Source organism: Mobula birostris, chromosome 7 (assembly GCF_030028105.1).
Source record: "Mobula birostris isolate sMobBir1 chromosome 7, sMobBir1.hap1, whole genome shotgun sequence".
NCBI lineage: Eukaryota > Metazoa > Chordata > Chondrichthyes > Myliobatiformes > Myliobatidae > Mobula > Mobula birostris.
The window spans coordinates 129,207,761-129,351,939 of record NC_092376.1 but is presented as its reverse complement, the minus strand read 5'-3'; the positions used below and the strand labels follow the sequence as shown (position 1 = coordinate 129,351,939).

The window sequence follows — 144,179 nt, the reverse complement described above, 5'->3', positions numbered from 1 at the left end:
ATAATTGTCATGCCAGAATATTTTGAAAAATAGGTCAAATTTATTTAACCATTTTAAATGAAATTCAATAACACAGATAATGAACTGACTAAACATTTGTCACAGCACATCCCACATTCTCTCGAAATCTCACCAATGCCTGTACTTTTTGAGGGGGCTGAAGGGAGCTGGACTGCACACAGCAATACTCACAACCTTCTACGTATGTGCAGTAGAGAGCATCCTAACCTGCTGCATCACTACATGGTACAGAAACTGCACTGTGGCGGACAGAAGGGCTTTACAATGGGCAGTCAAAACTGTCCAACACATCACCAGCACCAGCCTACATGCCATCAAGAACGTATGTACAGAAAGGTGCTGGAAGAAGACCAGGCACATCAAGGAGGAGGTTACTTGGTATCCATGCCAGGACCTCGAGACTCAAAAATAGCTACTTTCTCCAAGCAGTAAGGCTGATCAACACCTCCACACCCCTACCACCACTAATTTATCATTTCCTTATGTACAGAAACCCCTGTGCCTACTATTGCTTTAAGGACATTCAATCAATATATGTTGTATAAGCTATCTTATGTACTTATATTTATTGTTTTTTATTATTGTGTTTCTTGTGCTGCTTCAGTTCCAGAGTATCAATTATTTCATTCTCCTTTGTACTTGTGTAGTGGAAATTACGTTAAGCAATCTTGAATCTTGATTGCCAAAATGTTCATCAAGTATTTAAAATTCACAATGATAAGATTATACTCTACTTTCCTAGAACTCTGACTACTAGAGTAATAATGTCTCTATTATAAATCATTTTTATACAAATGGTCCTTACTATGTTTAAGCACGCAAAGCTTCCAAGCTAGGACTATGTGCAGTGACATCAGTATTTGGCAAACAGTACAGCTCAGAAAATAGCTTACTGCTCAGTCAAAAACATTTTAAAATTCCTGGTTAATTTCATCATAATTAATCATTTCTAGGGCTGTTTTCAAAACTGTTTGGCCTCCACTAGCCATTGAAGGAGGAGCAACATCGAGTTGCTTTGTTCAGTGGCATTTATTTTCACTTGCAGTGAATGAACTTATCTGGAATTCTCTGGCAGAAACTTGTTGGAAGCAGATTTTTAAAAGGAAACTGGACAGATACTCAGGGGAGAAAACGTTTCATACCCTTGAGAAAGAAACAGGCAACAGAATTAATCAGACAGCCCTTACAACGAGGCAGTCCACGCCTGATAGAATCAATGGCTCTGCAGAACATACAACATGGATATGGGAACTTTAGCCCACCAAGTCCACCCTGGCATTCAGGCACACATCGACAGTGATCTATTTTAGTCTCCCCATACTAAGAGTAACTTTCAGTGGCCACTTAACACACCAACCCATGTCTTTGGGATGCGGGATGAAGCTGAAACACTCAGTGCCAGGGACCAGGAATGGATTCAGGTTATCTCAGGATGAGGCTTTTCATTCTGGGATGAGGGAGATGTCTTCCTTTTTTAAAGAAAGGGGCTTCCCTTCCTCCACTATCAACTCTGCTCTTAAACGCATCTCCCCCATTTCACGTACATCTGCTCTCACTCCATCCTCCCGCCACCCCACTAGGAATAGGGTTCCCCTGGTCCTCACCTACCACCCCACCAGCCTCCGGGTCCAACATATTATTCTCCGTAACTTCCGCCACCTCCAACGGGATCCCACCACTAAGCACATCTTTCCCTCCCCCCCCCCATCTCTCTGCATTCCGCAGGTATCGCTCCCTACGCGACTCCCTTGTCCGTTCGTCCCCCCCATCCCTCCCCACTGATCTCCCTCCTGGAACTTATCCGTATAAGTGGAACAAGTGCTACACATGCCCTTACACTTCCTCCCTTACCACCATTCAGGGCCCCAAACAGTCCTTGTAGGCGAGGCAACACTCCACCTGTGAGTCGACTGGGGTGATATACTTCGTCCGGTGCTCCCGATGTGGCATTTTATATATTGGCGAGACCCGACGCAGACTGGGAGACCGCTTTGCTGAACACCTACGCTCTGTCCACCAGAGAAAGCAGGATCTCCCAGTGGCCACACATTTTAATTCCATATCCCATTCCCATTCTGACATGTCAATCCACGGCTTCCTCTACTGTAAAGATGAAGCCACACTCAGGTTGGAGGAACAACACCTTATATTCCGTCTGGGTAGCCTCCAACCTGATGGCATGAACATCGACTTCTCTAACTTCCGCTGATGCCCCACCTCCCCCTCGTACCCCATCTGTTACTTATTTTTATACACACATTCTTTCTCTCACTCTCCTTTTTCTCCCTCTGTCCCTCTGAATATACCCCTTGCCCATCCTCTGGTTCCCCCTCCCCCCTCTCCTTGTCTTTCTTCCCGGACCTCCTGTCCCATGATCCTCTCATATCCCCTTTGCCAATCACCTGTCCAGCTCTTGGCTCCATCCCTCCCCCTCCTGTCTTCTCCTATTATTTTGGATCTCCCCCTCCCCCTCCAACTTTCAAATCCCTTACTCACCCTTCCTTCAGTTAGTCCTGACGAAGGGTCTCAGCCTGAAACGTCAACTGTACCTCTTCCTAGAGATGCTGCCCGGCCTGCTGTGTACACCAGCAACTTTTATGTGTGTTGCTCAGGTTATTGCAGCTGGGAAGTAGCAATTCCCAGCTACATCATTCTGCTGCCCTCCTTTCAGACTGGTTCCTTGCTGGAGTTAACGTTTTCACTGAAAGCCATGTGTTTGTTCAGTTTGAAACTCACTGGCTTACTTATTATTGCATAGAGGGAAGCCATTCAGCCCATTAGGTCTATTGCAGCAAAGCAATACTGTCACCGGAATTGCACTTCCCTTTCTCTGTATAGTCCTGCAACTTACTCTCTCACAAGCCCATTGTCGCATTTACCTAAGCCAACGGCCTTTTGCAGCAGCCAATTAACCTAGCAGCTAATTGCTGGGATGCAAGAGGAAACCAGAGTCACAGCAGAATGGACAAAAATCAATACAGACAGCACTTCAGATCAAGTACAAACCAAAGTCCCTGGAGTTGCAAGACAACAGCATCGACTGCAAGTGCCACAGTGCCCTTCAAGCTCGTTTGAGTTAGTAATGGAGAGGAGGTCACTAAACAAACTGTTATCCATTATAGACAATCTGGCACATCCTCTCCATGACCTACTGAATAAGCAGCAAACAGACTTATTCAGCTCTGCTTTCACAAGGATCATTACAGAAAATCCTTCCTACCAAATACAATAAGCATACACAACAGTTCATCTCTGTGTGTCAAGAGAACACACATCATAGTACAATAGTCTCAGCTTTATTATTTCGTACATTATTATTGCACATTGGTGCATCATTATTGTTATTATTCTGTACTTTATTATTAAATCTGCACACATCTAAGTGTGTTTTTAAATTTTGCTTCTGTAATGAAAGAATTTCCCACTCGGGATCAATAAGGTACTTAAGATTATTATTATTATTATTATTATTATTATTATTATGTCACCTACAATTGTTTAGTTACATTGCAGCTTCCTTCATCTTATTTTAAACATAATTATTGTTACGATGCAAGAAGGCTGAGGCAAAAGAAAGAATGGGACCTCAAGCACACAACAACCCCTACACTTCACACCCTCTGCCATTCAACAGTACCACCACATTTTCTTCCCTTATCTCCAAATATCCCAATGTCTTCGGCTTCCAAAAACAAACCAGGAATTCTGACTTGAGTACGTTGGGGCCTCCAACCTTCTGGAGTGAAGAATTTGGAAGATTCTTAAATCTTTACGTAAAGAAACTTCTCGTCTTAATTGTAAATATCCAGGGAGAAAAAGTTTCTCAGATTCCAGCCTTCTCAGAATATCGTAGGGTACTTTCAGAGTGATATCTAAATATAGGAGAGGGGAATAGAGATATTGGACATACAGAATATAGAGTTTATGAGGCTTAATCATCAACAGACATTATCAGTCTTCAACTTCAGGATCTACATATCAACTTTTTACATTGTACTTCCTAAAATGTTCAAAATCTATTGACATGGTGGAGAGATAACTGTTGAAATGTAGTTTTCAGATTTAGTACAAATGTTTAAAATGCGTGATAGATACCGGTATGAATGAAGGGACAGCCAAGGCATCCTTCTGACTTTGAACGACCATTCAGGAAAATCAGGGTCTACTACAATTTAGTTATAGTATTGCCATATGGATAAACTTGGACAATTATTTGAAAATTCACTCTCTAAGATAATATTTTTTCAAAATTTAAGTAACATATAAAAGTGCAAGAGGACAGTGCTGGGAGATTCAGCAAGAGTGCCTCAGTAATAAGGAGTGATGGGATAGGTTGGTCTTATTTTCCTAACAGTGGAAAAGACCAAGTGGGATTTACAAATTTATGAGAAGCATAGATAGGATATATTGTAGTAAGTGTTTCCCTGTAGCAAAGATGTCTATAACCAAGGAGCAAGGATTTAGGATAAGGAATAAGACATTTAGAAGGGAAACAAGGAAGATTTCTTTTTCACATAGAGAAGGCTGGAATACACTGGTGATGGAGGCAGCGTCTCATACAATATTTAATTTGTATCAAGATGAACACTTGAACGCTCCAAAACAGAAAAGGATATGGATCAGCTGCTGGTAAATGGGATCAGGATAGATGGGTATTTTGTGGTTGGCATGAACAGGATGGGCCAAAGAACCTATTACAATACTGTATGACTCTATAACTTAAAGAAACTTCCTAGAAAACAGGGAAATTATATAGTCCAAGCAAAGCTCAGGAGAAGTTAAGAAACTCATGTACTATGAAGATCTACACATGGAACAGTGTCCTCAAAGGCCAAATAATACAAGTCCCTCAGATACACAAGATCCTAAATCACAGGGAAATTAAACAGGAAAATAGATACATGTAGCTTCCCAAGGAAATCAACGGATGAGTAGCTGTTTTCCTGTTTAATTTCCCTGGGGAGCAATTGCTATTATGGCAATAGGAACATCCAGAATGCACAGTCACCAAGGAGTCAATACATAAACACCATGTAATTTGGCAGTAAAGGAGTACCCCCTACGATGCTGCTGAATGGGATTGTAAAGGGGTGCCTATTTAAAACTCAGACAAGGAAGGAAACCAGAGGTCCGTGAGTCACACTGTCGAAGAGAGATGTGGGAATATAATCCTAATACTCATTTAAGGTTGACAGAAATAGATTTCTAATCAGCATGGGATTCAGGAGTTATGAGGGAAGGGCAGGGAGGTAGACTAAGAAATATCAGATTAGCCATCAACCTTGTGAATGGCCGCGTGGCCTCAAGGGACCATGGCCTTCTCCTCTTCTCACTTCTTACTGTCCTGTGGGCTTAGAAGCCATTACTAAACCTCATTTAAAAGAGACTTCACACTCCACCAGACAAATTTGAGGACTAGAATCATTCCAATAATTTTCTTCTTTGACAGAATGGATAACTCTACAAAAAAAAATATACAAATTAACATTTTACTATAGGGCAAGTGTATCGTAATGTAAATAGGTCTTACCTTTTTATTTTAGTTCTGGATTTCCCATAATGATAATTGTTGACTCAGATAAAATCTTCTTGATATTGTGAAAGCTACTCAAAATTGTCCTACTTATCCAAAAATTTCAGTTTTACTTTTAACAGAAAGCTGTTTTACACAGTGCACTCGCCTCCAATTCAATGAGTGTGGAACTTTAAGATTCTATTTAAATTAATTGCGGGGTGAAGGACACAGCTGACCAGATATTACTTGTGGATTACAATGTGATTATATTTCTTCATTGACATACCTTTAGTTATATTGACATACTAATAGGCTAGAATGCCACCTGGACTGTAGTACAAATTCTTAGTTCACCTGTTGGATAGCATACGAAGTTTAATTCACATACGTGAAATTATGGGGAAGCTTAAGGCAAATTATTTGAGTTTTCACAATTGAAATGTATTTTGAAGCATCAGACACGTGTTTCTGTACAGTATAATATTCACAGGTATTTCAATTACTTTGCATATTTACATCTTACTGGACTCATTTTGCAACAGAGGTGCTCCAGATACTTTTTAATTGCTCTGCATATCGCCCATTGATTTTGGTCAAGAAGTGAGAAGGTAAAATTATTTAAATTTTATGCAGAGCAGATCAGACATTTACCTGAAAACATAGATAACTGCAGAGGTGACAAAGGCGTGGATGCAGGTCCCACTGGTGAAATAAGGAGACAAGATCCTAATGACAGAGATCATTGAGATGGAAAGGATACAACTTGAAATGTTTTGAAAGAGCCAAATAGGAATTAATGATTTGTAATCTATGTTCTGAGACACTATCTACTGTAGTCCATAAAGCATAGGAGGTAATAAGTACTGTAGTTAGATGGTAGAAATTACAAAAGCACACAAAGACAATAGCTTTGGTTTTTCAAGTATATAACTAGATGTAATGGTAGGGATTTAGATGGGAATGGTAAAGGAGCTGTGAGTGGGAATGGATATCATCAGCTTTCATATGAAAACAGACTCTGTGGCTGTCCTATCTCTAGAAGCAGTTGAAAGATTGGAACAAGTATAAGAGTAGATCCTTGGGGAGCTCTAAAGGTCAAAAGAGACCATCCCAGCTATGACAGAATTGATAAGACACAAATCAAGTTGTGTTATAGAAGCCAATTTAAGTTTGAACGCATTAGAGGTCTAAAAAGAAGTTAATTTATCCTCACTATAAAATAGCAGAGCACAGAATTCAGAAAACAAGAAGATTTGGGATACATTTAATATATATTTTTACCAACCATATTATAAAAGTGCATTAATCCAGTTCACAAGATTGTTTTTGTGATACATACTTCTATTTACAAAAAGATCTCAGTCAATCTTTTCTCACAATTGTCTATCAATTATCACTGTCAATTTTCTTTTAAGAAAAGCATTTAAAAGCTTGGAGACCTCTCAAATTATCATCACTATCAATATGAGCCCCATTCCAGAATTCTTAAAGTTTGATCATACCTCTGAGCTGTTTTGAGAAAATGCATTCCACTTAATATACCCAAGGGAATAATGGAGCGACAATTACTCATGCTATAGGATGCCAAAAAACAACTATTGCATTCCATTGAGTACTCTTGTTTACCCTCACATGTATTCTGAAGAGAAGTGACCTCATTTTGAAACAATACTAAAACAGGATATAGAATTAGCCTTGTCAGGAGACAACAAATGAACAAGATGACTGAGTAAGACTAAAGGGGTCAAGGCATTTCCTTTAACATATCAGATAGTCTATGTGCATGCCAATCTCCAGTTAATATCAAATACTTCCACCAAAGCACACAGTCTCATTAAAGGGTTTGAAAAAAATCACTGTTCAACTGGAAGATTTAAAATCTTACTTTTGATAACATTTTGATCATGTACACTGATTTCAGCTGTCATTCACTACGCAGTCCTTTTTACATCTGAGTCAACAGGGTCAAGCTCCGTTCTAACACATAAACGGAAGAATGTAGGCTGATACCATGAAATTGTTGCAGTATTCAGAATGGTGTCTTTTAGATTAGGCAGTAAACCATGGCTTTGTCTACTTTCTTAACCAGGTGCAAAAGTACCCCTGTGACCATCTTGAAGAGCTGAGGAACCATTCACTAATTACACCTTCATTATTTCCAAAACAGATGATTTCATTAACATGTTATTATTTTTTGAGAGGTTATTGTGCACAAATTGCTGCCACCTTGGTTACATTATAACTATTACTATTCTTGTTAAGTACTAGGTTAGTTTTTAAATGGTTTAGAAACTTATGAAAGTGGTGGTAAAGATGAATGTAAGCACAATATGTTGTCTTCCTTATTACTTAAAAGTAGGAAGACTCACTTCCGAAGTTGTCCAAGAAATAGGTAGAATAAACTAAATTCAGATAATGGTAATATTTTTAAATGATTGATCTGTTATTACTTGTATACACATTAAGCTTAATGGCTTGAAGCTCCATAACCAGCAGAACACCAATAGGACCCCTTTCAACCTATCTGACACAAAATAGTACATTGAACTTATACAAACTTTTACAAATATACTGTTGAAAGTATCCTAACTAATTGCATTTGATGTGGCAATTCAAATGCACAAAAAGTAAGAAACCGCAGAGTGCAATGGATTCTGCCTAAAGCACCATGGCATATCCCTCCCCACCCTTGGTAGTGTCTACAGTAGGTGCTGCCTCAAGAATGCAATTTCTATCATCAAAGATTCAGGAGGTACAGAAGTCCCACACCACCACATTCAAGAATAGGTACCCTCCTTCAGCCATGTAGTTCATGAGCCAACCAGCAAAACCTCAATCATCTCAGTTTAGTAACACTATAACCACTTGGGTTTCTTATTTTGCTCTTTGTGTACTTCCTTATAAAAGTAGTATCTATGATGAATGTTTGTTTTTCTTGTGAATGCTGCTTATATACAGTGTGCCAGTGAGTGGCTGCAAGCACATTTTCCATTGAACTGTGCATATGTGCACTTGTGCATTTGACAATAAACTGGACAAGGAGCTCTCTGGAAACCAGTGACTACCATTGAAGTGTAGTTGCTAAACAAAATTCATTTCTTCCACTTATTGTCCATTTTTCTGATGCTTGAGACCATAAGTCCATAAGGTGCAGAATTAGGCTATTTGTCCCATTGAGCCTGCTCCGCCATTTCATCATGGCTGATCGATTTTCCCTCTCAGCCTCAATCTCCTGCCTTCCCCCTACCTATCCCTTCAGGCCATGACTAATCAAGAATCTATCAACCTCTGCCTTAAATCTACATAAAGACTTAGCTTCCACAGATTCACCACTCTCTGGCTAAAAAATTCCTCCTCATCTCCATTCTAAAAGGACACCCTCTATTTTGAGGCTAGTAGTCTGGTCTTAGACATTCCCACGATAGGAAACATCCTCAGCACATCCACTCTATTGAGACCTTCGACATTTGATAGGTTACCCCTCATTCTTCTAAATTCCAGTGAATACAGAGCCAGAGCCATCAAACGTTTTTCATATGAAAAGCTATTTAATCCTGGAATCACTTTTGTGAACCTTCTTTGAACCGTCTCCAATTTCAGCACAACTTTTCTAACATAATGGGCCCAAAGCTGCATAAAGTAATCCAAATAAGGCCTTACCTATGTTTTATAAAGTCTCAACATTACATCATTGCTTTTATATTCTAGTCCTTTTGAAATGAATGCTAACATCACATTTGCATTTCTCACCACAGATTCAACTTGCAAATAAACCTGCAAATTCACCTTCAGGGAATCCTGCACAAGGACTCCCAAATCACTTTGCACCTCAGATTTTTGTGTTTTCTCTCCTTTTGAAAACAGTCAACCCTTTCATTTCTTCTACCAAAGTGCATGACCATACACTTCGTAACACTGTATTCCATCTGGCATTTCTTTGCCCATTCTCTGAATCTGTCTAAGTCCTTCTATAGCCTCTCTATTTCCTCAGAGCTACCTGCCCCTCCACCTATCTTTGTATCATCTTCATCCTTGCAACAAATCCATCAACTCCATCATCTAAATCATTGACATATAACGTAAAAAAAATCAGTCCCAACACAGACCCCATGGAACACCACTAGTCACTGGCAGCCAACCAGAAAAGGCTCCCTTTATTGCCACTCTATGCTTCTTGCCAATCAGCCACAGCTCTATCCATGCTAGAATCTTTCCTGTAATTCCATGAGCTCTTAGCTTGTTAAGTTGTCTCATGTGTGGTACCTGGTCAAAGGTCTTCTGATGGTCCAAGTATACATCAACTGATTCTCCTTTGTCTGTCCTGCTTGTAATTTTTTCAAAGAATTCCAATAGATTTGTCAGGCAAGATTTTCACTTAAGGAAACCATGCTGACTACGGCCTATTTTATCAAGTGCCTCCAAGTACCCCGAAAACACATCCTTAACAATCTACTCCAACATCTTCCTAACGACTAACATCAGATAACTGGCCTATAATTTCCTTTTTTCTGTCTCTCCCTTCTTGAAGAGTGGAGTAACGTTTGAATTTTCCAGTCTTCCGGAACTATTCCAGAATCTAGTGATTCTTGAAAGATCACTTCTAATGCCTCCACAATCTCTTCTGCCACCACTTTCAGAATCGCAGTGTGTACACCTTCTAATCCTGTGCACTTATCTACCTTCAACCTTTCATTTTCCCAACATCCTTCCCTCTAGTAATGGCAACTGCACACACTTCGTGACCCCTGACACCTGCTGCTTTGGTTGATGTTGTATACTTGCACTTTCAATAGACCTTTGACAAGGTGCCACACATGACCCTTCTTACCAAAATAAGAGCCCACGATATTACGGGAAAGATGCTAGCATGGATAAATCATTGGCTGGTTAGCAGGAGGCAAAGAGAGGGAATAAAGGGATCCTTTTCTGATTGGCTGCCAGTGACTGGTGGTATTCCTCAGGGCCCATGTTGGGACCAGTTCTTTTTATGTTGTACGTCAATGATTTGGATGATGGAATTGATGGCTTTGTGGCCAGGTTTGTGGGTGATACAAAGATAGGTGGAGAGTCAAGTAGTGTTAAGGAAGCAGGGATACTGCAGATTTAGACAGATTAGGAGAACAGGCAAAGAAGCAGCAGATGGAATACAGTGTGAGGAAAACTACAATCACGCACATTGGTAGAAGGAATAAAAGCTTAGAGTATATTCTAAACGGGGAGAAAATTCAAAAATCTGAGGTGCAAGGGTCTTGGGCACCCTTGTGCAGGATTCTCTAAAGGTTAACATAGGTTGAGTCTGTGGTGAGCAAAGCAAATGCAATGTTAGTATTCATTTCGAGAGGACTAGAATATAAAACAAGCATGTAATGCTGAGGCTTTTTACGCACTGGTGAGGCCTCACTTGGAGTATTGTGAACAGTTTTGGGCCCCTTATCTAAGAAATGATGTGTTAACATTGGAGGTTGTTCAAAAAAAGTTCACGAAAATGATTCTGAGATTGAAAGGCTTATCGAATGAGGAGCAATTGATTGCTCTGGGCCTGTACTCACTAGAACTTAGAAGAATGAGGAGGGATCTCACGGAAACCTATCAAATGTTGAAAGGCCTAGAATAAGTGGATGTGGAGAACAGATTTCCTATCGTGGGTGAGTCAAGGACCTGAGGGGACAACCTTGAAACCTCTAAATCTCAGAATTTAGAATGGAACTGAGGAGGAATTCCTTCAGCCAGAGGGTGGTGAATCTGTGGAATGTGTTGCCACAGGTGGCTGTGGAAGCCAAGTCATTGAGTGCATTTGGTAGATTGTTGATAAGTCAAGGTGTGAAAGGTTATAGGGAGAAGGCAGGAGAATGGAGTGAGAGGGAAATGGATCAGCCATAATTAACAGGCAGAGCAGCCTCATTGGGCCAAACGGCCAAATTCTGCTCCAATGTCTTATGATCTTGTTATGTTCCCTTTTTTTTGTGATGTGTTGCTGTAAAGTAGATGTAACATAATAGTAATAAATTTACCTGAACAAGGTAAACATGGGTTTTCTATGGTAAACATTTTTATGAAGTAGATATTAAATGACACTCAAAGCTGATTCCTTTTGAATTCACACTTCGTATCAAAGGGGGAATAATTTTAAAATGATTGGAGGAAAGTGGAGGGTGTGTGTTGGAGGTAGATTCTTTACTCTGAGAGTGGTGGGTGCATGGAATGGCCCGCCAGTAGAGGCAGATACATTAGGGGAATTTAAGAGACTCTTAGATAGGCAAATAGATGATGACAAAACTGAAGGTTATATGGGAGGGAAGGATGAGATTGATCTTAAGGTAGGTTAAAAAGTCAGTATAACATCATGTGCCGAAGGGCCTGTACTGTATTGTAATGTTCTATGTTCAGATGTCACCACTAATAAAACAAGTGCTACAGACTGAAAAGCAAGAACGTGAGCCACCAAAATTCTGCAGGCTCTTACTTTCCTTTATGACAAACAGGTATGATTTGTAGCATGCATGTGATTAGTACCCTCCCCCCCCCACACATATCATTGCCACTGAAAACAGTCTTGACAAAGCCTCCAGCAAAAACAAACATACTCGGAAGGAGAAAGCTGCCAAAAGCTGAACTGGTTGCCATACATTTTAATTCCGATTTCCATGCCCTCCTCTTGAGCCAAGATGAGGCCACTCTCAGGGTGAAGGAGTAACACCTTATATTCGGTCCCAGTAGCCTCCAAACTGATGGCATAAATATTGATTTCTCTTTTTGGTAAAGAAAAACTTTCCCTCCCCCTACCATCATCTTCTATTCTCCATTCTTGCCTTTTACCTCCTCTCACCTGCCTATCATTTCCCCTGGATCCCCTCTTACTTCCCTTTCTCCTAGGGTCCACTGTCCTCTCCTATCAAATTCATTCTTTTCCAGCCCTTGACCTTTCCCACTCACCTGGCTTCACCTATCCCTTCTAGCTAGCCTTCGTCCCCTCCCCCAACCCATACCCCCCACCTGGTTTTTATTCTGATGTCTTCCCCCTTCCATTTCAGTCCTGAAGAAACGTCTCCAACCAAAATGTTGATTGTTTGCTGCCATGGATAGTTCCTGAGCTGCTGAGTTCCTCCAGCATTCTGTGTGTGTTGCTTTAGATTTCCAGCATCTATAGATTTTTTTCATGGTTATGGTCAGTGGTACACTGAAAGCTGAATACCTGAACGCTGCCCTGAGGAACTGCTTCATTAGATTTATAGCAACCAACATGAACTCAAAATAATTGACTTTCAATGATTACAGCCATTTTTCTTTGTGCAAAGTATAACTCAAGTCAATGGAAGGATTTTCACTTCATTTTTTGCTGACTTCAGTTTTCCTAGGATAGCTTCATACCATACAGGATCAAACCTGATAAGAAAGGCATCATCCTTAACATACTCCCGGAATTCTGTACTTTTGTCCATGATGATGCATTGTTGTAATGAGATATGACAAGTACAGTGTATATGATGACAGAATACAAACTGAGCATTGGTGAAGGGATTAAATCTGAGTATCCGTGGAAAGGTTAAAGGTGAGCATGGGCAGCTTGGTGGTAGATAAATTAGCAAAGCCTAAAACTTGTCAGCTCCCATTTCCACAAAGGTTCACAAATGAAGTGCAAGAACCATAAAACGTTTTTTTGGTTAATGAGAATTGTTTGGTGAATTGTTAACTTTCAACTACATCATTTACAAAATTGAGAACTACATTTTGAAATTTCTGGTTTATTCTTTCCTCACAAAGGCATGTGGAAAATTTCTGAGTGTTCAAAGATAAGAAAACAGCATCCTCTAATAAGTGATGGTTACACGACCAAATCCTCCCGAAACCAAATAGTTAGCATTGAAAAGTTTTGGAAAATTCCAAACTTTGGGTAAAATTTCCCCTCCAACACAGTTTGAATGTAGCCAGATCAGCATGGACCATTAGTGTGAAACCTAACAAGAGGTTAAATCCAAAGTAAAAAAAAATGGAATGAAGCAACATATCGAATGTCCCACTTCTTTACCACAGAACTATACAACACATTGTTAACTTGGCAGTGCCAAATGAGAACATTATGATTCCAAACTGATGTGAAATTTGTACATTTTATGAAATGCGTCACAAATACTTCCCGCCCATTTCAAGAAGCTTTTCCTTCTATAGAGAAATGTGAATCGTTGAGTTAAAATTCCTGCATCTTTGAGCAAAACAAGATAGCAGTGCATATGATCCTAATCAGCTTGGAGTTGTACCTGTGCCATTTCAAAATTGTTTCAAGGAGCTGGAATTAGTCAACAGCTCTCAAAAAATATTTTTGAGAGCATTCAAGACCATACATGTTATGTTGGTACAATATGTATTAGTTTAACAACCGAGGAAATGTGACCTCACTCAATAAACATGAGTGGAATGCTGATCCCCAGTGCTTCCAATTTTTCCAGAGCAATAGCAACGTAGCCAAAATCTTTAGGTCGCTGTTTTTATTATCCTTCTTCAACCAAATATACTTTCAACAAATTCAAGCCAATGCATGTCATGTTCCTGAAAATAATGAATCTTTAAATCACAGAACTTGTTTGAAAATATAACAGTTTACATGATGAATAACTCCAAAACACTTTGGTGCCAGAAGTAACATTTCAGTTGTAGTTAAATCATAGTGCGTGTAAATCTATTCCTTCCCTCAACACCATGAAATTTATAATCACTTTGCAAAATAGGACTCAATTTAAATAAACACATTTCTTACTGTCAAATGATCCAGTGCAACATTTTTGTTTTACAATTGAAAGTTTACAGATTTTGAATTGCAGTAACTCATTGTCGAGAAAGCATTATAAAAAACTTTAATTGATAACACAGAACTACAGTAAGTGCTTACATACATGACATTAACATAATAAATCTCATTTATAATTGAGAAAATATATAAAATATCTCATCCATGAATGGTTTTAAACAACATCTATAAAATAAATAGTTGAATACATTTGAATCTCAGTATCCTAAACTGTAATACTTCACAATGGATATTTTTGCCTGTGACTTTCTGAATAATCTCAGACAATTGTTTCGATTTGGGGGAAGATTAGAGTACATCCCTTCATATAGGAAATTAAGTGAACAGAATAGATGTGTTTCTGTGCCAAATTTGAGTAATGTTATTTAATAACACCATGAACAATGTCAATAGCTAACATCACTATCAGAATCTTCCACTCCATGGAGTACACCACCCTGACATTATATTGCCATTACTCCATTATAAATTGGTCTAATCCTTAGAACTCTTAATCAGCTGCAGTAATTCAACAACATGGTTCACTAAGATCTTCTTAAGGACAAATGAGAATTCCTGCAACACCCACATCCTAAAAGCGGAACAACTGTTACATCTGCCCTCCACCTCCTCCCCCACTACCATTCAGGGCCCCATTCAGTCCTTTTAGGTGAGGCAACACTCCGTTGGGGTCAATTACCGTATCCAGTGCTCCCAGTGGGACCTCCTGTATATCGGTGAGACCTGACGTAGATTGGGAGACCGCTTCACCGAACACCTACCTTTCTGGCAGAAATATTTCAAATTTCAAGTGTCATTAGAAACGGGGATGGTGCCGGAGGATTGGTGTATTGCTCATGTTGTTACATTGTTTAAAAAGGGTTCTAAGAGTAAACCTAGCAATTATTGGCCTGTGAGTTTGACGTCAGTGGTGGGTAAATTGATGGGAAGTATTCTTAGAGATGGTATATATAATTATCTGGATAGACAGGGTCTGATTAGGAACAGTCAACATGGAGTTGTATGTGGAAGGTCATGTTTGACAAATCTTATTGAATTTTTTGAAGAGGTTACTAGGAATGTTGATGAGGGTAAAGCGGTGGATGTTGTCTATATGGACTTCAGTAAGGCCTTTGACAAGGTCCCACATGGAAGGTCGGTTAGGAAGGTTAAATCGTTAGGTATTAATATTGAAGTAGTAAAATGGATTCAGCAGTGGCTGGATGGGTGACACCAGAGAGGAGTGGTGGATAACTGTTTGTCAGATTGGAGTCCGGTGACTAGTGGTGTGCCTCAGGGATCTGTACTGGGTCCAATGTTATTTGTCATCTATGTTAATGATCTGGATGATGGGCTTGTAAATTGGATGAGTAAGTATGCAGATGATACTAGGATAGGTGGAGTTGTGGATAATGAAGTTGGTTTTCGAAGCTTGCAGAGAGATTTAGACCAGTTAGAAGAGTGGGCTGAAAGATGGCAGATGGAGTTTAATGCTGATAAATGTGAGGTGCTACATTTTGGTAGGACTAATCAAAATAGGACATACATGGTAAATGGTAGGGCATTGAAGAATGCAGTAGAACAGAGGGATCTAGGAATAATGGTGCATAGTTCCCTGAAGGTGGAATCTCATGTGGATAGGGAGGTGAAGAAAGCTTTTGGTATTGATGGAAAGTATTCTTAGAGATGGTATATATAATTATCTGGCCTTTATAAATCAGAGCATTGAGTATAGGAGTTGGGATGTAATGTTGAAATTGTACAAGGCATTGGTGAGGCCAAATTTGGAGTATTATGTACAGTTTTGGTCACCGAATTATAGGAAAGATGTCAACAAAACAGAGAAGATTTACTAGAATGTTACCTGGGTTTCATCTCCTAAGTTACAGAGAAAGGTTGAACAAGTTGGGTCTTTATTCTTTGGAACGTAGAAGGTTGAGGGGGGACTTGATAGAGGTATTTAAAATTATGAGGGGGATAGATAGAGTTGACGTGGATAGGCTTTTTCCATTGAGAGTGGGGGAGATTCAAACAAGAGTACATGAGTTGAGAGTTAAAGGACAAAAGTTTAGGGGTAACATGAGGGGTAACTTCTTTATTCAGAGAGTGGTAGCTGTGTGGAACGAGCTGCCAGCAGAAGTGGTTGAGGCAGGTTCGATATTGTCATTTAAAGTTAAATTGGACAGCTATATGGACAGGAAAGGAATGGAGGGTTATGGGTTGAGTGCAGGTCAGTGGGACTAGGTGAGAGTAAGAGTTCGGTACGGACTAGAAGGGCCGAGATGGCCTGTTTCCAAGTTGTAATTGTTATATGGTTATATGGAAAAGTAGGATCTCCTGGATGCCACCCATTTTAATTCTACTTCCGGTTCCCATTCTGACATGTCAGACCATGGCCTCCTCTACTGCCATGATGAGGCCACACTCAGGTTGAAGGAACAACACCTTATATTGCATCTGAGTAGCCTCCAACCTGATGGCATGAATATCAATTTATCAAGTTTCCAGTAATTCCACTCCCCCCCCCCACACCCACCATTCCTCATTCCCAATTCCCTCTCTCACCTTATCTCCTTATCTGCCCATAACCTCCCTCTGGTTCTCCTCATCTTCCCTTTCTTCCCTGGTCTTCTACTGACTCCTATCAGATTCCCCCTTCCCCAGGCCTTTATCTCTTTCACCTATCAACTTCCCAGATTTTTCCTTCACCCCTCTCCGTCTCCCTGTTTCATCTATCACCCACCACCTTGTACTTCTTCCTCACCTCCCACCCCCCACCTTCTTGCTCTGACTTCTCATTGTTTTTTCCAGCCCTGATGAAGGGTCTCGGCCCATAATGTCGACTATTTACTCTTTTCCATAGGTGCTGCCTGGCCTGCTGAGTTCCTCCAGCCTTTTGTGTGTGTTGCTTTGGATTTCCAACATCTGTAGATGTTCTCTTGTTTGTGAGATCTAATTTACAACTATTTCTCACATTCTTAGCTTCAATGCATTTAAACTGCAATGTTTGCTGCAAATACAGTTCTTGAATTGCATCCACTGAAAATGATTTGAATCTAGGATACAAGTGTAAAAAAATGAGTGCCTTCCTCACTTCTGCTTAACCGTTATATTTGACATTCTTCTCATTTAAAAGGTAGGAACTACAGCCAATAATCTACTTCAGTGCATTAAAAAAAATCTATTGCCATTGAGAACAAATGAATAATTGCACATTGCGCATCCTGAAATTTGTTAAGGAGGATGCAAGCCTGATAAAGTGCAGATGTCTGCAAGTCATTGTTGTAGACCTTGCTGTTCAGCTGTACACTATGTCTCACTTGGAAATTTTTCTTTCACTTGCACAACCGTGGCATTGACTCTTCAATTATCTATTAAAAGAGAAGTCAGTTATTTTGGCATAGAGAACATCCAGTTAAAACACTGAAATTTGGGGACAGCACATGTTCAGGATTGGTCCTTAATGCATTCACAAAGTAAAGAAGTTAATGCATGTCAAAGAACAATGGGACTAAAATGCCAATTTACTTTGAGGTAGAGGAAGTGCTTGAATGTTGAACACTATTTTCAGTGCGATTCATATTCCACTGTTAAGGGTGGTTAGTAAATGGAATATTCCTATATAATTTATTTAGATCCTGTATTGATCTTCAACATATTCCAAGGAGGCATTCCTCAAGATGCATTTTATTTACATATTAATTTTTTTCACCAGTTCTAGTGTTAAAGCAACAAGAAAAGCTGCTTTATGATTCATACATGTTACACATTTGTTCTGCCCAAAGTAAGCACTTTCAGACAAGTGTCAACTAATTATTAAACATGTTAGTGGTTGTGACACAGAAAATTGGCACACATAATTTCATAACCTATTTTGGAATGAGTATAGAACATTCAAGTGTACATAGAACATAACAGCACAGTACAGGCTGTTTTGTGATGACCATTTAACCTACTCTTAACATCAATCTAGTCCTTTCCTCCAGCATAGCTGTCTTCTACCATCCATGTGCCTGTCTAAGAGTTCCTTAAATACCCCAAATATAGCGACCTCTACCACCACCCTGGCAGGGTGTTCCACACACTACCACTTTCTGTGTACAGAACTTTTTCTGCCGGGGGGGGGGGATCTCTGGCTATCCACTCTATCTATGCCTCTTATCATCTTGCACACCTCTATCAGGTCACTTCTCGTCCTCCTTTGCTCCAAAGGAGAAAGCCCTAGCTCACTCAGTCCATCTTCATAAGACATGCGCTCTAGTCTAGACAGCTTATTACTCAAGCTAAACAAAAGAAATGCATGGATTAAAATTTAATGAAAGACGTCAAAGGATTAGCATTGTATTTCAAAGGTAACTGTTGAAATAATGCTCCTATTGATTTTTGAAAATATCCTTACTGGAAGATGTAAATATGAAAAGAAAAATGCATTAATTTAGTTCAAACCCCTCGTTCTTCTAAACTATTTTGTAACTTTTCTGGAAAACTGTTTGACTAGCACATTCTCAAAACAGCTTTATCTGGTTTACAACATGATTTGTATAACTGGAGAGCTGAAAATGTCCATTCCTACTTCACCTGTAAAACAACCATACTACACGTTAACCCTTTCCTAGCCAATTAATCCATGGAAAGAGAAGCAAGGCTGTATACCATATCTAAAATTCCAAAAAAAACAGATTGCTAACTGCCCTATTTAAATATTATTACAGAGATGACATTGAGGAAATTAAAGTATACACTCTTCCTTGGGTAAAATAATTTCTGTACATTTCTTTCTTGGGCTGATAGAGAAAGAAATACTTCCTTTTAGAAATGTTTCAACATATAAACAGTTCTAACTCATTCTGAAATCAATCAATAGTTTAATCTGTAGCCAACATCAGTAGCTAATTTGGGAATAACAATTGCAAATGATGTAAAAATGCATGTGAAGGCCAAAAAGCAGATGTTTTATTCCATAATCATTCATTTGAACTTTTGAGTGGAAAGTATTTGTTTTATCTTCTGAGGAAGTGCAATTGCATTTATTCCCTTCCAGTTTCTTGCTTTACCAATCTGACACATATATTTGGCTAGGATTATTGTTAATAGGTCAAGTAACTATCTTGTAATTCACCCAATCACTTTTCTTCATGCAAGAATCAATATGTGTGACATCGGTTAAACAGAGACTTCCCACTTTCAAAGATCATCTCTTTACATTGTGCAACTTACTGACTTGAATAGAAATGTCACTGAGTGGAGTTAATCCCTAATTATGTATCCAAGGTGAATTTCATAATAAAAATTGTAATAGTCCTATCAAGATGTCTGCTTCCAGCCATTAGTTCTGAATCATTTAAAAAACAAAATTTTTTTTACAGCTCCTTCATAACTTCCTGGTGTCCCCAAATATTTAAAGCAAATGAAGCATTCATAAAGTGTATATAAGCAGTAAACCCCACATAATTCATTTTCAACAATATGAAATGCGTAAAACTCTGAGTAAGCTTATCCCAGCCGGAAAGAGATGCCATGTGATCATTTTTATCTGGGTGAGGTAGGAATGTGTTCCTATTTTCCAAGAACCATGTAATATTTTGACTCCAGAAAGTGGCCCGAGAAGTAGCCTGCAGTACTCTTTCAAACTTATCCCTGATAGTTCAGCACCAAGCTTCCTTAGGGGAACTGATTGCTGCCACTGTCAGATAGAAGGTCCAGAAACCTAATATCCCACTTCAGGAACAACTACTTTCTGAAACCATGAAGTCCTTAAGTCTATATGCACAACCCTAAACCTACCTCAGAAATGGAATACTAAAAACATCTTCTTGCTCTACTGCCCACTTATTCATTTTTGCAGTCTGTTTTCATTTTTCACTTTATAGTATAATTTACATTTTGTGTGTGGTCTCTGCCTACGTGCTTGTGATGTTGTTGCATGTACGGTTTTCATTATACTGTGCCTCACCTTGTTTGTGCACATGACAATAAACTCAATTAGATGTGAATTAGAATGTCAAGAATGTTCTGTTGTGCTTATGAGTATATTGCTTTCCTCTTCCTCCTGACAACAGTACATGTCATTCCAACCCCGTACCAAAGCTGTGCACGTACCAAGCTGCAGACTGTGACAGTCTCTGCCTAAGTTATGTCTAGTCTGGAAATTGGGAAGGGAATAATGAGGGGAATGGGAAATCAGAAAGGGAACCAGGTCAGGAAAAAGATGGCGTGGGTTTTGTAGACCCAGGCAACTTCTTCCAGTTCATCCTCGAAGCAGCTTATTCTTCTTTTCTCATGTCTTTCTTATCTTCTGAAGGTGGCTGGGGTCCTGTTGCTGACTGAAGCATTGTGGGAGACTGAAACATCGAAACGGCAGGTGCTGTGCACTGCTTTCGGAAGAAAGCGTGTGAGTGTGAGAGTGAGAATGAGAGAAAAGAGCAATGCAGAAGATTGAAATATTGGACCAACGAGCTGCTGGTCTCTGCTCTCATTGTTGCAGGAGTGACCTCTCTCTCCCTCGCTGGTGAGAGGGAGCCTGTCTGAGAAACCAAAGTACTAGGTTATGGGCTGTAGTTTTTGACGGACTCTAGGTCAAGGTCTCTTTGGGGGGGCTTTTGCTATTGGTGAGAAGGAGGTGCTTTTGCTGGTGCAAGTGGAGGAGGGGTGGTTGATGTTTCTGCTGCTGCTTATGTGTGGAGGGAGGGGGAGCTTTGGGGTTCCAATGTTTCTGTCATTTATTCTTTGGGATCCTTTGTTTTTTTTGGATTCTGCGAAGAGTAAAATTTTCAAGTTGTATACTGCGTGCATTCTGATATTAAACTGAATCGTTGAACTACTGAACTTAAGGGAAATAGGTTAGACAGACAATCAGTAGGGACAAAAAATACAAAATCAGAAGGGGAAAGAGTATAGTAGTATGGGAAGCAAATGGATCAATGTGGATGAGATGAGATTTGGGAGGGAGGAAAGAATTCAGAAGAAGGTGGTCTCATTTTTTTTTAACATATGGAAAATGTTCTTTTACAATTTGATGCCTGAATTGAAAGTAATGTGAAATTAGTAGTCATCATTAATGCCAGGCAAACATATAATCACCGAGTCAAAGACAACCCATGAGGTAATTCAAGGAGTGCACCATGTCCAGACATTTGTCATTATGGCATTGCAAATCGTGGGACAACTTAATACAATGTGTTTCCTGTAGTTACTTGGTAAACATCTTGCAAGTAAGTCAAAGAGAAACTGCACATGCTGGGAATCTGAAAAAAAAAACAAATTCCTGGAAATACCCTCTTATTCCAGCCAGGCAAGGATGGTTTCCTTTTGTCCTTTCTTCCACCCCCATTTATCCTCATATTAACACACTACCCTTTTGTAATGTTCACAGCCTTCAACAAAGTCTTGCACTGGCCCACATCTACCCTTTCACTCACTATTTCCATTCTAAAGTGATCTGTCCCTTCTCATTTTCCCAGAACTTCCATCTCCACTAATCACTCCTATTCCCATAGTACTTTCCCTTGCAATTGCAGGGTGCAACTCTTGACTTTGTAACCTCATCCCTTCTCACTATCCAAGTATGCAAGAGTCCTTCCAGATAAGTCACATTTCACTTGCACTTCTAATTTAGTGCACAGCATTTAATGCTCACGATATGGTCAGCTGTCATCCAAGCACTGAATGAGTGACTACTGTATAGAACGTCTCTATATAATTATCAGTCACTTATCGCATTATTCTCTCCAGATAGCCTTCAACCTGATGGCATGAACATCAATTACTCCAACTTCTGTTAATTTATTCCCCGTCCCTCTTCTCTCTTCTTCATTTCCCCTCTCGGGTCCCTTACCTTTCCTCCTCACCAACCTACCACTTCCCTCTGGTGCCCCTCCTCCTTTCCTTTTCCCAGTGATCTACTCTCCTCTTCTATCAGATTCCTTCTTCTCCAGTTCTTTGTCCTTTTCACTTATCATCTCCCAATTTCTTTCTTCATTTCCCCCTCCTCCACCCACTTAGCTTCAACTTTCACTTTCTATCTTATCCTCATTCCCCTTCCCCCACCTTCCCACTTTATACTGTGGCTCTCTATCTCCAGCATCTGCACGATCTCTTGTGTATAACACATTAACCTTCCCACTCTGACCCTTATCCCTTGCTTCCTACACTGCTCCAATGGTCCAACAATACGGTATATTTTGTCATATTTCATATTTTGTCTGGACACATTGCAGCCCATGAGATTCAATACTGAATATCAAACAAACAGCTTCTCAGTTGTATGGAACCGACCAGTTCTGATGTAAATGTCATCTGCCTTAGCCCAAGTTTTAGTCATTGCCTGATATGATGGGTATTTCCAGCATTCTTGTGTTCTGCCTCCTACTATTCCCACATGTTCTTTCTCCCAATGTGGCCTCCTCTACATCGTAAATTAGGGGACTGCTGAGCATCTCTGCTCCTTCTACCAAGAGCGGAAATTCCTAGTGGTCAAACATTCTAATTCCGATTCCCATTCCAACATGTTGGTCCATGGCCTCCTATTGTGCCACAATGACGCCACCCTCAGGTTTCCTTTCCCCTCCCCTCTTCTTCTGCTCCCTACTCTGGCCTCTTCCTCTCCCTACTTACCCTATTACCTCCCCCTGGGTGCCCTCCTCCTTCCCTTTCTCCCATGGTCCACTCTCCTGTCCTGTCAGATTCCTTCCTCTCCAGCAATTTACCTTTCCTGCCCACCTGGATTCACCTATCACCTTCTAGCTATCCTCTTTCTCCTCTCCCATCCTTTTTATTCTGGCATATTGCCCCTTCCTTTCCAGTCCTGAAAAGGGTTCTGGCCCAAGCAGTGATTGCTTATTCAATTGCATAGCTGCTGCCTGACCTAATGTGTTCCTCCGGCATTTTGTGTGTGTTGCTTTCTGGTTAGCACGGACGCTGTAGACCAAAAGCCCTATTTCCGTGCTCTGTTTTTTCTGTGAGTCTACGGTTTACAAGCTCTTCCTGTTCCCTCTCACATCTGCAAAGCATGCCAGTAAGTTAATTACCACAAATTAATCTAAAACACGCTGGTAGGTTTAATTGGCCACTGAAAATCAGGTAATGCTAAAAATAAACCAAAGGAGAATTGATTGTCATGAGAGTTAAGAAGTTGTGGATCTACATCGAAATGAGGAAAGAGGAAACAAGGAAAATGGGATTGCCCTGCTGGGAATCTGCTTTTTTTTTTACCATTATCTACATGAAGGGGCAGTTGACAGAGGCCAATTAAGCTACCAGCATGCTTTGGGGATGTCAGGGGTAACAGGAGAGGCTTGAAAACCCACAGACTCAGAAACAGGGCCTTCAGTCAACAGTCATGCTGACCCTCTTCTCCAAACATTGAGCATTGAAGTTCCAGCTTAGGAACCCGTCAAAACCAGAAAAGTAGAGAAGAAGTGTATTTTAAGTTGCAGAAAGGTCATGGAATGCAGCATAAACCAAATGGCCAAATGGTCTGTGTCATAACAGTAAATACGGGCCCATTTGCTGACTACAGTCCACGAATGGCAACTCATTCTTACAGCTATTCCAGAAGGCTGATAGTGACAGCCTATGAGACCAAAGTACAAAGAAGAGATTTTATTTGCACGAATTTGAAAAATGAGGGAGAGTAATGTCAAAATGTTTCTTTATTTAATTGTTCTTATAGGAAAATTAACAGGGAACTTTGAGGGCATTTTTGGCAGCTATGTCCAGACTGCAGCTGTTATAGAGCCAGCTGTCTTTACAGCTCTCCTCTTTCACAGTGGTCAGTGCTAACTTATTAATTCATCTGCTGAGAAATGCTGTGCTGGACACCATCTAAAACAGCGATAATGGAAATTATGTGGCTCATACTTCTGTGCAAACTGGTGTAGTTTCTCATGGGATCAGCGTCAGATTGTAAGATAGCCGCCAGTGACCAACAGCAGCAGTTTGCAGATAACTCTCCGAACTACTAGATACTCCAGTAGTAGATAAACCTCTTCTGGACTGTGACCACTGCAGTCTGCAGCCTGTAATTTCCCTTTTAAGGATGTTCTTCCGAACTGACTAAACTCTCTGGTGCTTTTGCCATCTCCTGGGGATTCAGCAAACTCGACTCTTGAGAGTGGCCGTAGCTGGGGGAGGACGCTGCATTGAGGCTTGATGGTGGAAGACAAAGCCAGGCCAACTCCATAACTCCACGCTGGCTAAAGTGTCAAGCAAGATTAAAATTGTCGAGGACAAGAACAGAAAATGAACAGGTGTTCAGCGCCTTCTGCCTGTTTGGCTGGTCTTCTTTTCTTGCTACTACCGCCAGACAGGAGGGGCAGGAGTCTCGGGTCCCACGCCGCAGGTTCAGGACCAGCTGTTGCCCAGCTTTTATTGGGATCCTGGACAGGCTTCACTCATCTCAGGGCTGAACAGGCTCTGCAGCTGTGGACTCACTTTCGGGAACTCTGGAGTCCTTGTTAATGTGTTTTTGTTCAGTTTAGTTTAGTATTTTCACAATTTGTTCAAGGTGTCAAGGCCGGGGCCAAAGGATAAACCAGTGTTCAGCACAGGACCAGCTTCACTCACCTCAGTGCTGAACTGTCTGCTTGTCTGTGGCCTGCAGCCATTTGGTTCTTGGACCAGTTTCTCTCACCACTGCGCCGAAATGCCTCTGTGGTTGTGGACTCTTTTCTCTGCAGTTAATGTCCTGTGTATTATTCGTTTACTTTTTTATTGGTTGCAAAATCTGTTCTTTTTTTTTTGCACATCGAGTGTTTGACAGTCTTTGTTGAGTGCAATTTTTTAGGTGGGCACTGTTGTGTTTGTTTTGTAGCTGTCTGCAAGAAGACAAATCTCAAGGTTTTATGCAGATTACATACTTTGATAATAAATGTACTTCGAACTTCTGAGTGCAGCACTTTCTTGCTTTCAACCAGTCATACGTTGGCTTTCCTGGAAAAAGTAGCCCCGGATTGTTGAATTCTACAGTACAGAAGCATCACAGACATTCTTTGGGAGCCTGTAACTTTTGATTTTACCACCTTTGCATGTCTACAGATGTCACTTTTGACATGATTCTTCCCCTGAACCTGGAATGTAGTGTCAAAAGCATCTGTGATCCAATCTATCCTACAAATGTCTATTTGAAAGCCTGCAAAACATCTTATTGTAGAATTTTTATTGGCATAGAAATTCATACTTTTGCCAAAGGAAACTGACCAATCATCTGTAAAAATGAGCCTTCACTGAGATCAGATCATTTGATTTTTTAAGACACACAACACTGGACCCAAAACTGATTAGCTACTCTAGACTTTAGTGTATTGGAAGGAGTATTAAAATCATTTGGAAACCCCCAACATTTCCATGTCATTTCATCATGAATAAAACAACCTACATTAAGAGATACCTCAGGCATGCAAAAAATTTCCCCCAGTCATTTAACTAGCATATTTTCAAACAAAATACAAAAACTGATACATTGAAGTACGTTTTGCTGATCCCCATGAACAAATGATCATGCCAGCGGGTGATGATCATTTCCCCTGGTTAAAATTGAGAGAAGATAGTTTGAATCCGGTTTCTTCAATATTTGTTGATGGCCTCTGTTGGCTGGGGTTAACCATGGATGTTGTGTCCTGGATGTTGAAGTCGATACACAAGCCAGGGCAGATATTTCCTCAGGATTTACTCCTGAGGCCTTCCTCATGATTGGGTATGGCCGCAAGGCAGTGGAGGTTTGAGATCAGAGTTTTCTTTCCTCTAGGTGAGCTGCCAACTATGGCTGACGCACCTCATCTGCCCGAAGTAACTGGTTTTAAGGCGCCAGTAATCCACTCTTTGCCCCTTCTCCCGTCAGTAGAAATGGTTCTGCCTGGCTTAATAACAAAACCACACATGGAGGCCAGGAGCTGGATTTGGTTGTCAGAGGCTATTTGAGATGCACGCCATAAGGAGCATTTAATAGGTAGTGAGAGCCTGTCCCTACTACCCACACCCCTCCCCTGGCTCTGACAACCTTAAGGAACCTTCTACATTTACTTCCTGCTAACCTCCAATCTACAATTCCTGAGACATTAAATCTGGAGCTGTGAGGAACCCTTGTTAAGAAATAGCTCAGGGAAGGCAAGAGCAGGAATTGTATCTGTGATGGTTCCTTTGAAACTCTGGCATCAATAACGGACGCGAAGATAACCTCCTTCCTTCAAGGGAAATAAAACATCCATTCATCATCAACAGTGGGACAAAGTTGCCAGGTATTACATGAAAAGAAATTGCTCCAATTTCTCAAAAAAAAAGTGAACCATACCAAAAAGTGACATCAGTTACCTTCTCTCCTGGCAGACTCAGTTACTGAATCAAATAGACTAGGGGGAGTTGATAAGTGGTCTTGTGTTAGAAAAAGGTGAATGGATGGAGAGCCACCAACTGAAAGGCTGAAATCAATAGGAAGAGGAGAGGTTGTTTCCATTAGTAGGAGAATCCAGGATCTGAGTGCACAGTATCAGAATAAGGGGACCTCTCTTTAGAACAGAGATAAGGAAGAATTTCTTAAACCACAGGGTCATGAATCTGTGGAATTTGTTGACACAGAGGGCTGTGGAGGCCAAGCCATTACACATATTTAAGGCAGAGGTTGATAGGTTCTTCATTGGTATGATGATTAAGAGTTAGAGGGAGAAAGGCATAACATTGGACTTAAACCAAAAATCAGCCACAGGAGCAGACCAAATAGCCTAATTCTGCTCCTATACCTTACTATGGAATTGAGGTCATACCATAAAGTGGATGTCACAGATACAGATGAAGAGGAGGAATCAGTTGCAGACCGCAAGCTCAAGATTCCAAAGAAAGTTTAAAGGAATTCATTGGAAAAACCTTAACGTACTGGGCAGTCTTCCAGCGAAAATGCAATACAGCACTGAGGGCTATGCTTTTTCAGTCATTTGAAGGCCTTGTTCAGAAGATGGAGGTAATTTTGACTCAGCATAGTCAGATCCATCAACCCTATTATGTTACCTACTGTCATAAGAACCCACTAATATATCTCCACAGCAGTAGAATTTGGGTACAAAATTTCATTTAGCTATTGCTGCAGCTCATGTTGTTGGCAATGGAAGCTCATCATAGCCTAGGGGTTCATTGTTGACAAGTGCTTTTTGAACTCTCAATTAAATAAGGTGCAGCAGTATTTGTTACCCATTGAATCACACTGACAGACCACAGTAGTCTACGTGGAAATAGTACAGACTGCAAGCCAAAACCTGTCTATCCAGATTTGCTTGAGGTTATCTACAGAAGTTATACTAAATGTCCCCATCATCAGTCTCCCATAGAAGTGATTTTCAACAGGCTTCAGTGTAGTTGCATGGATAGGTAGTATAAGTATTGAACTTATCTTATTAATTAACACTGACAGATGAAAAGAAAATACATTTTTTGAATTTGTTGTCAATTTCATGCTGGTTTAATTTTCCGGTGAAATGAGGGCAAAACTGCAGATACATGATCAGCATGACGACAGAGCTGGGTTAATTTTTCCTCGTCTCAGCCTTTAGAAAGATTTTTGCTGGATGCTGCCTTGTCCCCTCCTCTGATACCATTCACATCCTGGTGTGAAGTTATATTTGTAGCTCAGCAGCTGACACCACTGACTGATAAAGGCCAAAGCACAAGAGGAAATGCTCTTTGAATAGCCCCTGTGGATATATGTTGTGACATTCTCAAAGGTCCTTGGCGGTGCCTTCCTTCCTAGTTCCCTCCACTGTCCAGCTCAGAAGACAGTCTATTTTCAAAACCAAATTTCTCTGAAGCAAAGAAAAATGCAAGACCAGCAAAGTATTTTCTGAAAATAAGTGTTAAGTAATGCAAAAGGCCAATTAACTGTAGACACCGACAAGCACAATATTGTCCCTTTAAACAACAGCAGTGAATGTGCGCTGCATTAAGTGTGCAAGTTCAGCAAACAGCAAATGAAAGTGGGATAAAAGTGTTAAAATGTAACATGTCTTGCAAGATGTGCAGTATTTTCACCAGTGTGTGCTCCTGCTACTGATAAAACCACCTTTACCAACAGGGCAGACAGTATTTCCTTTCTACTTCATAGGGAGTTTGATAGGCCAGTTAGTGCCTCATGCTGGTCTTCATAACAAGGGGAATTGCGTATAGGAGCAAATAGGTCCTTCTGCAGTTGTACAGGGCCCTAGTGAGACTACACCTGGAATATTGTGTACAGTTTTGGTCTCCAAATTTGAGGAAGGACATTCTAGCTATTGAGGGAGTGCAGCGTAGGTTCACGAGGTTAATTCCCAGGATGGCGGGACTGTCATATGTTGAAAGATTGGAGCGACTGGGCTTGTATACACTGGAATTTAGAAGGATGAGAGGGGATCTGATTGAAACATATCAGATTATTAAGGGATTGGACACGCTAGAGGCAGGAAACATGTTCCCGATGTTGAGGGATTCCAGAACCAGAGGCCATAGTTTAAGAATAAGGGGTAGACAATTTAGAATGGAGTTGAGGAAAAACTTTTTCACACAGAGGGTTGTGGTTCTGTGGAATGCTCTGCCTCAGAAGGCAGTGGAGGCCAATTCTCTGGTTTCTTTCAAAAAAGAGTTAGATAGAGCTCTTAAAGATAGCGGAGTGAAGGGATATGGGGAGAAGGCAGAAAAAGGTACTGACTGTGGATGATCAGCCATGATCACAGTGAATGGTGGTGCTGGCTCGAAGGGCTGAATGGCCTACTCCTGCACCTATTGTTTATTGTCTATAAATGTATGTCCAACAGTCTCATCCAAAGTACCTCAAACTGAGTTTGGTAAGAAATTAAAATATATGTATTACGCAGAGTTTCTTTGACATTTCAAGTAATCAGGCTATGTCACAGCCGTCATTTCCCTGTATTATTGTGTACAGCAGATACTATATTAGGCCTGGCAAGTAAATTAATATAAATGTGACAGAGCCACGTACATTGTATCTTTATTCACACAATTATTTATATCCTAGCTGCACTAAGAATATGTCCATCTTCAGAGTAAAATTCTAGTCCTTAAATAAATTTGTTGTTAATTTCTTTCATCCCTTCACCTACTAAAGTTACTTTGCAATGGCTGAAATTATTTATCTGTACATGTTTTGGCTTTTTCAGCAACTTTAGGTAATCTACAGTTAAACTAAAATAGTTTGTTAATTAACGGAATTTCTCAAGCCATAAATCTGCATGTTTCAATATCTGTGTGAATATCTGTCAGTGTGTGCCTTTGTGAGTCTACCTATACAAGTACGTGGAGAAATCTAAGTAAGTATTAACTTTTTATAGTTAAGAATCTATTACTGTATAATTCATATATTCATAAAATTCTCCATCCTTTAATGTGTCCAGTTACATCATGGAATTCGAAAATAAATTTTTTTAAAAAAAACAAACTATTAATCATGAACATTCTTAACCATCCTTCACATGTAGAAAAAAAACAATAATAGGCATATTGAAATACAACTCAAGACTATCTATTTGGAGCAATTAATTCAACTTATATTCAAATAAAAACACGAGAAAATCTGCAGATGCTGGAAATCCAAAGCATCAGATACAAAATGCTGGAGGAACTCAGGAGGTCAGGCAGCATCTATGGAAGAGAGTAAACAGTCGATGTTTTGGGCCAAGACCCTTCGGCAGGATTCATGAATGGTCTCAGCCTGAAACGTCGACATTTTACGCTTTTCCATAAATGCTGCCTAGCCTGCTGAGTTCCTCCAGCATTTTGTGTGTATTGCATTTGATTAAAAACACTAGCCTTTCACATATTTGCAATGAGTAATGTCAATATAAAGCGACATATGAAACGCAAGTTTATCTGAAATTGCCAAACGTCAATCGATTAAAGATCACTATATCTAAAATGCAGGAAGTCATGATAGAACATTTGTGCTTGGGAGCATAATTTGCTCATCAAGTTTTACAACCTTCAACAAGCCTGGAAGCTTGGTAGACAGCACAACTGGAGAATGTTGTCATTATCTGCTTCCTGCCTTTATTTAATGGTTATTTATGCATCAAATTCATGCATGAATTGAGGGATCCCAATGTGTCAGACAGTCAACAATATAATGGTTGGGCAGCAAAATGGTTGTTAACTGACTGCCAAGAGTTCAGTTGCCACGTTCTAATTTACATTGTGCTTTCAGTAGTGGAATCAATATAAAATAGACAGAGTGGAAGTTAGCAATTAAGGAGACTGTTTGGCAGTGATTTTAAGGGTGACAATTATTAAAATATATAATATTTTACATGAGCTGTGGCTCAGTTCATAACACTCTTGCCTCTAAGTCAGTAGGATGCAGATTCAAGCACTGAGCATGAAAATCCAGGCTAAAATATTGTGAAATAATGAATCAGTACAATACTATTGGACAAAATCACTTCTTTCCAATAGAATAATGTTATGGTACACTTGAATATTACCACAGCCTGGGCAAAATTTATCCCGCAAGTAAACCATTATTGTGTGCAAATTGTACTTTCAGAAACATGCCAACCAATGTATTTCAGTGGTCTTAAAGTAGCCAGGGACATCTTGAGTGTGAGTTGGAAAAGCACTTTGATTCTGACACTTTGAAAAAAAGGGCTTTAGTACCAGATTAATGCAGTTATAATTGAGAGTGGACGTGGAACAACTTCCAAGAAAGCCAACAGTTGCTAGAAAGCAGAATGTGTCCTTCTGAGTTCTAACCAGTGGAGGAGTCTATTAGGTTTTGGTCTGTGACAGATTTGAGTTTGTGTTAATACAGTGTTTGTGACTCTGACCAGGCTGTAAGAGAGAGGTGGTGGGCCACAGATCTGTAACCTGCAGTTATTCACCAAGGCTACTTTGAAAGATCTTCCAAATCCATAACCACCTTGAAAGGAAGGGCAGTAGGTGCAAAGAAATACAAGTGCAAGTTCCCTTCCAAGTCACACAAGACTGCAGTTTGGAATATATCAGTGTTTTAGACCCAGTGACTTCATCAATGCATTCAAATTTTCCAACCCTTTCTAACCACAATGTGGAATAATCTGAGCAGAAATACTGTAATATTTCAAGGAAGCATATTGTCATCTTCTCAAGGGAAATATGGGTTGGACAATAAATGTCTCTAGTAATCAAAAGATAAAAATATTTTCATTAAATGTTTTAATGAATGCATTTGGCATTAAAGATATGTTATTAATATACATCTTTCTATCCCCTATCCCTACAAGAACAATTAGAAGGCTACTAATTAAGCTGATAATTAAACTGATGACACATAAAAATCATGACGTTTTTTTTCACACTATTTCCAGAAATCTCTCCCTGCTGTGTCAAACCTTCTGACACTTTACAGATTATTCTGAAATTTTATCTAACAAAGCTGTCAGACTTCACTAAGGCTGGCTTTCTCTGCAAGAAATGCAACACACTGATTCAACCAATCGCTATGGCCTTTCTGTGGGTGGAAGCCACAAAATGAAGTTGGGATTAGGCAATTTTCCACTGAAATCTGGAAGAAAATCAAAATTTAATTCCCACTCTCAGTTTCTATGGTGCTTGATTTTTGCTAACCATCACCTGGGAGCCAGCCAACAGTCTGCTTCTTACCAGAAATGACTACAGATCAAAAATGCAGAGAGAAGCTTCAAACAAAAATAAAGACAACTAAGCCATACAAGTTATTTTAACGTAGTGAAATAGTTCCAGTTTATTTATTGTGGTCACATTAATTATTTAAACATTTACATATTTGGATTATACAGCCTTTCCATGTAGCATACCTCATGGCGACTGGCAGTGGAAACGTACAGGAAGAGTGTGGTCTTTGGAAGTGAACGCTTCCCTTACCATATAATCCCCACTCATAAGTATGGCCTTTTTATACAGACTGATGCAAATTCAAAAGTGTATCTCTCCCCAAAAAAGTCACATTGCTATGATAGAAAGAAATCATCAGAAAGCTATGTAGATGGAATGCTGATGAATCAGTGTAAAAATTATGTAAAAATAATTGGCTTCCTAAAAAGGAATTCAGGTAGTATCTTGGATACTATCATGAGGAGCTTGTCCACACACACCGCTAGTTCAATTAGATTATGAATAACTGATGTGGCGATACAGTAGGACAAAATACTGTTTCTGTCCTACATCTCTCCACTAATGGCATCCTTCCAAGTGATGCACATTTTGAAAGGTTAAATGTCGTAGGATTAAACATCCCAATAAAATTTCAGGGACTCTGTGAAGTTTTGTAAGTATATTTATTGTCACACATTGTTTCCCTTATAGAAATATTACAATTTTACAGAATAGCAATGATATTAGAAACATAAAAGCAGAAAACCTACAGCACAATACAGGCTCTTCAGCCCACAAAGCTGTGCCAGACATGTCCTTACCTTAGTAATTACCTAGGGCTACCCAAAGCCCTCTATTTTTCTAAGATCCATGTACCTGTCCAGGAGCCTCCACCACCGTCACCGGCAGCCCATTCCACGCACTCACCACTTGCTGCGTAAAAAACTTATCCTTGACATCTCCTCTGTACCTACTTCCAAGCACCTTAAAACTGTGCCCTCTCATGTTAGCCGTTTCAGCCCTGGGATAAAGCCTCTGACTATCCACAAGATCAATGCCTCTCATCATCTTATACACCTCTAACAGCTCACCTCTCATCCTCTGTCACTCCAAGGAGAAAAGGCTGATTTCACTCAACCTACTCTCATAAGGCATGCTCCCCAATCCAGGCAACATCCTTCTGAATCTCCTCTGCACCCTTACTATGGTTTCCACATCCTTCCTGCAGTGAGGCAACCAGAACTGAGCACAGTACTCCAAGTGAGATCTGACCAGGGTCCTATATAACTGCAACATGACCTCTTGACTCCTAAACTCAATTCCATGATTGATGAAGACCAATGCACCGTATGCCTTCTTAAACACAGAACCTACACAGTAGAGGAAAAAATAGTTTAAGGAGGGAACTAGTGCATCTGGAAGAATCTTTCACTTGATGAAAATATTTAGAATTTAGAATTTATTTAAATCTTACATCCATCCCACAATGTGAGGGAGTAAAAATCTTTGTGTTATGACTCTCTCGCAATGTACAGGCATGTGAATTTAAAAGTCTAATGGCTTGTAGAAAGAAACTATCCTGTAGCCTGTTGGTCCTGGCTTTAGCGCTGCGGTACCGTTTGCCAGACGGAAGCAGCTAAAACAGTTTATGGTTGGGGTGACTGGTGTACCCAATGATCTTCCAGGCCTTCCTTCTGCACCTGCTGCTATAAATTTCCTCAGTGGAGGGAAGTTCACATCCACAGATGCACTGGGCTGTCCGTGGCTTGTAGTATCTCTGCAGTCCCCGTGATCAAGGTCGGTGCAGTTCCCATACCAGGCGGTGATACAGCCAGTCAGAATGCTCTCAGTGGTTACCCTGTAGAAGGACCTGAGGATTTGGGGGCCCATGCCGAACTTCAGTCGCCTGAGGTGGAAGAGATGCTGTTGTGCTTTTTTTTGTCGGTAAGATCATCGGTGATGTGTGTACTGATGATGAATATAACCTAAAATGAAGAGCTTTTCCTCTGTTTTATCAAAAATCAAATACCAACATAATAACAAACTATCAAATTAAGTAATATCCTCCCAAATAATTGAAGTAATCAACCAAACATTAAAGAATCAAATCACTCCCTCATATGAGTACAATTTTTGCAAAGGAACAATCCCTAACCCCAGAAAGTTTAGAGATAATCAGAAACAAACTCTAGACAGGCATACTGGTCTGTTGAGAGATTTACCCCCCACCCCCCGCCAACACCCTACCCCCACTCTTGAATTCAGTTATTACCAAAGGATTAGAATCAGTTCTCGTTGTGCAGACATTATCACAAATTCTGCACAGGAATAATAAAAAAAATATAAAATTACCGAGCCACTCACAAGCAAATTCCAAGACAACTTTACTTAAACATTCATGAAATTAATGTTGCCTATTGTTTGATTCCACAATTACTGTACCTGAAGCATTCATGAACATAAGAAGAGTGAACCATATGTCTCCTTAGAGCCTGCTCCACCACTGCTTGCTCACAACTAATCCCTTGTTTGGCCTCAACTCCACTTTTCTACATGATAACAATCATCCTCAGATTTCCCAATGTCTTAAAATGTACCTTTGAACATAAAGCCCTCTGGGGGCAGAGAATTCCAACACTGCAGCCTAACCAGAGAAGAAAATTCTCATCTTATTCTCAAATGCCTGAAACTAAGTACTATAGCTTCAGACTTTCTACCAGTGGATCATTTACAAAATCTGTGCATGGGTAGAAATCCTAAATCATTTCAATTTATAGAACAAATTGAAGAAAAATATTGAGAAATAAGACCTTGTTAAAAAAGTATTGGTCTTGTGCATGTTGTCTCCAAATCATGATTAATGTGATAGAACAAACCACTGTGTCATTGCTGTGCCCACACATTCTATGAATCTTCTAGAGTTTACTTCACTTCTCATTTAAATAAGGCACAAACTTTTCCCTTCTGATGAAATGAATACATTTAGTTGGCAATTTAATTCAGTCACCACATAGTACAGATAGTTCCATGCAATCCACTGAATTCACACTTAATGAAGCTGCAGGTGTAATCTACTGCTAATATTTATACAAGAACACAAGTGCCAAGATTACCATGGTAATTTCTTTAATTAGATATAAACATTGTTCATTTTGAACAATTTCAGGAAGCAAAGGATTAAACTCCAATCAGACTCCAAATTTTGCCAACCAATAATGCAGTATAATTTCTGATTTTCTTCTGTTTGATAAGTGCACAAACTTCCAAAATGTAAGTGTTAACGTAAAGGAGGAGGGGGATTGAGAAGGGAAAGACAAGCTGTACAGCAACTTTCATCTGTGTTCTATCATTGCAGCCCTTAACAAGACGGAAACACCTGTAAAGTAAATGGATGTCTGAATATCCTCCGGAAAGAGAAAAACTTTCTTCAACACTTGTCCTTTCATCCATTTGCACTGCTGTTCCCTGGTTAACCCATCTACTGAAAAATACTGTCATTAAAATACTTTGATCAATAAAAAACATAAAAATGTATTTTCCCAGTATTCATTGTTAAAGTGGAACTTCTGCAATATTTAATAAGATGGACTATTTTATTTCAGTGTTGCAAGAATGGCATAACTTAAATGAAAGAAAACAGATACATCATCAATGCAGTTATGCCCAGAGGACACACAGCTGTAGTTTTCAATCCAATTTGTTAGAGGATGATGACGGAAGTGTGGAACAATCTCAAATCTAAAAATGTTATTTTGTATTGAGTACAATTTAAGTTCATTGCTAAAAATGTCATTTGGCACTGCTGCAGCTCCCGTAAGCTAGCAGATGGCATACTTATTGCAGCAGTGCAGAACAGAGACAAGCTAACTCGCTCATGTTACCATAACAAAGCAAAAGGAAATTGTTCTAAAAAGTGGAACTGCACATTCTTTCAAGATGTGACCAGGTAGCTCCTATTCAATTTGCATAAATGCTCAAATAAAACATACACAAATGAAAGTAATTATTCAGACCTTTGTGATGCATGACACTTTATACTGTATGTTATGTCTCAAAAGTCCGAATTTGGCATTCAAACAAGAACTGCATAATGAGAACGGGATTATACCTAAACAGTAGGGTTTATAACAGAAGACAAGAAACCTGTAAATTCCAGGAAAATATTTCTTCCTATCATACCATTTCAATTTTCAAAGATTAAATCAAAGTTTGTAGAAACAATGAACAATTGAACAACTTACGGGGAAACAAGGTTTCCAGAAAACATTCATCTTCAATGGTGCCAGACTTCAGCGTGTATTTGTAGGCAGTGTGCTAAATTTGCCTCTTGTATACCACAACTACAGAGAGCTAATCTCAACCAAAGTGAGTCAATACAATGAAATTAACAAAGAATTGAATGCACTAGATCATCAACACTGTGGCCCAAATAACATCTCAGCTGAAACACTGAGGACTAGTGATTCAAATTAACCATGTCACCAGCCTAATACAAGGTATGGCATAACCCAAAAATAAGACAAAAATAGCCCAGCCATTATAACTGCATCAATCTACCCTCAACCATTAACTTAGCTGCTCACTGAACTATTACCATCAACTCTTGGTGCCATTCACTCTTGGTTACCTCACTTGACAGTGCTCAGCTTGGATTCCATCAAGACAAGGAAGTTCCAGAACTCGGTATTACATTTTGGTCCATGTCAGGAATGAAGCAGACCCAAAGGCAAGGTGAAATGTCCTCAATTCCAAGGCAGCGCCTGATCGGAATTCAAGCTGATTGGAACTAGTGGGAGAAAAGTAAACATTAAAATGTCTGGAGTCACATCTCATACAAAGGCAGTGGTAGTTATCAGAGGTTAATCATCTCAGCCTCTGGACAAGATGAGCTGCTTACAAACACAGCTACCTTAAGATATTTCATCTGTAGCCTTTACCACATATTAATTTTCAGCTAAGCTTTATTAAATCATATTTATTTATTTATTGGTATGCAGCGCAGAGAGAAGGTCCTTCCAGACCTTCAAGCCACATCGCCCAGTGGTCCCCAATTTAACTCTATTGTGAACATGGGACAATTTACAATGCCCAATTAACCTACTAACTGGAATGCCTCTGGACTGTGGGAGGAAACCGGAGCACCCAGAGGAAAGCCACGTGGTCACGGGAAGAGTGTACAAACTCCTTGCAAGCAGACGCAGGAATTGAGCCTGGATCACCTGTACTGTAAAGCGTTGTGCTAACCACTACACTACCGTGCCACCAACGATGTGACCTCTGAGCATGACAGACTACTGTTAACACCACTACCTACGAAATTCCCCTCATACAAGAAGGACATTTGAAGTTCTTTCAGGACCATTGAGTTAATATCCTAGACACACACGTAACCCAGCAGTACTGCAATGGTATCTTTACCCTGAACTTCAGAGGTCCAAGGTGGTCACTCAAGAGCATTCCCATGAATGAAAAAAAAATGACTTTTCACAATTCTGAATAATATTTTTGAAGAAACATTTAGTTTTGGTTATGTTTATAAAAATGAATCATACCATTATTGAAGATATTTGGCACGTATGCATTGGTAAAATAAAATAGCAACATTTTATCATTCTTTTTCATCAGCATTTTTAAAAAATATCTTCTCACATGATAGCTAAACTTCTGATAACAATTCTGCTGATATCTTTTAGCAATTGAATTAGCTGCTTCATGAAACTTTGAGTAACACTACGTTTCTAACAACCTTACGAAGAACGCATCTCCTATTCTTTTTAACTATTTCAAATAATTTCAGCTTACAGAGGTAAGGCAACAGGAGGACATTCATCTTTGGTTGCTTGCCCTAAACGTGTGGAGTCCTATGCACAGTAAGTTTCACTAAGGTTGATAATCAAAAATGTGAGGCAAGAATATTCAACAGCTATACTAATAAACACCAGAAACCAACTACATATTTTCCTCCTGAGCCTTCCCCCATTAGATCTTCAACTAATTTTTAGATTTTTACCTAAAATCCAGCATTAATGTTGCATCCAGTAAGTTTTCGGATTGAATGTGCTGAGTAGCTGATTATACTGATAAGTAACAATACCAAAATGGCATTTAATATGTACACAGATTATAATTTTATAACACCCTTATAGCTTTCACAATTTACATATGTACAACACATTCTTTTAAACATTTGCAATACGCTAGTTAACCTTTGCATATGTGCGGAGCAAGGCATAGCATACAAGATACCTTAGGATACCACACAACACAAGTACAGCATTTTCACACATTTTATTAAAAATCAAATCATTCAGGAAATTATAACCCATCATTTGCATGACAATACTACTTTCTCTTGGTTGGGATCATCAGAAATCTAAAGACAGAGTCAACTAATGATTAAGTAGTACGTTGATCTTTGTTAAAAGAAACTAGAAAAAAATCTAATTATCCTCAACTTTCATCAAAGAGGCATAAAAATGTAAAAGAAACATGTGGCTGTTCATTGTCCAGTGCTATGTCCTCGACCAAAGCTAAAATCAGTAAATTTGTATTTCTCAAATTCTTCCCAGCCTCAGTCTTTCTTCAACCATTGTCACTGATTTATTTCCAAATATAACTTACTACCAGCAAAGAGAGAAGTGCAGAATAATATTTTTCCGTTCAAGAACATTTTCATTTTAGATATGCAAACTTCATTTTTGACACTTTTCTATTTGTAATGATGCAGATGTAACAAAAAATGAATTGCCGAAGATCTAGCTAACTTTAAAAGACCTTGGATGATGACCTGACATAAATAAAACAAAATGCAAAAAATTTAAACCAGTTACTGGCAAACCACGCTGGCTCAGCAACTTTATATGTTCCTGTTAGTGCATTTTGCCCAACTGAATCTTCTTCCAAGCTTCAGATGCTGTAAAAATGCAGGAGTCTATGATCCCAGCAACTGTAAATGTTCCTCCAATGATTGCACAGATCTAAGGATTAAAACATATATAATGAGTCAGATTGTACAACTGAAACCTCATAATTTACATGCATAATATTTGGCAAACAAAATTCACTTTAAGGATTGGTTCCAAAACAAAATGTAAAAGAAACAGATGGCTGTACATGCAAAGTTACCCATCAAGCTCATGCCATCTTTCAACAGAGCAAACACACAAGTCCCATTCCCCCTTATTGTATACTTAAGTTATTCAGATACAGTACTCAATATAAAAAGGGCCCTAATTAATCTACTTACTGGATTTTGTAGCGACCTTTAACTTTACAATATACCACAGAATAAGAATTTTGTTTTTCCCTCAATATTTCCTCAATATTTTATGCAAATTTCTGAAATATTAAATTGTACAAATGTTGCCATTACAAAGATCGGGCTGGCATTCAATATAATCTATGGTTCAGCACTATCCATTTCTACTACGCGATCAGAGATTACTGCTCAGCATCTTGTCCCACAAAAGCATGACCTGGAGTTCCAACATTGAAAACTGGATATTACAGAACCTCAAATGCTATCAGTCTGTGCACTTCCTTCATCCTCTTTGAAGTAAATCAACTAAGCACTTAGAAGAATTTCCTCAAAGCCAACTGCAAACTAAAATTAATAGCAACTAACACCAAAAACATCTCCTTGGTCACCTGCCTTAAAGTGAAATCAGAACTGTTAGGAAGGAGAAAAGATCAAGCAAGACAATTTTACACTACTTTAGTAAAAAATCAATGTTCTATTGTAGCTACATTCAAATAATAAAGCTAGATAAAATTAGAGTATAAAATTAGAGTAACACAAACAGAAATGCTGGGGGAGCTCAACAGGCCAGCCAGCTTTATTTATAGGCATCCGTTAGTCTCATGAGGCCATGGATTTGCGCCTTGGAAGGTTTCCAGGGCACAGGCCTGGGCAAGGTTGTATGGAAGACCGGCAGTTGCCCATGCAAGGAGTAAAAACTGGAAGGTGATAGGTGAAAATATGTGAGTGGGACGGTAATTGAAGTGAGAAGCTGGGAGCTGACTGGAGGAAAAGGTAAATGGCTGAAAAAGGAGGAACCTGATAGAAGAGGAGAGTGGACTACGGGAAAAAGGGAAGGAGGAGGGGCACCAGAGGGAGGTGGTAGACAGCTGTGAAAGGGTAAGATGGGATCCAGAATGAGAAATGGAAAAAGAGAGAAGTGGGAAAGGGAACAAATGATTGGAAGTTAGAGAAATCGATATTCATGCAGTCAGGTTGAAGGCCACCCATTTGGAATATGAGGTGTCCTTCCTCCAAGCTAAGAGTTGGCCTCATCATGCAACTAGAGGAAAAGCATGGACCAACATATCAGAATGGGAATTGGAATTAAAATGTTTAGCCATCAGGATATTCTGCTTGTTGCAGACAGAGCAAAGGTACTCAACAAAGCACTCCTCTGATCTATGTCGGGCCTCACCAATGTAGAGGTGGTCACAGCTGGAACACCAGATACAGTAGATGACCTGACAGATTTGAAGTGAGTTGTTGTTTCATCTGAGGGAACGTTCAGGGCCTAAAAGGTGGTGAGGGAGGAGGTGAATGAGCAATTGTAGAACTTGTTCTGCTTGCATGGTATGTGCCAGGAGGGAAATCAGTGGGGAGGGACGAATGGACAACAGAATCATGGAGAAAATGATCTCTTTGGAAAGTAGAGAGTGAGGGGGAGTAAAGGTGTGTGTAAAATTAGAGTAGTTACAGTGCAGTAAAATTAAAAACATTTTTCAGTATCAGTAGTAATTCAGCAATGATTTCACAGAGAGTGGTGGACGTGTAGAACACCCTGCCAAGGGTACTGGTAGAAGCTCTTAGCTGGTAGAAACATTAGGGATGTTTAAGAAGCTCTTAGGTAAGCATGTAGATGATAGGAAAATAAAGGGATATGTAGGATGGAAGGGTTAGATTGATCTTAGTGTAGGTTAAACGGTCAGCACAACATTGTGGGCCAAAAGGCCAGTACTGTGCTGTAGAGCTCTATGTTCCATGTTGAGGTGCATCACACCCATGTCAAAATTTACTGGGCTAGTCCATCTACTTAATATTGAAATATTGGAAGCAAAAAAAAAATCCAAATAACTTTATACAATTAAGAAGAATATTACAGTGCAGTAGCAGAAGAAATTCTAGTCTGAATTGTTCCAAAAGTTTTAAACAAGAAGCACTTTTATTCAGTATTGTTCACACTAATTGCTGAACCAGGTACTCTGCTTCATTGATCTACTACTCAGGTTACATAAAAAAACAAATCAAACATCTTTGAGTTAGAAAGTAGGTATAGACACAAAAATAAGTCTGCATTCTAGATATGTAAACCCAAATGGGGAAAGCAAAGCTGATCTTGGGTATTTAAGTAGCAGATACCTTAAAGAGTACAAAGTGACATTTTTCACATCCAATGCAGTTTGTAATGGCTCTCATATTATCCCATTGTCTGTTTATTTGACAAAACAGGATGCTTAATGGATACCCCACAGGCAATATTTTGTGGTTCTAAAATGATGCATACTTATAATTTCTGACTTTCAAATGGATTGTAAACTACTGGATCTCAAATCTGTTTTCTCATAAAGGCCCAAAGCTTCTTAAGAAGAACATAAATGAAAATAGATACACTACATCATATATCAGGATATAAATAGTTGATTCTAATGCTACTCGAGGGGATCTGGTAGGTTTTCATACTACTATTAATCTTCATTGCATTTTAACAGAGATTAGGTTAAGTAAGGTCATCAGATTTAGATTAACATGCTGAATTTTATAAATGTTTTATGGATAATTGCAAGTTCATATCTTAACAATTTTATTGGACTAAAATTGTGACTCATACTATTTGATGAATATGTACTTGCTGTGTTAGTGCAAAAACAGCATCTTTATTCCAAATGTTTGATCCATGAACAATGTACCATCTGCCATCCACCAGATAATCTCCCTAGAAACAGTCCTGGGTAACTTTCAGTCAACTACGATGATTCATGTAAATCCATAGCAACAATGATGCAAAGTCCTCAGGATTAGTACCATCAATCTCTAAATTTGGCCTATACGAATTATGTCATTTGATTACAGGTTTAAAGTCTAAAGTATCACACTAGAAATCTTCAATCAATGGAAGCTTATCATTCTATTTCACAAGCCTTTCATTCAGAACAAACGCAAAATGAAAATTAAAGTACATTTTGAAATGTATATTAGAGTAGAGCAGGTTAAAAGATCGGCACAGCATTGTGGGCCAAAGGACCTGTATTGTTCTGCACTTATATACTGTATACTCTATAAACCTTTACGAGCAAATTAAAAGATAATGGTCACTCCATTAAATTCAATCATTTTCAATGGCTCACAGTTTGGAACAGCAATGACAGTGAAACTTCATATTGTGAAGTCACTACACTTAAACAGAAGCAACTTTGCAGTATTTTCATGCCCAGGTAAATACAGTAATCAAGATGTTGTTAAACAAACACACAAAATGCTGGAGGAACTCAGCAGGCCAGGCAGCATCTATAAAAAGGAATAAAGAGTCAACATTTTCCGGCTGAGATCCAAGAAATAGTTGTCAGTGACTCTTTGCTTCAAATTATGGAACAGTTTCAAGGCATTTGAATTAAGTTTTCCCAACCTGCTGAGTTCCTCCAGTGTGTTGTGAGTGTTGCTGCCCGACCTGCTGAGTTCCTCCAGCGTGTTGCGAGTGTTGCTAAGCACATCTTTCCCTCTCCACCCCTCTCCGCTTTCCGCAGGGATCGGTCCCTCCGCGACTCCCTGCTCCACACGTCCCTCCCCACGGATCTCCCACCTGGCACTTATCCCTGTAAGCGCAAGTGCTACACCTGTCCCTACACCTCCTCTCTTGCCACCATTCAGGGCCCCAAACAGTCCTTCCAAGTGAGGCAACACTTCACTTGTGAGTCTGTTGGGGTCATCTATTGCATCTCGTGCTCCCGGGTGCGGCCTCCTCTACATCAGTGAAACCCGACGCAGATTGGGGGACCACTTTGTCGAGCACCTCCACTCCGTCCGCCACAACAGACAGAATCTCCCAGTAGCCACCCACTTCAACTCTGCTTCCCACTCCCATTCAGATCTGTCCATATATGGCCTCCTTTACTGCCATGATGAAGCTAAATTCAGGTTGGAGGAGCAACACCTCATATACAGTCTAGATAGTCTCCAGCCCCTTGGTATGAACATAGAATTCTCCAACTTCTGGTAATTCCCTCCCCCTCCCTTCCCCTATCCCTATGTCACTCTGCCCCCTCCCCCAGCTGCCTATCACCTCCCTCATGGTTCCGCCCCCTTCTACTACCCATTGTGCTTTCCCCTATTCCTTCTTCACTCTTCCTGCCCATCACCTCCCTGCTTCCCTTCCCCCACCCCTTTATCTTTCCCCTTACTGGTTTTTCACCTGGAACCTACCAGCCTTCTCCTTCCCACCCTCTCCCCACCTTCTTTATAGGGCCTCTGCCCCTTCCCTCTACAGTCCTGATGAAGGGTTCCGGCCTGAAACGTCGACTGATCTTTTCCACAGATGCTGCCCGACCCGCTGAGTTCCTCCAGTGTGTTGTGAGCGTTGAATTACGTTTTCAATAGTTTATTTTGCCAAATTTACTGCACAGTATTTCTTCAACCAAAAATGGTGTGGCATCTCATTCTATGAGATAAATATTTGAAATTTTTATGATTTTTAAATTATTTATGATATTTCAACCTTTCCTTTATACCCCTGTGCACCAAAAAAATTCAAAATTTTCAAAAATACTGGTGCCTTTTTTCCTTCTAGGTGTGTTAACAGGGGGTATTGTTTAATATGATCCATTGCTCAGTTGGTCAATGTTCTACCTCAAGAGACCACTGTTCATTTTGTACAAATATCACTTCCTTTTTGTAAATTGTTGATTTCATCATTTCCAGTGCAGGTTAATTTGGCTTTTGACTTGGAGGAAACATGGTAGAAAAACGTCCATCTCCATCCTCTCTTTATTTGCCTCTGAAACAACAATATCTGTGAGTCTTAAGCTTTTTAATATTGATAAACATTTAGCCGATGTACTTTGAGGGAAGTATTATGTTTATCATTCATTGCTACTAGACTGTCACTGTGCCAAGTTCACTGTAATCCACAGCATAGCAATACAATGTTGCACGTGTGTATTACCTTGTTTAACAATGATTATGAGAATAATCTATATTAGTATATTCAGGCACACAAAAATTTCTGCATTGGATCTGATGCACGTATTCTTAACTTTTTGCAATCTTGCGAAGGTGTTTAACTCCCTGCCTAGATTTGTACATTATGCACTCCAAGGGCAGTGATCAATAATATCACTATCGTTAGATGCCAGAGATCTTCGTGAATGCTGGCCTAACACAAAATTCACACCACAAACTCCACCGTAACATTCTGGGAAACTTCCAAAGGAAATGAACATCAAATACAAGTGTTTATTTACAACCAAAGATTTTGGGCCATTGAATGCTATGAATCTCAATCTGTTAATACCCCCTATAAATAGTGTTCAGTTTCAAAATTCAACAACACTGTTTACTCATTCAGAAACTTACTGCATGCTTAATCAGCGAAATGAAGGCATAAACAAAACCATCAACTGTAAAAACACATTCATTCATAAAACAATAAGACATTACGCAAGTTTCATCTGAAGTAGCATAGGTAAGTAATTAGCTTCATAGAATTTGCAATTTACTGGCATTGGAACAAGGAAACAGCTCATTAAAATATAGAGTATCAAATGGCACTTGAGTTCCAAGTAGTACTCCATAGATTACTGCTTCATTGATTAGCGGAAGGAGATTCAAGAGATTGCAGTAGAGATTAGTTAAACTGAGGTATCAAAATAATATAAAATTTTTAAAAATTAAGGACCAATTTTCTCTGTCTCTGATCAAATAAGAGTAATTTCACCTTGTTAAATGATAAGCGTCAATATTAATCATTCGAGATAATGAAACGGAATGGTTTGCAATGTTCACAGATATCACTTGAGTGATCAAATACCGAGAGGGAAGAATACGCAGATAAAACAAGACAAATTTGAAAAAGTGTGCTGACATGGAGGAACGGGTACAGAAAGAACTCTGAATTCAGAGAAGGCTGAGCAAGGGGAGCTGGTTCACCATCTCAAAGCACAATCAATACAGAGGATGAAGAATGAGAGGGGAGATCCTGAGGAAAAGAGCTCTGCTGGGGAGGGGTGCTGGCAAAATAATTAGAACACTAAAAGGAGAAAGAGCAAGGAACAGCACAAAGCAAAGGATGCGGAGAAGTTAAAATGTAACTTCAGAACTGTACCAAGTTTGTCTGGTTGATAAAAAGTTCATTTTCATTTATTTTTTGGATACAGGCAAGACCAGCATTTACAGCCCATCTACGAGGAAGTGATGGCAAGTCACTCTCTTGAACATCTGCAGTCCTTCAGGTGAAGAAGAGTGCACTGTGGTAGCCAGGAGGTAGAGGTCACAGGTTTGGAGGTGATGTCAACACAGTTTGGACAAGAAAAAGAACTGTGAATTTTGTAGATGGAGCACTCAACAGCCACTGTGCATGAGTGGAGATAAGAATGAATATTCAGGGTGATGGATGAGGTGCCAATCAAGGGGGTTGCTTTGCCTTGGATAATGACAAGTGACCTGAGAGCTGATAAAATTGTTCTCATTCAGGCAAATGGAGAGTATTCTGCTGATGGCATCTAATGACAGCTTCTGACCAAGTGTGCTTGTGAACCTTTCGGTATTTTCTGTAACAATCACACACACTGTCCAGCAATCTTTAAAGGTGAAAATTTTCATGGAACCTCCATTAACCACTTAATTCTCCATGACTGACCTACAGAACATGTGAGATCACTTGACTTATTCATGCTGGTTTTGCTATTTAGCATGGAAGCTGTACCATTTTGCTGCTTCACTAAACTATCACCTCAAGATCATCACATATCTCTACTGCTGCTCTCGCATTACCCTTCTGCACACATTGAACCAGGGCTGACTCTTAGTCTTGACTGTAATGGTAGAGTGAGGGACATGCTTGAAAATTAAGTTACAGACTGAGGTACTGTAAATCTCTGCCTTTTATGGTCCACCTTAGAGATGTCCAGGCTGAGTTGCCAGATCTATTCTGAGTCTACCTCGTTTCGCACGTTTGTAGTGTTTCACCACAGAGGATCTCCTTGGTGCCTACTGAGATTAAGAGGTGATTGTGCTCGGGGTGAAAAATGCTACAGCTACAGAATGGAGCAGGTATATTAGGCAGCCATCGGGATTATCTAGCCGGGCATGGTCATCTGTAGCTTGGTTGGGTATAATATAAAACTTTCCCTTCCACTATCTAGTCTCACTACCTTTAACTTACTACCCAAATTACCATGGAGTCACTGAGATGAGGAGGAAATTCTCTAGCCAGCATGTGGCAAATCTGTGAACTTCATTGCCACAGGCAGCTATGAAGGTAAAGTCATCGGGGTATATTTAATAAGGAGTTTGATAGGTTCTTGATTGGTGAAGGTGTTAAAGGATACAGGGAGAAGGCAGAAGAATGGGGGTTGAAAGGGATAATAAATCAGCCATTATTGAATGGCAGAGCAAACTCGATGGGCCAAGTGGCCTAATTCTGCTCCTACGTCTTATGGTTTTATGGAGTTCCCAAGTATATTTACTTTCAGAGCCCCTGATCAAATTCATTGGATATCAAACCTGCTTACTGGAGAGGTGAAGCCTTTTCCCCCACTTCCCTTCAGTCATTCTGGCTTGAAATCAAAACCAAGACTTGAGATCCTACAACATTAGAGATTCAACTTGGATTAAATATTGTCAAGTTCCTGAATACTTTTATGTTTTTAAACCCAACGTCACTGCATCAGGGTGCTTTTTAATTGTGATTCAGTTTATTTTCATTTTTAAGGGATTCTCTTGGGCAATCCACCAAGTCAGGAGACCAACCACATGGTGAATATTGAGTCATAGGAAATCCCCATTCTCAAAGTCCCTAAAAGTTGTACTGAAAAACCACATATGGTTATTAATAACAATTTCACATAACTGGCTAGAAATTAAAATTAGGCAAAGTTTCATTAATATGCTGTTTTATGTAGAAAACCGTAATAAATTTGATTATTCCTGATTGGCAAGGTCAGTGGAAAACCGTACAATAGTCTGTGCCAGAATGGCTCAACAGAACAAATGTATTTCACCGTGATTAACAAGTGTTTACTCACTGTTGTAATAAACCTGTATATCGGTTGTTTCCGTTCAACATATTTTACAGTGATTGGGCTGAGGTCATATCGGAACCAGATGGCAGGAATAATACGCCCTGTGTGGCTGTATGCGACATACTCCTGAAATACAAAAATGTTCAGTATTAACTGAATTTTGAAAAAGGTTATTGAATTGAGTTCCGTCATACTTCCATGAAACAAGTTCTACCTATTTTCACCCCAGCTGCATAGGAGGAAGAAGCTTGCATACACACAATTATTTTTCATTTCTCTCCAAGATCTCAAAAACAGCTACTTGTAAATAGTTTCAAGTTATTTTTCTAGCTCTGAGGCAAACTTAATTAACAGGCAGATTTCTATATATTTGGTACTATTGAATAAGGGGGAATGTTGTCAAGAGGATTCGTTACTGCAGCAGAATCTTTAATATTGGCAAAAACCTTCAAACCCAAGTTAAAATTTACTGCCTTAGTGTTTCAAAGGATGTCACAACTGCCAGTTAAAGTTCAAAGTAAACTTATTATCAAAGTACATATATGTTACCATGTACAACCCTGGGATTCACTTTTTGCAGGCATACTCAATAAATCCATAGAATAATAACCATAACATAACTGATGAAAGACCACACAAACTTGGGTGCTCAACCAGTGTGCAAACGACAACAAACTGAACAATAAATATCGAGAACATGAGATAAAGAGTTCTTGAAAGTGAGTCCATAGGTTGTGAGAACATCTCAATGATGGGGCAAGTGGAGTGAAATTATCTCCTTTGGTTCTAGAGCCTGATGGTTTAGTGCAGGGGTCCCCAACCTTTTGCGCACCACAGACCGGTTTAATATTGACAATATTCTTGCGGGCCAAACGTGTGTTCAAGTTCAACAGTGGGCGTGACAGGGAATGAGGAAAAGTGCAGCTGACTCATTTCGGTTCATATCGCCAAATCATACCGTTTCCTCGCGGCCGGGTAGCACATGCTTGCGGCCCGGTGGTTGGGGACCACTGGTTTAGGGGTAATAATGTTCCTGAACCTGGTGTTGTGAGTCCTGAGAGAATATCGTACTCCCTCAATATTGCCCACGGGAATGGAAATCCAATGAGCTGTCTGGCAATCCCAAAGAAGACTGATTCAACCCACAAGTAAATAAAAGACACAAGATATTCTGCAGTTGCTGAAAACGTTTAAAAAAAAACAGTTCAAATACTGGAGGAACTCAGCAGGTCAAGGAGCATCAATGGAAGGAAATAAATAATCAACATTTTGGGGTGAGACCGTTGACTGTGTATTTTCCTCCATAGATGCTGCCTGACCTGCTGGGTTCCTCCAGTATTTTGTGCGTGTTGCACAAGTAAATAAGTCTCTCTTTGTGTTACACCTATTCAAGTTACATGTAAAATGGATTTTTTGCAATTTAAGGAAAAAGAGCCTGAAGTACTGAACAATTTAGGGGTAAGGAAGTTTATCATTTACCCTTTATCTTTAGGCATCATTTATTCTACATTCATTGTGGTAAATGTTGAATAGAAGCACCATCTGTCATAAAGTTATAGAACAAAACTTCTACTACTATACCTTTTGTGCCACTGTATACTGATAGGAAAAACGCTGCCTTTCCTCTAAATCTTCATAAACAGTCGGAACTATCTTCAGTACATAGTCATGTGATGCCAGAGCTATTTGAAAAGAGACATGTAACTTAAAAAAGCTATTTTTCCAATTGGAATTCTATTAGTATTATAGTATTTTTTCTCTCTAAATTATCTCTTGGCTAAACATGGTTCAAAATAATCTATTAACTCAACAGCGGCTTCTTGGCATGAATTAAATTGTGATCCTTTGCTTTACCACTGTTATAAAAAGCAAATTAAACATTTAAAAAAATGTGATCACCCACAAGTCAAGCACACAAGAGTTTTAAGTAAAATACCATCATTACCAAACTGACGGGTACAGCAAAGACTTATGGGAAGGACTGTAAGTTAGCTAAGTACATAAATGTAGGCACTGTTTCACCTCTGTGTAGCCGTCCATCCAACTATTCAGCACCATTTCTAGTTACACATGAGTCATATCCCAAAGAGACATGTTGTTTCAAATAGGCAATTCATCTTCCAATTCTGATAGCGTGTTTATAGTGACCCGGCAGTGGGAGCAATAATAATTTATGTTTATATAACAAAGGTTAAATATCCCAAGGCCATTTACAGATATGTTGCATGTGAAAGAAAGCATGTCAATGATTCACATGAGATGGTTCTCGGGCAGTGAGGTGCTTTTTCAAAAAGTCTGCCTTAAAGGAAAATGAAGGTACATACTTTAAGGTTGCTAATAAAATTCCAGAGCACAGAACTTTGACTAAGGAAGAGCTTGCCACCAATAATAAAGCAATAATTAAAAAAAAATTAAGGCTGCCCTACCGGCGAGAAGCAGAAACCATAATGGTCTGTAGGACTGCATGTGAAAACAATGATAGGGAGGGAGAAAAGAGGGAATGTGAAAATAAACCGGAGAAGATTAAAAATGAACTCCCTGTATAACACAACCTGTGTAGGTGACTGAACACACAACTGATAGTTTCTACAGGTTCCGACTCCATAAATAATGCTCCAAATCATTAGATGGCTTTATGTTTATGGAGGTTGAAAGAAAAGGGAGATCATCTAGGAGTACATGTGAATAGTCGATATTAAAAACAGCAAAGAATGGGCAAAGGTTTATGTAGATGAACTGGGCAGGGATGGTGTGGATGATATAACATAACAGAGGTGGAATCAGCCCACTGTCCAACGCTGGGTCACAATATCAATGCTGCAAATATTCCAGATCAGTTGCTAGGGAGGGAGATAGTGACCGAGGAATCTTGTTTATAGTAAGGAACAAAGCCAATAACTTCAATGTTTGCAACATTTCATAGCAGGAAATTTCTAGACAATGAGCATCAACTGATAAGTATGCAGTCTGGCAACTCAGAGACAGCAGAAGGGGTTAACGGAGACGGTGGTGAGAACAAGCGAGTGTTGTCAGCCTACAAACAGAATCTAGCAGTGGTGAGAGGAAACGTGTAAATAAGAATATTTATTGTGATGACATCATGTACTTTTGGACTCAAGGCAAGCAGTGTCCATGGAAAGAAAAACAGAGTTAACATTCAGGTTAATGACCATTGATCAGAACTGGGAAAAATCAGAAATAAAGCAAATTTAACAGATGGGTGGGGGAATGGAGTGCATTCTCCCCACCCATCTGGAGACCAGAAGTGACTGAATACTACTAGGGGTGTTACCAAGGAAGGCGGGAAAGGAAGCGAATAACAAAAGATACATTTGTGGCAAGTATAAATATATAGAGAAAAAGGAAATGTGAACTTGTAAGAGATGAAAAAGGTGGAAATGTGAAATATAAGGCTGGAATGGTGGTTTATCCAAAATAGCTGAATTCAATGTTATTAAAGAAGAAAACCTGACTTATACAAACCTATTGCTGGGTTAAAGTGGCACAGGGTTTGGGTAGGATGTGCTACCTTCAGGAAGCCGAACAGCTCACACCAGGGATAAATCTGGTATTCTGTTTCTTCCTGCTGTCATCTTATGTGTCCTTTGCTATTCAGGTCACACAGCAGTCTGTGGCTCATGCACAAGTCTTTCATGCAGTGGACAGTGGGTACATGCAAGTCATGGGGTCTTGGGGCAGGAGAAGAGGAGAGAAAAAGAAAAAGAAGGAATCATGAAAGGAGAAAATAAAAAGTCCTATTAAATTCTTAAAATATTTTAATGGTGGTTAAGACGTTAACATTGAGGGCCAAGAATTTTTCAGAACAAGATTTGTTTATAAGAGAAAAATCTACCTAATTGTTTCATGATTAACTTTATTGATACTAAGGTTTTTCAAAAATTATTTCTAATTCATTTAACTAAATCCCCTGGCCGCCAGATGGGACTGAACCTGTGCCTCCAGAGCAATATTCCAAGTCACTGATGCTAGCCTCTTAACTTAATCACCATTTTACCATATCCTGTCTTGTAAGTGCCACATTCCTGATAACATTAAATTAAAATGGTAACAAATTTAACCACCACATACAAACACTACACAGATACTATCTCTGTTCAGTTAATAACTTGATTTTATATACAGTAGAATGATTGACCTTCCTGTATCATCAGAATTTAGGTTCAAAACTGACTGATGACCTAAACACCTTCATTTACTTTTAGGAGTAAAATTAAATACATAGAACATACAAGTAAATTTTAGCCCTGGGTGGATAAAACACTAATTGAAATTTATTAACCTGATTTGCAGCAACTTCCCCCACATACGAATCATGACAGTGCTACATGTCGTATTGCAACAAGGAACTGCAAATAATTGTTTTTGTGATTCACAATGGGAAATTATTAACTAAATCTCACAATAAATGCTGAAAATCATCTTGAGGCCAGATAACAGCCCAATTATTTCCCTTAGATAAGTTTATTGCTATATTTAATTCAATTTAAAGCTGGGGCATGACTCAAGCAGTTACACAGGCTACTTACGATTTGAGGAAAGTTTACTTGATCCACCGAGAGCATTAAAAGCACCTTGAACATTTTTAACCTAAAGAAATAAAATAACACAAGATCAACTTTAATATAGCCACTTGGTAGCTTTGGGAGATAATTTGTTATGTTTAACATAAATTAATTGTTACTATTAGATGATTGCAAATCCTTCCAACCTACATACCAGCCCCGGTGCCATCTTTCTTGGGTTGAGCATCTCTGAATGCATAACACTTAAGGACCATGAACATACTTTTTCATGAACATGAACATACACTCACTAACCACTTTATTAGGTAGCCTATATACTTGAAGGGTTATGCGTTCAGAGATGCGCTTCTTCACACCACAGTTGTAACGTGTGGTTATTTGAGTTACTGTTGCCCTTCTGTCAGTTCAAAGCCATTCTCATCTGACCGCTCTCATTAACAAGGTGTTTCCACCCACAGATCTGCTGCTCACTGGATGTCTTTTTTCTGTTTTTCACACCATTCTCTGTAAACTCTAGAGACTGTTGTGTGTGAAAGTCCCAAGAGATCAGTAGTTTCTAAGATACTCAATCCACCCATCTGGCAACAACAATCATTTTATGGTCAAAGTCACTTATATCAACAACAATCATACCATAGTCAAAGTCACTTAGATTACATATCCTCCCCATCGTGATGTTTGGTCTGAAAAATAATTGAACCTTGTTACCATGTCTACATGCTTTTAGGCATTGAATTGCAGCCGCCACATGATTGGCTTATTTGATTATTTGTATTATCATACAGGTGCACGTAAAAGTGGCCATTGAGTGCGTATTTCATGCTTTTAATGAAATGTACTGTTGACAGCATGGTGACCGGTCGCGGAGGCAGATCAGAGAAAGCTGCAGGCGGTTGTAAATTCAGCCAGCTCCACCATGAGCACCAGCCTCCCCACCGTTGAGAATATCTTCAAAAGGCGAATCCTCAAGAGGGGGGCATCCAGCATGAAGGATCCACACCATCCAGGACGTGCTCTCTTCCGAGTCCTACCATCAGGGAGGAGGTGCACAAGTGCGAAGGACACACATTTAATGTTGAGAAACAGCTCCTTCTCCTCCGCCCGTGAACACTACCTCACTATTTTGCTCATTTTTTGCACTACTTATTTATTTTTTTTCTTACGGTAATTTATAGCAACTTAAATTATCTGAAGTTTAATTTCCGCTATCCGAAGGTAGAGCGTTCCTATGAAACGGTTCGTAACCCGGAATGTCATAAAGTGAAGAAGCAATTACCATTTATTTACATGGGAAAAAATTTTGAGCGTTCCCAGACCCAAAAAATAACCTACAAAATCATGCCAAATAACACATGAAACCTAAAATAACAGTAACATATAGTAAAAGCAGGAATGATATGATAAATACACAGCCTATATAAAGTAGAAATACTTTTCTACTGCACTGTCTAGCGCAGCGAAAATCTTACGGCAGCACTCTTGGCAGAAGCGCTCTCTCCAGTAACCTTTAAGCTATAAAGCTGCTAAATCATACCAAATAACATATAAAAATACACAGCCTATATAAAGTAGAAATAATGTATGTACAGTAGCCAAACTCACTATTGCCGTACTTATTGCTGATGGTTCGAAGCCTTTAAAATCATTCACTGCTTCGGGACAAAGTTTCCTCCAAACGCCATTTCTCATCGAGACTGTTAGCCTATCGAGAGCATCTCCAAGGTTGGCGATTGTAGTCTTTCCAGATCTCTCGCAAAGATGCTTCGGAGTTGCCCCCTCTGTCAATGGCACTTACAATAAAACGCATCATATTTTGAGTATAGTAAGCCTTAATTGTGGCTATTAGGCCTTGGTCACATGGTTGCAGCAACGATGTCGTATTCGGCGGTAAGAACACAACACGAATGTTACTGCCATACTCAGTAATGCCAGGTGGATGAGCAGCACAATTATCGACAGTCACAAGACACCCATTATCGAGGTTCTTTTCTCTACAGTATTTTTCAACAAAAGGACTAACGTATCCACTCGTACTCAGAAAAAAGCACTTGGGTATTCCAACTGCTTGGACGTGAACGAAACACAACAGGAAGTGTTGGTACACTAGTAGAGGCTTAAGACCAGCATCACCAGTGGTGTTAATAATAGGCATTAGGGTAAACCTGTCCTTTGATGCCTTGTGTCCCTTAGCCTGCTTTTCTTCTATCGAAATACATGTCTTGCTCGGCAATTTTTTCCAATAAATTGCAGTTTCATCACAGTTAAATACTTACTTATACAAATAACCACCTTCTGTAATTATTTTCTTCAGTTCTGCTGGGAACTTTTCGGCAGCTTCAGTATCAGCTGAAGCACTCTCTCCGGTAAACGTTAAGCTATGAAGCTGCCCTCGCCTCAGAAACCGATCAAACCACCCATAACTACCTTTAAATTCCACTTCCACAACACTTTCATCACCATCGTCCAGTGCCTTCTGTTTCAGCTTATTAAAAACACTGACTGTTTTCTCCTTAAGTATAAGATAACTTAACAGAACACCACGTTTTGTACACCCATCAATCCACTCAAGCAACAGACTTTCCATTTTATCCATTATTGGACGCCGACTAAGAGAGACCACTTTACTACGAGCAGAACCAACAGTAACATCGGCAGCTTTCAGGATCCTTTCTCTCTGCGTATAAATAGTGTGAATGGTGGACGCAGGCAAGTTCAACACGCGGACAATGTCCTTACTTCGTTCACCATGATCGAAACACTTAATTACGACTTAGTTTTACGCTAAGTGTAACACCCTTACGAGCTCTTTCAGGTTTTTCCGATACCTTAGAACTCATCTTGCTAACGAAGGCACAAAATAAATCAAGATAAAGCACATGTTTATGCAATGGCAGCTAGAATGCAGTTCCGGGGGAGGAGCTTGGCTGCTCAGGCGCACGCCGCCTTTTTTCGTAACAGTGAAAACACCTTCTGTTAGCGAAAACAGGTAACTAATGTAGGTCTTTCGTAACAGACAGGTGTCGTAAAGCAAATGTTCAGAAAACGGGGGGCCACCTGTATTGCACTGTATTTTGTCACAAAAGGGAAAAACAAATTCGTGATACGCTGGGAAAATAAACTTGATTCTGATTCTGAATTACAGGCCAGTTAGTTAAATTCACTGAATCAATTCTGAGGGACAGACTAATCCCTCAGCTTCACCAAAGGCAGTCATGTAGAGCAGTGGTCTCCAACCACCGGGCCACAGACCAGTACCGGGCTGCAAAGATGTGCTACCGGGCCGCGAGGAAACGATATGATTTGGCGATAGGAAATGATATGATTCAGCTGCACCTTTCCTCATTCCCTGTCACGCACCGTTGAACTTGAACACCACCGACCCTCCCCCACCCCCGTCGGCTGGTCCGCGAGAATATCATCAACATTAAGCCCGTCTGCGCTGCAAAAAAGGTTGGGGACCCCTGATGTAGAGCACAGAACAGTATAACATGAGAACAGGTTCTTAGGCCTACAATGTCTGCTGAATTAAACTAAATCTCAAGCATAAATCTGTTAATGAAATGTAGTATCTAATTAATTTAATCTGAATATTTTGAAGACAAAACAAGGATGAAGGTAATACACATGGATTTCAGCAAGGCTTTGGACAAGATCCTCCATGGTATGTTGGCCAAAAAAGTAAAATGCCATGAGATCCCAGACAGAATAGTAAAGTGGACCCAGTATCTGTTCAGTGGCAGGAATCAAAGGGTAAAGGTTTACGATAGTTTTTGTGACAGAAAGGGAATCCCACTGGGTTCTATTGTTGGCCCTACCCTGTTTATATGATGAACAAGCCTGCTAATGGCAGAGCAATTGACTGCATGGTGATTAGTGAGTAAGAAAACTTTATATTGCTGGAAGATAGCAATGGTCTAGTCTGTTAGGCTGGAACCTGATAAATGAAACTCAAAGAGATGCTTGAGGTAATACACTTGAGAAGGTGCAACAAGGAAAAAAGGGGTACACATGGAAGAATGGGGATATTGATATGTATGTATGTCTACAGATCTTTGAAGTAAACAGGATAGACCAATAAAGTGATTTAAAAAAAAGCATAATGGATGCCTTCCTGTTATTGGCATGACTTTAGACATAAAACTAAGGAGATTTTGCTGAAACTGTATAAAAACTAGTTACATCGAGGAATGCCTGCAATTCTGGTCATTAGGAAAAATGCAACTGTGCAGAAGGGTGCAGGAAATTTACAACTATGTTGCCAGAAACATATAATTTCATTTTAAAGAATTGGATTGGCTGGGGATGCTTTCTTTGGTTGCAAACAAAAGGCTACAAGGAGACTTAATTGACGTTTAAAGTTATGAGGGAACAGTGTAAATAGTAATGATCTAATTCCCTGAGCAAACAGTCATAAACCAGGAGGCATAAATTTAAATTTAAATAGCAAATTGATTCGTTTTCATCCAGAAGATGGCAGATATCTGGTTCACACTGCGTGGAAAGACAGAGCAAGAAACACACATAACACTTAAAATTTCTTCTATGTGTATTTAAAAGGCTATTGACCTCATAATGAAACATCAGATTTCTAGATTGCATGTACATGATAGAAACATAGAAAATAGGTGGAGTAGGCCATTCAGCCCTTCGAGCCTGCACTGCCATTCAGTATGATCATGGCTGATCATCCAACTCAGAACCCTGTACCAGCCTTCCCTCCATACCCCCTGATCCCTTTAGCCACAAGGGCCATATCTAACTCCCTCTTAAATATAGCCAATGAACTGGCCTCAACTGTTTCCTGTGGCAGAGAATTCCACAGATTCACCACTCTCTGTGTGAAGAAGTTTTTCCTAATCTCGGTCCTAAAAGACTTCCCCTTTATCCTCAAACTGTGACCCCTCGTTCTGGACTTCCCCAACATCGGGAACAATCTTCCTGCATCTAGTCTGTCCAATTCCTTTAAGATTTTATACGTTTCAATAAGATCCCCCCTCAATCTTCCAAATTCCAACAAGTATAAGCCTAGTCGATCCAGACTTTCAACATATGAAACTCCTGCCATCCCAGGAATCAATCTGGTGAACCTTCTTTGTACTTCCTCTATGGCAATGATGTCTTTTCTCAGATTAGGGGACCAAAACTGCACATAATACTCCAGGTATGGTCTCACCAAGGCCTTGTACAACTGCAGTAGTACCTCCCTACTCCTGTACTCGAATCCTCTTGCTACGAATGCCAGCATATCATTCACCTTTTTCACCGCCTGCTGTACCTGTATGCCCACTTTCAATGACTGGTGTATAATGACACCCAGGTCTCGTTGCATCTCCCCTTTTCCTAATTGGCCACCATTCAGATAATGATCTGTTTTCCTATTTTTGCCACCAAAGTGGATAACCTCACATTTATCCACATTAAATTGCATCTGCCATGAATTTGCCCACTCACCTAATCTATTCAAGTCACCCTGCATCCTCTTAGCATCCTCCTCACAGCTAACACTGCCACCCAGCTTCGTGTCATCCACAAACTTGGAGATGCTGCATTTAATTCCCTCATCTAAATCATTAATATATATTGTAAACAACTGGGGTCCCAGCACTGAGCCTTGTGGTACCCCACTAGTCACTGCTTGCCATTGTGAAGAAGTCCCGTTTATTCCCACTCTTTGCTTCCTGTCTGCTAGCCAGTTCTCTATCCACATCAATACCTTACCCCCAATATGGTGTGCTTTAAGTTTGCACACTAATCTCCTGTGTGGGACCTTGTCAAAAGCCTTTTGAAAATCCACATCCACTGGTTCTTCCCTATCCACTCTGCTAGTTACATCCTCAAAAAATTCTATGAGATTCGTCAGACATGATTTTCCTCCCACAAATCCATACTGACTTTGTCCGATGATTTCACTGCTTTCCAAATGTGCTGTTATCACATCTTTGATAACTAACTCTAGCATTTTCCCCACCACCGATGTTAGGCTAACCTGTCTATAATTCCCCGGTTTCTCTCTCCGTCCTTTTTTAAAAAGCAGGGTTACATTAGCCACTCTCCAATCTTCAGGAACTAGTCCAGAATCTAAAGAGTTTTGAAAAATTATCACTAATGCATCCACTATTTCTTGGGCTACTTCCTTAAGCACTCTGGGATGCAGACCATCTGGCCCTGGGGATTTATCTGCCTTTAATCCCTTCAATTTACCTAACACCACTTCCCTACTAACATGTATTTCCCTCAGTTCCTCCATCTCACTAGACCCTCTGTCCCCTACTATTTCCGGAAGATTATTTATGTCCTCCTTAGTGAAGACAGAACCAAAGTAGTTATTCAATTGGTCTGCCATGTCCTTGTTCCCCATAATCAATTCACCTGTTTCTGTCTGTAGGGGACCTACATTTGTCTTAACCAATCTTTTTCTTTTCACATATCTATGAAAGCTTTTACAGTCAGTTTTTATGTTCCCTGCCAGTTTTCTCTCATAATCTTTTTTCCCTTTCCTAATTAAGCCCTTTGTCCTCCTCTGCTGAACTCTGAATTTCTCCCAGTCCTCAGGTGAGCCGCTTTTTCTGGCTAATTTGTATGCTTCTTTGGAATTGATACTATCCCTAATTTCCCTCGTCAGCCACGGGTGCACTACCTTCCCTGATTTATTCTTTTGCCAAACTGGGATGAACAATTGTTGTAGTTCATCCATGCGATCTTTAAATGCTTGCCACTGCATATCCAACGTCAACCCTTTAGGTATCATTTGCCAGTCTATCTTAGCTAATTCACGTCTCATACCTTCAAAGTTACCGTTCTTTAAGTTCAGAACCTTTGTTTCTGAATTAACCATATCACTCTCCATCCTAATGAAGAATTCCACCATATTATGGTCACTCTTACCCAAGGGGCCTCTCACGACAAGATTGCTAATTAACCCTTCCTCATTGCTCAATACCCAGTCTAGAATAGCCTGCTCTCTAGTTGGTTCCTCAACATATGGTTCAAAAAACCATCCCGCATACATTCCAAGAAATCCTCTTCTTCAGCACCCTTACCAATTTGGTTCACTCAATCTACATGTATATTGGAGTCACCCATTATAACTGCTGTTCCTTTATTGCATGCATTTCTAATTTCCTGTTTAATGCCATCCCCAACCTCACTACTACTGTTAGGTGGCCTGTACACAACTCCCACCAGCGTTTTCTGCCCCTTAGTGTTATGCAGCTCTACTCATATCAATTCCACATCCTCCCGGCTAATGTCCTTCCTTTCTATTGCGTTAATCTCCTCTCTAACCAGCAATGCTACCCCACCTCCTTTTCTTTCATGTCTATCCCTCCTGAATATTGAATATCCCTGAATGTTGAGCTCCCATCCTTGGTCACCCTGGAGCCATGTCTCTGTGATCCCAACTATATCATATTCATTAATAACAATTTGCACTTTTAATTCATCCACCTTATTACGAATGCTCCTTGCATTGACACACAAAGCCTTCAGGCTTGCTTTTACAACACTCCTAGCCCTTATACAGTTATGTTGAAAAGTGGCCCTTTTTGATTTTTGTCCTGGATTTGTCGGCCTGCCACTTTTACTTTTCACCTTACTGCTTTTTGCTTCTACCCTCCTTTTACACCCCTCTGTCTCTCTGCACTTGTTCCCATCCCCCTGTTGTGAATTAACCTCCTCTCTCCTAGTCTCTTTAATTTGATTCCCACCCCCCCCCAACCATTCTAGTTTTAAAGTCACCTCAGTAGCCCTCGCAAATCTCCCCACCAGGATACTGGTCCCCCTAGGATTCAAGTGTAACCCGTCCTTTTTGTACAGGTCACACCTGCGCCAAAAGAGATCCCAATGATCCAAAAACTTGAATCCCTGCCCCCTGCTCCAATCCCTCAGCCACGCATTTATCCTCCACCTCATTGCATTCCTACTCTCACTGTCACGTAGCACAGGCAGTAATCCCGAGATTACTACCTTTGCGGTCCTTTTTCTCAACTCCCTTCCTAACTCCCTGTATTCTCCTTTCAGGACTTATTCCCTTTTCCTACCTATGTCATTGGTACCTCTGGCTCCTCACCCTCCCACTTCAGGATTTCTTGGACGCGATCAGAAATATCCCGGACCCTGGCACCAGGGAGGCAAACTACCATCTGGGTCTCTGGATTGCATCCATAGAATCACCTATCTGACCCCCTTACTATTGAGTCCCCTATTACTACTGCCCTCCTCTTCCTTTCCCTACCCTTCTGAGCTACAGGGCCGGACTCTGTGCCGGAGGCACAGCCACTGTCACTTCCCCCAGGTAAGCTGCCCCCCCCCAACAGTACTCAAACAGGAGTACTTATTGTCAAGTGGCACAGCCACTGGGGTACTCTCTATTACCTGACTCTTCCTCTTCCCCCTCCTAACCGTGACCCACTTGTCTGCCTCCCGTGGCCCCGGTGTGACCACCTGCCTGTAACTCCTCTCTATCAGCTCCTCACTCTCCCTGACCAGACGAAGGTCATCGAGCTGCAGCTCCAGTCCCCACATGGCCTTCTGTGATATAAATTTCTGGACTCTATGACCTGATGATGTGATTCAGTGGCACTTAGATTCAAATTTGGAGGTAACTCTGTGGAAAATTATTGTTATTCACAGTCACCAGGTTATTTTTAGACATGAACTACACAGTCAAATTCCAGAAAATAACCACTACATTAGGCACATCATAACCAGTACATCATTCTCTACAGCATCCGAATTCTTCAACTGGATCCTACCACCAAACACATCTTTACCTCCCCCAACCCACACTCCGCTTTCTGCAGGGAAAGCTCCCTCCATGATTCCCTTCTCCATTTGTCCCTCCCTATAATTTCCCTCCTGGTATTTATCCCAGCAAGCAGAAGTAGTCTGATGCCTGACCATTCACCTCCTTCCTCACCTCCATTCAGGGCCCCAAAAAGTCCTTCAAGTGAGGCAACACTTCACCTGTGAGTCTGTTGGGGTCGTCTACTATATCCCGTACCCCCACTGCAGCCTCCTCTGCATTGGTGAGTCCGGCACAGATTAGGGGACCTTTGCTCCATCCACAAAGGTCGGCTATCCTGGTGGCTAATCACCTTAATCCCAATCCTTATTCCATTCCGACATGCCAGGTCCATGGCCTGCTCTCCTGCCACAATGAGGCCACTCTCAGGTTGGAGGAGCAACACCTCATATTCTGTCTGGGTAGCCTCCAACTTGATGGCATGAACAACAATTTCTCCAACTTCTGGTAATTCCTCCTCCTTCCCCTTCCCTCCACTCTACCCCCCCACCCCCATTACCTCTTCTCTTCTTCTCACCTGACTGCTCCCTCTGGCACCCCCTCCCCCCCAATTTGATCATTTTTTCCACATTAAAGATTCAGAAGGAAAAGTGAAATGTATAGAATCACTAAAATCAAGACTGGACTCAGGAACATAGGGACAGTGTCTGAATCAGGACATTTCTCAAGCAGTATAATATTTCAGAAAAGGGGTGGAAAGATAGAGCTTGAAATGTAGGCATCCAACACGTAAAATGCTAGACACCTCCATATGAGCCTGTCCCTAGAAGAGACAAAAGGAAGTTGTACAGAATGAACTTAATCAGATTCAGAATTACTGTCACTGTCATAAGTCATGAAATGTGTTGTTTTGTGGCAGCAGTACAGAATAGGCATAACAGATTACTACAAGTTATGCTAAAAATAAATAAATAGTGTGAAAGAGGAGTAGCGAGGTGGTGTTCATAGGTTCATGGTTGGAAGAATAGAATAATTGTGGGTCTTCAGGCTCCTGTATCTCCTTCCCTGACTGTAGAAATGAGAAGAGGGCATGTCCCGGATAATGAGGATACTTAATCATGGATGTCACCTTCCTCAATGGTGGGTAATGGTACATCTGTAGAAATTGTTTTTTTTTTAAGATTAGATTATGAGGACACGCAGTCCTCTTTTATTGTCATTTAGTAATGCATGCATTAAGAAATGATACAATGTTCCTCTGGTGTGATACCACAGAAACACAAGACAGACCAAGACTGAGAAACTGACAAAAACCACATAATTTTAACATATAGTTACAACAGTGCAAGCAATACCGTAACTTGATGAAGAACAGGCCATGGGCACGGTAAAAAAAAGTTCAAAGTCTCTCGAAAGTCCCATCATCTCACGCAGACGGGAGAAGAAAGAAAACTCTCTTCCTGCCATGAGCTTCCAGCGCCGCAAACTTGCCGATGCAGCATCCTGGAAGCACCCGACCACAGTCCGACTCTGAGTCATCCGAAAACTTAGAGCCTCCGACCAGCCCTCCAACACCGAGCACCATCTCTGCCGAGCGCTTTGACCACATCCCCGGCTGCCAGCAAGAGGAAATCCGAGGATTTGGGGCCTTCCCTCCGGAGATTCTCAATCATGCAGTAGCAGCGGCAGTGAACTGGGCATTTCAGAAGTTTGTCCAGATGTTCCTCCGTGCTTCTCACGTCTGTCTCCATCAAATCAGAACTGTGCACAGCCCCTATTTAACAAATACAATATCATTTCATCGGAGAGGCCGCGCGCGCTGCATCGCGCTGCCATCTTCTCCTCCCGGTTTTGGTCAGCAACCAGATCTTCTCAAACCTCTAATGAAGTATTGCTGCTGGCGTGCCTTTCTGTGATAACACCCATATCATGTGCCCAGGGTAGACCCTCTGAAATGTTGAGAACGAAGCTCCTCACCCTCTTCTCTGCTGGCCCCTCGATGAGCTTTCTCCTAACTTCTCTGTCCTGAAGTCCACCATCAATTTCTTTAATGATTAATGTTTACCTTCACAAAAAACTTATAACCACTGGAACCTTTATTCACCTGCACTGACAACCTACAAAACTGGTCTGTTCAATCAGGAACAGATTCCAAAGTTTAATAAAAACATTCAGCAAACAGAAATGTCGATACTATTTTCACACTTGGCTGATGGATATCTGACAGAGATACAACTCTTATTTGCTAGTTTAACAGGGTTTTTTTAAATCAGTCATACTATATAAAAGTGTACTTACCTCTATTATTTCTCCAAATGTCAATTTGTTAATCACATGAGTCATATCTGGATTATCTGGTTGTGCTGTAGCACTGTGCGTGGATACATGGAAGTTTCCTGGTACCTGGTAAATAAAATTATATCAATGTAAACAAATAATAACCCCAGAATTCCACATACAGTGATTTAGAATCTTTGATGAAATAGGAAATGCTTAACATAAGGAAAAATGTTACACTAAATTTCAAATAATGTTACCAACAAATTCACAGTCAGTGTCAATAGACAACATTAGCCATTGCCCATAAAATTTCAGGGCTCTAGGGCAATGACTTATTCCAATCTGGCATCTGAAACATCTCAGAGGGCAGCTGTGTTTAGGCTCCAGATGAGAGCAAATTGAATCATATTCACACATCAAGACTTTTAGAGCGAGACAGCTCAATGTTATTCTTTGTTTCCACATATGGAGAGAATTACCCAGTCTGACTTATTTGTGCTAGTGATTGCAATGTTCTCCATACTTTAATGTTTCTCATCTTTCCCTTTTGAAGTCATTGGTCCACAAGCATCATATCTAATGAAGCAATAATTAAGGAATGTCCAGCAATCATCACCTCCCCTCACCCAATCAGCATCAGCCCATTTTCTCCCTGAACAAATCTCACTTAAGAATGATGGGTGACAGCTGGCAGAACTGAATAGCTGGTTTGCAGCAGAATCCATAAGTCAACATCATAACAATTTCAATAATTGTATATCTTCTATGTTGTTTAAGCAGATTATTCCCCCTCAGAGAAATGAATACGCCTACTAAATTCTGAAAATTATTGTATTTAGTAATATTTCAATATTGTTTTCTACAATTATGTTGGTCTTAACTGCAACTTGGCTGCAATATTTATTAGAAACATAGAAAACCTACAGCACAATACAGGCCCTTTGGCCCACAATTACCTTGGGTTACACGTAGCCCTTTATTTTTCTAAGCTCCATGTAATGGTGTGATGATGACATTGTATTTTTCACCATTATTTGTTGCAATCCCAGCTCTGTATTTACTGGCTGACGTTACCTATTCAAGTACATTTCAAAATAACGTTGGCCACTCCCTAACAATAAGCAATTTTCTAATCCACTTAAATGTGATTTAAAAATTAAAGAGCTTTACACAATTCTTCAATTTGGCCAAAACAACAGATAGGATTTTAAAGCAGCAATAAAGGATTTAAAAACATTCGAGTCAACTTCCTTTACAAAATAAAAACAAGTCACAATGAAGTGATTAAAGCAATAGATATGTTTTGTAGTATCAGTAGTGGGAATGGCATTTGTACGGGAGACAATTTCAAAAGAAATACAGGAATCCTGATATAATGAGTCACAGCTGAGTCAAACTGGTAACCATACTGAGCAAAAATGCCTTACCTCAATATCTTACATAACAAGTCATACTTCTGAACAGTCAATCCAGATCTTTTGTTGCAGTTTAAATTGTTGATTTTATTTTGCTTACATGTATTATTTTCCATTTTATAACAAAAAAAGATATATTTTATAAATCAGTTAAATTCTCTAATAAACTGAAGGAATGAGTGAAACATAGTAACTTATAGCTCAAGGGAGATTACTCATTCCAATAAGAACATATTCTGCTTTTATGTGTGAATAACTTTTATACTTATGTAGCCCTTTTATTTTTTTTCGCTAGCTGCAAGAACAAACTGGTCAACTTATCTTTTCTTCGATTAATTTCAACAAACATGGCATAATATACAGATCTAATGTTAGAATCATTCAGTAACTTCTTTGACTTTACTTTCAAAGCAATTCAAAAATAATTTACCACATGTAATCTCTATGCCTATGTTTACAAAGACTGGAAATCTAAAGTCTCTCTAAACTAAAAGGAAGAGGAGAGAGAGGTAGAATAGAAAGGTGCGAGGAAGGGGTGGAGCAAGAGCTGGTGGGTGACTGGTGGATCCGGGTGAGGAGGGCAATAGGCAGGGGAGAGGGGATGGGAATGATGCTAAGAAGTTGGAAGATGAATAATATTCCTCTTTATTCCACTATATATTAGCCCTTGGTCCATTCTTTTCTTTCCAGTCCAGATGAAGGGCCTCAACCTGAAACATTGACCCCACATTTCTCTCCATGGATCCTGCCCAACTCATCACATACTTTGGTCCATCCCTTATGTCAATAGTTCAAACTCAAGTCAGACCATTATTATACAATTTGCTTTAACTGTAATGTGTCTTGGAGAGTTTTCTTCAAAAATTACTGACTTTTCATCTCTTGAGCTAAAGAGTTCCTGCTTTGGGTCTTGAGAGAACATTATACTCAAAATACATTTTAAATGCTCCATTTTGCATGTACGATGGAAATCTTCCAGGTCTTAGTAAAGTTAGGAAGGGTTAAAGAAATTAATTGTCTTTTTCATTCTTGATATGTACGAGGGTAGAAAGCTGGCAATTTTATGAACACAATTAAATATAGATGTAATCAACTGAAACAAGCATACTTAAGTAAGCGTGCCCTGTGGGTAATAAAAAGATCTATGAAAACAACTTAAATCATAATGAATTATTTGTTAATTTAACTGATGTACACTGGTCAGTTCGTTTGTACATTGAGAGGGCAGTTAGAGATGGAAATAGGGAAGAGCTGAGGGCAATACAGAGGTACCTGAAAGCCAGGATCAGGCAGGCTAAAAACAGGTACAGGAGGAAGCTTGAGTGGAAACTCCAGCAGAACAACATGAGAAAGGTCTGGAGTGGGATGAGGACCATCACTGGGTTCCAGCAAACTAGCAACAGAGGAGCTGAAGGCAGTGTGGACAGGGCCAACGAACTTAACCTGTTCTTTAACAGATTTGACATTGTGGCCCCTGCCCATCCCCCACATGATTCATCTGTTGTTGGCCCCCAACCAACACATATTCCACTCTCCCCTCCTACCCCTCCTCACAGTCCCCCACCCTACTCTCATGATATACCCCTTCCCCACACGAAATCACCTCGGTGGGCTTCATAGCTGAACAGGTGAGAAGACAGTTGAAACGTCTCAACACAAGCAAGGCTGCAGGCCCGGATGGTGTCAGTACCAGGGTGCTCAAAGCCTGTGCCCCTCAGCTATGTGGAGTACTTCGCCAGGTATTCAACCTGAGCCTGAGGCTCCGGAGGGTTTCTGTACTGTGGAAGACGTCCTGCCTCATCCCTGTGCCGAAGACGCAGCGCCCCAGCGGCCTCAATGACTACAGACCGGTGGCATTGACCTCCCACATCATGAAGACCCTGGAGAGACTTGTTCTGGAGCTGCTCCGGCCTATGGTCAGGCCACACTTAGATCCCGTCCAGTTCGCCTACCAGCCCCGACTAGGAGTTGAGGATGCCACCGTCTACCTGCTGAACTGTGTCTACACCCACCTGCTCAAGCCAGCGAGCACTGTGAGGGTCATGTTTTTTGACTTCTCCAGCGCTTTCAACACCATCCACCCAGCTCTGCTGGGGGAGAAGCTGACAGCGATGCAGGTGGATGCTTTCCTGGTGTCATGGATTCTTGATTACCTGACTGGCAGACCACAGAACGTGTGCTTGCAACACTGTGTGTCCGACAGAGTGATCAGCAGCACTGGGGCTCCACAGGGGACTGTCTTGTCTCCCTTTCTCTTCACCATTTACACCTCAGACTTCAACTACTGCACAGAGTCTTGTCATCTTCAGAAGTTTTCTGATGACTCTGCCATAGTTGGATGCATCAGCAAGGGAGATGAGGCTGAGGTACAGGGCTACGGTAGGAAACTTTGTCACATGATGTGAGCAGAATTATCTGCAGCTTAATGTGAAAAAGACTAAACAGCTGGTGGTAGACCTGAGGACAGCTAAGGTACCGGTGACCCTTGTTTCCATCCAGGGGGTCAGTGTGGACATGGTGGAGGATTACAGATATCTGGGGATACAAACTGACAATAAACTGGACTGGTCAAAGAACACTGAGGCTGTCTACAAGAAGGGTCAGAGCCGTCTCTATTTCCTGAGAAGACTGAGGTCCTTTAACATCTGTCGGACGATGCTGAGGATGTTCTACGAGGCTGTGGTGGCCAGTGCTATCATGTTTACTGTTGTGTGCTGGGGCAGCAGGCTGAGGGTAGCAGACACCAACAGAATCAACAAACTCATTCCTAAGACCAGTGATGTTGTGGGGATGGAACTGGACTCTCCAACGGTGGTGTCTGAAAAGAGGATGCTGTCTAAGTTGCATGCCATCTTGGACAATATCTCCCATCCACTACATAATGGACTGGTTGAGCACAGGAGTACATTCAGCCAGAGACTCATTCCACCGAGATGCAATACTGAGCATCATAGGAAGTCATTCCTGCCTGTGGCCATCAAACTTTACAACTCCTCCCTTGGAGGGTCAGACACCCTGAGCCAATAGGCTGGTCCTGGACTTATTTCCTGGCATAATTTACATATTACTATTTAATTATTTATGGTTTTATTACTATTTAATTATTTATGGTGCAACTGTAACGAAAACCAATTTCCCCCGGGATCAATAAAGTATGACTATGACTACTACCTCTTTTTTTCAGAATCTTCCAAAACCACATCCTAAAGATGGGTGGGTTTGTAGGTTAATTGGCCAGTGTAAATTGCCCCTGTAGGTAAGCAGAAGAATCTGGTAGAGCTGATGGGAATGCGTGAATAAAATTGAGATTAATTTAAGAGTAGTTTAAACGTGTGGCTGATGGTTGGCGCAGACTCAGTTGGCTAAGGGGCCTCATTTCCATGCTGTATTTCTCTATGACGTACCAGTAAGAAAAAGGAAAATTTGAAAAAAAACATGCACACACACGTTAAACCAGTACAACTGTATCAATGCAACATCATGGCATAGCTACTCAAGCAGGCAGGCCCAGATCCAAGACAAGATTCTTGAGCCAATATAAAAACATCACCTATGATTAAAACTCTCATTCTTTTCATGTCAGCAAGTCCCATTGTTCAGCAATCTGGGTGCAAGACGAGAGGTGACAAAAGAAACGCCCAGCCCTGTGCGCTGTGACCACAAGATACTTCCCTAAACCAAACTCAAGCGCACAAAAGGATACATCACAAGCTTAACCAATGTTTCGGTTTGCTGGATCGTCTGATCATAATCAGAAAAATTTTCAACATACCATTACACGAAACATAGAAATAGGAACAAGTCACATCTCTTTCAGAGCTAAATCTGCCATTCAATAAGAATCGAATTTTAGGCTTTGCCCTACTTTCTTTCCTCTTGATCATAATATCAGATTCCTCTAGGGATCAAAAATCTGTTATACTTCAAAAAGATGACATCTCATTCTTCGAAAATGGGCCTAATCTGCACAAACTTTCATCATTAAATTGCCTCTTCATCTCGGGAATGAATCCAGTAAATCTTGAATCAATCAAACAAATGGAAGCATTTTACTCCTTAAGGAAGGTGTTTTCCAAAGATGTAAACATACTTCAGATGAAATCTCCTTGACACATTGCAAGGCTGTAGCAAGGTTTCCCCAATTTCCCTAACTCCAAATCTTTTGCTCTAAGGGTCAACATACTGTTTGCCTTTCTCACCACTTGCTCTACCTCAATACCAACTTTATATTTCACCTTTCAAACCTCAATAAAAAATATTTTGAAGACCTTGGCATTCTTTGAACTTACCTTATTAATGCTAAATTGTCCTTCAAATCTGCAGCCTTGACCATTATTTAGAGGTAATTTCATGGAATTATCAATATGGCCAACTTCATGTCTTCCCATTTCATCCTGGATGTCCAGTCCAACAACTGAGAAAGATTTTAAAATTAGTAATCTACTACAGGATTCAAAAGAACATCTCAATACCTCCAAAACAACTTGAGAATTTCAATTCCCTTCCACTTTATACAACCCAAAGTGTTTCAGCTGAGAGTTATCAAACAAAGCAACACCAAAGTGTACACCACATCAACACCACCTTCATCTCCTCACCAGTGTGGACACATCGTGGACCTGATCCACCAGGAGTCCAATGGCGAAGCCAAAGGGTGAACTCTGAGAAATGGCAATCTTTTGTCAGCTAGATCCAGGGTGAAACAGACCCAGGGGGTTTCTGACTTGGAGATTACGAGGAAAACTACATTTTTATTTTTTTTTAATAAAATATGTCTTAATTATTTTTACTTTTCTAAATTTGACAAAAGAATATCAGTGATATTTAAATGCCTGCTAGCCTTGAAGGACATGGTCTACACAGTCAGCCTGGGTCCAAATGGTTCCTGTGAGCCAGATTAGGGATGATCCAGCATGCCACCAACACCCACCCCAACACAGTTCCCAAAGTTACATCAATCACTCGTGGCTCTGTGGTTCCACTTTCAAAGTCTGTAAATAGTTCAAAGTCCTTTAACCCAGAAAGCTGTTATCAAGGCCAAAGATGGGGCACAAGATCTGTTCCCAAAGAATAGTCACCATTCGTGACCTACTTCGTAGCCTCAGCAGCCAGGCTCCAGATCAAATGGAGAACCAAGCCAAGCTGGATACAACTACCACCCAGAGCTTTGCCATTCTATACAAACCTGTGCTGATACAGAGCCAAAAAGCCAGCTCCACTCCCAGGAAATGGACGGGATGGCCCAATTGCCAAACAGACATGAGCAAGCATACTGCCATGGTATTGGGGGTGTATGGGGCGTCAGGGAGGGGTAGCACCTCTGGTGGGGGAATATGTCGCATCCTTTTCAGGGCAGTTTGTCCACCTTTGGTCCCCACCTGGAACTCAGCTCTCACCTGTGGCTCCCCGTAACTGTTTGCATGCGACAGCGGCCACACCCGCGGCAACGGCTTCGACAAGCCGGCTAAACCAGGTGAGGGTAGCCAACAGGTCTCAAATCCTCGGTGAGATAGGGAGTTGTCTATCCCAGCATGTGAAGACAGACTCCGGCAGATTGAGCGGACGAGACCAATGGAAGATCCAACGGTCAAGAAGGCAGTCTCTGCAAGCATTGTGGAACACGTACAGCATGACAAGACACAGAAGTTGTCCTGGTCATCCACTGCGCCTAGTCCCATCTCCAGCCGTCTCAACTTTTGCCTTGCCACTGGATCCAGATGGGAATTGGGAAGAGAGAATAAGGCTGACGCTGCGGAACTCTCCCTCATTTACATCCAAATCAAGTGCTTGTCTCAACACCATCATAAAGCCGGCTGGTGGACATCAGCGCTGGACTCCGGGAGCGAAGGTTCCCGAGTTCGAATCTAGTCGAGCCGCTCCCGGGCATGCCTTCCATCCGTGCCGGGTTGAGTGTTGAGCTAGCAACTCAACCTCGTAAAAAGTACTAATAGTGTCGAGGTCTTCATCAATGACAATGGGCGAACCTTTTAGCTGGCAGGAAAAAAGGCTGAGGACAGAACCCTATCACCTGCCATATCTGGAATCAGTGCCTTGTCCCTTGTCTAGGCAAGGAAACATTTTTAAATCCTTCTCAGATTACCCAATAAAGCATTTAGCAAAAAAAAATACATAACTTAAAAAAAACTTTTGAAGTTTAATTTGCCTTTCTCTTCCTAGTCATCAAGTCAGGAAGGCCCTAGAGTGGCATACAACAGTGGATGAACTGATAACTGCATTCGCACTAGCTCATCCTGCAACTACACTAGGGCCACGCACGTACATAGGATAGAAGCACTGGAGGGCTGGCAGTGATAGACCCAGGGGTAAATTGATCTCAATGAGAGATGAGGGAAATGAGGGGAAAATACAGTAGGATTAGGATTGGTGTATATGGTCACTGGATGGCCAGAGCAAATTCCATGGATTAATGACCAAAAACAAGAGAAAAATCTGCAGGTGCTGGAAATCAGAGTAGTACACGCAAAATTCTGGAGGAACTCTGCAGGCCAGGTAGCATCTTTGGAAAAGAGTAAGTAGTCTACGTTTCAGGCCAAGACACTTCATCAGGACTTAAATGACCAAATTCTTTTCTGTATGAATTGATATGCTGTCTATCTGTGATAAAATGAGATCAACTGTAACAATTACCAATTGTTTCTGACCAGCTTCAAAGCTTTGTAATTTCAAATACTGAATACTGGTCCACTAGCTTGAAGGTAGTAGGTTATGTTGTGTTCTGCAAATTAACCCATTTATACATGAAAATTAAAACCCAAAATATGTCCCATTGAACTATAAAAAGAATTAACCACACAAATTTAGTATGATTTTAAACTGCATAGTTCTTCCTTTTGTGGACAGCAGTGAACTACAGAAAAGGAATTTGGAATTTTTTTTGGAGAACTAGTTTCAGAAATTTCTTAAGGCAATATGAAAATTGAAGATTACTTTGCTTAGCCTGCTGTTCTGCTGTGTGTGTGTGGCTGAGTATAGCTCAAATGCCATCTATAAATTTGTTGATGACACCACCATTGTTGGTAGAATCTCAGATGGAGATGAGAGGGCGTACAGGAGTGAGATATACTTGCTAGTTAAGTGGTGTCACAGCAACAACCTTGCGCTCAACATCAGTAAGACGAAAGAGCTAATTATGGGTTAAGTCAAGGGAACACAAACCAATCCTCACAGAGGGATCAGAAGTGGAGAGAGTGAGCGATTTCAAGTTCCTGTGTGTCAAGATCTCTGAGGATCTAACGTGGCCCCAACATATCGATGCAGCTATAAAGAAGGCAAGATAGCAACTATGTTTCATTAGGAGCTTGAGGAAATTTGGTTTGTCACCTAAAACACTTGAAAACTTCTACAGATGTACCATGGACAGCATTCTGACAGGATAGCGTTCTAATTTGTACTGTATTTCATTTAAATACATCATTTGTTACTCAGTAAAATGGTAGTTTCTTTTTTTTAAATACCTTTTTAACTATTTCCATGAAACTTTACTAATTCCAACATCCACTTAATAGGGTCAAAATACACTGGTCCCAATGTGTTCCAATTAACTGGAATCCACAGTGTATCAAATAAAAATGACATCTGCTTTTGCACAGGGATAATGTAGCTCCCCAGCTGACAATGATGATTGACAAACTTGTATCATTACTGTATTGGCATTCCTTTTATTACAGTCACTGAGCCATATTCTTTCATCAGATCCCATTTTCAAACTATTCTCAAAACAGAAATACAAGTGAAATATGATGCCAAACCATCAGGAGAACATGGCTGCTAAACGCAAGTTCTTCTCTTACACCTACAAATGAGAAGGCATCATTAGATAATTTTGAGAAAGAAGAAATACCGGATCAACTTGATTGGGCTGCACATGGAATAAAGCCATCAATGAATAAATCAGCAAAAGCTATTCCTGTGGCACCTGAACCCAAGAGCTGCTGATCAGAGAGACAGAGGGTGAACTCATGAACAAAATTATCATGCTTAAATTATATAAAAAAAAAAGAAAATTAATGAGCAGGATGTAAAAATATTTTATGTAGCTAATCAACTTTCTAAACCAATCATCTAGGAAGTTAAAGTTTAGGAAACTAAACCAAGATGCAACTTAAAATTGGAGAATGATTTCATGTTTAGCGCATAGTAAAAATAATTGACCAAAAATCCCAATGGATCAGCACCTAGCTCACAGGATTGGGCTTTCCCTGCTTGCTTTAAACCCACTGGAGCCCTATTTCTTGCCTTTGCTATACTCCCCACTTCCTATATTCCCTTTAAACTCATAAGGGCCCCATCTCCCACATTCCTTGGCCTCTTTACTCCCTTTAAACTTAGCAGAACTCTGTTTCACATCTTGCCTACAAGTTACCCCGGTCACATTTTCCAAATTCCTAATAAACTCGCTATGTTCCCATGATCCCTTTAAACTTATTGGGGTCCCATTTCCTACGCTTGCTTTAAAGTCATCATGGACCTGATCCCAAAGTTCCTTTGAACTCACAAGGTCACGGTTCCGATACGCACTATAGCACATTTCCCATGTTTCCTTTATAATCATCTGGAAAGTTTACTGTATTATGGTGCTGTTATGTAACATGTTTTAAAAACAGAGTGGTAAAAGGAGAGATATCCAATTGTCTGGAAAACTTGTTAGTCCGGCACCGTTAAGATCCCGAGGGTGCTGTATTATAGTAGCTGTACTGTAGTTTAATAAAGGAACTGTTTGCATTCCACGGCTGTAAGACAGGTTGAATTTAAACACTCGGAAAAACATTGCGATGGTTTTCCTTGTCCAACAAGCAGCAAAGATACTGATTTGAAACCAACTGTAAAGGAGTAATATGTAATATCAAGGCTTTTAAAAACAAGGCTGAGCCAGATAGGTGAAATCATATTCTTTTATTCCTTCCCATTATTTTTCATTAAAGGTTACATTAACTCACCATCACATGGAAGATTAGGTAAGCTGATATTTAGATTTACTTCAATTTTTCCTCCACTATCTTTGTCAGGATCGTCCACATACAATTCATTCACTCTGCAACAAAATGATAACATTTAGTGACGTGAGAAAGTTATGTATTTTAGCAGACATTGCCAAAGAAAGGAGTTCAGATTTTCCGCAGCTATTCCTAGCGCTTCACAGGCCGGTTTACTCCTCTGGATGCCATCTCACTATTGAGCAGCAGATTAATACAAATCTATTTCAGCTCTGACTTGCAATCTGGGAGTATGAAGTCCATAATTATATGAATCGTATGAATTCCGACACAACCAGGTCAATCCAGCCTTTACATAGATGCTGTATTCTGCGATAACGCTACTTTTCTGGGAACTATATAAAAAGCATCGCACAAAGCCTCTTAAGTCTTAGGCTCAAAATGCAAAAGCAGATTCTATAATAAGAGCACAGCATTAGCTGAGAATCCAACTGTGAGAAAATAAAAGCATGGGGAATATTTCAAGAAAGAATTTAAGTCTCATCATTGATCAAATATATATTTACATTCAAGATATCAAGTTTAGTGACAAGTGCACTCTATATTTGTTTTAAGGCTTATTAATTCTCCATCCTTTACTTTCTCAGTGTTTAGATTACTGAACACGTTCCCATCAGATTCGCTTTACAATTGCTTATTTAAATAACTATTTCAGTTTCCATTCAGATATTCAAAATCATCCCATTTAATTGACCTTAGGTTTTTAAACCAATAGCAAGAGCAGGAATTAAAGTCACGAGGGATTATCATGTTAAGTGCCACAGGAATCTGGTTTACTACAGCAGCTCTGTCAACAGCTGTTCTGTTTTAATCCTCAATAGTTGCACTTGGACACATCTGACGTCATAAAGTGCAAAAGAAATCATGCATTGCAGAGAGTGAAATAAACTGCTGCTAAGCCAAAGCATTAGATGTTCCCAGAATGCTAAATGGCACGGCAAGCACATTTATTATGAAGTAGAGATGCCCAGGTTGACACATGTTTGGGACTTGGGCCTTCAAATACCACTAAATAATTATCACTAAAGTTATTGCATTGGAGGTTTGATTGCAGGCTAATACAAATAGAACTTTCTGCGAATGATTTCCTGTAAAGACTGTTATCTCTTATATTTTGTGCAGTGACAGTAACTGCACAGGGGAGGGAAAGGATAGAAATCTTAAAATTGTAGGTAAGTCTTTTAGAGGTTCTGCTACACAATAGTAGACTTTGGATCAGTAGGGTATATTCTTCCAATTTTCAGAATCTGCAAAACCAGCATTTATTGCTGATACGAGGATGCTGGAAATTCAAGCAACACACATCAAAGTTGCTGGTGAACGCAGCAGGCCAGGCAGCATCTCTAGGAAGAGGTACAGTCGACGTTTCGGGCCGAGACCCTTCGTCAGGACTAACTGAAGGAAGAGTGAGTAAGAGGTCTCTTACAAGGACTTGTAGCACCTGTTCCACTTACAAGAGTAAGTGCCAGGAGGGAGATCAGTGGGGAGGGATGGGGGGGGACGATCAGTGGGGAGAGATGGGGGGGACATCCATCCTCACTCCATCCTCCCGCCACCCCACTAGGAATAGGGTTCCCCTGGTCCTCACCTACCACCCCACCAGCCTCCGGGCCCAACATATTATTCTCCATAACTTCCGCCACCTCCAACGGGATCCCACCACTAAGTACATCTTTCCCTCCCCCACCCTCTTCGCTTTCCGCAGGGCTCACTCCCTACGTGACTCCCTTGTCCATTCGTCCCCCCCATCCCTCCCTACTGATCTCCCTCCTGGCCCTTATCCTTTTAAGCGGAACAAGTACTACACATGCCCTTACACTTCCTCCCTTACCACCATTCAGAGCCCCAGACAGTCCTTCCAGGTGAGGCAACACTTCACCTGTGAGTCGGCTGGAGTGATATACTGCGTTCGGTGCTCCCGTTGTGGCCTTCTATATATTGGCAAGACCCGACGCAGACTGGGAGATCGTTTCGCTGAACACCTATGCTCTGTCCGCCAAAGAAAGTAGGATCTCCCAATGGCCATACATTTTAATTCCACATCCCATTCCCATTCTGATATGTCTGAACAAGGCCTCTTCTACTGTGAAGATGAAGCCACACTCAGGTTGGAGGAACAACACCTTATATTCCGTCTGGGTAGCCTCCAACCTGATGGCATGAACATCGACTTCTCTAACTTCCGCTAATGCCCCTCCTCCCCCTCGTATCCCATCCGTTATTTATTTTTATACACACATTCTTTCTCTCTCTCTCTCTCTCTCTCTCTCCTTTTCAATCCTCTGACTATACCCCTTGCACATCCTCTGGGTCTTTCCCCCCTCCCCCTTTTCCTTCTCCCTGGGCCTCCTGTCCCATGATCCTCTCATATCCCTTTTGCCAATCACCTGTCCAGCTCTTGGCTCCATCCCTCCCCCTCCTGTCTTCTCCTATCATTTTGGATCTCCCCCTCCCCCTCCCACTTTCAAATCTCTTACTAGCTCTTCCTTCAGTTAGTCCTGACGAAGGGTCTCAGCCCGAAACGTCGACTGTACCGCTTCCTAGAGATGCTGCCTGGCCTGCTGCCTTCACTAGCAACTTTGATATTTATTGCTGATATTTAACTGCCATTGAACCAACTAAAAATGCAGATAGATTTTTGTAAAGTTAAAGGATTTATCAAATGAACTAACCTGATGAAGATAAATTGCAGACTAGCTATAACACAAGTAAAATCAGAATATGCTCAAAAGGGACAGAAGCTGGCCACTCTCCACATATCCTGCTTTCTAGTTTTAAAACACATCCATTGATTGCAAAACTTACATGACAAGCTCTTAGACCTGGTGCTTCAGAATGGTCTGAAGGATAAGAGGTGAAGGTAAACTTCCCCTCTTCCCCTAGACAAACAAGGAGCACTTGGAGAATACTCTCTGCCTGCTGGGAACTCAAGGGCCTAGCAAAATCAGCAGTTGTCATTTTAGCAAAGCCTATTGCACCTCACTTTCCAATTCAGTTGCACACAGGGCTACAGTAAGATCAATGGTCAAGAGGCATGCTGTTCACTTACATTTCAGTGGCAATGAATCCAGTCAGTTCTGACAAGAAAAGGAACAGCATGAATATGCAGCAGCAAATGGAAACTGTAAAACAAATGAATGCGTTTAAAGACAAGATCCAATGCTTATTGCTTCCAAAGAAAGAGAAATCACTCCTAAATTAGCTTGAACTATGGTCAGGATCTGTTTTACATAAGAGTTGGAATTGAGTAAGTGGCTTTGAGAATTAAAGGATCCAAATAGAATAATCACAGGCATTGGACAGAACAAACAAAATCAGCATAAGCTATAAAAGATGATAAAAAAATACAGCTGTTCTTAAGTTATTTCCAGTTAGCTTGTTAAATTAGGAGGATTAAAGCACCGATTAACAAGCAACAGCATCACAACTTTGATTGGAGGTAAAAGTCCACATAATTGCACTTGTAATGGTGCAATGATTCATTCGAGTAATTAAACAATTATGCAATGGTTAATGAAAAACAGAATTTTCCACAACATGATTTAGATAGCTGTAAAGCCTAGAAACAAAAGTAACAGAGCAAATCAATAAAAACTGTGATACATCAACGGGAGAATCTGATGCCATGAGGGAAATGGATTTTGTTTTCAGGACGTCAGATCTACTGAGCAATCCATGCTTTCTATCATCATCACCTTCATTGATCCTCTTTCTTTGCACATGTTACAATGATCATGGCATTTATAAATAGGCCGAAGAGGACCTTGGTATTGGAATCACAGCATCTACAACTTGGTTGTAGATGACTATGATTGGTACTGAAATCATAGAAGATACAACCCATACACAGATTTTTTTCCCTTTTTCTTAACCACTTTAACAAATATCCTATTGTGTACACCTGTCAGATTCAGCAATAACTGAACATCAGGTGTTCTTTCCTCAAGTTCTAGTTCAATGATGAAATGTTCTTTCATTACTGAAATGATCCCACAAACTATGGACTGACTCCCTTTCAAGGACTCTTCATATCATGTTCTCGATATTTATTGCTTATTTGTTTATATTATTGTTTCTTTTGATTGCACTGACATAGTGAGTGGTCTTCTGCTCTCTGGATGAATGCCCGAGTTGGGTGGTCTTTCACTGATTCTGTTACAGTTATTATTCTACACATTTGTTGAGTATGCTCACAAGAAAATGAATCACAGGGTTGTATATGGTGACATATATGTACTTTGATAATAAAATTTACTTTGAACTTTTAATTCCAATAGCCTACCTAAGTAAATTAGCATTTTAGCTGAAAATAAAAACCAGTGATTTCCATTAGTCGAGCAAAATTTTCATTGAACCACAAGATATTTATCAGGCACCATAATGCACTGTGTACAGCACTAAACCTGGACATTCAGTTAAGATTCCCAAACTAAAGTGTTTCCTCATAAGAATGTACACATAAATAGAACGTCATTCGGCCTCTCAAGCCTGCTCATCGTTACCAATCTGATCTTCAACTTCGTTTTCCCTCCTGTTCCCTAAATTCCCACTCACCAAAAGTCTATCTCAACTCTGAAAATATTTAATAAATCAACCTCCAGAGAGCTGCAGAAAAGATTTGTAAGCTTCATAACTTAGAAGAGATCCTTCCTCACCTCCAGCTCAAATAAAGGACCCTACTGTCTAAACCAAGTCCCCTACTTCTTGATCCCAAATCCCTCAAAAGAGAAAATTGCCTTTCAAATTCACCCTGTTAAACATCCCCCACAACCTTGAATGTCGGAATCAGAATCAGGTTTGATACCACTGGCATATGTTGTGAAATTTATTGTTTTGTGGTAGCAGTATATTGCAAAACATAATAATTTAAAAAGCTACGCGTGTGTGTGTGTGTGTGTGTGTGTGTGTGTGTGTGTGTGTGTGTGTGTGTGTGTGTCGGGGGGGAGGGGGAGGGGGGAGGGGGAGAGGAGGGGGAGGGGGGAGAGGAGGGGGAGGGGGGGAGAGGAGGGGGGAGGGGGGGAGAGGAGGGGGGAGGGGGAGGGGAAGAGAGGGAGATAGACTGACTGACTGACTAAAGGCTCCTGCACCTCCTCTTTGAGAGCGGCAAAGAATGATGGTACCCTGGGTGATGGGTATCCTTAATAATCGATGCTGTCTTTTGATACTTTGCCTTTTGAAGATGACCTTGATGCTGGTGAGCCTACTGTCCATAATGGAATTTGCATCTTCCTGAAGTTTTTTCCAATCCTGTGCAGTATCCCCTCTGTATCAGACAGTGATGGAACCAGTTAGAATGCTGTCCATGGTACATCTGTAGAAATTTGCGAGACTCTCCTTAAGATCCGAATGAAATATTGCCGCTGCCACGTCTTCTTTGTGATTGCATCAATCTGTTAGGTCCAGGATAGATCTTCAGAGATGTTGACACTCAGGAACTTGAAAATTTCCACTGCTGACCCCTCAATGAGGCCTGGTGTGTGTTCCCCCGACTTCCCTTTCACACCAATTCCTTAGTCTTGCTGATGTTGAGTGCAATGTTTCAATAAGATCACCATTCTTCCCAACATCATACAGTATAGGTCTAGTCTCTTCAACCTTTCACAACAAAGCAACCTCTTCTTCGTAGAAATAACATGTTGAACCTTCTCTGAACTGCTTCCAATGCACATATATCTCTCTTCAAGTAAGATCAAAAGGATGAAGTATACTCAACCCCAAACATTAATTATGTTTTTCACCCCACAGAAGCTATTTCAATTGCTAGGCATTTCCAGCATCTGCTGTTCTAATTACTTTCTGTGCCCTCTTCCTGTGCTTCATGGATTTCATCCAAAGCCCTCTGTACAGTGGCATTCTGTAGTCCTTCTCTATTTAAGCAATACTCTGTTCTGTCACTCTTCCTACCAGAGTGGATAACTTCATATTCCTCATTATATTCCACCTGCCAATTTGTTGCCTACTTATTTAACCCATCTGCTACACAATTCATATTCTCTTCATAATTTGCCTTCTCATTGACTTTTGTAGCGTCAATAAATCTGGTGGTAATATACTCAATCTCTTTATCGAAATCACCAATATAGATTATAAATAGTAGAGGCTCCAGTATAGATTTCCATGACAACCAGAAAACCTTTTTCACATCTGCTTTAGGTCAGTTAGCTAATTCCCTGTCCAAGCATATATATTATCCCAATCTCTTATTCTTATCTTTTACGATGATCAATTACAATTGGACTTCACCTGCACCTGAGTCGGCCTCAAACATAAACTGTACTCTTTTCTTAGATGGTGCCTGGCCTCCTGAGTTCCTCCAGCATTTTGAGTGTGTTGCTCAGATTTCCAGCATCTACAGATCTTCTCTTGTTTGTGATTGGTTCACCTACTAGTGATGAAGTCCTGATGAAGAGTCTCAGCCCGAAATGTTGACTGCTTATTCATTTCCATAGATGCTGCCAGAGTTCTTCCAGCATGTTGTGTGTGTTGCCCTGGCTTTTCAGCATCTGCAGATTTTCTTTTTTTTAGATAACGTTTCCCTTTATCCACCTGCTAGTTACATCATAAATAATTTATAATAAACTTGTCAAATACTATTTCCCCTTCATAAAACTATGCTGATAATATTTAATTGTATTACGATTTCCCAAATTTTCTGATGCTCCTTCCTTGATAATAGGATTCAAGCATTTAGACTAATTGGCCTGTAGCTTTCTGTCATCTTACATTCTTGAACGAGGAATCAGTTTTATCCAGGCAACTTGATGCCACACTCAATTAAATGTTGACTGATGAGCATTCACTCCAAATTCAGCAATTCAGCTCAGTGGTCTATATTCAGAGTAAGACTGTGATTGAGGTCTGGGGGCAGAACTCTCCTGGTGACCTCCAAAATGGTCATTGATATGTCATTGGCGAGTAAGCGTCACTTGATAGCACCAAAGACAAGATTCCCTTCACATTGCAAACAATGAGAGTAGACTTCTTAGGAGGGAATTAGCCAAAATGAATCCACTCCACTTTGTAAATGGGTGGTTTACCAAATTATTAGGAAGATTCCAGTTTTGTAACTGCACTAGAATGGCACAGCTAATTCTGCAGCACAGCTCTTCAGTACACTAGAAGACCTCACTGCAAATGATAGTTATAGGCATCCGTTAGACCATGGATTTGCAGGGCGCAGGCCTGGGCTGCCCATGCTGCAAGTCTCCCCTCACCACACCACCGATGTTGTCCAAGGGAAGGGCACTAGGGCCGATACAGCTTGGCACCAGTGTCATCGCAGAGCAATGTGTAGTTAAGTGCCTTGCTCAAGGACACAACATGCTGCCTCAGCTGAGGCTCGAACTAGCGACCTTCGGATCACTAGACTGACGCCTTAACCACTTGGCCATGTGCCCTGTGATAGTTAAGCTTGTGGTATTTAATTATAGGGAGAGAGAGTGAATGTAGTGTGTGTGTGTGTGTGTGTGTGTGTGTGTGAGAGAGAGAGAGAGAGAGAATTGAATTACTTCCACATCTTTGCCTTTTAGTCCACAAATATGTATCCAACTGCCTTTTGAAAACTACTGCCCAACGTGCTTCAATTCCAATTCTAGATTATAACTGCATCCAAAACAAAAACATTTTTCTTTGTCTTACCTTTTCTTGTTTTGCTTCTGTCTACCAGACCTTTGTCATTAGGAGTGTCGAGAGGGCACAGTTTTAAGGTACTTGGAAGTAGGTACAGAGGGCATATCAGGGGTAAGTGTTTTTTTTTTAACGCAGAGAGTGGTGAGTGTGTGGAATGGGCTGCCGGCAACAGTGGTGGAGGCGGATACAATAGGGTCTTTTAAGAGACTCCTGGATAGGTACATGGAGCTTAGAAAAATAGAAGGTTATGGGTAACCCTAGGTAATCTCTAAAGTAAGTACATGTTCGGCACAGCATTGTGGGCCGAAGGGCCTGTGTTGTGCTGTAGGTTTCCTATGTTTCCTGTTTTTGAACCTCTCTACTCAATTTCATCTTGAACTTCTATACAAAGGGAACACTCCAGAAAAGTGTGTAATTATCAGAAATCAGCCTGCAGCTGAATGGCATGAGCTATAAATTGCATTTGTATGTAATTATCTAAAAATAGTGTGGAGTGACATATGTATGAAAACTTTAAAAACCTACGACACAAGTTATGAACTCAAAATGAAACTAAACAGTACTTCCTTCAATCATCAAGAAGTCCCAAATCAAATAAAGGAAATCTCTGGACATTTGGTAACATTTCAACCACCCCATCTAGATACTTTATGCGCTGCCATTGTGAACTAAACACTGCCTGGGAACTCCCCCTGGTGTGGCTTCCTGAACTTCCCCCTTCAGTGACATGACCCAGCACGGTGAGCTGTGGGCAGGAACCTTTATCCATGAGATCACTGGAGTGGAATTTCAAGAGCACAATAGGAGGAATGTCTGAGCCAAAAAAAATGTCAGATCTCACCCTCCTTTCCCCCCTTAACTCTCAAAATGGTTTTAGAAAATAAACTGTGTGATTGTAAATATGTGTGCCCGTGTGATTATGCTTTATAAATCAACCTAATAACCAAATCAAAGGCCCAATTCCATAAGAAGTACACACTAAAATAGGAAATGAATCACAATAATATAAACTACGCAGAAATCATTATAAAATTGGCATTCTATCCAATCTCTCTGTGGGTGATGTTCATTCTTGACGAAGAGCAACCTTAGTTGCATGTGCCCACTCAGTTCACATGTCCTTTTATTCGCCATTCCTACAAGCATCTGGCTGCAATATTCTTAAATATCTGCTTTTGTTCATTTCACTTCCCAGCATCTCTTAACATTAAAGTACTTTTCCTGTTTGGTCCCTTAAATCTTTTGATTTTATATACAAATCTCCATATTCAACCACCTCAAGCCTTTCTGATACCATATATCCTGCATAATCCCTTTGTCACTTTTAATTCTTCATACTCCCTACAAAGAAATAACCCAACTTGCCCCATGGCTTCCTTAAAATCTACGTCAGAGTCCAATTATACAAGGAGAAAAGATTAAAGGAACAAACCAGAACACAATAAATTGCCAATTGTTAACTGATGTGTAGAAATGGAGAAACAAATGATTTTCTACTCTTGTTGGTCCAGAGAACTGGAAAAAGATTTATTTCAACACACTGAGTACAATATAAAAAGAACTAAAGAATGCTCTATTTTTAAATAATTTCCAAATGTAACTCACTTAATGCTATTAATAATCAATTTCTTAATAAAAGAAATTGGAGTGTTTATTGAGTTAATTTGAAAGACATGGGAATCGCAACAATTTGCTATCTAATCAAAGATAGCGCCAGAATATTTAAGCAGGTCAGGTTCAACGCTTCCAGCAACTTTTATTTTTATTTCAGATTTTCAACATCTGCAGTTTCTCCATTTTCATTTAAATGTTGCCTTTGGGAAGGTAATAGTGGGTTGTTTCCTCAAACAACTGCAATTAGGTGGTGATGGCACTCTTCAGTGGAGTAAAGCATTCAGTCCAAAGGTCTTGACCAGCGATGGTTACAAGACAACAACGTATTTTAATTTAAGACTAGATATAAAACTTCTAATATATTAGTGTGGGATAAAAATCAGTAGGACCAAATGTGAAGTCTCCAGTGATCAAAATAGCGCTTGAATTTTTTCAATTCAAGTTTTTTTTTGATATCCAAAAAAACACATGACATATGACACTTTTGAGTGTATCCTCACACAAGACAGGAATAGCCATCATAGTAACTATGTCATGATCACTCCTACTAAGGCCAGATTACAGGTAAGACAAGGTGAAGTACGTTATTCCCATTTGTCTATCACACACATTCCACAAACCTTCTACCAGTTGAGAACTTAACTAGTCCAGTTAGAACTTAAACAGAAACACAAAATAATCTGCAGATGCTGGTGTCCTGACGAAGGGTTCCGGCCCGAAACGTCGACTGATCTTTTCCACTGATGCTGCCCAACCTGCTGAGTTCCTCCAGCGTGTTGTGAGTAGTACTTAAACAGAATCTTGATCAGGGGATTACAGTGACTACACCCCTCACTGCCTCTAAGGAGTGCTCACCAGAAAGGAAGTATTGAGGGAGAGTTGCTACTGGTGATCAGGTGTTTAGAAGAAATCAGAAACATTAAATCCAGTTCCCTCCCCACACTGGGGAGAGCATGGTAATGAAAGATAGACCAGGTAGGAGTTAAAGGGAGAGTGTGGGGAGAGGAGGTCTGAGAGGGGGCCATTGATAGAATTGTCATCATCAAAGTGATTCAGTATAACATGCTTTATAACATGTATTACAGAAACATTCTGAATATTTGCTTACAATAAAAAATAGATCAGGTAGCTTTTTAATCTACTGTTTGTAATTCTATTCCTTGACACAACTTTCTTCATCTGGACTTTTATTTTAAAGGATGATACATTTCACTGTGCTTCATAGCAAGTTGTAAACTGTATCAAAATCATTAACTCTCAATTAATTTTAAAGACAGGATCTTGAGACAACACTTCTACCATTTCCTCTTGGGCAACAAATTTTCAAATTATAAATCTATCCCAACAATTTGAGATTTTAGTCCTGATGAAGAGTCTCAGCCAAATGTTGACTCTTTATTCCTCTCCATAGATGCTGTCTGACCTAAGTTCCTCTATTTTGTGAGTGTTACTCTGACTTTCCAGCATCTGCAAATTGTCTTGTGTTTGAGATTTCAGAAGTATCTCTACAACAGTGTAAAGTGATCACCATATTGCGAGACAGATGAGGGTTATGACATATGCCAGAAAAGAGGAAACACGTTAGAACTCTCACAAACATGCACCTCAAAGGAAGTGCTGAGCAGTTCTGACTCATCATTATTAAACTGCAAAAGTGAGTAATCCTGATGTATCAGCCCAATCCAGTTACAGGTCTTGTGACTCTTCTGAAATATTTATCAGGAAAACGTGGTTACGCCATCCAACCTTAATAACTAAACATTGGATTTATGCAACAATACAATGGAGGCTCATTCAGAAAGTAATGAGGCATGGGATCCAAGGAGACCTTGCTTTGTTGATCCAGAATTGGCTTGCCCAGAGAAAGCAAAATGTGGTTGTAGATAGTTTGTATTCTGCGTGGAGGTCAGTGACCAGTGGTGTTCTGCAGAGATCTGTTCTGGGACCCCCCTTCTTTGTGATTTTTATAAATAACATGGATGAAGAAGTAGAAGGGCAGTTTAGTAAGTCTGCTGATGACACAAAGGTTGGGGGTGTTGTGGATGGTCTAGAGGGTTGTCAGAGGTTACAGCGGAACATTGACAGGATGCAGAACTGGGCTAAGAAGTGGCAGATGGAATTCAACCCAGATAAGTGTGAAGTGGTTCATTTTGGTAGGTCAAATCTGAAGGAAGAATATAGTATTAGTAAGACCATAAGATACAGAAGCTGAAGCAGGCCATTCAGCCCATCCAGTCTGCTCCACCATTCAATCATGGGCTGATCCAATTCTTCCAGTCATCCCCACTCCCCTGCCTTCTCCCATACCCTTTGCTGCCCTGGCTAAGCGAGAACCTATCTATCTCTGCCTTAAATGCACCCAATGAATTAATAGTAAGACTCTTGCCAGTATGGAGGATCAAAGCAACCTTCTTGTCTGTGCCCATAAGACACTCAAAGCCGCTGCGCAGGTTGACAGTGTTGTTAAGTAGGTGTGTTGGCATTCATCAATTGTGGGACTGAGTTCAAGAGCTGTGAGGTACTGTTACAGCTTACAAGACCTTGGTCAGACCCCACTTGAAGTACTGTGTTCATTTCTGGTCACCTCACTACAGGAAGGATGTGGATACTATAGAGAGAATGCAAAGGAGATTTACAAGAATGTTGCCTGGTTTGGAGAGTGTGCCTTATGAGAATAGGTTGAGTGAACCTGGCCTTTTTCTCCTTGGAGCAATGGAGGATGAGAGGTGACCTGATATAGGTGTATAAGATGATGAGAGGCATTGATCATGTAGATAACCAGAGGCTTTCTCCCAGGGCTGAAATGGCTAACACGAGGGGGCATAGTTTTAAGGTGCTTGGAAGTAGGTACAGAGGGGATGTCAGGGGTAAGTTTTTCACACAGAGAGTGGTGGACGTGGGGAATGCACTGCCAGCGACAGTGGTGACAGTAAATACAATAGGGTCTTTTAAGAGACTCTTAGATAGGTACATGGAGCTTAGAAAAACCCAGGGCTAAGTGGTAGGGTAATCCTAGGCAGTTTCTAGAGTAGGTTACATGGTCGGCACAGCATTGTGGGCCGAAGGGTCTGTAATGTGCTGCAAATTTCTGTGTTCTATGCTCTAATACCATGAATTGACAGGTACTTAAGACATATTCAAAACCATAAAATAATAAACCCTAATTTGTGTTATAAAAAAAAAATCAATTGGGTTTTACAAATGAGGGCATAAAAAGTAGTAGTGCACAAACAGTGAATTAGACTGTAGCTGATATATTGTTTGCAAGTTGCAGGCACCTCATTAAAGAACTACCATTAAAGTTTGAGAGCAGAGTTCCCAACCTTTGTTATGCCATGGATGAATATCATTAAGCAAGGGGGCCAAGGATCCCAGGTTGGGAACCCCTGCTCTAGAGAAAATAACACTATATACTGAGGAACAAGAAAGAGAAATCCTGTGCCCATTTCTACAAGAGCAATGAAATTAAGGACGATTGGTTTCCACAGAAAGGCATTAAAATGATGGCTTTACCAGTAACGTCCACATCCTATGAATAAGAAAATGAAGCATTTCACTCACTGCCAAGTCACCAAATACATACAACACCAGAGCATATTTTTTTAACAGAGTAGTGTTTATTTTAGTGCATGTAAAAGCAGCTAATTTTCACAAGGGAAAATGCTACAAAGAGCAATGAAGTAATGACCACAGAACTCCATTTCTGTGATTTTGACTGAGGGATAAATATTAGACTGGACTTCCAAACAGGCAATAGGATGCCAGACATCTGCTTCAGAAAGCAAGAATAATCAGCAGGAGAGAATGAAGAACTGCAGAGCACACGGCAAGATGATTCTCCACATTTTATCAAGTAGTTAGCTTGAGGCAGAAGGCAGTAGAAGAAACGTACCACAAAAAGTCAGAGAGTCAAATAAAATTAGAATGACAAACAGCAGGACGTAGACCAAGATGGAGAGAAAATGGCTTCATCTTTGCAATCTTTTGTCATATCTATACCATGTAATTTTGGGAACAGATTACAGTGCAGAGCCTAGAATACATTGGCTTGGGGAACAACAGACTGAGGAAAATAAGAAAGGTTGAAATTGGGCCCAGTTGGCACAGATGGTTAAATAACAAAAAGAACATTGACAAAGAGCTAAAAGCAGTAAGGGGCTGGTAAAGAAAAGCTTGTCCAGAGAAGACATCTAACAAGCTACCCTAGTAATGCCTTGAGCAACATGCACAAAATGCTGGAGGAACTCAGCAAGTCTGGCAGTAACTATGGAGGGGAATAAACAGCTGATAACTCAGGCTGAGACCCTTCATCAGAACTGGAAAGTGGTGGGGGGGGGGGGAGAGGAGGCAGAAGGAGAATAACATGGGGGGAGAAGAAGGAGTACAAGAGTTAGCTGAGACCAAGTGAGGGGGAAGGTGGTTGTGGGAGGGGGATGTAGTAAGAAACTGGATGGGATAGGCAGAAAAGATAAAGGAGGAGGAATTGAAAAGGAGAAGACAATGGACCATGGAAGAAAGGGAGAGGGGATGGATAGCCTCCAACCTGCTGGCATGAACATCAATTTCTCTAATTTCAATCTCCTCCTTCTCGCTTTGTCCATTTCTCATTCCAGTTACCCTCTTACCCCTTGTCTTCTCCTCACCTGCCCATCATTTCCCTCTGGTTCCCCTCCTCCTTCCCTTTCTTTCATGGTCTACTGTTCTCTCCTATTAGATTCCTTCTTTAGCCCTTTACCTCTTCCACCCATCCCCTTGCAGCTTCTTAATTCAACCCATCTCTCGGACCCTCTCACCTTCCCCCTCTGCTGGTCTCATGCATCACCTGCTAGCCTCCTCTCCCCTCACCTTCTTATTCTGGCTTTAGCCCCTTCCTTTCCAGTCCTGATAAAGGGTCTCAGTCTGAGATACTGACTGTTATTCCCCTTCAGAGATACTGTCTGACTTGCCAAGTTCCTCCAGCATTTTGTGTAAGTGGTGCTCAAAATTTCCAGCATCCTGTGATTATACTAATATTTTGGATCTTTATACTTTAGCTAAAAGTTTTAAAGCTTTTGTGATCTTCAGCTTCTGTGTTACAATAACATCTGAAAATAAATTAATTACTAGTTTAAGATTCACTTGATATGGCCAGTCACTAAAAGTTCCACCTCAAAAGATACGCACACGCAGTCGACAGCCTGATAGGAAATGCCACACTGAAACATATCATTGCTGATCCTGTGGCTCATGATTCTGTCAAATATTTTGCACAAGACTCCAAGCTTTAGATCAATGACAACTAAGTACCACAGGTGCGAGTTGGGTGCATAAGCAGGAGGGAGAACCGGGGCTCGTTTTACTCCTGTTGTTTTATAGCTTATTGCGTTCCCGTTGTTCTGTGGGGCATCGTAGGCATGGCATATTGGTTTTGAAATGTGTGGCCACACTTGCAGACTGCCCCCAAGCACATCCTTTGGTCTTTTAGCCATTACCACAAATGACAAATTTCACTGGTTATGAGAAGACCTACAGATACTGGAAATCCAAAGCAACGCTCACAAGATGCTGGAGGAACTCAGCAGGTCAGGCAGCATCCATGGGAAAGAGGAAACAGTTGACATTTCGGGCCAAAACTCTTCTTCAGGACTGAGAAGGAAGGGGCAAAATGGCTGAATTAGAAGGTGGGAGGGGAGGGGAAAGAGGCCTGCAGGAAGGTGATAGGTGAAGCCAGGTGGGTGGAAAAGGCCAAGGGCTGGTTAAAAGAGAATCTGATAGGAGGGGAGAGTGGACAATAGTGGAAAGGGAAGGGGGAGGGGATCCAGCAGGAAGTAAAAGGCAGTGAGAAGTAAAAGGTCAGAGAGTGGGGAATGGGGGGAGGTGGGGTGGATTTTTGTTTACTGGAAGGAGAAATCGATATTCACTGCATCAGGTTGGAGAGTACCCAGACGGAATAAAAGGTGTTGCTCCTCCATCCTTAAAGCAGCCTCATCTGGCACAAGAAGCCATGAGTTAAAGTGTTTGGTGGATGTTTCAATGTAGATGTGATAAATAAATCTGAATCTTGAAGCTTGTGAAAAAGCCAGATTTGCAGTTGTCAATGCATATGGAGGCCAATATCGCACCATACTGTTATTGAAGCAGGAGATATGATTTGATATTTCACTGTGTTGCCAACACAAGATTGCCAAATTATGGATGCTGTTGAACAACATCTACTGAAATTTACCTTTAACATCCTGATTCTTCATGGTGGTGGGGTGGGAGAGACAGGGTCACAAGAGAACAGGAGATCTATTTCTGTGTCAGCAGAAAAGTTGCATTGTGCCCTGGACCCTCCCCAAGGATAGGACTTCCCTTTGAAGTATTTTTTAAAACATGAATACTCGGAAGAACTAGCATGCGATTAAGTCTTTAAAAAAGCAGGATGTAATACAACAATACTTACTGAAAGCTCCCGTATAAGTGGGCTGTGTAAGATCTTTTGGAACTTTCCTGTAGATATCAAATCTAGAGAAAAATATGAAAATATTTTAAGATAGATTTAATGTAACCTTTGCACCATCATAATTTTTCAACAGCTTACTACAAACGTTTGTATTTATCAGTACTAATTTTAAAAAATATTATACAAATTTCTTACAGAGGGAAACATATTATTTAGTTTTCCTTACATTTGCCACTGAATACAAAATGCTCTTGGTTAAACGATAGCAAAGTATCATTAATGTTGAAAATAAATGGCATTTTGAAAAGTACAGTTAGAAATCAGCCACAGCATTAGCAAGTAAATACATCTCAAAAAAATTATTGTTGTAAATCAGCTTGGGGAAGATTTCCCAGAGTAGTGGGGTTGCGTCATTCAGAGCCCCTGCTGAGGGTGGAGGAATGCACATCAAATGTTAAGAATTGAAAATCATGGGTAAGTTTGGAGTACAAGCATTAGATTTCAGGATTAAATGATCTCACACTCAAAACAGGAACTAGCATGAACAGGAATGAGGATGACACATATGCGTCAGATATTTGTTTTCTTGAAATTCTAAAAATAAAGAGTCAACAATTTTGCCAAAGGTGAAAACAATCCATGAAGTTACATGAACAAGGATAAATCTTTCAGCAGTAGAAAAGGACAAACGTAGGCAAATTTAAATAGACTCGGTTAAAGGGTCTTAGTGATGAGTGAGTTTTCTGAAATTCAGCTCAGGGGTGAACAAAATGTTGAAGCCTTGCCTGCTCTAAGTTAGCATACATTCAGTGAGGAGCCAAGTTCATGTCAGAGGTAAAAGTTATGCTTATCAGACTCCAATAATTCACTACTCAGAAATCCCAATAGTTCAACAACCAGCACACTGGGCAACATTTGCTATTCTCCTCTTTCAACTGGCCAATGGTAAGGAAAGCAAATGGAATGTTAGCATTCATTTTGAGAGGACTAGAACATAACAGCAAGGATGTGAAGCGGTGGCTTTATAAGGCTTTGGTCAAACCGCACTTGGAGTATTGCAAACAGCTGTGGGCCCCTTATCCAAGAAAAGATTTGGAGAAGATCCAGAGGAGGTTCATGAGAATAGTTACAGGAATGAAAGGGTTAACATGAGATGAGCGTTTGATGGCTCTGGGCCTGTACTTAATTGGAGTTTAGAAGAATGAGGGCTGATTGAAAGGCCTAGATAAAGTGGATATGGAGAGGATTTTTCAGATGGTGAGTGAATCTAGGACAGAGGACACAGACTCAGGATTGAGGGATGCTTATTTAGAACAGAGATGTGGAGGTTTTTTTTTTTAGCCAGAGGGTGTTGAATCTGTGGAACACATTGCCATGGAGTGTTGTGGAGGCCATTGAGTCAGGGCATCAAAGGCTACAGAGAGAAGGCAGAAGAATGGGGTTGAGAAGGATAATAAATCAACCGTGATGGAATGGCAGAGCAGAAACGATGGGCCGAGTGGCCTAATTCTGCTCTTTTGTCTTATGGTCTTTTTAATGGTGTTATGTGGTATAATAAATTTTCCAGTGAACCAGATAAATTGAACAATGTATTGACTTAACAACCCCTCTTGGATGCACCTAAGAAATTCTGCCTAAACCTCTTGCATTAAGGAGGCCTCAGCCTATATTAGGGAAGTTTAAATCAGCCAACACTGTTGTTTTCACACCTTTCCCTAATCTGCCTGCACATCTCTTTCTCAATGTCCCAGTGGATATTGGGGGGGGGGGGGGAGGCAGTGCAGGGAGAAGAGGGGGTTTCTGTACTATAATCCCATCTGAGTAATTACACAACCAACACACATAAAAGTTGCTGGTGAACGCAGCAGGTCAGGCAGCATCTCTAGGAAGAGGTGCAGTCGACGTTTCAGGCCGAGACCCTTCGTCAGACCTTCGAAGGGTCTCAGCCTGAAACGTCGACTGCACCTCTTCCTAGAGATGCTGCCTGGCCTGCTGCGTTCACCAGCAACTTTTATGTGTGTTGCTTGAATTTCCAGCATCTGCAGAATTCCTGTTGTTTGCGAGAGTAATTACACTCTGATTTTCTGAGTTCTCCTCCATAGGGAATCAGTGGATGATCCCTACATGATGTCCTTTTGAGTGCAGCTATACATACACACACACACACACACACACAAAATAGATAGATATATCCACACCGTTTCAGGAGCCTGATGGTTGCAGGGCAATAACTAAATACAATGTTTTCATTCATAAAAACACCAAACAGACATTACAGTTACCATACCAGACAAGGGAATAACAAAGAGATTTTTGCATTTGGTTTCAGAGGCCAAAACATATATGATGGGGGAATGAGACCACTCATGACAGGGAAATGAAATTACAATTAATCCTCATCGTCCTCATAGGTTTAGGGAGTGGATGATGGTGGTGAGGTTTAAACAAGCCTGAGCTCATACAGAATGACACAGCCAAGCACAGGTTATTCCAGTAGGAGCTGGGGTCTTTGAACATAAAGGAGAGGACTGTGGTGAAGGCAACAATACAAATAAGAGGCCAGGGGAGCTGGTCAAGGCCAAGGGATCAAATAACAATGAAATTGTTAATTAAAACAAAATGGCTCACAAAATTAATTTGGGGAAGGAAAACATATCTTGATCTGTACTCAGTAGAAATAATAATTAACATTCCAGAATTAGAGTGTATCACACATCATGGAAATGTGATGTAAGTAAGGAAAAGCCATCAAACCCTTTGCCTTGGGAAGCAAGATGTGGATTCAGCAGTGTACTTAAGGGACGTTCACAGGAGGCAGACGCAAACACAAAAGCATTGTAATACCAAGAAAGGAATAATTCCCTCCATTTTGAAATAATAATGAAAGAGGACGTTAGGCCTCTCCAAGCTGCTTTGGAACAGAAACACAGTAGTGAGAAGGCAGAGAACAAATTGAAATCTATTAATATTTAGTTCAGGATAAATATCCACAATACAGTATTAGAGCAATATTCACAAATTTGTATTTATTTTCCAAACCCAAAGTGAATTTTAAAAGGTAAAGCAGCTACTATGAGTTTTGTGAATGAGGCTATAATTGCATTTATTACATCTTGTCTCTTTACAACTCATGGCAGCTGATCATCAAAAGAATGACATGAAACTCACAATGAACGCTAACCAATTAACTTGTGACCTTATTCAGACGTATCATTTTCTTTATTTTCCCCACCTACACATGATGTAACTATGCCAAATTTATGACTGAAGTAACAAGCCAGATTGAAAAGGTCACAGTGTCAGGGACCAAGGTGAGGGGCAGCCCCGTTCAGCTTGCTGCTCCACGATGTTTAGTCAGCTCTGCACTGAACTGAGGGTCTGGACGATCTCTCTTTTGTGCACTTCTGTTCTGACCATTATTTTCTTGCTTTTATTGCTTGTATGATTTGTTTTTTTTCTCTCTGCACATTGGGTGTTTAACATTCTTTTTTTAATGGGTTCTTAAACCATATACAAGCTTGCTGATGACGCCACTGTTGTGGGCTGGATCAAAGGTTGAATTGAATTGAATTGAATTGAATTGAATTGTCTTCATTACTTACATCCTTCATATACATGAGTAAAAGTCTTTACGTAACATCTCCATTTAAATGTGCAATTTATAGTAATTTGTAATAAATAGTATGTACAACAGTCAATAGAGCATAAAAATACAATTGTATCAGCGTGAATTAATCAGTCTAATGGCCTGGTGGAAGAAGCTGTCCCGGAGCCTGTTGGTCCTGACTTTTATGCTGTGGTACCATTTCCCAGATGGTAGCAGTTGGAACAGTTTGCGGTTGGGGTGACTCAGGTTCCCAGCGATCCTTCGGGCCCTTTTTACACACCTGTCTTTGTAAATAACCTGAATAGTGGGAAGTTCACACTACTCTCTGCAGAGTCCTGCGATTGAGGGAAGTACAGTTCCTATACCAAGCAGTGATGCAGCCAGTCAGGATGCTCTCAATTGTGCCCCTGTAGAAAGTTCTTAGGACCTGGGGGCCCACACCAAACTTCCTCAACTGTCTGAGGTGAAGAGGTGGTGATGAATCAGCATAGAGGAGGGAAATTGAAAATTTGGCTGAGTGGTGTAATAACAACAACCAAGACCAAGGAACTGATTGTGGACTTCAGGAAAGGGAAACCAGAGGTCCATGACCCAGTAGTCATCAGAGGATAAGAGGTGGAGGGTCAGTAACTTTAAATTCCTGGGTGTCACTATCTCAGAAGACCTGTCCTGGACCCATCATATAAACATAATTGGGAAGAAAGCATGACAGTATCTCTACTTCCTCAGGAGTCTGCCGAGATTCGGCATGTCATCAAAAACCCTGGCAAACTTCTTCAGGTGTGTGGTGGAAAACGTGCTGACTGGCTGCATTATGGCCTGGATAGGAACTCCAATGCCTTTGAGTGGAAAATCCTACAGAAGTTAGTGGATTTGGCCCTTACTTATTTATTGCAATTTATTTATATCTGCATTTACACAGTTTGTTGTCCATTGATCCTGTTTACAGTTACTGATTTGCTAAGTATGCCCATAGGGTTGTATGTGGTGACATGTATGTACTCTGATAACAATTATTACTTCCACTTTCTTTTGGGTTTTTTTGTTTTGTGGCTGCCTATAAGGAGACGAATCTCAATACTGTATAATGTATTCAAAGGGTGACTTCCCGAATATCATGACGTTGTACCTCAAATTACAGGACATAATAAATATTTCATTAGCACTGCCAATATCCTGATTGACATTATTATTGCCATTTTGATTAGAGCAATCAAACAGACATGGTAGCAGGTCCTAACAAAAAAAATCCTAACAGAATCAGCTCTAAAAATTCCACCACTGAGCCAACCTGACTGTGGCATCATTTCCACTCGATAATCAACATTATGTCATATCCACTGTTAAATGCTGTCAATCTGGTCTTTCAATTGCCATTAAAGGGAAGATTAAAAAGGGATTAAAGTACTGAAGAGGGCACAATATCATTGTGGGTAAAATAATATTCTTCCATCCCAAATGAGTCTTTATACTCTATGTCATAGAATTCATTAAGGGATGAAAACAATCCAGCATTCCTGATGTTATTTTGGAGCTGGAAGCAAGCACACTGAACAACAAAAATAATTAGAAATTTAGTTTAGTACTGCATCTGAGTTGGCTTCATAAGCTTGCAGATGCAAGGGGAGCAATAAACAAGTTCAATGAATATTGTAGAGCTTCATTCTGGAAAACATAGAAAGGTGTTCACATTATACACTTAGCTTCCACATACATCAATTCCCCAATAAAATTTTTAAATGAGTCAAAATATTATTCCATAAAATGTTACTTAATATTTATAAAATGCTTAAGGAGCTTGCTGGTACTAACATTTATTTCCTTTAGATTAAATACTTAGCCTGAAACACAAGCATGCTGGGTAAAAACTAGGAGGAGGCTCATGAGAGGAAGGCCCTGAAGTACCAGTCCTTGGTTCAGGAGTGCAGGGACAAAGGATGACAGATGTGGCTATTCCCCGTGGAGATCAGCAGTAGAGGATTCTCAGCATGGAGGTTGCTGTCTGTGCTGGGCCTTGATGAAAAGAGCAAGAATCAAGCAGCTTGGAGGACGGGGGAGGAAACAGAAAGAGCCTCTTGCTGGATATGGAGCAGGCGAGAGGAGTTGAGCTGTAAGTCAGGAGCAGATGGGCAGTGACTTGGCCACCACTGCTGACCCACCCACTGGAGTGTGTTATGGTTAAGGGTCCAAACACTCCATGAAGGTTGGGCAGCACCTGACGACATCGGCCCCTGGCCAAAGGCTACAGTTACCTCATCAAGTAACTGTAGAGAGCACCCCGGTGTCTGATGCAAGTGATCACATCCACTAAACAATTTCATGTACACCAATATTTTTGGTAAGACAGCAGTGTGCTCAGCCACAGTGGCTTCTACAGGGCCAACCAAAGGTGTTATTGACTTTTTTAAACATATTTTTTATGATCGCAAGACCCTTTTAGACATTAAGAACTTAAAGTACTGCTGTTCTACCCATCAGCGAGTTGCTCGTTGACGGAGAAATTGAAGGAGCTAGACTTGGTGCTGATCATGATGCTAATTACGTCAGAGAGGCACTGGAGTGAGTGCGTGAGGTGGTGTGCAGTCTAACAGCGAACGTCTTCATCGTTTTCCTTGTGATCGCAAAACCCTGTGGGACAATATTAATGCTATAAGTCCGACTCACTGGTTTACTGGTGAAAGGCAGAGACATGGCCAGGAGAGAGGCGAAGTCAGTGAACTCCTTCAGAGTGCCAGAGGCGGTGTGGTGCGGCATACATACCGGAGTCCATGCAGCTCTCCAGTGTTCGCTCAGCAGAAGACAAGAAGTCCTGTGTTCGACTGTAGACTACTGCAACATTCATGGACTCAGGGACTTTAATTAGACTATATATTTTTTGTGTGACAATATCTTATTGCTGTCTTATATGCACTACGTGTGCGTTGTGCTGCTTATGACTTGGTATTGTGTACCGCATCTTGGCCCCAGAGGAATGCAGAGAAACACTGCCCTATTTGGCTGTATTTGCCTATTTAATGACAATTAAACTTGAACTTGAACTAGAATAAATCACTCTTAAAAATTGCTGAATGAACTTAGCACTATCCATGGGAGGAATAGTCCATTTTTCAGACCAAGACACTGTATCTGGTGAAGTGGTCTGAGGAAGGGTCTCAGCCCAAAATGTCAACGGTTTACTCCACTCCACAGATGCTGCCATCCCTGCTGATATCCTCCAGCACCTTGTGTACATTCCTCAAGATTTCCAACATCTGCAGAATCTCTTGTATTTACTCTTAAAAGATTGTTAATAAATTAGGATTACTTTATGAACAAAATGATCTTCCAATTCAGTGGAAATGATGGACTAGTTACTTAGAATCTTCATTGTTAAATATTCTGACAGATGGGACTCGACAAGTGGTTGGCACTTCATCTAGAAGGAAAACTCTGATCTCTAACTTCCGCTGACTTGATGCTGCTGCTGCTGCCAACTATTTCAGACTCTGCTGTTACTTTGGATTCATTAGCTGCGTGGAGAGGGGAAGTCTGCTACATGGAGCTTGCTCTCCATACTGTACTGCTCTAGGTTGCATATCATGTAGACAGCTGGGACGTAACAATGGAGGGCCACAACTGTTAGCTGATGAAACATCACCCAGATTTCCTGCTCTTCAAATAACGTCTTGCATAAGGTAGGCAGAACCTTACTTTCTTCTCTGATGTGTCATTGTAAACAGTGTTTCCTTTCTGTCAGTAATGTCTTGGTACATCATCCCACATTATAGGGAGGGAGGAGAAGATGGCGGTGCGACACAGTGCACACGGCTGTTCCGAATTGATATCGATATGTGTTAACTAGGGGGCCGTGCACAATCCGGATTTGATGGAGACAGCCGTGAGAAGCACGGAGGAACATCTGGAGTAACTTCTGAAATGCCTGCTTCGTTGCCGTTGCCATTGTGCGATCGAGAATCTCCGGAGGGAAAGGCCCCAAATCCTCGGCTTTGCCTATTGCCGGGGCCGGGGTCGAAGCGCTTGGCAGAGATGGTGCTCAGTGTTGGAGAGCTGGTCGGAGGCTCAGAGTTTTTGGACGGACTCGGAGTCGGATTGTGGTCGGATACTTCCAGTATGCTGCATCGGCAAGTTGGCGGCGCTGAAGGTTCACCGTCTGCGTGGGATGATGGGACTTCCAAGAGACTTTGAGACTTTTACTGTGCCATGGTCTGTTCTTATCAAATTACCGTATTGCTTTGCACTGTTGTAACTATATGTTGTAATTATATGGGTTTTGTTAGTTTTTAAGTCGGTTTGTCATGTGTTTCTATGATATCATTCTGGAAAAACATTATATCATTTCTTAAAGCATGCATTACTAAATGACAATAAAAGAGGACTGCGTGTCCTCATAATCTAATCTAATTATAGGGTTGAGTTCTGCGACGATGACGGAACATCTAACTCTCAGGCAAGAAACAGCTGTCACAGAATTTAGTATATAATTATTTTCTGATTTTTTCCAGAGATCATTTTAAAAAATTTAACATGTTAAGTATCAAGGCAATTAAGTCTCAAGGTATGCTTATAAGTATGAAGATTCTTCAGATACATAAAGTGTAAAAGAGAGGCGAAAATGGATATCGGACCACTGGAAAACAACACTGGAGAAGTAGTAAGGCGGGGGACAACAAAATGGTGGACCAGCTGAATAAGTATTTTGCATCAGTCGTCACTGTGGAAGACACTAGCAGTACGGTGGAAATTTCAGTTGTCAAGGGGCACAAAGTGTGTGAAGTTACCATAACTGGAGAGAAGGTTCTTAGGAAATTGAAAGGTATGAAGGTAGATAAGTCACCTGGACCAGATGGTGTCCACCCCAGCATTCTGAAAGACGTGGAAGAAAAGATCATGGAGACATTAGTATTGATTTTTCAAGAATCGCTAAATTCTGGAATGGTTCCAGAAGACTGGAAAATTGCAAATGTCACTCCACTCTTCAAGAAAGGAGAGAGGTAGAAGAAAGGAAATTATAGGCCAGTTAGCCTGACCTCACTGGTTGGAAAGATGCTTGAGTCAGTTATTTAGGATGAGGCCTCAGGGTACTTGGAGGCATATGATAAAATAGGCCATAGTCAGCATAGTTTCCTCAAGAGAAAATCTTGCCTGACAAATCTGTTGGAATTCTTTGAAGAAATAATAAATAGGATAGGCAAAGGAGAATTGGTTGATGTTGTGTACTTGAATTTTCAGAAGGTCTTTGATAAAGTGCCACACATGAGGCTGTTTAACAAGCTACAAGCTACAAGCCCATCGTATTAGAGGAAAGATTCTGGCATGGATAAAGCAGTGGCTGATTGGCAGGAGGCAGAGTGGGAATAAAGGCATCCTTGTCATGATGGCTGCCAGTGACTAGTGGTGTTCCATGGGGTCTGTGTTGGGACGGATTCTTTTTACGTTATATGTCAATGATTTGGATGATGGAATTGATGGCTTTGTTGAAAAGTTTGCAGGTGATATGAAGGTAGGTGGAGGGGCAGGTAGTTTTGAGGAAGTAGAGAGGCAACAGAAGGACAGGCAGATTAGGAGAATGGGTAACGAAGTGGTGGATGGAATACAGCGTCGGGAAATGTATGGTCATGCACTTTGGAAGAAGAAATGAAAAGGTTGACTATTTTCTAAATGGAGAGAAAATACAAAAAAACTGAGGTGCAAAGAGACTTGGGATTCATTGTGCAGGATTGCTTAAAGCATAATTTTCAGGTTGAGTCTGTCTTGAGGAAGGGAAATGCAATGTTAGCTTTCATTTCAAGAGGATTAGAATATAAAAGTAAGGATGTAATGGTGAGGCACTGGTGAGGCCTCACTTGGAATATTGTGAGCAGGTTTGGGCCTCTTATCTTAGAAAAGATGTGCTGAAACTGGAGACAGTTCAAAGGAAATTCATGAAAATTATTCCAGGATTGAATGGCTTGTCATATGAAGAGCATTTAATGGCTCTGGGCCTGAATTCACTAGAATTCAGAAGATTGAGGGGTGACCATATTGAAACCTATCGAATGGTGAAAGGCCTTAATAGAGGTGACGTGGAGAGGATGTTTCCTATGATGGGAGCATCTATGAGATTCTAAGACCTCTTTCAAAAGAAGTAGATGGGAAGAAAATACAGTTGTTGAGTAAAAGATGAATTAGTGACAGCCACACAAGGTGATATCCTTCGTATTAAAAACATTTTTGTTGGAGTAGAAATTACAGCTGAACCAAGACTTCAATTTTGACCAACAAAAAGCCACACAGAGATAGAGGCAAAAGTCAAATGGATAATAAAAATCTGGGTTTTGTGGGGATAAAATTATGTTGAATCTCAGCAAGAACTTAAAATTACAGCTAGAGAACTATACACATTAAATATGTGAATTGGTGAATTGGGAGCAGAAGTCGGCCACTCAGCTCTCAAGCTGGTTCTGATCATTTATTGAGATAATGATTGATCTGATTGTCACCTGAGATCTCTATTCACAGCGATCCATGTCAATCTCTCCACTCCCTGCATTTCATTGAACCTTTGGAATTGTGTGCAATTTTAAGCTCCCTCTAACAGGATGCTGAAGGAACAGAGGGGATAGTCCAGATTCACTCAGTTGTTGCCTGTTGAGGAAATAACAGTAAAAACAAACCAAAGAAATTAGGATAATTTGGAGTGGGTGGATGACAGCTGTTAATGATTTGACAGTGGTGTGTAAAATTAGGAAGGAATAAGACAAAAGTTAATAGATGCAGACTGTAGCAGCAAAAACCAAACCATTTCGAACAATTGACAGGTCTAAAACAAGGGAGTACAGAATGAAGTCAGAAATAATTAGCCAAAGAAACCAACACTGAAAAAAGTGAGAATGGAATACAGTGCTAGAAATAATGACACCAGCCATGTTAACATTTACGATCAATTGAAAAATTACAACAAAAGCGATGAAGGTCCTCCATTTCTGGCAGTGTTCATGGCTTCCGTCATGATGTCAGTAGCTTCCTCTCAGTTTTCATTACTGTCAGTCATTCAAGTGCCAGGTGGAGACTCAGGAATACCAGCACACTCAAATGTAGAAGGATTTTTCATTGCAGTTTCCATAACAATTTTGTTTTACCAGTCAAGGCTGTTAGCCCTGAACTGAACCCCCAAACCTGGTGGACCATGCTCAGTCTGAACTCTACCCTCGGACCTGTTTGGCTTTGGTGACCCTACCAAGAGCCAAAGCATAAAGCCCTGACTCCTGATAACTTAATGCTCTGGATCAGTGAGGCATGCAAGCCTCCAAGCTATGACAAGGCTTTGGTCCTCTTGGAGGATTGACTGTATAGGCTACATGAAATTAATCTCAGGGTTGTATACAGTGACATATATATACTTTGATAATAAATTTACTTTGAACATACCTTTGATTTGCAAAGTTATTTTTCATATAATAAATACTGTGCTACTCATTGATGCATATGTCTGCCATGATACATTTTACCAGTCTTTTTGACTTAGAAGTCTTCACTCTCCAGGAAGACATTCCTTATGTAAATCGTGGAATGGCTATAGGTATTAATTTCTTAGATGAAGGGATTAAATGTATTGCAACCAGATTTGCAAACCATACTAAGATATGAGGAAAGTGCAGAGACTTCAGAAAAATAGAGGATTTAAGGAGGGGCCAAAAGTTTGGCAAATGGAAGCGCGAAGTGAGAAAATATGAGATTGTCTATTTGGTGGAAGAAACTGGGAAACGCAATGTGGTTAAGTGGAGAGAGATTTTAGGGAACAGAGTCTGTCCGAAGTTTGGTTATCCCGACACACAAAACACAAAGTTAGTCATGCAAGTAATTTGGAAAGCAAGCAGAATGTTGGCCTTTATTACAATTACAATTTTGAATAAAAATAGGTCTTACTAGAACTATACAGAGATTGAATGTAGTACTGCTAGATATGGTCTCACCATTTATCTTTATTTAGGAAAGAACGAACCCATGAACGCTACCTGACTATTTTTTTGCTCTTTTCTCACTATTGACCTAATTTAATTTTTATGCATATTTCTTATTGTAATTTATCATTTTTTTATCATTATGCATTGCGATGTACTGCTACCGCAGAACAACAAATTTCACGACATATTCCAGTGATATTAAACCTGATTCTGTTCATGGTCTTCTTCACGCCAGAGGGAACCAAAGCCTGAAGCACAGAGAGGTTAAAAATGTCGACAAATACTCCTGACAGCTGATCCGCTCAGGGTCTAAGGACATGGGTAGGGACACCATCCGGACAGATGCCTTCCACGGGGTCCCCCTCCAGAGGACTGATCTCATATCTGTGATGCTGACTTTAGATTCCGATGCACTGAAGACTGTCAGGGTGGGTGGTGACATACACATTCCTTTCTGTTCAAACTGTGCATAGAATGTGTTAAGATCAACAGGAGGGATGTGCTGTTGGCAATGCTGCCCAACTCAGTTTTAAGCTGATGCTTAGACTGAGAATTGATTTTAGACCGGTACTGTCGCTCAGCATCTCTAATAGCTTTATAGAGGTCATATTTTGATTTGTTATTAGTCATCTAATTTGAATGCTGAAGATCTAGATTTCAGTAGGGAGTGGTTCTCCCAGTTTATCCAACTATTGTCCTCTTTCTGTACACAGTCCTCAACACGTTGTTGATGAAGTCTGTGATAGTAGTGACATAATGATCTAAACTGACAAGCCAGTTTTTGAAAATGGACCAGTCCTTCCTGTTTTTGATATGAGAATATACACTCTATAAAATGAGCCAAGTAACATACTATGTGAATGAATTGTGATTTCGGGCATGTTTCCAGTACTCTCCCAATGTGATTAAATGTCCTCACAAGTTAGGAACACCTGATGCTAGGACCTTTAGCAGGTCACTCAGGCTTATATTTTAAATCTCAGATGGATAAACTTGCAGCTTTGTAATATACTTAAGAGATGCATTAGACCAGGTGCAACCGACTGTGTGAGGCACACATCACAACCACACACAATCCTGTCAGACAGGATATGATCAGGTTTCAGTGACAACATCTATGGCATCTCACTTGCAATAACTGAATTCTCTGTTGTCTGTGCAACTCCAAACTTACCTTTGAAGGATGTACAGAAGTTAGAATACTGTATTTGAAAGAGTACATTGAATACTCCTAACCACGTTTACAACATGTCACAATATCTTCACTGCTGCTGATCATTTTGATTATTTCTCCATCCATTATCCTCACTTCCCCATAACACCAGAAAGATTAAACATTTCCATTTTAAAACAGTAGCTTTCAGCTTCAAATTGACTGCTGCCGTATTTTAGAGTGCCATCATTCTACCACATTAATTTGGTCTTTGCACATGAAAACAGAACCATATTTGTTTTCCCAAAAGCAATTTTCTAATTCATTGCTCCGGAGCCTTTAACGGGAAGATTTGCTATCCCAGATGACAGTTAAGTGTCGATAATAATCTTAATCCCATGGCCAACTGTGAAAACCCACCATTTGGTGATAAATTAATGAGTATTAATAAAACTACTGTGCAAAAAGTGAAAGTTAGAGGGTACATTTCATTTGCTGTAATATTTTGGAACAATGCAAATCCACTGGCCTAAAATATAAAGTAGTAGAATTTCAAAGACTGTTCATACCTCCTGGAAATCTAAATATCCTATAACAAGTAATCCAGAATTAAGCTCACACTAAAATGACAAACTCTAATAAGCCAAATTCTTCACTAAATGTGATGCAACCCTGGCCTTTACCCATTAAAAATAATAAGCTCATGTGAAACTCTGCTATTAATTACATGCAGCTCCACAATAATTTGAGTGTAATTCGCTGACTTTTAGCCAGCAAGATTAATTATAATCAGTTAACAGACAGCTGGCTTAGGGAAAGCCATGGCTTCTTCTGCTCTTTCACCAGCTGCTGGAGTTTTCATCTGTTGCATGGTGATGCACAAACACAAGGAAAACACTCTCAAAGAGCTTTTGTGGCTGTGATACCACAAAGGCAACTTTCAGCTGCCAAAAACAAACTGCTGTACTCAAAAATTAAACACCAAAACCACATGAATTCCACCCATCACAGTGTCCAGTTTGAACGTTACTTCAGCCTTGTATAATGACAAGGGAACGAGGAAAAATGTCAACAGGAATATTTAACACCTCTCATTATTAACTCTTACTCGGGGATTGAGGGTGACTCACTTCCACTCTGGTTTTGTGAGTCCCAAGATAATTGATGAGACTGCTTTCCTCAGATAAGGAAGAAGGAGCCTAATGGGAAGGCAGGTGGGACAGTTTGTGGTACACTCCTTCTGCCAATATGCTGGTCTTCTATGTACTGGACATCTTCACTATTGGCCCAGATGTTTCTTTGCTAAATCCAGTAGCTATAGGCCAGGAATTCCCAAAAATTGAGAGGGGTGATGGGCAAGATGTTGCTTTTTTTTTAAAAAAAAGAAGCTTTGACCACATCCTTGAACGGTTTCATCTCTCTGTCCAATAACCTTTCTCCATGACAGGGCTAAGAATAAAAATAGTATCTGTCAGGCCCACAAACAAAATGACCTGCTCAATGGACTGAATGGAATTTTTTTTAAACTGCAAATGATGTAAAGTCTAATGAGAGACTCAATGCTGGGGATGAATGTTGATTTGGAAAAGGGCACTGATGTTAATTGATTTATTCACCCTGCAAATGTAGGGGATTTTGCCATGACAGTGTTAGTAGTTTCCAGTCCATTGTGAAATTTGCTGTAGTCATTTCTAGTTGCAGAAGGTTATTGGAAGGCACGAATCATTGTCCACTAAATAACAAGTTCTGCACCAAAACATCTTTCCTTGCTATTGTATAAAAGCTGCCCTCACACACCGAATATATGCTGAATTTCATCATCGATATCTACCTTTGCTGAGAGGTGATGCCCAAGAAACAAGAAGTGGTCTACATTTTCCTGACTCTCAACATAAACATTTAATGATAATAAACATTTAGAAAATGAGGACAGGTTAGCAGATTGTTTGCCATACAGGTATTGAGTGCAAGGATCACTCTCACAAACCCTTCACTGAACTAGTCTACCGTGCATTGGAGTTTGGCCTCCGAGCACATGTAAGTACACAGGTCACCTACATAAGGCAGCTCGACTGCAGATGCTGGAGTGTTATTTGTGTGGAGTGAAGTTGCCAGAAGTTAAATAGTTTCTCATTACTCCCAAAGATTATCTCCACTCCTGCAAAGTTTGAGATGAGATGCAACGTTCAGGAAAGAGAGATCTCTTAAAATGCCAGGACTCTGAAGCTGCCTTTTTTGTGATTTCTCTTCACGAAGATTGATTCTGATGTAAATCCATTTGCCAGAATCATGGCTTACATCACTAACTATTGCAAAAAGTGCAGACACTTCTCAATTCCATTTCTTCCTCCTTTTTTTTTTATAATCCTTTAGCCAAAAGCAAGTACCAAAGGGCTGAACTCAACATAGTTTTAAATTCTCTTAGTTTGTAGCTTAATTCATTTCTGTTATTTTAACAAACTAAGCTTCATTTCTCAAACTAAACACTCTTTGTTACATAATTTCTTCTTTCACTGTAGTTAATTTATTGTATTTGTCCATGAGAGTTAATTTTTCATTCATCTGCACTTTGAACCATCTGTCTGGGCTTTTATTAAAGTTTCTTTCCTGCATATTTAAAGCTGTGTATCAAACATGTGTTGTGGAAGTTGTTGATACAATTCTTTATCATGCAAAAATTCCACAGGACCTGATGCTTTTTAATACATTACAAAGTTACAATGTATGTATGCCATTTCTAAACGGGTTAAGATGTTCAGTGAAGTTAACCCTGAGGGGAAGAAATAACAGCTACATACATGTAATACAGTATACAATAACCAGAAGCACAGGAAAATGGATCATATTTCACATAAGAAAATAGGAGGAGTAGACCACCACGTCCCTCAAACCTAACCCACAGTTCAATGTGATCTCTGCTGATCAATGCTGGCTTTAATCTTGTGCACCATCCTCAATTTTTCAAATGTTAATCTATTGCCACATTAAATCAATGGTCCCCAACCACCGGGCCACAAAGCATGTGCTACCGGGCCGCAAGGAAATGATATGATTTGGCATCATGAAACGATGTGAGTCAGCTGCACCTTTCCTCATTCCCTGTCATGCACTGTTGAACTTGAACACCCCTCCCCCCCCTCCCCACCCCCTCCCCGTCCGTTGGCCGGTCCGCAAGAATATTGTCAATATTAAATCAGCCCACGGTGCAAAAAAGATTGGGGACCCCTGCATTAAATACATCTCCAGCACCCTCAGAGACAGAGAATTTCATAAATTTACAAACTCTTAAGAGTTGGAATTTCTACATGCCACCGCTTTAAATAATTTATTTGTAGCCAGTCCCCTTATTCGCAACTTTCCCACTAGTGGAAACAATTCAACATACACTGTCAAGGCCCCTTAGTGTGTTATATGTTTAAATAAGATTACCCTTCATTCTTCTAAGCTCCAGGAAATCAGACCCAGACTGTCTGCAATCGCATCCCATCCCACGGATTGACCTGATGAACCTCCTTTGGACTGACTCCAATGCGACCACACACTTTTGTTTCAGGCCAAACCCATTGACAACTTCCTTGCCTACACCAACACTTGAATCCTCGCAGCTGTGGCTGGCAGTCACCAACAGATTCTCATAAAAATACAAGCACTGGGCAAAAGCAGAACTGTAGCAAGCAGACTAGAATTGATTGCATAGAGAGAGACTCTACTTGCTGTCTATTAATGAACTGCAGTCTTGCTGGGAGCTCCCAGAAGTTCGTCAGAAACATTACTTCTCCAATCAAAGCTGGCTTTGCCTCAGAGATTCCAAATGATTCAAAGGAGAAATCTCAGTTTAGGTAATAGAAAAGTGATTATTTTTAGCACTAGATCCTTTTTAATGATTTTTGTTCGTTAAGCAGAAAGTACATCGAAACACATAAATTTACAATTAATTTCATAAGTTAAGAATTTTTAAGTGCTGCTCAATGATGGAGCCATGTAAAAGGTACTAAAAATCTATGACATGTTTCATCACCATTGCATTGTGTCAAACGTTGCCAAGGCATTTTGAGGCAGGCCTTTCACATTTCACAAGCTGACATCAGGTCTCAGAGGCCAGTAAGATCAGCCCCCTACATTTGGCCTCAAGGAGCGTGCGTAGGCCGCAGCCCTGCCCCAGAAAGATGCATAAATATTTGCATGGCATTACCAACTGAAATTTTCCCTGAGATGTAAACAACATGAGACATGATCTCAACATCCAAAGTCTTACTTCCAAAGCAGATCATTTCACCTTCTGAAAATAAAACACAGAAAAAAAAGACCAGTGTTCCAGTCAAAAAAAAACAAAAATCATTCCTGCAAATGTCAATTCGACAATCGGAATGCAAAGAAGTTTGGGTTCAACAGCACCTCTTATCTGCACACTCAAGGAATCTTGAATTTCTTGTACCACTTCACTGCTCTTACACCTCAAAACAAAATGCTAGGGCTCTACCCCAGTGCCCAGGAAATGTATTTCTCATCCACCAGTCCTGAAAGTGGAATGCATCTTCCTGTGGCAACATGTGATACCATAATGGAACATTATTTCAGTTATCGGATTAACACATGTTCACCTTGGAATTCAGATCATGTGGCATAGCCAGTCCGCGACCTTTTACTCTATGGCAACAGATGGATGGAAGGTGGGGGCCCCATTGCCATATCTTTATTTTGTGTGCAGTTAACCCTAGTCCACTGGTCCATTCAACTAATTATACATCATTGTTTGGCCACTTTCCTTCACATTGGTGTAAATATGCATATGATAAGCGTTTTTGAAGCTTATCCGAATAGTAGGACTGAGAAAGACACTAATTTTTAATTATTTCAAACTACATTGGAAGAAGGTGGGAAAAGAAGCAGAATTTCAATGGCAGAAAGATATATAACCATATAATAATTACAGCACGGAAACAGGCCATCTCGGCCCTTCTAGTCCGTGCTGAACTCTTACACTCACCCAGTCCCACTGACCTGCACTCAGCCCATAACCCTCCATTTCTTTTCTGTCCATATAGTTGTTCAATTTAACTTTAAACAACAACATCGAACCTGTCTCAACCACTTCTGATGGAAGCTCATGCCACACAGCTACCACTCTCTGAGTAAAGAAGTTCCCCCTCATGTTACCCCTAAACTTTTGTCCTTTAACTCTCAACCCATGTCCTCTTGTTTGAATCTTCCCCACTCTTAATGGAAAAAGCCTATCCACTTCAACTCTATCAATCCCCCTCATAATTTTAAACACCTCCATCAAGTCCCCCTCCTCAACCTTCTACGCTCCAAAGAATAAAGACCTAACTTGTTCAACCTTTTTCTGTAACTTAGGAGGTGAAACCCAGGCAACATTTTAGTAAACCTCCTCTGTACTCTCTCAATTTTATTGACATCTTTCCTATAATTTTTTATAGACATTTTATTTTATAGACATAATTTTATAGACATCATTTTCACAATTTACAGAAAGCAAGGGGGAAGCGCAGCTTGTCCGATGCCTATTGCAAGGTTAATATTTTACAGATTTACTGCCATCTTGTAATTCCTCTGACGATTTAGTGAAATAATAATGCTTTAACAAGTAGCTAAAATACATTATCCAACAAGATAGCACTTTTCTCACATATTTAACTCAAGTTAGCCAGAAAAACCGTTTGCCCTCAAGCCTGACATTTGCAATGCAAGTGCCCTCTCATCATGTGAATGGCATGCCCTCCCTTGATGTCATTTGCAGTATCTTCCATTTGGCTTTCATTCAGCCATTCTCAATTCATCTGATCCTCCCCGAGCCAGGTTTTCACCAGGTCAGACGACCGTTCATCACATAAAGGAGTAAACACAACTGAGAAGGCAGTCTTTAAAATGTCTCCAACTCTCTTCAAAGAGTAAACAAGGGATCAACTGAGGATACTCAAATTCAGATGTTGCTAGCTGAGGACCATGATGAATCAGAAGCCTGTTCTAACACAGAATGCGCATGTATACACACACACACACATATCATGACGCCTCTGACAAAATCCAAAGCCATGTAGCAATAATGAGATATTATCGCAGTTAGGCAAGTTAACTTTCTTGCTGTGTAATTGTATCGTGGCAACTTTTGAGTACCAGATGTGACTTGCAACTTAAGCCCCCTCCAGCCCCAATTAAGTTATGAGGGAGGTAGAATAAAATGACAGAATATCCTGCTGCTCTACACTTATGTTAACACAGCTGCTAACTCAGGAGCTTCTAATCAACTGGTGTATTTATTGTAAACAAAGGTGAAACCACATTTCTTATAAGTACACAGTTTTTAATTACCTATTCAAAGTTCAAAGTAAATGTATTATCAATGTACATATATGGCATTATATACCCCGATATACATTTTCTTGAGGGCATTCACAGTAAATACTAAAAAACCCAATAGAATCAATGAAAAACTGCACACAAAGATGGACAATCAAGTTGTAAAAGACGATAAAGGAAAATTACAGGCTCCGGATTGCAGTGATAGTAGTTCAGAACTGTATCTAAGAGTTTTGTGAGCTGCCCACAAAACGTCACTGGGTATCACCAGTGTTAGCTTGAGCAACGGAACATCCAAAGGACTCCAAATTCATTATTCTGCCTCTCATTTCCCCCCCCAACTTCTTCTGGAGCCATTTCAAGTGTTATGCCATCCCTCTTGCTATCCTCCTTCTTCCTTGCCACACTTTAAAGTAACATAACTGAATATTTCCTACATTACATGCACATTAACATGAACAATGTTTTTACAAGAAACTTTCACAACTCCTTTATCTTTTGGCAATGAAGTACAACATGTATTCTACCAAACCACAAGCAAATATTCAACTACATTCAACCTTTGGTAAAAGAATTCTGCTGGCCTTCTACCTGAAACATTAACTCAGCTTGTCTTCCAACAGATATGGCCTGACTTGCTGCTCAAAGTAAATGTCCAACATTTTCTGCTTTTATTGCCCTTGAAGCTACACTGGTTAGGTCATATTTCATGTTTCAACGGAAAATCATTTGCATAATTGTAAACAAATTCAGCAACGAAAGAGGATCATTTTGCACCTTCCCCCAGACCTAATATAGAAGCAGAAAAAACCTATACCCATCCTCTCAATTGATATAACATTGGCAATTGTGAAACATGCAAAACAATTGCCAAATTGTATCCACCAATGACAAAAGTAAATGCCATTTAAAGAATATTCCAGAACCAGCAAATTTATCCTGAAGGCTTGGGGTGCATTGCAGCCGCAATCAGAGTTGAGGAGAATCGAACTTTAAACCAGCAGAAAGATCACAAAACAATTACATGGCTGAACCTTCACTTAAACATCCCCAAACCTTGGACTAGTTTGGAAACATTCAGCTCAGATTGTGCCAATATTATATGCAAGAATGTCTGACTACAATCCATTTTACTGGTTATTTCCAAATATTTCCTACTTCTTCTTGCCTCTTACCTCACCTGCTGATGAAACCCTCATTAATACTTTTGTAACCCTCAGGCTTGATAAGTATATTGTAAAATCTAAACTTTGTTTCATATCCTTGTTTCAAAGTCCATCCAGTGCTATATTTCATCCCATTTCTAATAATAGTCAAATATCTACCCAACTCCAACTTGGAGCTCAAGTATTACATTTATAACTGCTCATGCCATAAAGGAGGCCAGTAAAGCTGCACCATTCATGGGTCCAAACTCTAAAATTCTCCACGCATTGATTTTTTCTGGAAGTTAATGACAGGAAAGTCTACTCACCTGAAGACACCTCATACTGAGAACCACCACACTACGAAATTCCACCTTCCAGAACTAGTACTTCAGGTTACAACTCTGTAAAGGATGATTTATACTTGTGCGTCAAATGTACGCCATTGGTACGGTGTAGCAGCGTACCCTTCGCTGTACTCTGTGCTAACCCTACACCGTAGCCTAATGAGCACCTCTCCCAAAATGTAACTACGCGTCGTGGCGTCGCAGATGGCAACAACTGTGATTGGTCCACTTGGTAGCATCGCATTTCCTCCTACACTGCAATAGTTTGCCATTGGATGACTGAAAGGCAGGGAAGGAACTCTGGCTGCAATGCTCTCCATAAAGCTTTACAAACCTCTGAAATTATGGAGAATGCTGTGCTTGACGCCAGTTTGTAGCTAGCTGCTACAACCTGTTGACTTCCACCTGAAGCTAAAACTCGAATGGTGATTGCCAGTCTCAGAGTATACTGTGCGTACACTGATACGAAATAAATGGTTGGAGACGATGAACCAAATCGTCAAATCTACCTGCCGACATCCGAAAATATTTGAAATGCATTTCCTCGTCCATGTCTCTCCGTGGCCGGACAAGCACAGAAAATTCACCCTCCTTCAGTTTCAGTCGCCATTGTTTGAAGTTTGAGTTTCTTCGTGTTGAGTTTCAACATGAAGAAACTCAGCACAGTGGCAAAGAAACCCCACTGCCAACTAGCGTTTTGGCGGTGAATTGCAGAGCAACGCAGACACACCAACGCACAAGTATAAATGCTCACAACGGCGTAGCCCACTTGCATAGGCTACGGCATAAGCTAGTACACACAAGTATAAATCAGCCTTAAGGGTTCATGTAAGGAGTATTTCTATCATTACCATTCATTCAGATCGCAAGTTAGCTAGCAATAGCTGAGTGATTCCTTTTCTCCCCTCTTCTCATCCCCAATCCAAATCCAGTTAGCAATAACATTAAATCTGCATTTCTTGGTTTTTGACCCTTCTCCAAAGGAAAATAGGTCACTTTCATTTATTGCGTCAAGGCCCTTCAATTTTATATATTTCCCTTAAAATAGTAAGCCTAGCTTATCCAGTATTTCCTTTTGATAATACCTTACAGTACTGCCAACATGCTCATAAATCTCCTCTACACCCCCTCCAATGTGGTGTACACATACCCATGCCGTGACCTAGCAAGTGCTGCATACAATTCCAGCATAACCTCCCCGTTTATATTTAACACTCGACTAATAAAGGAAAACATCTGATATGTCTTTTTAAATTACTTTTTTATGACCTGCCTTGCTAGCTATACTTAAGGCCTATGCACAGGCATTCCAAGTCATCGTGTCTCACAACAATTTACTGTATGCGCCTGGTTAATGTGTATTCTTGTCCCTTGTTTCACTGCCCCTCAATGTATTACTTCACATCTTTCCACACTGAATACTAAATATCACTTTTCTGTCCAACTAACCAATCCACCTTCTTGCAATTAAAAACTTTCGTCCTAGTTTTCAACCATGTTGCCAAATATTCTATCACTGATGCACTTTTCCCATCATTCCCCTTACTATAAATTAAAATATTTCAAAATGTAAACAGCTGAGAAATGAAAGCTGTGGAACTCCACCTGGTAACAGCTATCCAGTAACATTTCAAACGTTGCCCACTTCTTTCTGTTGCAAATTTGGTTACAATTGCCACCCTTCGTTGCATCTCAGGAGTTTTATCTTTTTTTTAAACCCTGTCATTCATAAAGACAAACTGCTGGATAAACTCAGCCAGACAGGCAGAACTTGTGAAGGGAAATGGGCTGTCAATGTTTCAAGATGAAGCCCTTTATCTGGGCTCAAAACGTCAACTGCCCATTTCCTTCCACAGATGCTGCCTGAGACATAAAGTTACTATACATTCCAGTACCTGTTCTAAGAGATACAATAACTGTACTAAATAGAACTGATTCAGAACTAATCTGGTACCTCAAAATGTAAGAAGTGGCATGTACAATCAGCAGCAGACACATACACTACCACAATCTGTAACCTCAGGGCCCAGAATCTCTGTTCTACCACGCAAAAAAACACCACAGAATAACCCCAGTTCAATGGGATGAGATCTTCATCTGATACACCTAAAGCAAAGAGATGCCAATCTGGGGAAGCTACCGGTCAGGACTATATGCATGCAGTTATGTGATCTCTCAACCAGTCAGTCAGATTGAAGCCCAACAGATCTACCACAGCTGGTTATGACCAATTAAAGAGCCAACTGAATTCACTGAAAGCACGTAAATCAACTAGTTGATCTTCAATGCTGAAGTGGGAGGCTGCTCTTGACATCTACGTAGATGTGACCACATATCAGGTAAGCCTGGTAAAACCGTTCAATGTACCTCGAGGGGAACACAAAGTCCAACCTTGCAGACAGGAAAATGAGTGTGATTGCTAGCAGTCTACCATCTCGGTATGAGGACTACACTGCACAAGGTCCTCAGGACTGTTTCCTAGGCACAACCATCTTCAGCTATTTCATCAACAACCTTCCATATTTGTTGATGATTGCCCAATGTTCAACTCTTTTCAAAACTCCAGATGTATGCCTTGCATACAGGCGACATGACCAGGATACCATTCAGGGTTTGCCTGACAAAAATATGATCACACCACAACCAGGCAATGATCAACAACCAGAAATGCCAGTAAATCCTGTTACTATAATAAAAAGTCAGATGCCATCTGTTGCAAGATGGACGAGTAATCCCCTGATATCAAGGCTTTTCAGCATGTACATGGTTGTGATGGAATGCTTTCCATTTGCCTGGAAGAACTCATTTCCAAAAACAATCAAGCTGCTTGACTCCATTAGGAGCAAACAGCCCACTTGATCACTAACCCAACCACGATCCTAAACTTCCACGGGGGTGTGGCGCCATCGACAAAATGTACTGCAGTTATTCACCCGAGGTACCCTGATACCACTTACAACATTTCCACCAGGGTTTCAAACACCTCCACCTGCAGATGCCCCAGTTGCAAACTATCGTGACTTGGAGAAAGATTGCTGATCACTCTAGATCATGGGGTCTAAATCTTGGAACTCCCTTCCCAACTGCCTTGTGGGAAAACCGTAACCAGAAGGACTGCAAGACTAGATGGCGGCAGTTTACTGCCAACGTTTCTGCAGGTTTAGTGGCTGACCTTGCCACTAAAGCCAAATATCAAGAAATTGAAAATAAAATGGGTTGTTTGAGTGGTTACTAACATATTAAAGTCTGTCTTTTCAGATGTGCACTTACATAATTCTACTAATGAAGAATGGTTGGTTGTCCATTTTAAACCCATGACTGATTGCTTAAGCTCCTAAAGGATTTGTGACAATAGCAGGGAGCCATGAAGTGAAATTAAAATTGAGACAGTCGGGGAGCTAAGAGGCCTTTTACTGCTCTTGTGATATTGCAGTATTTATTCTTCAGACCATGGCATATATGAAATGAATGCATTTTGTCTGTAGAACACAATGGAGAAATTGTCACAATAGCAAGACCTGAATAATTGAACTTGCCAATTCTTGCCAACTAATTGCAATATAAATAAGCTATATAATTTCCCACGTCAAAACAATCACTTCATGTTTATTCAACACACAAAATGCTGGTGGAATGCAGCAGGCCAGGCAGCACCACCAAGCACATCTTTCCCTCCCCCCCTCTCTGCTTTTCGCAGGGATCGCACCCTACGCAACTCCCTTGTCCATTCGTCCCCCCTCCATCTCTTCCCACCGATCTCCCTCCTGGCACTTATCTTTGTAAGCGGAACAAGTGCTACACCTGCCCTTACACTTCCTCCCTCATCACTATTCAGGGCCCCAGACAGTCCTTCCAGGTGAGGCAACACTTTCCCGTGAGTCGGCTGATGTGATATACTGCATCCAGTGCTCCTGGTGTGGCCTTCTATATATTGGGGAGACTCGACGCAGACTGGAAGACCGCTTCGCTGAACACTTACGTTCTGTCCACCAGAGAAAGCAGGATCTCCCTGTGGCCACACATTTTAATTCCACGTCCCATTCCCATTCTGATATGTCAACCCATGGCATCCTCTACTGTCAAGATGAAGCCACTCTCAGGTTGGAGGAACAATAGCTTATATTCTATCTGGGTAGCCTCCAACCTGATAGCATGAACACTGACTTCTCTAACTTCCATTATTGCCCCTCCTCCCCTTCTTACCCCATCCCTTATTTATTTATATTCCCCCCCCTGCCTTTTCTCTTCTCTCTGCCCCTCTCACAATCACTCCTTGCCTGCTCTCCATCTTCCTCTGGGCTCCCCTCCCCCTTTCTTTCTCCCTAGGTCTCCCGTCCCATGATCCCCTCCCTTCTCCAGCTCTGTACCCCTTTTGCCAATCAACTTTCCAGCTCTTAGCTTCATCCCTCCCCCTCCTGTCTTCTCCTATCATTTCAGATCTCCCCCTCCCCCTCCCACTTTCAAATCTCTTACTATCTCTTCTTTCAGTTAGTCCTGATGAAGGGTCTTGACCCAAAACGTCGACTGTACTTCTTCCTATAGATGCTGCCTGGCCTGCTGCGTTCACCAGCAACTTTGATGTGTCTTGCTTGAAATTCCAGCATCTGCAGATTTTCTTGTGACCACATGTTTATAATGCTTTTAAGATTCTATCTTGTTTCCAGTAGAATGTAGTTTGGGAAGAATCTTCAATAACATCAAAACATTCTCTTGTAAAAATTATGCACTTTTGGCTGCATCATCAGTGTGAAGAAAAACAATACTACACAAGAGATTAGGTCATCCGATATGACACAGGAAAACCAGCATCTCCATTACCCAATTGTCCTTAGCAGCAATGAGCTTGATAAATATCTTCCTTTTGCACTTCTCTTTCCCAAAACAAACGAGAACAATTGCAAAACATTAAATCAAATGATAAAAACAGAAATCTCTTTCTCACACACAATCTCGCACACATCCACTCAAAGTGAGTACCCTCTTGGAACAAGGTACTTGGTTTTATTAAATCCTTATTTTTCAAGGATAGGGGCATGGATTACCCACAGTTAATAAGATACACAGATACCACTCAAAATCAGAATCAGGTTAATTATTATTCACACATTTTCAGTGGCCACTTTATTAGGCATACCTGTATATCTGCTCGTTAATGCAAATATCTAATCAGCCAATCATATGGCAGCAACTCAATACATAACGTGGTCAAGAGGTTCAGTTGTTGTTCAGATCAAATGAGAATGGGGAAGAAATGTGATCTAAGTGACTTTGACTGTGGAATGACTGTTCGTGTCAGATAGGGTGGTTTGAGTATCTCAGAAACTGCTGATCTCCTGGGATTTTCACACACAATGGTATCTAGAGGAGATATTTATGGAGCATTCAGAAATCTGATGACAGAGGGCAAGAAGCTGTTATTAAAATTTGAGTGTGGGTCTTCAGGCTCATGTACCTCCTCTCTATTGACAGTAACAAGAAAAGGGCATGTCCCAGATGGAGAGTGTCGTTAATACGACCATAACATATAGGAGCAGAAGTAGACCATTCAGCCCAACGAGTCTGCTCGGCCATTCAATCATGGGTTGACCCAATTCTTCCAGTCATCCCCACTCCCCTGTTTTCACCCCATAGCCTTTGATGCCTTGGCCTATCAAGAACCTACCTATCTCTGCCTTAAAAACACCCAGTGACTTGGCCTCCACAGCTGCTCGTGGCAACAAATTCCACAGATTTATCACCCTCTAACTAAAGTAATTTCTTCGCATCTCAGTTCTAAAAGGACATCCTTCAATCCTGAAGTCGTGCCCTTTTGTCCTAGAATCCCCTACCATGGGAAATAACTTTGCCATATCTAATCTGTACAGATCTTTTAACATTTGGAATGTTTCTATGAGATCCCCCCTCACTCTCCTGAACTCAGGGAATACAGCCCAAGAGCAGCCAGACGTTCCTCATACAGTAACTCTTTCATTCCTGGAATCATCCTCGTGAATCTTCTCTGAACCCTCTCCAATGTCAGTATATCTTTTCTAAAATAAGGAACCCAAAACTGCACACAATACTCCAAGTGTGGTCTTGTAAACATAACTTTGCTGGATCAAATAATGACGGCACAAAAAGATCGTTACTTATCTTTTCACCCGTTTATTTCTTCGAGCTCAGCCAGCGAGTGAACTTGGACCCGACATCAGGGAGGGACCCTTTCTCATCTCCCCGGTGGTTCTACAAGTTCACTGCCTGATGTCAGAATTGTCAGAAGTAATAAGGCCACCAGTACAAAAGATCAAATTGATAACCATTCTGGCCAAGTCAATGGAATATTGATACAAAGAACAATCAGTTTGATAACCATTCCGGCCAAGTCAATAGACTATTGATACAAAAGTACAATCAATTTGTTAGACACTCCAGCCACCTTAATTAAAGAAAGGAATGTCCTACCTGGTTTGCTGGAGCCACAACTTAATTACAAAGATAAGAACATCCGTCAAATTTATGCTTTAAATAAAAAGGAATGTTCTGTCTAATTTCCATCAGGTACTGCTTTTTGTCAAAATCAAAAGGTGTGAAAAGCCCAGAGGCATCTATGTGGATCTGGGCAAACTTTAACCCTTACCTTACTCCAAAGAAAGCAGCTGTGAGACATTATTCAAACACACTGCAGTCACAGACATAGTCAGTACTGAATCCATTGTTTACAGGGATCTGAGAATCCCCCATTCCCTTAAGCTTTATCAGTCTCACTAGTGCCTTATAGAGCCTCAACATCACATCCCTGCTCTTATATTCTAAACCTCTAGAAATAAATCCGACATTGCATTCGCCGTCTTCATGATGGATGCTGCCTTCTTGAGGCAGGGAGGGTTCTGCCTAAGCTGGAACTGGTTGAGTCCACAACTCCCTGTAGCCTCGAGATCTGTGCATTGGAGGCTCCACACCAGGCTGTGATGCAACAAGTCAGACAATATCCACTGTAAATCTGTAGAAATTTGCAAGAATCCTTGGTGACATACCAAATCTCCTTTAGGTCCCAATGAAGTAGAACTGCTGTTGTGCCATCTTCATGATTGTATAATGTGTTGGGCCCAGGGCAGATCCTCTAAGATTTTGACACCTATGAACTTGAAGCCGCTAACCCTTTTTACCACTGACCCATCATTGCAGACTGGTGGGTGTTCCCCCAACTTTCCCTTCCTGAAGTCCACAATCAGCTCCTTTGTCTTGCTGGCATTAAATGCAAGGTTGAGACCAATGACATACAGTGGTCAACGCTTCCTTTAACTTTCACTTGGAACTTTCAGTTTGTCACACTTCTTCGCACCCCATTTCCAACCAGAAACCTACCCTTGTTCCTGATCCTAGGTGTTTTCAACCCTCCTCCTCCACACACTAAATATTGATATTTCAAGACATGTCTACAGAAGACATTAAACGTAATGTCTCAGGAAAAAACAGGATTCGCTGGACATCACCAAAGTGAGTCTAGAGAAATGCCCTGTTGTCTTATCTCTTGGTAAATAAACAGCTCAACAGATGGTAATGAATTGGTACAATATTAACTGCTTTCTCCCTCCACAAATGTTGCCCCCCATACCCTTCCCATTCATGCACTTATCCAAGCAACACCATCTTTGTATTAGATTCAATTTACAACAGGATTATTTTAAAAAATCTCTCCCTTTGGCAGAGAGAACAAAGAAACCAATGTTAACAGTATGCAGCCAAATCCAATGTACTACCAAAACAACCCAATTAATGAAGCTGTACCCTGCTGTGCAACAGAAGTAGCGCACTACGAATTACCCTTGATCTGCCTGGCACTCCGCTCGATTATTAGTCGCTGATACTGGAGATCTGTTGGGAAACAGATGCTTAGATAACACAAGATATTTTCTTTAAAATAAAGTGAGTTTTGCTAAGCAAATCTGCAGAGAGATAGCAGGCAACTGCAGGAAACATAAAGTTGTGGTGGTAGGGGATTTTAATTTTCCATACATTGATTGGGATTCACATACTGTTAGGAGTCTAGATGGTTTAGAGTTTGTAAAATGTGTTCAGGAAAGTTTTCTAAATCAATATATAGAGGGACCAACTGGAGGGGATACAATATTGGATCTCCTGTTAGGAAACGAGTTAGGACAAGTGACAGAAGTCTGTGTAGGAGAGTACTTTGGTTCCAGTGATCATAACACCATTAGTTTCAACTTGATAATGGACAAGGATAGATCTGGTCCTAGGGTTGAGGTTCTGAACTGGAAGAAGGCCGAATTTGAAGAAATGAGAAAGGATCTAAAAAGCGTGGATTGGGACAGGTTGTTCTCTGGCAAAGATGTGATTGGTAGGAGGGAAGCCTTCAAAGGGGAAATTTTGAGAGTGCAGAGTTTGTATGTTCCTCAGGATTAAAGGCAAATTGAATAGGAATAAGGAACCTTGGTACTCAAGGGATATTGCAACTCGGATAAAGAAGAAGAGGGAGTTGTATGAAATGTATAGGAAACAGGGAGTAAATCAGGTGCTTGAGGAGTATAAGAAGTGCAAGAAAATACTTAAGAAAGTAATCAGGAGGGCTAAAAGAAGACATGAGGTTGCCTTGGCAGTCAAAGTGAAGGATAATCCAAAGAGCTTTAACAGGTATATTAAGAGCAAAAGGATTGTAAGGGATAAAATTGGTCCTCTTGAAGATCAGAGTGGTCGGCTATGTGCGGAACCAAAGGAAATGGGGGAGATCTTAAATAGGTTTTTTGCATCTGTATTTACTAAGGAAACTGGCATGAAGTCTATGGAATTGAGGGAATCAAGTAGTAAGATCATGGAAACTGTGCAGATTGAAAAGGAGGAGGTGCTTGCTGTCTTGAGGAAAATTCAAGTGGATAAATCCTCGGGACCTGACAGAGTGTTCCCTTGGACCTTGAAGGAGACTAGTGTTGAAATTGCAGGGACCCTGGCAGAAATATTTATAATGTCGCTGTCTACGGGTGAGATGCCGGAGGATTGGAGAGTGGCTCATGTTGTTCCGTTGCTTAAAAAAGGATCGAAAAGTAATCCGGGAAATGATAGGCCGGTGAGTTTAATGTCGGTAGTAGGTAAGTTATTGGAGGGAGTACTAAGAGACAGAATCTACAAGCATTTGGATAGACAGGGACTTATTAGGGAGAGTCAACATGGTTTTGTGCATGGTAGGTCATGTTTGACCAATTTATTGGAGTTTTTTTGAGGAGGTTACCAGGAAAGTGGATGAAGGGAAGGCAGTGGATATTGTCTACATGGATTTCAGTAAGGCCTTTGACAAGGTCCCGCATGGGAAGTTAGTTAGGAAAATTCAGTCGCTAGGTATACATGGAGGGGTGGTAAATTGGATTAGATATTGGCTCAATGGAAGAAGCCAAAGATTGGTGGTAGAGAATTGCTTCTCTGAGTGGAGGCCTGTGACTACTGGTGTGCCACAGGGATCAGTGCTGGGTCCATTGTTATTTGTCATCTATATCAATGATCTGGATGATAATGTGGTAAATTGGATCAGCAAATTTGCTGATGATACAAAGATTGGAGGTGTAGTAGACAGTGAGGAAGGTTTTCAGAGCCTGCAGGGGGACTTGGACCAGCTGGAAAAATGGGCTAAAAAATGGCAGATGGAGTTTAATACAGACAAGTGTGAGGTATTGCACGTTGGAAGGACAAACCAAGGTAGAACGTACAGGGTTAATGGTAAGGCACTGAGGAGTGCAGTGGAACAGAGGGATCTGGGAATACAGATACAAAATTCCCTAAAAGTGGCGTCACAGGTAGATAGGGTTGTAAAGAGAGCTTTTGGTACATTGGCCTTTATTAATCAAAGTATTGAGTATAAGAGCTAGAATGTTATGATGAGGTTGTATAAGGCATTGGTGAGGCCGAATCTGGAGTATTGTGTTCAGTTTTGGTCACCAAATTACAGGAAGGATATAAATAAGGCTGAATGAGTGCAGAGAAGGTTTACAAGGATGTTGCCAGGACTTGAGAAACTCAGTTACAGAGAAAGGTTGAATAGGTTAGGACTTTATTCCCTGGAGCTTAGAAGAATGAGGGGAGATTTGATAGAGGTATATAAAATTATGATGGGTATAGATAGAGTGAATGCAAGCAGGCTTTTTCCACTGAGGCAAGGGGAGAAAAAAACCAGAGGACATGGGTTAAGGGTGAGGGGGGAAAAGTTTAAAGGGAACATTAGAGGAGGCTTCTTCACACAGAGAGTGGTGGGAGTATGGAATGAGCTGCCAGACGAGGTGGTAAATGCGGGTTCTTTTTTAACATTTAAGAATAAATTGGACAGATACATGGATGGGAGGTGTATGGAGGGATATGGTCCGTGTGCAGGTCAGTGGGACTAGGCAGAAAATGGTTCGGCACAGCCAAGAAGGGCCAAAAGGCCTGTTTCTGTGCTGTAGTTTCTATGGTTTCATATGTTGTGCTTACTGAATAGCAGCCAGAAGTTGATTTCTATTCAAATTCTTCATTGGCTGTAAAACATTTGCAGGAACTTTGTTACAGTCATAACACAAAACAGAAACAGGCCATTCTGCTCGTCTAATCCATTCTGAACTATTATTCTGCTTAGTCCCATCGACCTGCATCCACTCGAAGTAGGCTGCCATGGGTTTATTGCGCTCACCTTCCAGAAGTGGCTGCGTGACCTTGGCTTCACTAGAAGAGAGATCAAGTCAACCAGCAGGGCTGTAGCTGAGGCAGCAGAGACAGGATCAGCATGGGTATGGACCAATTACGTCCAGAGGGGCAGGTAGTCAGACAGTGCATACATCTTTTGCAAACCCTTCAGTAGTTGCATAGGCACCTGAAGAGTGGATGGAAGCGACCAACAACTCTGGTAGAGGCAGATGCCAAGTTTTTAAGCTCACCAGTGGGAGGTGGTGCTTTAGCACTGCTGGCCCACCACCTCGAGGGAATCTTGATCATAAGCGGGCTGAAACTCCTGAAGACAGGTGGCAGATCAACTGATGATCCCACTGGTGATAGCGCAGGACAGTTAACATCTTAGTCCACGTGTATTTTCAATTCAATTCCGCTTAGTCCCATCGACCTGCAACCCGACCATTGCTCATTCCATGTACTTGGAAAAGCAAATTTTGCAGAGGATATGGAGAGTCTCCAGAGAGATATAGATAGGTTAAGTGAGTGGGCAAGGGTCTGGCAGATGGAGAATAATGTTGGCAAATGTGAGGTCATCCACTTTGGAAGGGAAAATGGAAGATCAGATTATTATTTGGATGGTAAAAGATTGCAGCATGCTGCTTTGCAGAAGGACATAGGAGTGTGTGTGCATGAATCAGAAAAGGTTGGTTTGCAGGTGCAGCCGGTTATTAAGAAGGCAAATGAAATGTTGCCCTTCACTGCTAGAGTGATTGAATTTATGAGCAGGGTGGTTATGCTGCAAATGTGCAGGGTACTAATGAGGCTGCATCTGGAGTACTGTATGCAGTTCTGGTCTCCTTACTTGAGGAAGCATATACTGGCTTTGGAGGCAGTGCAGAGGAGGTTCAGCAGGTTGATTCCAGAGATGAGGGGGTTAGACTATGAGGAGAGACTGAGTCGCCTGGGACTGAACTCACTGGAATTCAGAAGGATGAGAGGAAATCTTATAAAAACATATGCAATTATGAAAGGGATAGATAAGATAGAGGCAAGGAAGTTGTTTCCACTGGTATGTGAGACTAGAACTAGGGGACATACCCTCAAGATTCAGGGAAGTAAATTTAGGACAGAGATGAGGAGGAACTGCTTTTCCCAAAGAGTGGTGAATCTGTGGAATTTTCTGCCCAATGAATTAGTGGAGGCTACCTCAGTAAATAAATTTAAGACAAGGTTGGATAGATTTTTGCACCGTAAGGGAATTAAGGGTTATGGGGAAAAGGCAGGTAGGTGGAGTTGAGTCAATCAGCCATAATCTTATTGAATGGTGGAGCAGGCTAAACAGGACAGATGGCCTACTCCTGCTGCTATTTATGTTACCCATATTTCTCTTAAATACTGAAATCAAACCTCCATCCACCATTCCACACTCTCACCACCCACTAAATGAAGAAGTTCTCCCTCAGCTTCTCCTTAAATATTTCACCTTTCACCCTTAACCCATAACATCTAGTTCTAGTCTCACCAAATCTCAGTTGAAAAAGCTTGCTTGCATTTACCCTATCTATACCGTTCATAATTTTGTACACCTCTATCAAATTTCCCTCATTGTCCTATGCTGCAGAGAATAAAGTTCTAACCTATTTAAGCTTTTCCTCATATAACCCAGTTCCCCAAGTCCCGGCAACATCCTTGTAAATTTTCTCTGCACTCTTTCAATCTTTATTGATATATCTTTCCTGTAGATAGGTGAAGAAAACTGCAAACAATACTGCAACTTAGGCATCATCAATGTCTTATACAATTTCAACATGACATCCAACTCCTGGACTCAATACTTTGATTTATAAAGGGCCACCATGCCAACAGCTCTTTCTACATCCCTATCTACCTGTGACACCACTTTCAAGGAATAATGGATCTGTATTCCCAGATCCCTCTGTTCTACTGCACTCCTCAGTGCTCTACCATGCACCATGTAAGTCCTGGTTTGTACTTCCAAAGTGCAACACCTCACACTTGCCTGCATTTAATTCCACCTGCCATTTTTCAGTCCTTTCTTCCAGCTGGTCCAGATCCTGCTGCAAACTTTGATAGCCTTCCTAACTATGCTCCCAATAATGATGTCATCCACAAATTTGTTGATCCAGTTTACAACATTACCATCCAAATCATTGATATAAATGACAAACAGCAATGGACCCAGCACTAATTCATACAGTCACTGGCCTCCAGTCAGAGATGCACCCATCTACTACCATTCTCTGTCCTCTTCTTTTAGGACATTTAGATTTACAACCTCATCTTTCCTGGTAACTTAAGATTAGTTAGACATGACCTACCACACAAAAAGCCATCTTGACTATCCCTAATCAATCTCTGTCTATCCAGATATATATGCGGTCCCGTACAATACTTGCCAACGACTTACCCACTACTGATATCAGGCTCACAGCCCATAATTTTCTGGCTTATTCTTACAGCCGTTCTTAAGCAACAGAGAAACAAATCCTCCATTCCTCCAGCACCTCATCTGCAGCTAACGATGTTTTAAATACTGTACCTTTGATAGGGCCCCTGCAATGCCTCCCACAAGCTCTGCATGAACATGTGCCAGATCCCTTCTGATACCATCAAAAGTGGCCTTTCTCCAATTTAGAATCTCAACCTGAGGACAAAACCTATCCTTCTCCATAACTGTCTTGAAACTAATGGCATTATGATTACTAGATCCAAAGTGTTCCCCTACACACACTTCAGTCAACTGCCCTGTCTCATTCCCAAATAGATCAAATATCACACTCCCTCTAGTAGGGACCTCTGTGTATTGACTAAGAAAAATTTCCTGAACACATCTGACAAATTCTATCCCATCCAGCCTTTTTTACATTCTGGGCGTCCCTATCAATATGTGGAAAGATAAGATCACCTATTACAACCTTATGCTTCCTGCAACAGTCTGTTTGCAACTGCTTCTTGTTGCAAACTACTCATGGTTCTCTGGTTCACACTAGCTATAATTTTGTAATGTTGAAAGGTGAACAAACAATGCTTCATTATTGCTAGCCAATTAGAGATTAAGCATTCTTCATTAGTCTCCATATGCACCAGTTGTATCATGAGGTTATGCAAAAAATATCAACAACCTCCACCTAAAATCTCTTCAAACAATCCCCTTATTGCTTTTGGGATACTGTAATACTGTTGGTCACAATGGAATTTTGTTCAAAAAATGGCAAAAGTGGATTTTAGCCTTGACCCACTTTTGCCATTTTTGGACAAAATTCCATTGTCCAAATAGAACAAATTGAACAAACTGGCACCATATCAAACATGACATCATAAAAAGTTTGGCCACTCTTGTTAAACATCCTTCCTATTAGCTAAACAATCATCCAATTGGTGCCATTGGTTTACGTATGTACCAGCACAATTAACTGCATGGTATAAATAGTACCAATACAGACCAATCAGTTCATGCCAGCAAATTCATGCAAAGCAAATAATCTAACATACTGCACAATAGTTTATAAAAGGAATGCGTGATCATGAAATTCAAATTGTCATATCTCAAGATCACTGATGCAGTACAGATCAATTCAAAAAAAATTCCATGACAATATAAAATGTTAATTGTGTTACCATTTTAATATACAGATATCAGCTAAAGGACCCCCAGAAGTACCAAATATCACTTTCGAAATGATTGGTCCTCTGGGAGCCCTTGCATGACAAAAAAAACCAGGGTTAAATGCCACTCAGACCTTCTTAATGCATTTAATACCTCCTGAACAACTGTGCTGAAACATGGAAACCAATTCTTCTCCAAGAACCTAATTGTATTCTCACAAATCAGATAAAAATATGAAAAACTACACTACTTCATAAATCTGTTGGAGGTCTACTTTGCTAGACAAATACATTTAAGAATAATCTAACTATGCTAAAGCAAACTACAAACAACTCACATAAATGTTAATGCTATCTAACCACATCAAGGGCTGAAAGCTTCCCATGACTCACCCAAAGGTAAAATTATTAGATATTATACACAATTAATGAACCAAAGTAGCTGATCTATCAGAAAAATATTACACACTAAAATAAGAGTCCATTGCAACAGCATAAAAACTAGTACAGATATAATAGAATGAATAATCTAATCCAATACTAGGTTTCAGCACATTTTTTATCTTCTACAAAAACATTATAAGATTGCTATACCTTTTCCCATTGAATATGTCACAGCATTAAAGTGCAATGCAGTTCTATATTCAATAATGAAATACAGAAGTGAACTGCTAAATATTTATTGCTGTATATTTTTTCCTACAAAAGTTGCCTATCAAAGAATTACTTGATGCAAGGACACGAAAGACTGAAAATTAATGTTCACAAAAATACAATGCAAAAGCATATACATAAAACATTCACTTATGGAAGTTTAATAAATTAGTTGTGAGGCATATTCATTTCAAGCTCCAAGCAGAATATATTTCCAATCCTTAGCTAATGTTTAAGTAGCCATGCTTTCTGATATTTTGTATGGCACCTGAAGAGTGTTTGATGATTCTGGGCCTGTATTCACAGGAATTCAGAAGAATGAGGGTGTCCTCATTGAAACCTATCGAATGGTGAAAGGCCTTGATTGAGTGGATGTGGAGATGTGTTTCCTGTGGTGGGAGAGTCTAAGTCCAGAAGACACAGCTTCAGAATAAAGGGGCATCCCTTTAAAATAGAGATAAGGAATAATTTTTTTAGCCAGAGAGTGGTGAATTGGTGGAATTCTTTGCCACAGGCAGCTGTGGAGTCCAAGTCCTTATGTATACTTAAAGCAGAGGTTAATAGATTCTTGAGTGGTCAGGGCATGAAGGAATATGGAGGAAAAGCAGGAGATTGGGGATGAGAGGAAAGTTGCATCAGCCATGAGGAAATGGCGGAGCAGACTCCATGGGCCAAATGGCCTAATTCTGCTGCTATATCTTATGGTCTTATATTAAATGCAGTATCCTTTTGCCCATCATCTGTAGTATTCAAAAGGTTTTAAATGCCTTATTGAGAGCAATGTATCTTTGTTTCGTTCTTATAATTTGATCATTCACTCAGTCTGTACTTTCACCAATGAATAGTTTCACCAACTATTATTAGGGTATAGATCATCTACATTGCTTAACAAAGTGTAAATTTTGGAATATTTAGCCTCTGCTATAAAACTTTGGCCCAGATTATTAGTGTCAAGCGTGGCTCTTCTCATTCCATTATACATTCACACTTTCTGTTCCCACATTGACTGCTGTGGATACCCAGTCTACAAGGAGCATGAAAAACAATGATAAGGGCACAAGGAAGAACCACGTGGAGGTATTGACACACACAGGGTCAGGTGAGTAAAGGAAACTGCTGGACAAGGCAGATTGCTCACAGAGGTCCAGGGAGTCAGTCTGCCCTACCAGTAAAGGACAATCAGTGGACTGTGCAGACCTGTTCTTGGAGTTGATAATGGGTCAATAGCACCTCCAATACTTCTCAGTCCATTTTGACAAATGATAGCTGGCAGCTTGAGCAAGATAGCAATTGGTTCACAACAGAAGCTCCAAAGCAATATCATTTTAGCAGGTATGAAATACTTTTATTAAATATTTATGTAGTTTAAGACGTTCCTCTCACTCTCCCAAAACAAATATGTGAGTGAATTTTGCAAATGACAGTAACAAATAGAAGGTCAGTATCACCTTGTCAAAATGCTGGTATTGTTATCTGCAACCCAGCCATTTTTAAAACAATCCCACAATTTAAGTACTTCTGCTAATTGCAACATTATATATCTACAGTGTGAATATAATAATAATAATCCAAAATACGTTTTGAGATTTCCAGACAAGTTTGTAAGAAAAGCGATAACATTTAAGGTGCAGAATCAAGATCAATTCTAATCCTATTTTACCAACAGAAAAAAATCTAAAGTAAAATACCATAGAACTAATATCATAGATTTTAACCAAATTGATATTAAAGCATTACAGCTGAATCCTACATTCCTACACTACCCAGCGATTGTCAACACATTTCCTTTCTGAAGCTGTGATTTAGAGCGGAGGAAAATATGCTTCCGGGTAGAGCCGGACCCTGGTTGGAACAAATCAATGTGTGCCACGTGTTATAAATTAAAACTGCTCTTATAATAAAGACAATTAAATGTAATCAACCTCAAAGATCACCAGCAAGATGGACAAACAATTCATTCTACAAAACACTGGAAATGCACTATTCTCTGGAGTCTACCGTTATTTTTAAACCCAGGTGATTAAAATGAAAGGAGTGCGTTTGCTTGAGTGGTCACATCTGGGGATATGTGACCACTCAAGCAAAAGAACCGTTGCAAGGCCATTGAGCATATTTTAGAAATAATCCAGAAGGGTGCATTGCTTGGCTCGAAAATCCCTAGTGAAACCTGGTTCAGAGTTGCAAGCATAGGAGTGCAAAGCTAATTCTAGCTGCAGCCTTCCCCCGCCAGGGTCCGCGCCGGGCTGCAGCAAAGGAATTGTGCTGGAGAGACAAGGGAGCAACTTGCCCCGAATTCTAAAACTGAGCAATATTCCTTTGCATCCTTTGCCAGCCTCGCTCCTACAAGAAATAAATACCGATGCATACTCCCACAACTCACCTCCTAACGTCGAATGCCATCACGGAGGCTTACGCTGGAAATCAGTTCAATAAATGTAATTCCTACGAGTGGTAAAGTGAATAACTTTCTCTGGAACCCGCCGGCAATCGCCCGGATGCACCGTCACTCTTGGACGCTTTGTATTTTGCTATTGGCTGCTGAGAACCAGGTCGCTGGTCCTATTCCGGTCTGAAAATACAATTCAGTTGTTTCATCAATGGGGAGGAATGAACAGTAGCCGTTTCGGGCCGAGACATCTATTGTTCATTATTTTCCTTAGATGCTGCCTAACCTGCTGAGTTCATCTAGCATTTTGTGTTTGTTTCTCTAGAGTTCCAGCATCTGCAGAGACATGTGTTCATGAGTTGTTGCATCTGATGGGAATTCCAAGAAAAAGTGACCCCAATTTCTACCAGAGAAAACAACGCTTTAGATTGCCAACACGAGAAAATCTGCAGGTTCTGGAAATCCAAAGCAATACACACAACATGCTGGAGGAATTCAGCAAGCCAGGCAGCATCTGTGGAAATGAGTAAACAGTCGACGTTTCGTGCCGAGACCCTTCCTCAGGACTCGTGAAGACTGGTGAATAGATTACCCACCGTTTTACAAAACTGAGATCTGTGGTGGTGTCATGAAAATGAGATGAAGGTTAAAGCAGAGATCCAGAGAGGACTGTAATGCTGTGTGTTCTTGGCAGAGGCACTTCTGCTAACACCTAGTCAACCAAAACTAACAATTTGTACAGGTACTTAAGATGCTGAAGACTTTGGTGCTATGCTGTAGCATAGATTTTAATTCTCAAGTCGCAAGAACAGGATTTGAATCCTCAATTTTCTTACTCAGACAAAATGTAATCAGAGATAACACTGACACATTATTTTAACAGAATATATTGATGACATGAGCACAATTGCATAGTTTAAAGTAATAATATTAACCATAGTTTCAACACTTAGGTTTGGTAGAATTCAACTCTATTCTGGTGAAAATGTAGTTGGAATTGTCCTCTTGTAGAATTCTCTTAATCTACGTTTTAGGATGGGTAAAAAGATGAACAAGTCTCAATTCTTTTCAGTGTTTTTGAAAGTCATCATTGATTAACAAAGGCAAATCTTACTTGAGAAAAAGTTTTTTTTAACATGGGCAAAAGGCAGTGTGGTCAATGTACTCTTTAAAAGTACAAACGTGTAGGTTTGATAAAGCACATTGTAGCAGACTTGTTAACAAAATTAAAGTCCAGGCATTAAACGTTCACAGGCCAACCACTTGGAGAAAAGCTCATATTTATGTAGCACTCTTGTTTTATATTTTGCAATATTCCAATACAATTTACAATTAATATTGAAGAAGTGTAATCTTTGTTAAGATAGAGAAATGTAACAGGCAATTTGTACACTTCAATCATCCACATGCAGAAGATCTCCTGATAGAATGTTAAGGGATAGATATTGACCAGACCACCAGGGATAACTATCCTGCTCTTAATAATAGTGTAATGGCATCACTCATATTCATTCAATACATAAATTAAGTCAAGCCTAAGTTTAATATTTCATTCAAAAATACAACATCACCAAAAGTACATTATTCCACCATGGCCTCCTCCACTGTCAAGAGGATAGATGTGAGAAACAGCATATCATATTCCACTTTAGTAGTCTCCAACCGGAGGGCATGAACACTATTTGCTCAAAGTTATGGTAACCACTCCCCTTCCCCTCTGTTTTCCCTTATCCCACCAGCCTCCATCACCCATCGCTTTCACTTCCTCCACCCTCTTGATCTGCCTATCACTCATACATCCCTCCTTCCTCACCTCCTTTTCTTTATTCCACGGTCCACTGACCTCTCCTATCAGATTCCATATTCTTCAGCCTTTTGTTACTTGCACCCATCACCTCCTAGCTTTTTACATCATTCCTACTCTTCCCCCTCCCTCATCTGGATCCACCGACAACCAAAAAGCTCTTGCTCCAGCCCACCCTTTTATACTGGCTTCTCCCCTCTTTCTTGCAAGTCCCAATGAAGGATTGTGACCTGCCAATCGTAATTAAGCAGAAGGAGAAGGAGGTCCTGGCATTTATTAAAATAAGTACTTCAAATTGTAAATCAGACATTCTTGTTGAGATCGAACAACAACTGTTGAGGCCTGTGTATATGTTTCATAAGGGTTCCTGCCCATGTTGGATTTGAAGGAAATGAGCTGGTGGACATTCTTGCCAAGCAATCACTTAAAGTTAAGGATAAAAATGTAGTGGTGCCTTAGCATAAGTTGAAGATGAAAGCCATAATTAAAACTCTATTCAATTACTGTGGCTACAAAGTTAGGATAATGAAAAGAAAAGACAGCATTTACAGTATATAATTTCAGAGAATGGTGGGAACTCAGCTGGAAGATGGGTTTAAAAGGAGAGAAGATGTTATACTTACACATTTATGTATTAGAGATACTAGGTTGAATAATTCTCTGTTCAGAATTAATATGCATGATACTGGCATCTCTAGGGAGTGTACTTGTCAAGAAATGGTTCTGCATATGTTGTTTGAATGCAGTTCCTATGAGGTACAAAGGAAACATCTAATTGCTAAATTGAGACTATTGGGACTGACAGAGTTTAACCATTAAAATTTATTAGGATATCATCGCCACCGTAATATATGTAAGTGCATATTTGACTTTCTGAAAAGCATTAGACTTTTTGATATTATTTGAGGTTTTTTTGGCGGGGGGATTTAGTAGGTATATCTCCTGTCTCTTTGCTCCACACTCCAACTCAGTAAGTGGTAGTAATGCACCTTATGTTGGTCTGCCAACCGCCATTAAAATCTACAAGAAGAAGAAAGCAGCTGTGGTGTGAAAAAGCTGAGTAAGTGATCATGGTGCTTAGAGTGAGAACAGGGGTTTTGAAAAGGCAAGTCTCATTGATTGGCTAATTGGCGACATTTCATCCAATAAAAGTAAGGTAAGGTTGGGTGGACTGGCCTTAGAGGGTAGAAGTTATGAGATTGGAGATTTGAAGCCTTATCTTAAGAAGTATTGGTGAAAGGGCACCGATAAAATCATGTAAGGCTTATTTTGCCATTCATTCATTCGATCTTGATTCAATGTAGGTGGTTTTTCAGTTATGGTGGTGAAATGCTTCTCCTGTAACATATGGGCAGTTAGCAAACCTCATGGTCTCCTTGATGACTACATCTGTGGGAAGTGCTTCCAGGTGCAGCTCTTGATAGATCCCATCAAGGAATTGTAGCTGGATTTGAATGTATTCAGGATCATCTGGGAGGCTGAGAACCTCATCTTCATAGATGAGACTCTCACTGAGGGAGTCACACCAAAGGTAAAGGCATCAGATTGGTGAGTGACCCCCAGGAAAAGTAAGGGGTAAAGACCGTCAGTGTATGGTTCCCCTGAGTCTATTTCCCTCAATAACCCTTGAATATGATTGAAGGGGATGTTCTTTCAGGGGCTAGCAGCAATAGTCGGGTCCCTGGCTCTGAGGCTCACAGGGGAAGGATGCAGTTAGACAGGGTGATAATGATAGGAGAATAAGGGTGATAAACAGGAGATCCTGATGCTGCAGGAGAGTCACCGGGTTGCCTCCTGTGTGCCAAGGTTAAGGATGTCTCTGAACACCTGCAAACAAATCTTGAGGGTGAGAATGAATAGGTGGAGGCCATTGTCATATGTACCCATATCTACAAGAATGGAATAAGGGCTGAGGTCCTGCAAATGAGTACAGGGAGTTGGGTAAGAAGCTAAAATGCAGAACCTTGAAAGTATTGATCACTGGATTACTACTCATGTCTCATGCTTGGAAGGTCAAAAATAGATCAGCCAGATGAAGTTCCAGTTGAGGAGCTCGTCTGAGGGCAGGGCTTCAGATTCTTGGACCATGAGAACTCTTCTGAGGTAGAAATGATCTGTACAATGGGACAATTGGCACTTGAACCAGAGAGGGATAAATATCCTTGCATGAAAGTATGTTAGTGCTACATAAGGTGTTTTAAACTAGACTGACAGGGAGTGGGACCTGTGAGCAGGAGCAAGTCATGAGATGAAGCAGCAGAAAGTGACAGCAAGCCTAGTAATCAGGATAGCCAGGAATACAGTAAAGGCAGTGAAAAGAATAGCCTGCTAAAAGTGATCTTCATTCTCTAGGGTGGAACGTAGGAGGGGTGATCTCATTGAAGTACACAAGTTATAGAAGACTCAACAAGGTGGAAGTTGACTGTGAGCATGCCATAAGTGAGGAACATAGAACCAGGAGTCAGAATCAGAATCAGGTTTACTATCACCGGCATGTGACATGAAATTTGTTAACTTAGCAGCAGCAGTTCAATGCAATACATTATATAGAAGAGAAAAAAGTAATAACTAAAATAATAATCATAATAAATAAGTAAATCAATTGCAGTATATGTATATTGAATAGATTAAAAATGTGCAAAAATCAGAAATACTGTATATTTTTAAAAAAAGTGAGGTAGTGTCCAAGGGTTCAATGTCCATTTAGGAATCGATGGCAAAGGGGAAGAAGCTGTTCCTGAATCGCTGAATGTGTGCCTTCAGGCTTCTGTATCTGCTACCTGATGGTAACAGTGAGAAAAGGGCATGCCCTGGGTGCTGGAGGTCCTTAATAATGGACGCTGCCTTTCGCTCCCCGAAGATGTCCTGGGTACCTTGTAAGCTAGTGCCCAAGATGGAGCTGACTAGATTTACAACCTCCTGCAGCTTCTTTCTGTCTCATGCAGTAGCCCCCACCCCCATACCAGACAGTGATGCAGCCTGTCAGAATGCTCTCCGCAGTACATCTATATAAGTTTTTGAGTGTATTTATTGACATGCCAAATCTCTTCAAACTCCTAATGAAATATAGTTGCTGACTTGCTTTCTTTATAACTACATCTATATGTTGGGACCAGTTTAGATCCTCCGAGATCTTGACACCAGGAACTTGAAACTGCTCTTTCCATTTCTGAACCCTCTGTGAGGATTGGTATGTGTTCCTTCGTCTTACCCTTCCTGAAGTCCACAATCAGCTCTTTCATCTTACTGACGTTGAATGCCAGGTTGTTGCTGTGGCACCATTTCACTAGTTGGCATATCTCACTCCTCTACGTCCTCTTGTCACCACTTGAGATTCTACCAACAATGGTTGTATCGTCAGCGAATTCATAGATGGTATTTGAGCTGTGCCTAGCCACACAGTCATGTGTGTATAGAGAGTAGAGCAGTGGGATAAGCACACACCCCTGAGGTACACCAGTGTTGATCGTCAGTGAGGAGGAGATACAGATTTTGGTCTTCCGGTTAGGAAGTTGAGGATCCAATTGCAGAGGGAGGTACAGAGGCCCAGGTTCTGTAACTTCTCAATCAGGATTGTAGAAATGATGGTATTAAATGCTGAACTATAGTCAATGGACAGCATCCTGACATAGGTGCTTGCGTTGTCCAAGTGGTCTAAAGCCATGTGGAGAGCCATTGAGATTGTATCTGCCATTGACCTATCGTGGCGATAGGCAAATTACAATGGGTCCAGGTCCTTGCTGAGGCAGGAGTTGAGTCTAGTCATGACCAACCTCTCAAAGCATTTCATCACTGTCGATGTGGGAGTTGGTCACTAAGATTGGGACAACTTTTGAGGGCAGAGAATCATGCAATTACCTATCTAAATAGCTAGGGAGTTTTATTTACTGGGCTGCTTCAAAATACAGACAGATACATTTCTTGAATAGTAAGAGAATTGAGAGAGATGGAAATAGCGTGGGGAAATCAGAATTGGATTTGTTATTACTGAAATGTTATGGTTTGTGGCAGCAGGGCAATGCAAGACATAAAAATTAAAGTTACAAAAATAAATAGTGCAATAGATGAATAACAAGCAATACAAAACTCAGCAGGTCAGGCAACATCTATGGAGGGGAATAAACAGTTGATGGTTCGGGCTGACGCCCTTCACTGGGACTGGAAAGGAAGGGGGAAGAAGCCAAAGTAAGTTGGGAGGAAGGGAGGGAGTACATGCTGGTGTGATAGGTGAAACCAGATGAGGGGGAAGGTATGTGAGTGGGGGATGAAGTGAGATACTCAGAAGTGATAGGTGGAAGAAGTAAAGGACTGAAGAAGAAGGAATCTGAAAAGAGGGTAGACAGCGGGAGTAAGGAAGAAGGAGGGGCACCAGAGGGAGGTGATGGACAGTTAAGGAGAAGAGAAGTGGAAAACAGGGAATGGAAAAAGAGAAAAGTGGGGCAGGAGAAATTACCATAAATTGGGATATAAGTTTCAATTGAAAAGGCGTTTAATAAGGGCAATTTTATGGTAGTCATGGGGTATTTCAATATGCAGGTCGGTGGTGGATCCCGAGGGGGGATTTTGTAGAATGCCTCCGAGATAATGTTTGGAGCAGTTTGTGGTTGAGCCCACTAAGGGAAAGGCAATTCTGGATGGGAGCTGTGTAATGAACCAGATTTGATTGGTGAGCTTAAGGTAAAGAAACCCTTAGGAGACAGTGATCCTAATATGATAGAATTCACCTAGTTTGAGAGAGAGAAGATAAATTCAGATGAATCATTATTACAGTGGAATAATAGGAATTACAGAGGCAAGAGAGAGGAGCTGGGCATGATTGATTGGAAGGAGACACTAGCAGGGATGGTGGCAGTACAACAATGACTGGAGTTTCCAGAGGTAATTCAAAAGGCGCAGGATAGATACATCCCAAAGATGAAGATGTTTTCTAAAGGGAGGATGAGGCAACAGTGGCCAAAAGGGAAGTCAAAGATAGCATAAAATCAAAAGATAGTGTATATAATATAGCAAAGATTAGTGGGAAGTTAGAAGATTGGGAAGATTTTAAAAACTAAAAGAAGGCAACTTAAAAAAACTATGAGAAAAAATGAAATATGAAGGTAAGCTAGCCAATAATATCAAAAAGGATGCAAAGAGCATCTTTCAAATATATAAACAGTAAAAGAGAGGCAAGAGGGGACATCAGACTGCTGAAAAAGTACACTGGAGAGGTAGTAATGGGGGACAAAGAAATGGCAAACAAACATAGTAAGTATATTGCATCAGTCCTCACTGTGGAAGACACTAGCAGTATGCCGAAAGTTTAAGAGCATGAGGGGACAGATGTGAATGTGGTTGCTATTACAAAGGAGAAGGTGCTTGGGAAGCTGAAAGGTCTGAAGGTAGATAAGCCACCTGTCTGGATTCTTGACACAACAGGGTTCTGAAAGAGGTAGCTGAAGAGATTGGGATGGCATTAGTATTGATCTTTTAAGAATCACTAGATTCCGGAATGAGTCTGGTAGACTGGAAAATTGTAAATGTCACTCCACTCATTAAGAAGGGACGGAGGCAGATGAAAGAAAATTATAGGCTAATTAGCCTGGCTTTAGTGGTTGAAAAGATTTTGGAGTCTATTATTAAGGGATGAGGTTTTGGTGTACTTGGAGGCACATGATGAAGTAGGCCAAAGTCAGCATCGTTTCCTTTATCCGTTGGAATTCTCTGAGGAAATAACAGGCAGGGATAAAGGAGGGTCAGCGATGTTGTTTACTTGGATTTTCAGAATGCCTTTGACGAGGTGCCACACATGAGGCTGCTTAACAAGATAAGAAGATAAGAGCCCATGACATTATAAGAAAGATACTAGCATGGATAGGAGATTGGCTGACGAGCAGGAGACAAAGAGTCAGAATAAAGGGGACCTATTCTGGTTGTCCAACAGTGGTAAGTGGTGTTCAGCAGGGGTCCATATTGGAACTGCTTCCTTTTATGTTATATGTCAATGATTTGGATGATGGAATTGATAGCTTTGTGGCCAAATATGATGATACAAGATAGGTGGAGGGACAGGCAGTAGGAAGTAGGAAGTCTGCAGAAGGACTTAGACAGATTGGAAAAATGGGCAAAGAAGTGGTAGATGGAATGGAGTGTAGTGAAGTGTATGGTCATTCACTTTGGTAGAAGGAATAAAGGCACAGGCTATTTACTAAATGGGGATAAAATTAAGAAATCAGAGATGCAAAGCGACTTGGGAATCCTTGTGCAGGATTTCGTAAAGGTTAACTTGTAGGTTGCGTCCGTAATGAGGAAGGCAAATGCAAATGCAGTGTTAGCATTCATTTTGAGTGGGTGAGAGTATAAGAGCAAGGATGTGTTGCTAAAGGCTTTATAAGACATTAGTCAGACCCCATTTGGAGTACTGTAAGCAGTTTTGAGCCCCTTATTTAAGAAAAGACGTGCTACCATTGGATGGGGTCCAGAGGAGGTTCATGAAAATAATTCCAGGAGTGAAAGGGTTAATGTATGATGAGTGTTTGTTGGCTCTGGGTCTGTACTCACTGGAGTTTAGAAGAATGGGGGGAGGGGGAATCTCATTGAAACCTATCAAATACTAAAAGCCCTGGACAGAGTGGATTAGGAGAAGATTTTTCCTATAGTAGATGAGTCTGGGACCAGAGACTCAGAATAAGAGGGGAGTCCACTTAGAACAGAGATGAGAAAAAAATTTCTTCAGGCAGAGAGTGGTGAATCTGTGGAATTCATTGCCAGAGACGGCTGTGAAGGCCAAGTCATTGAATATATTTAAAGCAGAGCTTGATAGGTTTCTGATTAGTCATGGTATCAAAGGTTACTGGGAGAAGGCAGGAGAATGGCATTGAGAGGGATAACGTATCAGCAACAACGGAATGGCAAAGCAGACCTGATGGGCTGAGTGGCCTGTTTCTGCTCCTAGGTTTTATGGTATCGTGGTCTAAGTTAGAAAAATCAATGTTCATGCTGTCACGGTGGAAGCTACCCAGATGGAATATGAGCTGTTGCTCCTCCAAACCGTGAGTGGCCTCATCATGGCAGTAGAGGAGGCCTTGGCCCAACACGTCAGAATGGGAAGTAGAATTTAAAAAGTTGACCACTGAGGAAGCCCACCTTTTGTGGTGGATGGATCGAAGGTTATATTTTATGCCACTGAATAAATTGGATGTGGATATACAGGTGTGTCTGAAATAATGGCAGGAAGTCAAAGGTTGTGGGAAGGATGGGAGGGGAATTTGACAATGCTGGAATTACTTCTGATACACTCTGTATCCACGTTATTAGGTACACCTGCTCATTCATGCAAATATCTAATCAGCCAATCATGCGGCAGCAACTCAATGCATAAAAGCATGTATACTTGCTTAAGAGGTCTAGTTATTGTTCAGACCTAACATTAGAACGGGGAAGAAATGTGATTTAAGTGACTTTGACCATAGAGTGGTTGTTGGTGCTGGTGGTGGTTTGAACATCTTAGAAACTGTTGATATCCTGAGACTTTCACACACAACAGTCTCTAAATTTTACAGAGAATGTTGGGAATAACCAAAAAAAACATCCAGTAAATAGCAGGTCTGTGGGAGAAAATGCCCTGTTAATGAGAGAGATCAGAGAAGAGTTTCCAGACTAGTTAAAGTTAAAGCTGACAGAAAGGTGACAGTAACTCAAATAAGCAGGCATTACAGCAGTGGTGTGCAGAACAGCATTTCTGAAGGCACATCCCCCATCAAAACTTGAAATGGATAGGTTACAGCAGCACAAACATACATTCAGTGGTCACTTTATTAGATAAGGTGGCAACTGGGTGCATGTACTGAATGGGGAGGGGGGGAAAGAGACAGCAATGATATTTTCAGCAGTCCTCACTATCTGTTACAGGGTAGTAGGGAATGAGGATAGGCACCTTTGGGAACAGTGACCACACTTTGGTAACTTGATCTACTTCCATGGCTACTTTGTACATTAAACTATGGTCGCTATTTCCAAAGGATATTTGCATAGATTCTTCAAATCACTTATGTGTCCTCAATCCCCAAGATAAAATCGAGTACTTTACAGCCTCTTCCCGTTTTGCACTCTGCGCACTGCTTCAGGAACTACCTTGAATGCATTTTACTTATTGCTCAACAAAGTAGTCCTGGTCAACATTGGAAAAGTTAAAGTCTCTTACTGTGACTTTGCCTTTACAATTTTTATAACATGTGAGCCATAACTCAGACAATGCAATACAGATTTTAGCTAAACTGTGTACTCAGATATTTTTGTCTTTTTGCTATTATTACCAGATTTGCAAATTCCTTCGTCTCTCTTCCTCCACCCCCACCCCCACCCCCATACAGACTTCCAAAACATAATATTGCATCAAGTACAGTAATTGTCTGAAGTCAGATCAGACACCGACTCTGAATTGGGGGTAGCGTTAGCGTAACGCCATTACAGCGCCAACAACCCAAGTTCAATTCTTGCCACTGTCCAAGGAGTTTGTACGTTATCCTTTGAGTGTTCTGGTTTCCTCCAGCGTTCCAAAGACCTACGGGTAGATAGGTTAATTGGTCACATGGGTGTACTTGGATTGGGCGGTGCCGACTCGTTGGCCGGGGAGGGCCTGTTACTTTGGTGTGCATCATACGTAATGATTTAACTGGCGCAAATTCTATGAATCCATAAACGGGCGCAATTTTGACTAAATTAAACAGCATAAAACCTAAAATTAGTTCTGTATTGAAGTTTTAAAAACAAAGCATTTTAGTTTTTAATTAGTATAATTATTTTTAATCTGACATCGCTTATAACGCTCCACGATATTCACGTTCGTTTTGAATAGCTAATATTATTGGTGACATCATTTCTGTAACAACAACTTTATTCGGAGTTCACAAATCAATACTGTAACATGCCCGCAAAGTCCGATTCTCACTGCAGTTGCTTCATACAAACGTTTGTATATTATGAAGAGCAAATGACACATTTAAAATATAACTCATTCATGTTTCTTGTGGGAAATGTTTCTTTCAACGCTTTTGGGTTGCTCTCCATTCAAAAGTACTTTAATTGCGTGATCGAACTATCTGTTCAGAACGCGTTGTACTTTAGCTTACGTACGAAATGTTTTACTTCAATCTATATCAAATTTGTAGATCATAAAGACAGGCCAGCCAGTTTTGAAAAATGTGTGATTTGTTTTTGAGAAGTTTAAAACAAGGTTGGATTTACTTTAAGAGTGTGTAAACCATTTCGTTTGAAAGCTGAGGAAACAAGCAGGTAAATCCATATTTGTGCGGTGAGTACTGCATTACCTCATTCTTTCAGTGTCTGAGTATATTTGCGTTGACTGGACGGTATGTATCCAATGCCGGAAGTCCATCACCTCGAATCGCACACATGATTAAAGTTTAAGACCGCGCATAACCTACACCAAAATGAATGAATTAGCCAGTAAACTTCCGATGATTATGTAAAAGGATAACTACTGTTAATCATTACAGGGGTTTAAGGACGTGTGATTTAAATTGAAAGGTTTAAACTTCTGCAACTTTTTGAATAATAGGTTACTAATTGCTATACATAGTATCAGAATGCATTAACTTCAAAGTACTCTGTAGTTGTAATACTGGCACGGCGGGGTTCAGGTCAGCTGGTGTGAAGTTACAGTACACTGTTTACAATTTAGCATTGAAACGGGCGTGACGTGCCTCCTTGGCAAACGTCAAGGACAAGGCGTGTCAAGTCCATCAGGCGCCTAGTGCGTCACGACATTGTATCACGTGACACAGATCGCGTCAATTTCATTCACAAAATCCTCCATAAAAAGGCAGCCGGGACAGAAGCTTCAGTTCGGAAGCAAAGCGTGAAGATAGTTCAAGAAGCAGCTTTGCTATCAGCAGAAGCGAGACTTCTTGAGGATCAGCTGTGTTAAGTCAGCAATTATGGTCATGATGGAAATCTCAAGCGTTGATAATGAAACTCTGGGACAGCTTCTGAAAGAAGACGCCTCTAAATGTTTGCTACTGGATTGTCGCTCTTTCTTCGCCTTTAACGCATCGCATATATTGAATTCAATCAACGTCCGTTTTAGTACCATAGTTAAGCGAAGGGCTAAAGGAGCGATGGGGCTTGAACACATTGTACCTAACGAAGAGTATCGCAATAGTTTGATCTCCGGCCGCTATTCATTCGTTGTTATATTTGATGAAAAGACTTCTGAGTTTAACATGCTCAAAAAAGATAGTACAGTACACCTAGCAGCCAGCACGTTGTGTAGAGAATCCTATGGAGCAAGCATTAACTTTCTCCGAGGTAAGTACATTGAGAGCACAAACTTCGCTTTGCTCCAGTAACAACATCAAAAAAAACTATCAGCCTGAAGCACTTTAACGGCCAATATATTACTCAAAACCTTCTCCTTCTTGCAATAAAGCTAAAGCTTGTGCCTATCCGGCGAACAAATGGTTCCGCGTAAAGAATTAACAACTTTAAACGAATTAAAACGTTTATTTTTTTTGCGTTATATTTTGGTGGCTCGAATTCTAAATGGCTTTAGTAAATTCGAAACTGGTTTAAGTTTACAGCGAATTAATTAGTTTCTCTATCTTTAATTTCAGGAGGCTATGATGCATTTTCATCGGAATATCCGGATTTTTGCGCTAAACCTTCACCCCCTCCATTGTCGCTACCTCTGAGCGCTAACAGCCGGCCGAACAGCGCAGAGCCAAGCTGTAGTTCCTGCGACACTCCGCTCTATGATCAGGTTAGTTTTTGCTAAACCCCACAAATTGAGTAAGATTTATTATCAACCATTTAACATAAAGGTCTCTGTAATATAGATTACTTATTAACAAAGCATTTCCACAAAATTAAATGATGGGAAATTTTGGGGGGAAACTGACAAGTGTTTGTTTTTCCGCAGGGTGGACCTGTTGAAATCCTCCCTTTCCTCTACCTCGGAAGTGCCTATCATGCGTCAAGGAAGGACATGCTGGACGCCCTTGGAATTACGGCTCTAATTAATGTCTCTGCTAACTGCCCAAACCACTTTGAGGAGCATTATCAGTACAAAAGTATTCCAGTGGAGGACAGTCACAAAGCAGATATCAGCTCCTGGTTCCTTGAGGCCATCGAATTCATCGGTAAGAGCTTGTACTTCTATTCATAAAAATAAACAGTTAATCCAAACAAATTGAAAAGTTATAACTTTAACCTGCCGAAAGAGTCTCTAATAATGCTAAAAGATACGTAATCAGTATTTCCCTATCACTGAATATACGGAAGCGAAATCTGAAGATTGTTAACATTAGTTAGTCTCTTTTTGCTCCTCTACCTTAACACTTGTGTTTATGCTCATTTGTTAGTTATAAAAATCCATAGGATTGTATTTTTTTCTTAATGAACTATAAAGATTTTATTGCCTATCTGCTTTTTGGTGCTCAATCAGGCGTTTATTTTTGTCTCCCTCTAGACTCTGTGAAGAACACTGGTGGCAGGGTGTTTGTTCACTGCCAAGCTGGTATCTCTCGATCCGCTACCATCTGCCTGGCTTATCTCATGAGGGCCAACCGGGTGAAGCTGGACGAAGCTTTCGAGTTTGTTAAACAACGTAGGAGCGTCATCTCCCCCAACTTCAGCTTTATGGGACAACTTTTGCAGTTTGAATCTCAAGTATTCACCCCCTCCTGTTCGACAGAGGCTGCCAGTCCCTCTCATAATACCTCCAGTACTTCAACCCGATTTGTCTTTAATTTTCCTGTCACCATGCCCGTGCGTTCGCCAGCGAATTCCTTGGGTTATCTTCAGAGTCCTATTACGACCTCCCCTACATATTGACCAAGACTATTTCTCCAGAATAAATAAAGCACAATAAGCTAAGAGGTCGTGTCCACACCCATCCTCAATGTAGAGGTTGGTCGATTATGGTCTCCAGACCAGAAGTTTCATTTTTTTAAAAACTGAACTTTCTCAACCAGACCATTGCACTGTGTCCAAATCTGAAGACTGTCTGGCGAAGATGCAATCGACATTTTAGCACTTTTTATACCGTTTCGGAGGTGGGGGGGGGGGGAAGTTTATAGTGATTTCAGTTTGATAATTTATACAATTATTTATTTACACAATGGCCATTTTGTTGTATAGATATTTTGTACGAGTTCAATAAAACACTTTTTTACATTTTTTTTGCTGCTGAACATTAGTAATACCTTGCTCTGCGCATTAATACAACACGTAATTTAACACTACAAATCGCTGGAGTGTTTAATCCTAGATTGTAATCCAACAATCCACTTTAGCTACCATTGCCTCGTTATTTCCTTTCAATACTGTGCAAAAATGGACCAGGAGGCATAGATTAGTGGTGAACAGAGTGACAGCTATACTGTGAGTATTTTGGAATTAGATAAATGGGCAAATACAAATCCATTTCACAAAGCAATGTATTAGTTTCAGTGAGGCTAATGAATTATTAACAACAACCCTGTTTTTCCAAAGAAATTAATTTAGAAATCAGTGCTGAATGTAGGTACAAAAGTGATCTATAAACGTATGCTTCTAATTATCCCCTCCAATCCCTCTAATAATATACTAAAGGAGTTAGAACTCAATATAGTTAAAAGATGCACAAATTCTGTTAGAAATGACCCCAAGATGAATCTGCTTTAGAGTCAGGCACTCAAATTCTATAGTGAACAGCTCACTACTGAATCCACTCCCCTATATCATTCCCGAGTCACCAATCATTTTGTTCTGGTTATTAGAAACCTGAACTGCTTCTGTCACATCCGGTAACTTAATCCACCTTTGGAAATATTTTAACTTTGAATGTAGGTTGCTTGGAAGATGAGAAGTGGGAATTAGTATTAGGTAAAGCAGAAATGGCTGAGGCTTTGAATGATTATTTTGTGTCAGTCTTCATGCTGGGAAGACACATCCAACATGCAAAGAGAGATGTTATGAATGTGATGGGAGGTGAGGATTTTGATACCATTGCTATCACTAAAGAGACGGTGCTGAGCAAACCAGTAGGCCTAAGGTAGGTAAGGTCCCTGGTCCTCATGGAGTACATCCCATGGTACTGGAAAGAAAGAAATAGTGGAAGTAATATTTTTGTGATAATTTACCAAAATTCTCTGCATTCAGGACAGGTCTGCGTAGATTGGAAGACAGTAAGCATCAGGCCACTGTTTAAAAATGGATGAGGACAAAAAGGCAAGTAATCATAAATCAGCTAGCATAGTTTAACATCTCTAGTCAGGAATATGCTTGAAATTACCACTAAAGAAGAAATAATGAGATATCTAAATAGGTATCATTCCATCAAATCAAAGTCAGGAAGGGCAAGCCCTGTTTGACAAAGTTATTGGAGTTTTTTGAGGATATAACTAGATGAGTGGATTGTGTGAATCTGATGGATATCAGATTCTATACTTGGATTCCAGATGGTATTTAATAAAATGCTAAGTAAGACTTATCCATATGATAAGAATACATGGAGTTGGTGTTAGGGTATTTGCATGGATAGAGGATTAGTTAACCAATAATATGCAGATACTTGAGATAAATTGTGTTTTCTCCGGTTGGCAATAAATTTCAGACTGACGTAAGGAGGGACTACTTTTTGGAGAGAGTAGTGTAGATGAGTCATATTCTGCATGAAGGTTAGTGACCAGTAGCGTGCCTCAGGGATCTATTCTGGGACCCCTTCTCTTTGTGATTTTTATAATTGACATGGATGAGGAAGTGGAGGGATGGGTTAATAAATTTGCTGATGACACAAAGGTTGGGGGTGTTGTCGATAGTGTGGAGGGATGTCAGAGGTTACAGTGGGACATCAATAGGATGCAAAACTGGGCTGGGAAGTGGCAGATGGAGTTCAACCCAGATAAGTGTGAGGTGGTTCATTTTGGTAGGTCAAATATGATGGCAGAATATATTAGATGTAGTTTATATGGCTTTCAACAAGGCATTTGATAAGGTACCCCATGCAAGGCTCATTGAGAAAGTAAGGAGGCATAGGATCCAGTGGAGACCTTGCTTTCTGGATCCAGAATTGGCTTGCCCATAGGAAGATCAGTGGGATCTTGGGATCCAAGTCCATAGGACACTCAAAGCTGCTGCACAGGTTAACTGTGTGGTTAAGAAGGCATTCATCAACTGTGGGATTGATTTTATGAGCCAAGAGGTAATATTACAGCTATATAGGACCCTGGTCAAACCCCACTTGGAGTACTGTGTTCAGTTCTGGTCACCTCACTACAGGAAGGATGTGGAAACTATAGAAAGGGTGAAGAGGAGATTTACAAGGATGTTGCCAGGATTGGGAAGCATGCCTTATGAGAATAGTTTCAGTGAACTCAGCCTTTTCTCCTTGGCGTGGCGGAGGATGAAAGGTGACCTGATAAAGGTGTACAAGAGGATGAGAGGCATTGATCGTGTGGATAGTCAGAGGTTTTGTTTTCCCCCCAGGGCTGAAATGGCTAACACTAGAGGGCACAGTTTTGAGATGCTTGGAAGTAGGTACAGAGGAGATGTCGGGGTAAGTTTTTACGCCGAGAGTGGTGAGTGACAGGCTGTCAGCAACAGTGGTGGAGGCGGATACGATAGGGTCTTTTAAGAGACTCCTGGATAGGTACATGGAGCTTAGAAAAATAGAGGGCTATGGGTAACCATAGGTAACTTCTAAAGTAAGTACATGTTCAGCACAGCATTGTCGTCTGAAGGACCTGTATTGTGCTGTAGGTTTTTCTATGTTCTATAATGTTAGCCATTATTCCCAAATATCCCACCCAACGGTGGGCGTGGTAAAATACTGTAGTGGGTATTTGAGTAGAAATTCAGAGAGGTGTATACCAATAAACCTAGGCACATAAACTCCTCTCATCTTGGGACTTAATTCAGCTATAGCGCTCTATGTTTCCTACAAAGTGACTACAAAATCACCCAAATGTTAAATCCTAATAGCTTCCTTTGAGTATAGTGGGGAAGGAACCCTGGGTGAGCTCTACTCAAGCATTTGTGTGACTCTCATTCTGGAGATTACCAAGTGTTATATCTGCTTTTTTTTCAGGAATGGACTATGACTGTCAGTTTAACCAAGTAATCGACATCCTGAGAATAAATAGAATAGTAAATTTATTCCCTAAATGGATTTCAATTAAATACCTAATTCCTATGCAATCTTACAAAATGAATTAACCCGCTGTGCATTTCCAGATTTGTTTTAAAATATATTTGACTCAACATGTTTAAATTTAGAAATATAATTATAACACCTATCGAAATACTTCTAATGCCATGGTGTTCACCAAAAACTGTAACTGGAAACTATAAAAGGCAACTATTAACTGCTTTCGTTTTTGTTGAATTTTATATTGCATTCAGCTGTAATAGTTTGTGAGCATACGGAACTCTCTAAATATATATGACATGTACAGTGTGTTTATACATATACTCGAAAGTTCGGAAATTAAACCCAAGTAAATACTGTAAATTGAAACGAAACTTCCATCTAAAACCTGTCCAAAATGCTTCAAAAGTTACGGGACGCTTAGGTCAAATGTAAAGATTAACTAAGTTATTTGTTTTGGCATTAGTTTAATCGTAGTTCAATAGCGTTGCTAAGTTACACGGAGGAGTTGTTCCTCAGAAGTGTACGATTAATTGCGTCTCCATAGAAACCATTGGGAGTTTCCTCAGTCACACAAGGATGCCGTGCGTCACATCTTGAGCTTGGACACCAGCCCAGACCCTTCTGATCAGGCTCTG

At 40.6% G+C, this 144,179-nt stretch overlaps 2 protein-coding genes across 4 annotated transcripts; one reads left to right on the top strand and one right to left on the bottom strand.

The window, feature by feature from the left end:
* Nucleotides 1-38,164: 38,164 nt before the first annotated feature.
* On the bottom strand, nt 38,165-138,014 carry ergic1 (endoplasmic reticulum-golgi intermediate compartment 1). 3 transcript variants are annotated; one of them, XM_072263735.1, is made up of 10 exons: nt 137,723-138,014; nt 88,805-88,866; nt 76,187-76,259; nt 73,081-73,175; nt 68,413-68,537; nt 62,727-62,831; nt 51,689-51,749; nt 48,723-48,823; nt 47,145-47,267; nt 38,165-38,869 (listed from the first exon to the last, which is right to left on the bottom strand). In XM_072263735.1, exons 1-10 carry the CDS (start codon nt 137,788-137,790, stop codon nt 38,762-38,764), a joined length of 921 nt encoding a protein of 306 aa, XP_072119836.1. In that variant the 5' UTR covers nt 137,791-138,014; the 3' UTR covers nt 38,165-38,761. The 3 variants fall into 3 exon arrangements, with proteins under 3 accessions (XP_072119836.1, XP_072119837.1, XP_072119838.1); XM_072263736.1 differs by lacking the exon at nt 137,723-138,014 and adding an exon at nt 126,605-126,793; XM_072263737.1 differs by lacking the exon at nt 137,723-138,014 and adding an exon at nt 108,417-108,438.
* Nucleotides 137,764-140,591, top strand: dusp1 (dual specificity phosphatase 1). Its single transcript, XM_072263733.1, has 4 exons — nt 137,764-138,722; nt 139,028-139,173; nt 139,333-139,552; nt 139,882-140,591. The coding sequence occupies exons 1-4, from the start codon at nt 138,353-138,355 to the stop codon at nt 140,244-140,246; spliced, it is 1,101 nt and encodes a 366-aa protein (XP_072119834.1). The 5' UTR covers nt 137,764-138,352; the 3' UTR covers nt 140,247-140,591.
* Nucleotides 140,592-144,179: the final 3,588 nt, after the last annotated feature.

What these genes read in the sequence shown, in the direction of transcription:
- ergic1 (XM_072263735.1), bottom strand. Translation starts at nt 137,790, where the DNA reads ATGGACTTCCGGCATTGGATACATACCGTCCAGTCAACGCAAATATAC. An exon ending in TCAGACACTGAAAGAATGAG is followed by an intron (nt 88,867 to 137,722) that starts GTAATGCAGTAC and finishes ATTTTTCTCTAG; the next exon opens with ATTTGATATCTACAGGAAAG. An exon ending in ACCTAATCTTCCATGTGATG is followed by an intron (nt 68,538 to 73,080) that starts GTGAGTTAATGT and finishes AATCTTTCTCAG; the next exon opens with TTGTTGGACTGGACATCCAG.
- dusp1 (XM_072263733.1), top strand. Translation starts at nt 138,353, where the DNA reads ATGGTCATGATGGAAATCTCAAGCGTTGATAATGAAACTCTGGGACAG. An exon ending in AAGCATTAACTTTCTCCGAG is followed by an intron (nt 138,723 to 139,027) that starts GTAAGTACATTG and finishes CTTTAATTTCAG; the next exon opens with GAGGCTATGATGCATTTTCA. An exon ending in ACACTCCGCTCTATGATCAG is followed by an intron (nt 139,174 to 139,332) that starts GTTAGTTTTTGC and finishes GTTTTTCCGCAG; the next exon opens with GGTGGACCTGTTGAAATCCT.